General features: G+C 51.6%; 2 protein-coding genes across 2 annotated transcripts; one reads left to right on the top strand and one right to left on the bottom strand.

The window, feature by feature from the left end:
- The first annotated feature begins 36,689 nt into the window (after positions 1 to 36,689).
- CTBP2 (C-terminal binding protein 2) lies at positions 36,690 to 80,651 on the top strand. The gene is made up of 9 exons (XM_038743773.1): positions 36,690 to 36,811; positions 55,790 to 55,944; positions 56,411 to 56,555; positions 56,672 to 56,878; positions 62,004 to 62,218; positions 67,173 to 67,303; positions 74,394 to 74,521; positions 75,262 to 75,379; positions 79,434 to 80,651. The coding sequence occupies exons 1-9, from the start codon at positions 36,754 to 36,756 to the stop codon at positions 79,618 to 79,620; spliced, it is 1,344 nt and encodes a 447-aa protein (XP_038599701.1). The 5' UTR covers positions 36,690 to 36,753; the 3' UTR covers positions 79,621 to 80,651.
- A 1,123-nt stretch (positions 80,652 to 81,774) lies between these two features.
- Positions 81,775 to 130,631, bottom strand: ZRANB1 (zinc finger RANBP2-type containing 1). The gene is made up of 9 exons (XM_038743772.1): positions 129,772 to 130,631; positions 109,531 to 109,724; positions 101,512 to 101,665; positions 96,878 to 96,949; positions 93,864 to 94,062; positions 89,131 to 89,251; positions 88,710 to 88,839; positions 86,571 to 86,800; positions 81,775 to 83,705 (listed from the first exon to the last, which is right to left on the bottom strand). The coding sequence occupies exons 1-9, from the start codon at positions 130,589 to 130,591 to the stop codon at positions 83,487 to 83,489; spliced, it is 2,139 nt and encodes a 712-aa protein (XP_038599700.1). The 5' UTR covers positions 130,592 to 130,631; the 3' UTR covers positions 81,775 to 83,486.
- Between the last annotated feature and the right edge of the window lie 12,960 nt (positions 130,632 to 143,591).

Raw genomic sequence — 143,591 nt, 5'->3', positions numbered from 1 at the left:
TTTCCATTGAGCCACGCTGCGGGTAGGGACTGTCTCTGTATGTTGCCAACTTGTACTTCCCAAGCGCTTAGTACAGTGCTCTGCACACAGTAAGCGCTCAATAAATACGATTGATTGATTGATTGATTGATTGATTGGGAAGTACAAGTTGGCAACGCGTAGAGACGGTCCCTACCCAACAGTGGATATTTAGTCATTTCCTGCATACCAAGCACTGTACTGAGCACTGGGGTAGAGACATGGTAATCAGGTCACAGTCCTTGTCCCACATAGGGCTCATAGTCAAAGGGGGAGGGAGAAGAGGCATTGAACCCCCGTTTTGCAGATGAGGAAACCGAGGCCCAATCAATCAATCAATCATATTTATTGAGCACTTACTGTGTGCAGAGCACTGTACTAAGCGCTTGAGAAGTTAAGTGACTTGCTCAGGTTCGCTCAACAGCTGTTCATTTCTAGACTGTGAGCCCACTGTTGGGTAGGGACCGTCTCTATATGTTGCCAACTTGTACTTCCTAAGCGCTCAATAAGTACAATTGATTGATGGATTGATTGATTAATTAAGCACTACACCCTGGGAAGAGGCCAAGATTATCAAGTGGGACATAATCCCCGTCCCTCTATGGGGCTCAGAGGCTAAGAGGAAGGGAGGGAGGGAGAGCAGGTTTCCTCTACCCATTTTAAAGGTGAGGAAACGGAGGCCCAGGGAGGTTAAGTGGCTTGCCCAAGATGATGATGATGATGATGATGGCATTTGTTAAGCGCTTACTATGTGCAAAGCACCGTTCTAAGCACTGGGGAGGTTACAAGGTGATCAGGTTATCCCTCGTGGGGCTCACAGTCTTCATCCCCATTTTACAGATGAGGGAACTGAGGCATATCGAAGTGAAGTGACTTGCCCAAAGTCACACAGCTGACAAGTGGCCGAGCCGGGATTTGAACCCATGACCTCTGACTCCAAAGCCCATGCTTTTTCCACTGAGCCACGCTCACCCAGTGGGCTAGGTGAGAGCTGGCATTCAGACCCAAGATATATATATGTATATATCCTGTATATATGTATATATGTTTGTACATATTTATTACTCTATTTATTTATTTTACTTGTACATATCTATTCCATTTATTTTATTTTGTTAATATGTTTGGTTTTGTTCTCCGTCTCCCCCTTCTAGACTGTGAGCCCACTGTTGGGTAGGGACTGTCTCTACATGTTGCCAACTTGTACTTCCCAAGCGCTTAGTCTAGTGCTCTGCACACAGTAAGCGCTCAATAAATACGATTGAATGAATGAATGAATAAATGCCATCATTATTATTATTATTATTATTATTATTATAAGACAGAAACCTTCCGTATCGTAACATTTCTCCTGGAGACTTTCTTTGGGACACTAACCGGTTGTTGGGTAGGGACCGTCTCTATATGTTGCCAATTTGGACTTCCCAAGCGCTTAGTCCAGTGCTCTGCACACAGTAAGCGCTCAATAAATACTATTGAATGAATGAATAAATGCCATTATTATCATTATTATTATTATCATTATTATTTTAAGACAGAAACCTTCCGTATCGTAACATTTCTCCTGGAGACTTTCTTTGGGACACTAACCGGTTGTTGGGTAGGGACCGTCTCTATATGTTGCCAACTTGGACTTCCCAAGCGCCTTGTCCAGTGCTGTGCACACAGTAAGCGCTCAATAAATACGATTGAATGAATGAATGAATAAATGCCATCATTATTATTATTATCATTATTTTAAGACAGAAACCTTCCGTATCGTAACATTTCTCCTGGAGACTTTCTTTGGGACACTAACCGGTTGTTGGGTAGGGACCATCTCTATATGTTGCCAACTTGGAATTGCCAAACGCTTAGTCCAGTGCTCTGCACACAGTAGCGCTCAATAAATTGATTGATTGATTGATTGATCGAACCGGGTCTCCTGACTGTCAGTCCCAGGGTGTTTTCGCTAGCCTCTGCGCGGCTTCAAATCTTAGAGCACAAGACGGCTGAACTGTAGTTAACAGCCAGCACCGAGCAGGCTCCGGGAGTCGGAGCCTTTAAAAAAACCTGTGAATTATGAATGGCTTGAAAGCATTCCAGTTTTTTTCCCTGGCTCCTAAAACAATCTCCATTTCAAAATGATTAAACGGGAAGCTGCGTGGCCTAGTAGAAAGATCTGAATGTTGTCAACTTGTACTTCCCAAGCGCTTAGTACAGTGCTCTGCACACAGTAAGCGCTCAATAAATACGATTGATTGAGTGAGTGAGAGGACCTGAGTGGAGAAGCAGCGTGGCTCAGTGGAAAAGAGCCCGGGCTTTGGAGTCAAAGGTCATGGGTTCAAATATCGGCTCCACCAATTAGCTGTGTGACTTTGGGCAAGTCACTTCACTGCTCTGGGCCTCAGTCCCCTCATCTGTAAAATGGGGATTAAGCCTGTGAGCCCCCCGTGGGACAACCTGATCACCTTGTTACCTCCCCAGTGCTTAGAACAGTGATTTGCACATAGTAAGCGCTTAATAAATGCCATCATCATCATCATTATTATTAATTCCAATTAAGCCGTTAGCCTGCTGTGTGATGGGCATATCAATCAATCAATCAATCAATCGTATTTATTGAGCGCTTACTGTGTATAGAGCACTGGACTAAGCGCTTGGGAAGTACAAGCTGGCAACATATAGAGATGGTCCCTACCCAACAGTGGGCTCACAGTCTAGAAGGGGGAGACAGAGAACCAAAAAAAACATATTAACAAAATAAAATAAATAGAATAGATATGCACAAGTTAAATAAATAAATAAATAGAGTAATAAATACGTACAAACATATATACATATATACAGGTGCTGTGGGGAAGGGAAGGAAGTAAGGCGGGGGGACGGAGAGGGGGAGGAGGGGGATCACCTTGTACCCCCCAGTGCTTAGAACAGTGCTTTGCACATAGTAAGTGCTTAATAAATATTTATTTATTTATTTATGTACATATTTATTCTATTTATTTTATTTTGTTTATATGTTTTGTTTTGTTGTCTGTCTCCCCCTTCTAGACTGTGAGCCCGCTGTTGGGTAGGGACCATCTCTATATGCTGCCAGCTTGTACAGCAGCATGGCTCAGAGGAAAGAGCCCGGGCTTTGGAGTCTGAGGTCATGGGTTCGAATCCAGGCTCCGCCAATTGTCAGCTGGGTGAATTGGGGCAAATCACTTCACTTCTCTGGGCCTCAGTTACCTCATCTGTAAAATGGGGATTAACACCCGTGGGACAACCTGATCGCCTTGTAACCTCCCCAGCGCTTAGAACAGTGCTTTGCACCTAGTAAGCGCTTAATAAATGCCATTATTATTATTATTATTGTACTTCCCAAGCGCTTAGTCCAGTGCTGTGCACACAGTAAGCGTTCAATAAATACGATTGAATGAATGAATGAGTGAATAAATGCCATCATTATTATTATTATTATTATTTTAAGACAGAAACCTTCCGTATCATAACATTTCTCCTGGAGACTTTCTTTGGGACACTAACCGGTTGTTGGGTAGGGACCGTCTCTATATGGTGCCAACTTGTACTTCCCAAGCGCTTAGTCCAGTGCTCTGCACACAGTAAGTGCTCAATAAATACGACTGAATGAATGAATGAATAAATTTCATTATTATTATTATTATTTTAAGACAGAAACCTTCCATATCATAACATTTCTCCTGGAGACTTTCTTTGGGACACCAACCAGTTGTTGGGTAGGGACCGTCTCTATATGTTGCCAACTTGTACTTCCCAAGCGCTTAGTGCAGTGCTCTGCACACAGTAAGCACTCAATAAATGCGACAATGAATGAATGAATGGGAGAGGGGGCAGTGGGGAGAATCTTGATCTATGAGAGTGCTGCAGTTCCTTCACAGAAATTAACATTTCATTCCTGTTTTTATCTAGAAGTCATTAAACTGTGCAACATGAATGATTGGAACTGTAGCAGAGAATTAACTCTATTCATCAGCCAAGTCCAAACAGTTTAGAGTGCGTCGGTAATGAAAAAAATGGCACTGCGTTTCTATCTCTTCTCATTAAAGTCAACCAGTTTTCCTTCTCTCAGTATATAAAACTGTCTTCTCTTTGTGTAATTTATACCACCATAAGCCGGCTCGCAGTCTAAACTATTACAAGCCTCCAATTAATTTTTTGCGGCTTCCGCCTGAAAATTTAATGAGATGGCAGTGCCCGGACCTGCTGACTCCAGATTGTGCGTGTGCCTCCGATATTAATGTTGGCATAATAAAATAATCCGGGACATACTTGATGAGAGCTTTTCACCACTGCCAGGGCGGTAAAGGTAATATGTACATAGCAGCGCCAACCAATTTCACTCTTTTAGATCCAATTATCAAATCCACCCGTCTCGAATTAAACAGCCCTGATTCATCAACATAAAAAAGATGTACGGTCTAATTATTCCTCAGGCTCGTTCTGTAACGGTTCGAGTCGAGCGTCGGAATGAAGCGTTCGGGATCGGCCATCCGTTAGGCACCCATGAGCTCTGAGAGGAAGGCGCGGTTTTCGGCGACTCTGGGCAGAGGATTTCACCCTCGGCCCTATCAATCAATGTCGTATTTATTGAGCGCTTACTGTGTGCAGAGCACTGTGCTAAGCGCTTGGGAAGTGCAAGTTGGCAACACTTAGAGACAGTCCCTACCCAACAGCGGGCTCACGGTCTAGAAGGGGGAGACAGAGAACAAAACCAAACATACTAATAAAATAAAATAAATGGAATAGATACGTACAAGTAAAATAAATAAATAAATAAATAAATAAAATAAATAGAATAAATATGTACAAATAAAATAAATAAATATAGAGACGGTCCCTACCCAACAGGGGGCTCACAGTCTAGAAGGGGGAGACAGAGAACAAAACCAAACATACTAATAAAATAAAATAAATGGAATAGATATGTACAAGTAAAATAAATAAATAAATAAATAAATAGAATAAATAGAATAAATATGTACAAATAAAATAAATAAATATAGAGACGGTCCCTACCCAACAGGGGGCTCACAGTCTAGAAGGGGGAGACAGAGAACAAAACCAAACATACTAATAAAATAAAATAAATAGAATAGATATGTACAAGTAAGATAAATAAATAAATAAATAGAGTAATATTTATTACTGGGCCCTAGACCCCAGTCAGGGCGGCCCGGCCCGTCACCAGGACCTTCCGCTCTCGTTGCCCGGTTGACTGCCCGGCCGGACTGTCACCCCCAAATATCCGAGCGAGGGCCCGACCCGGCCGCTGCGGTAGGTTCGCCAGGCTTCAGAGAACCCTTTCAGTTTCCTCATCTGGAAAATGGGTTGAATGGAGCCCCAAGTCCGGACCGGATATGCTTAACTTGTAATAATAATAATAATAATGATGGCATTTGTTAAGCGCTTACTATGTGCAGAGCACTGTTCTAAGCGCTGGGGGGGATACAGGGTGATTAAGTTGTCCTACGTGGGGCTCACAGTCTTAATCTCCATTTTACAGAGGAGGTCACTGAGGCTCAGAGAAGTTAAGTGACTTGCCCGAGGTCACACAGCAGACAGGTGGTGGAGTCGGGATTCGAACCCATGACCTCTGACTCCAAAGCCCGGGCTCTTTCCATTGAGCCACGCTGCTTCTCACGCTGCTTGTAGCTACCCTGGGGTTTAATACAGGGCTTGTCACGTAGTAAACACTTAACAAATGCCATCACCATCATCATTTTTTTTTCTTTTTTTTATAGTATTTGTTAAGTGCTTATCGAGTAGCACTGTTCCAAGTACTGGGGTAGGACAATCGGTCAATGATATTTATTGAGCACTTATCTAAATCAAGGCCCTACTGAGAGCTCACCTCCTCCAGGAGGCCTTCCCAGACTGAGCCCCCTCCTTCCTCTCCCTTTCGTCCCCCTCTCCTTCCCCCCCGTCTTACCTCCTTCCCTTCCCCACAGCACCTATATATATGTATAGATGTTTGTACATATTTATTACTGTATTTATTTATTTATTTTACTTGCACATATCTATTCTATTTATTTTATTTTGTTAATATGTTTTGTTTTGTTCTCTGTCTCCCCCTTCTAGACTGTGAACCCACTGTTGGGTAGGGACTGTCTCTAGATGTTGCCAACTTGTACTTCTCAAGCACTTCGTACAGTGCTCTGCACACAGTAAGCGCTCAATAAATACGATTGATTGATTGATTGATCTACAGAGCACTTAGCTTAGCACTTATTTACTTAGCACACTACTTCCTACTTAGAGAAGCAGCCTGGCTCAGTGGAAAGAGCACGGGCTTTGGAGTCAGAGGTCATCATCATCATAATCAATCGTATTTATTGAGCGCTTACTGTATGCAGAACACTGTACTAAGCGCTTGGGAAGTACAAGTTGGCAACATATAGAGACAGTCCCTACCCAACAGTGGGCTCACAGTCTAGAAGGGGGAGACAGAGAACAAAACCAAATATATTAACAAAGTAAAAGAAATAGAATAGATATATACAAGTAAAATAAATAGAGTAATAAATATGTACAGTAAGCGCTCAATAAATACGATTGATTGATTGATCTACAGAGCACTTAGCTTAGCACTTATTTACTTAGCACTCTACTTCCTACTTAGGGAAGCAGCGTGGCTCAGTGGAAAGAACCTGGGCTTTGGAGTCAGAGGTCATGGGTTCAAATCCCAGCTCTGCCAGTTGTCAGCTGTGTGATCTTGGGCAAGTCACTTCACTTCTCTGGGCCTCAGTTACCCCATCTGCAAAACGGGGACTTAAGACTGTGAGCCCCCAGTGGGACAACCTGATCACCCTGTAACCTCCCCAGTGCTTAGAGCAGTGCTTCACACATAGTAAGCGCTTAATAAATGCCATTATTATTATTATTATTAGCTCTTGGGCAGTCCCCCTGTCGTTCCGTCCCCCTGCATTCCCCCTCCCCGGGCAGTCCCTGTCGCCCGGTCCCCCGATGCTGTCCCTCCATTCCCCCTTGGCCGAGCCGCCTCCCCCGGGCTGTCTCCCTGTCCTCCGTATCCCACCAACCCTTGATCAATCAATCAATCAATCGTACTTATTGAGCGCTTACTGTGTGCAGAGCCCTGGACTAAGCGCTTGGGAAGTGCAAGTTGGCAACATATAGAGACGGTCCGTACCCAACAGTGGGCTCACAGTGTAGAAATGTTTGAAATCGGGCAGATGCGGCGTTCAAGGAGCCCGAGGAGCGGGCTCAGCAGCACAGAGTCGAACTCACCGACAGTCTTTCTCCGTTTTTCCAACTTTTAATTGAAACCATTTAGTCACCACTCCCGCTGCGAAGAATCTGGGAGCGATTAGGGAAGCCCATCTGCCCATCGAACCACATTTCGTTGGGTTTAGCTTCTCTCGCCAACGGAAAAATGGAGTCGCAAACAGCGGCCTTTCCGTCCTTGCTTCTGACATCCCTGGGAGTGGGGAGGCCCGGTGATTGTCCGCTAAGACAATGGCCCGTTTTCCTCCAGGAACCGTGCTGGAGCGGGGCTCATTCATCCATTCAGTCATATTTATTTATTGAGCGCTGCCCCGTGACTGTAAGCAAGCCACTTCGCCTGTCTGGCCCTCAGTTCCTCGTCTGGAAAATGGGGGTGAGCTAGAGAGTGAGCTCCTTAATATTAATAGTAATAGTGGTATCGGTCACTGTATTCATTCATTCAGTCAGTCAGTCATTTATTGAGCGCTTACTGTGTGCAGAGCACTGTACTAAGCACTTGGGAAGGGAAGCAGCATGGCTCAGTGGAAAGAGCATGGGCTTTAGAGTCAGAGGTCATGGGTTCGAATCCCAGCTCCGCCACATATCTGCTGAGTGACCTTGGGCGGGCAAGTCACCTAACTTCTCTGAGCCTCCGTTACCTCATCTGTAAAATGGGGATTAAGACTGTGAGCCCCACATGGGACAACCTCATCACCTTGTATCCCCCCCAGTGCTTAGAACAGTGCTTTGCACATAGTAATAATAATAATAATGATGGCATTTGTAAGCGCTTAACAAATGCCATCATTATTATTACAGGTTGGCAACATTTAGAGACGGTCCCTACCCAACAATGGTAACCGCTGCGGTAGATGGAAGCAAATCGTGTTGGACACAGTCCCTGTCAATCAAGCAATCAATCAATTATATTTATTGAGCGCTTACTGTGTGCAGAGCACTGTACTAAGCACTTGGGAAGTACAAGTTGGCAACATATAGAGATGGTTCCTACCCAACAGTGGGCTCACAGTCTAGAAGGGGGAGACAGAGAACAAAACCAAACATATTAACAAAATAAAATAGATAGAATAGATATGTACAAGTAAAATAAATAAATAAATAGAGTAATAAATACGTACAAACATATATACATGTCCCGCATGGGGCTCAGAATCTTAATCCCCATTTTACAGATGAGGTCACTGAGGCACAGAGAAGTGAAGTGACTTGCCCAAAGTCACACAGCTGACAATAGAGAAGCAGTGTGGCTCAGTGGAAAGAGCAGGGGCTTTGGAGTCAGAAGTCGTGGGTTCAAATTCCGGCTCTGCCAAATGTCAGCTGTGTGGCTTTGGGCAAGTCACTTCACTTCTCTGGGCCTCAGTTACCTCATCTGTAAAATGGGGATTAAGACTGTCAGCCCCATATGGGACAACCTGATCACCTTGTAACCTCCCCAGCGCTTCGAACAGTGCTTTGCACATAGTAAGCGCTTAATAAATGCCATTAAAAAAAAAATTGGCAGAGCCGGGATTTGAACCCATGACATCTAACTCCAAAGCCCGACTAAGACTGTGAACTCCATGTGGGACAGAGACCGTGTTCAAACCGATAACCTTGTATATTAACCAGTCCCTTTGAACATTGCCTAACACATAGTAAGCACTTAACAAATACCACAATAATAATAATAATAACAACACTATCATTATTATTTGGGGAAGTTCTCAGCCAGGAGGGTCGTGGCTCACTGGAATGAGCCCGGGCTTTGGATTCAGAGTTCATGGGTTCAAATCCTGGCTCTGCCAACTGTCAGCTGTGTGACTTTGGACAAGTCACTGAACTTCTCTGAGCCTCCGTTACCTCATCTGTAAAATGGGGGTTAAGACTGTGAGCCCCACATGGGACAACCCGATCACCTTGTAACCTCCCCAGCGCTTAGAACAGTGCTTTACACGTAGTAAGCGCTTAATAAATGCCATCATTATTATTATTATTGTTTCTGCAGCCCCAACAGATCCTGGCTTCCTTCTCTTCTTGCCTTCCACCCGGGGAGGCGCGGGGCCAGTGGACAAGGCCACAGATACTGCTCTGGCCAGATTATGGGCCTAACAGCGTGGCTCAGTGGAAAAAGCACGGGCTTTGGAGTCAGAGGTCATGGGTTCGAATTCCGGCTCTGCCGCGTGTCTGCTGTGTGACCTTGGGCAAGTCACTTCACTTCTCTGAGCCTCAGTTCCCTCATCTGTAAAATGGGGATGAAGGCTGTGAGCCCCCAGTGGAACAACCTGATCAACTTATGACCTCCCCAGCGCTTAGAACAGCACATAGTAAGCGCTTAACAAATACCGCCATTATTATCCAGCGCTTAGAACAGTGCTTTGCACATAGTAAGCGCTTAATAAATGCCATTATTATTATGGGCTTTGGGACGTCAGTATCCGCGGCTCTCTTTCCCGGTACGGTATAAAAATAAACAGGCACGTTCTCTGCCCACAGTGAGCTTATAGTCTGGAGGGGGAGACAGATGTCAGGATAAATAAGTAAATGACAGTTATGTACCTAAGTTAGTACAGTGCTCTGCACATAGTAAGCGCTCAATAAATACGATTGATGATGAGGGGCCGGGGGTGTGTGGCGGTGAATAAAGGGAGAAAGTCAGGGTGAAGCAGAAGGGAGTGGGAGAAGAGGAAAGGAGGACTTAGTCAGGGAAGGCCTTTTGGGGAGATGTGACTTCAATAAGGCTTTGAAGTGGGAGGAGAGTCGATCATCATCATCATCAATCGTATTTATTGAGCGCTTACTGTGTGCAGAGCACCGTACTAAGCGCTTGGGAAGTACGTCGGCAACATATAGAGACAGTCCCTCCCCAATAGTGGGCTCACAGTCTAACAGGTGGTGGGCCTAAGGTCTGCAAAAAAGGGCTCGTTCGGCCCTCCAGGTGGCTAGCTCCCCGATCCTGCCAAAGACCCAACTCTGAAACCCGCCACCGATGACCCCCGATGACCCCCATCTTACCTCCTTCCCTTCCCCACAGCACCTGTATATATGTATATATGTTTGTACAGATTTATTACTCTATTTATTTATTTATTTTATCTGTACATATCTATTCTATTTATTTTATTTTGTTAGTATGTTTGGTTTTGTTCTCTGTCTCCCCCTTTTAGACTGTGAGCCCACTGTTGGGTAGGGACCGTCTCTATATGTTGCCAATTTGTACTTCCCAAGCGCTTAGTACAGTGCTCTGCACATAGTAAGCGCTCAATAAATACGATTGATGATGATGATGAGGGTGACGGCAGCCCGTTGCTCAAGATTCAGCCCGGTGACACTGGATGGATGACAGCCAACCTAGCGTCAAGAAGGGAAGGGTAAGAAATTCCAAGAGGCTTTTCTGGGAAGATGGGGCTCGTCATCATCAATCGTATTTATTGAGCGCTTACTATGTGCAGAGCACTGTACTAAGCGCTTGGGAAGTACAAATTGGCAACGTATAGAGACAGTCCCCACCCAACAGTGGGCTCACAGTGGGCTCATGCCCAGCCATCGCATATGGCTCGCTCTGGAAGCAAACCTGCGATCCTCCAGGGAGGGAGAATGGACACGAGGTAGCGTGGCCTAGTGGATAGAGCCCAGGCCGGAGAATCAGAGGACCTGGGTTCTAATCCTGGCCCTGCCACTTATCTGGTTTGTTGACCTTGGCCCAAGTCGCTCGATTTACTACTCTGGGCCTCAGTTACCTCATCAGTAAAGTGGGGGTTAAAGTGTCCAACCCCATTACATCGTATCTTGCCCAGCGCTTAGCTGTGTGCCAGGCACAGAGTAAGCACTTCAGTTCAGTTCACTTCAGCTGGATTTATTGAGCACTTCACGAGTGCAGAGCACTGTACTAAGTGCTTGGGAGAGTAGCAGCATGGCTCAGTAAAAAGATTCTATTTATTTTATTTTGTTAGTATGTTTGGTGAGCCCCCCATGGGACAACCTTGATCACCTTATATCACCTTGCACCTGTATATATGTTTGTACGTATTTATTACTCTATTTATTCATTTATTTATCTTACTTGTGCATATCTATTCTATTTATTTTATTTTGTTAGTGTGTTTGGTTTTGTTCTCTGTCTTCCCCTTCTAGACTGTGAGCCCACTGTTGGGTAGGGACTGTCTCTATGTGTTGCCGATTTGTACTTCCCAGCGCTTAGTACAGTGCTCTGCACACAGTAAGTGCTCAACAAATACGATTGATTGATTGATTGAACCCTGGCTTTGGAGTCAGAGGTCATGGGTTCAAACCCCGGCTTCACGAATTGTCAGCGGTGTGACTTTGGACAAGTCACTTCACTTCTCTGGGCCTCAGTTCCCTCATGTGGAAAATGGGGATTAAGACCGTGAGCCCCTCGTGGGACAACCTGGTCACCTTGTAACCTCCCCAGTGCTTAGAACAGTGCTTTGCACATAGTAAGCGCTTAACAAATGCCATCATTATTATTATTATTATTATTGTGTGCTCACAAGTGCTCAGTAAGGTGATCAGTTAGGTGATCAGTTCTCAGTTGGAGAAACAGCTTGGCTCAGTGGAAAGAGCACAGGCTTTGGAGTCAGAGGTCATGGGTTCAAATCCCAGCTCCACCAATTGTCAGCTGTGTGACTTTGGGCAAGACACCTAACTTCTCTGTGCCTCAGTTACCTCATCTGTAAAATGGGGATGAAGATTGTGAGCCCCACGTGGGACAACCTGATCTCCTTGTATCCCCCTAGCACTTAGAACAGTGCTTTGCACATAGTAAGCGCTTAACAAGTACCATTATTATTATTATTATCAGGGTTAGGGATTGCAGGGATCATAATAATAATAATGATGGTATTAAGCAATTACTATGTGCCAAGCACTCTTCTAAGCTATGTGCCGAGCATTGTTCTAAGTGCTGGGGTAGATACAAGGTAATCAGTTGTCCCACAAGGGTCTCACAGTCTTCATCCCAATTTTACAGATGAGGTAACTGAGGCACAGAGAAGTTAAGTGACTTGCCCAAGTCACACAGCTGATAAGTGGCGGGGCTGGGATTATTCATTCAATCATATTTATTGAGCGCTTACTGTGTGCAGAGCACTGTACTAAGCTCTTGATTAGACTGCGAGCCCGTTGTTGCGTGGGGACCGTCTCTATATGTTTGTACTTCCCAAGCGCTTAGTACAGTGCTCTGCACACAGTAAGCGCTCAATAAATACGATTGAATGAATGAATTAGAACTCACGACCTCTGACTCTCAAGCCCGTGCCCTTTCCACTGAGCCACGCTGCAGAGAAGCAGCGTGGCTCAGTGGAAAGAGCCCGGGCTTTGGAGTCAGAGGTCATGGGTTCAAATCCCGGCTCCGCCACTCGTCAGCTGTCTGACTTTGGGCAAGTCACTTAACTTCTCTGGGCCTCAGTTACCTCATCTGTAAAATGGGGATTAAGACTGTGAGGCCCCACATGGGACAACCTGATCACCTTGTAAATTCCCAAGCGCTTAGAACAGTGCTGTTTTATTTTATTTTGTTAGTATGTTTGGTTTTGTTCTCTGTCTCCCCCTTTTAGACTGTGAGCCCACTGTTGGGTAGGGACTGTCTCTGTATGTTGCCAATTTGTACTTCCCAAGCGCTTAGTACAGTGCTCTGCACATAGTAAGCGCTCAATAAATACGATTGATGATGATGATGATGATGCTGTGCACATAGTAAGCGCTTAATAAATGCCATTATTATTATTATTATTATTACTGTTTGTGGCAAAGTTCTCAGTACAGTGCTTTGCACACAGTTGAAGCCGAGTCAGTACCACCGATGGCCTAGAGAAGTGTTTTTTGCCCCCAGTTGGTGCTCACAGTGTGAGCCCAGAGTAGGCACTCAGTAAAGGCTCTGATGCTCATCTCCCCTTCTAGACTGTAAGCACCTTAAGGGTAGGGGACACATCTCCCCACTGTTTCCTCTCCCAAGCGCTTAATCCAGTGCTCTGCACACAGTAAACCCTCAAAAAATACCACTGACGGATTGATCGTAGGCACGGAGAATTCTTGGATCTTTGAGAACCAGTTCTGTTTCACGTGTCTTGGTATTGCAAGGAACGCCAATGGCGCAATCAAAATTGGCCAGATCGAGTTTCCCGAACAATTGGAAAATTCCAAAAGCGGGCAGCTTATTGTCATAACCTAAAATCATAATGCTAGCCCCAGTTTTCGTTTGTGGTCCGCATCATCGTTCTGGCTTAAATTGGAAACGTTAATATTGGAAACAGATTCCAAGGGCCGCACCCCCATTGCCCGTTTTGGGAAGGGAGCTAGCCCTGGGGTCTCAGTGGTGTCATCTGGGGTCCTTGGGCGAGCCCTAGCAGTGTCCCGGCCCGAGGAGAGGAAAGTAGCCTAATGACTCTATATGCCAAGGGGCATGATGTGGGAATCTGGATTTAATTTCTCCTGAGGCTGGTTTGGACATTTCATATCGTGCTTGGCTTTGGAAACTGTGCCCGAGCAACGCCAAGAAGCAGCATGGCCCAGGGGGTAGAACACGAGCCTGGGATTCAGAGGCACCTGGGCTCTAACCCCGGATCTGCCACTTGTCTGCTGTGTGACCTAGGACAAGTCACTTAGCTTCTCTCCGCCTCTGTTCCCTCATCTGTAAAATGGGAATTAAGACTGTGAGCCCCATTCCTTCCTCTCCCCCTCGTCCCCCTCTCCATCCCCCCATCTTACCTCCTTCCCTTCCCCACAGCACCTGTATATATGTATATATGTTTGTGCATATTTATTACTCTATTTATTTATTTATTTATTTTACTTGTACATATCTATCCTATTAATTTTATTTTGTTAGTATGTTTGATTTTGTTCTCTGTCTCCCCCTTTTAGACTGTGAGCCCACTGTTGGGAAGGGACTGTCTCTATATGTTGCCAATTTGTACTTCCCAAGCGCTTAGTACAGTGCTCTGCACATAGTAAGCGCTCAATAAATACGATTGATGATGATGATGATGATGATGATTTGGAACATGGACTGTGTCCAGCCTGATTACAGTGCCTGGCACATAGTAAATGCATAATAAATACCCCCCAAAAAGACCCTTGGCCTTGGAGGCAGAGGACCAGGGTTTAATCTTCTAGACTGTGAGCCCACTGTTGGGTAGGGACCGTCTCTATGTGTTGCCAACTTGTACTTCCCTAGTGCTTAGTACAGTGCTCTGCACACAGTAAGAGCTCAATAAATACGATTCAATGAACAAATAATCCTGATTCTTCCACTTACCGGCCTTGTGATCTTAGACAAGTCACTTAACTTCTCTGTACCTATATATGTTGCCAACTTGTACTTCCCAAGCGCTTAGTCCAGTGCTCTGCACACAGTAAGCACTCAATAAGTACGATTGAATGAACGAATAATCCTGGTTCTTCCACTTACCGGCCTTGTGATCTTGGACAAGTCACTTAACTTCTCTGTACCTATATATGTTGCCAACTTGTACCTCCCAAGCGCTTAGTCCAGTGCTCTGCACACAGTAAGCGCTCAATAAATGTGATTGATTGATTGATTGATTGTACCTCAGATTCCTCATCTGCAAATGGGGATTCAATACCTGTTCTCCCTCCTACTTAGTCTGTGAGCCCTATTTGGGACCTGGTTATCTTCTATCTACCCCAGCGCGTAGTACATTGCGTGGCTGCCTTTACCGGTTGTTATTATTATTATTATTCTCGTTATTGTCATCTCCAGGGAAGCAACCCCTTCCCACCCGGGGCCATTCTCCACTAGTTCCGGCTGGTTCCTTGGAGTCCGGTCCCGCTGAAAACGTAATTCAGAAACCTGTCCCCGGTGACCGCAGGCCATTTCTTAAGATTTCGTCCAGTGATATTGAACGGACAACAGTTAGCCCAGCGTCAAGAAGGGAAGCGCAAATACTTCCAAGAGGCTTTTCTGGGGAGATGGGGGTCAATCCCAGCCGTTACTCGTGGTTCGCTCTGGAAGCAGTCCTCCAGGGATGGAGATTGGAGGTAGCGAGGGCTAGTGGATAGAGCCAGGCCTGAGAATCAGAGGACCTGGATGGCAATCCCGGCAGCTGGGATCTGTCCCGCTCAGCATATGCCATCACCCAGGGGAGATGGGGTTTGCTCTGGGGGCTCCTCTAGAAAAGGGAAAAGGTTGTGGAATGGAAGACATCAATTTTTCCAGAGCGATTCGGCTTTTGGAAGGGATAGGGATGCAGGGAAGTGCCTTCCGAGCCATGAACTCGGCGCTTTGAGACTGTGAGCCCACTGTTGGGTAGGGACTGTCTCTATATGTTGCCAGTTTGTACTTCCCAAGCGCTTAGTACAGTGCTCTGCAGACAGTAAGCGCTCAATAAATACGATTGATGATGGTGATGATGATGAATTGTCTCTCGCGTGTGAGCCAAGGCCAGAGCCCAAGGGGGACCAACCCGCCCCGGGAATGGCCACCTTCAACATCTCACTCTAGACTGTGAGCCCACTGTTGGGTAGGGACCGTCTCTATATGTTGCCAACTTTTACTTCCCAAGCGCTTAGTACAGGGCTCTGCACACAGTAAGCGCTCAATAAATACGATTGAATGAATGAATGAATATCTCGCCCCTTCTAGACTGTAAGCTCACTGTGGACGTGGGAATTGGGAATGTGCCTGTTACGTTGTCCTCTCCCAAGCGATTAGTCCAGTGCTCTGCTCACAGTTTGCGCTCAATGAATACAATCGAATGGGTGAAAGTCAGTGAACCGTTTGCGGAATATTTTATGGAAATGATGCGGCTCATCAGATCCTGGTTTACTTCCCAACTGCCCATCCAGCTTTCCCAGGCAGTAAAGGGGCTCTCCGATGCCCAAGGACAGGGAAGTGCTCCTCGTGGGCTATCGGCGCTCCCCACTTCCTCATCTCCCACCTGGTTCTAACTGTCCAAGGTCTGTAGCGTATAACCCCAGAGGAACAAGTTTTCCTTTTGTAATTGTGCTGTCGGGAAAATGTCCTCGACTTTTCCCGCTAAAACAAAGCAGCGTGATCTAGCAGTAATAATAATAATGGTATTAGTTAAGCACTTACTATGTTGCAGGCTCCATACTAGGCGCTGGAGTGAATCAAGTAAATCGGGTTTGGACGTAGTCCCTGTTCTTCAGAGGGCTCACAGTCTAAATCCCCATTTTTACAGATGAGGTAACTGAGGCACAGAGAAGTCAATTGACTTGCCCAAGGCCACAAAGCAGACAAGTGGCAGAGCTGGGATTAGAACCCATGACCGTCCAACTCCCAGGCTCTATCCACTATGCCACGCTGCTTCCCAGTAAGAACCCGGACCTGAACTCAGAGGATGTGAGTTCTAATTCTTCCTCTGCCACTCGTCTGCTGTGTGACTTTGGGCAAATTGCTTAACTTCTCTGGGCCTCTGTTACCTCATCTGTAAAATGGGGATTAAATCCTCCCTCCGATTTAGCCTGTGAGTCTCATGTGGGTCAGGGACCGTGTCCAACCTGACTCCAGCGCTCAATACAGTGCTTGGCACGTAGTAAGCTCCTAACAAATACCGTAATTCAATTCAACACAAAAAAACACCTCAGGAAAGAAGTCTTCTGTGTCAACGTCACCCTGAGACTTTCTTTGAGAAACTAACTGGCTTTGAGAAACTTATTTGCCAACTTGTACTTCCCAAGCGCTTAGTACAGTGCTCTGCACATAGTAAGCGCTCAATAAATACGATTGAATGAATGAATGAACTGGCAGTTGAATGGGAGAGGGAAGAGAGTAAGTACTTACCAAAAGCCATTAAAAAAAAAATACTTAAGTCTCAGGAATTTGCAGCTGTTTGCAGTCTGTGCTCTTCTTTCCTGTTGTGGCTTTAGCTTGACAGTTCCCCCGACGTCCTGGACACAGTGGTGGCTTTCAGCCGTTCATTCATTCATTTATTCATTCATTCAGTCGTATTTATTGAGTGCTTACTGTGTGCAGAGCACTGTACTAAGCGCTTGGGAAGTACAATTCGGCAACACATAGAGGTCCCTGCCCAACAAGGGGCTCACAGTCTAGAAGGGGGAGACAGACAACAGAACAAGTAGACAGGTGTCAATACCATCAGAATTAATAGAATTATAGCTTTATATGCATCATTAATAAAATAAATATGTACAAATATATACAAGTGCTGTAGGGAGGGGAAGGGGGTAGGGCAATCAATCAATCGTATTTATTGAGCGCTTACTGTGTGCAGAGCACTGTACTAAGCACCTGGGAAGTACAAGTCGGCAACACATAGAGACAGTCCCTACCCAACAGTGGGCTCACAGTCTAGAAGGGGGAGACAGAGAACAAATCCAAACATACTAACAAAATAAAATAAATAGAATAGGTATGTACATGTAAGATAAATAAATAAATAAATAGAGTAATAAATCATCATCATTATCAATCGTATTTATTGAGCGCTTACTATGTGCAGAGCACTGTACTAAGCACTTGGGAAGTACAAATTGGCAACATATAGAGACAGTCCCTACCCAACAGTGGGCTCACAGTCTAAAAGGGGGAGACGGAGAACAAAACCAAACATACTAACAAAATAAAATAAATAGGATAGATATGTACAAGTAAAATAAATAAATAGAGTAATAAATATGTACAACCATATATACATATATACAGGTGCTGTGGGGAAGGGAAGGAGGTAAAATGGGGGGGATGGAGAGGGGGACGAGGGGGAGAGGAAGGAAGGGGCTCAGTGTGGGAAGGCCTCCTGGAGGAGGTGAGCTCTCAGCAGGGCCTTGAAGGGAGGAAGAGAGCTAGCTTGGCGGATGGACAGAGGGAGGGCATTCCAGGCCCGGGGGATGACGTGGGCCGGGGGTCGATGGCGGGACAGGCGAGAACGAGGTACGGTGAGGAGATTAGCGGCGGAGGAGTGGAGGGTGCGGGCTGGGCAGTAGAAGGAGAGAAGGGAGGTGAGGTAGGAGGGGGCCAGGGGATGGACAGCCTGGAAGCCCAGGGTGAGGAGTTTCTGCCTGATGCGCAGATTGATTGGTAGCCATTGGAGGTTTTTGAGGAGGGGAGTAATATGCCCAGAGGGTTTCTGCACAGAGATGATCCGGGCAGCGGCGTGAAGTATAGATTGAAGTGGGGAGAGACAGGAGGATGAGAGATCAGAGAGGAGGCTGATGCAGTAATCCAGTCGGGATAGGACGAGAGATTGAACCAGCAAGGTAGCGGTTTGGATGGAGAGGAAAGGGCGGATCTTGGCGATGTTGCGGAGGTGAGACCGGCAGGTTTCGGTGACGGATTCGGTGTGTGGGATGAATGAGAGACTAGAGTCAAGAATGACAACAAGGTTACGAAGCCACTCTGTTTCCCTGATGGACAGGGAGATGTAGAGTGGCTCCGGTTTCTCGGTGATTTGCCCCGGGGGGGCTGCTGCAGTCCACCAGTTTGCTTCTGTTTGCTTTTAAGTTAAAAACTCTCTGCCTTTATTACCGTTTTAGGAGGAACTATTTTCCATTCTGTGAAGGTTTGGAATCCCAGCCTGCATCAGTCCAGCAATTATAATACAGTATTATAATTTTTATAAATGTATGCTGTTCGTTAAGCGCTTACCACATGCCAGGCATTGTTCTAAGTGCTTGGAGTAGATACAAGATATTCAGGTCGCACACAGTCCGTGTCCCATGTGGGTCTCATGATCTTATTCCCTATTTTACAGATGAGGTAACTGAGGCCCAGAGAAGTTAAGTGACTTGCCCAAAGTCACACAGCTGGCAAGTGGCGGAGCCAGGATTTGAACCCATGACCTCTGACTCCAAAGCCCGTGCTCTTTCCACTGAGCCACGCTGCTTACGATGATGATGGGGGTGGTCATGGCGGCAGCATTTGTTTCGCACTTACTGTGTGTTAAGTACTGTTGTAAGCGCTGGGGCAGCTACAAGTTAATCAGGTCAGACGGAGTATCTTTTGAACATAAACTGCGTGCCGAGCACCGCGTAAAGCGCTCGGGAAGGTAAAGAGAGATTAATGTCCATGCGTCCTGCTCTGTAGATCCCTTGGGATCTAATGCGGGGAAGCAGACACTCTGTCTCCCCCTTTTAGACTGTGAGCCCACTGCTGGGTAGGGACCGTCTCTATATGTTGCCAACTTGTACTTCCCAAGCGCTTAGTCCAGTGCTCTGCACACAGTAAGCGCTCAATAAATACGATTGATTGATTGATTAAAGGTAACTGCAGGCCAGAGGAAGTATGAGCCTTTAAAGACATGGACCCCAGTGCCGTGGGGGGTGGTCTGCGTACTTAGGACTTGGGGGAGAGGAGCCACAGAAATGCTGGAATGGCTGCCGGAGAGTTTGTGACTGGAAACCGAAGAGTCCGTGACTGGAAACCCGTCTGTTCCCAGTAGAGGAGAGCACTGACACAGGAAGAGCAAAATCTTCCAAACTGGGGCCAAGCTATCCTGGGCAGCAACTGTTTAAGTCGAAAGAAAGTGTCTAATAATAATAATAATTGGTATTTGTGAAGCGCTTACTGTCTGCCAGGCACTGTGATAATAATAATAATAATGATGGCATTTATTAAGAGCTTACTATGTGCAAAGCACTGTTCTAAGCACTGGGAAGGTTACAAGGTGATCAGGGTGTCATCATCATCATCATCATCAATCGTATTTATTGAGCGCTTACTGTGTGCAGAGCACTGTACTAAGCGCTTGGGAAGTACAAGTTGGCAACACATAGAGACAGTCCCTACCCAGCAGTGGGCTCACAGTCTAAAAGGGGGAGACAGAGCACAAAACCAAACATACTAACAAAATAAAATAAATAGAATAGATATGTACAAGTAAAATAAATAAATAGAGTAATAAATACGTACAAACATATATACGGGTGCTGTGGGGAAGGGAAGGAGGTAAGATGGGGGGGATGGAGAGGGGGACGAGGGGGAGAGGAAGGAAGGAGCTCAGTCCCTCGGGGGGCTCACAGTCTTAATCTCCATTTTACAGATGAGGTAACTGAGGCCCAGAGAAGTGAAGTGACTTGCCCCAAGTCACACAGCTGACAATTGGCGGAGCCGGGGTTTGAACTCTTGACCTCTGACTCCAAAGCCCGGGCTCTTTCCACTGAGCCACGCTGCCTCTCTCACTGTACTAAGTGCTAGGCTCTCGTTGGGCTTAAAAGCATAATAAGAATAATACTATTGTACAATACTACCATCAGAGAAGCAGCGTGGCTCAGTGGAAGGAGCCCGGGCTTTGGAGTCAGAGGTCATGGGTTCAAATCCTGGCTCCGCCAATTGTCAGCTGTGCGACTTTGGGCAAGTCACTTAACATCTCTGTGCCTCAGTTACCTCATCTGTAAAAGGGGGATTAAGACTGTGAGCCCCACGTGGGACAACCTGATCACCTTGTATCCCCCCCAGTGCTTAGAACAGTGCTTTGCACGTAGTAAGTGCTTAACAAATACCATCATCATTATTATTATTACTATTATTACTAATAATACTAATGGTGGTATTTGTTAAGTGCTTACTACGTGTCAAGCACTGTTCTAAGCACCGGGGTAGAGCCAAGTTCATCCGGATGGACACGGTCCCTGTCCCACGTGAGGCGCACAGTCTTAATCCCCATTTTACAGATGAGATAACTGAAGCCCAGAGAAATTAAGTGATTGCCCAAGGTCCCACAGCAGACAGGTAGAGGAGCTGGGATTAGAATCCAGGTCCTTCTGATTCCCAGGCCCGTGCTCTTACCAGTAGTCCACCCTGCTTCCCTCTTATTTGTTTCCTGTGTGCCAAAGTCTGTACTAAGTGCTGAGGTAGATACGAGATAATTAGAGCCCCGTCCCACATGGAGGGGAGGGAGAACAGGTATTGAATCCCCAGTTTTCAGATGAGACAAGTGAGGCACAGAAAAGCATCTTGCCCGGGTCACCCGGCAGGAAATGGGTGAAGCTGTGATGAGAAATCGGGTCCTCGGACTCGCAACCCAGGCCCGGGCTGTTTCCAGTGGGTCTTGCTGCTTCTCACAGTTCTTCCCAGACTGAGCCCCTTCTTTCCTCTCCCCCTCGTCCCCCTCTCCATCCCCCCGTCTTACCTCCTTCCCTTCCCCACAGCACCTGTATATATGTATATATGGTTGTACATATTTATTACTCTATTTATTTATTTATTTATTTATTTTACTTGTACATTTCTATCCTACTTATTTTATTTTGTTGGTATGTTTGGTTCTGTTCTCTGTCTCCCCCTTTTAGACTGTGAGCCCACTGTTGGGTAGGGACTGTCTCTATGTGATGCCAATTTGTACTTCCCAAGCGCTTAGTACAGTGCTCTGCACATAGTAAGCGCTCAATAAATACGATTGATTGATTGATTCTTCCCTTTATTCTGCCTGGTGGTCAGCCGGACAGTTGGTCACCACTACTCACTCAGTCAATCAGTGATAATAATAATAATAATGTTGGCATTTGTTAAGCGCTTACACTGTTCTAAGTGCTGGGGGAGATACAAAGTGATCAGGTTGTCCCATGTGGGGTTCACAGTCTTAATCCCCATTTTACAGATGAGGTAACTGAAGATCAGAGAAGTTAAGTGACTTGCCCAAGGTCACACAGCAGACATGTGGCGGAGTCGGGATTCGAACCCATGATCTCTGACTCCAAAGCCCGTGCTCTTTCCACTGAGCCACGCTGCTTCTGATATTTATAGGCGCTTAGTACAGTGCTCTGCATGCAGTTAGCGCTCAATAAATATGATTGAATGAATGAATTGAGCGCATACTTTGTGCATTCATTCATTCAATCGTATTTATTGAGCGCTTACTGAGTGCAGAGCACCGTACCAAGCACCTGGGAGAGTAATAATAATAATAATAATAATAATGGCATTTATTAAGCGCTTACTATGTGCAAAGCACTGTTCTAGGTACTGGGGCAGTTATAAGGTGATCAGGTTGTCCCACGGGGGGCTCACAGTCTTCATCCCCATTTTACAGATGAGGTCACTGAGGCCCAGAGAAGTGAAGTGACTTGCCCAAAGTCACACAGCTGACAATTGGCAGAGCCGGGATGTGGACCCGTGACCTCTGACTCCAAAGCCCATGCTCTTTTCCACTGAGCCATGCTGCTTCTCACTAGGACAAGGGTTTTATTCATTCATTTCCTTCAGTCGTATTTATTGAGCACTTACTGTGTGCACTGTACTAAGCGCTTGGGAAGTACAAGTTTTATGGCCTGGCAGCTCTGAGAGCTCAATGCCCTGCATATTATAGACGCTTTGCCTGTATCCACCCCAGTGCTTAGTACAGTGCCTGGCACCTAGTAAGTGCTTAACAAATACCATAATTATTATTATTATTTTGGAAGGCACAGAGTCAGAGTGTGTGTGCATGCATGTGCACATATGCGCATACACATGGGTATCCACCCCAGTGCTTAGTACAGTGCCTGGCACATAGTAAGTGCTTAACAAATACCATAGTTATTATTATTATTTTGGAGGGCACAGAGTCAGAGTGTGTGTATGCATGTGCACACATGCGCATACACATGGGTATCCATCCCAGTGCTTAGTACAGTGCCTGGCACATAGTAAGTGTTTAACAAATACCATAATTATTATTATTATTTTGGAAGGCACAGAGTCGGAGTGTGTGTGTGTGTGTATATGCATGTGCACACATGCGCATACACATGGGTATCCACCCCAGTTCTTAGTACAGTGCCTGGCACACAGTAAGTGCTTAACAAATACCATAATTATTATTATTATTTTGGAAGGCACAGAGTCAGAGTGTGTGTATGCATGTGCACACATGCGCATACACATGGATACATATCCGCTTACATGTAAATTTACAGGAGGAGCAGTGCAGCCTAGTGGAAAGGGCATGGGCCTGGGCATCAGAGGGTTTGGGTTCTAATCCCGGCTCTGCCACTTGTCTGCCTTGTGACCTTGGATAAATCACTTTACTTCCGTGCTTCAGGTTCCTCGTCGGAAAAATCATCATCGTCATCATCATCAGTCGTATTCATTGAGCGCTTACTATGTGCAGAGCACTGTACTAAGCGCTTGGGAAGTACAAATTGGCAACATATAGAGACAGTCCCTACCCAACAGTGGGCTCACAGTCTAGAAGGGGGAGACAGAGAACAAAACCAAACATACTAACAAAATAAAATAAATAGAATAGATATGTACAAGTAAAATAAATAGAGTAATAAATATGTACAAACATATATACATATATACAGGTGCTGTGGGGAAGGGAAGGAGGTAAGATGGGGGGGATGGAGAGGGGGACGAGGGGGAGAGGAAGGAAGGGGCTCAGTCTGGGAAGGCCTCCTGGAGGAGGTGAGCTCTCAATAGGGCCTTGAAGGGAGGAAGAGAGCTAGCTTGGCGGATGGGCAGAGAGAGGGCATTCCAGGCCCGGGGGAAAAATGGGATTCAGTGCCTGTTCTCCCTCCTACTTAGACTTGGAGGCCTGTGTGGGACAGGGACTGTGTCCCACCTGATTACCTTGTATCCACTCCAGCGCTTAGAGTAGGGTTTGACACAGAGTAAGCATGTAGTAAATGCCGTTAATACCATAATTATTGTGGTCATCATCCGTGGGAGAGAGAGGGAGGAAGAGGCAGCTTGTGATTCTCCTTGTTTTCCGGAGGAGGACAGCGAGGGGCCGGGAATCGCTCTGGTTCTCCTGGGCCGGCGGGATCAGCGGTGGCCATGGCCGGGCTCGCCGGGCCAGAGGGCTGCCCAGAGCCCGCATGGCGCCCGGTTTGCGCCAGACGGAAGGATCATCATCATCAATCGTATTTATTGAGTGTTTACTATGTGCAGAGCACTGTACTAAGCGCTTGGGAAGTACAAATTGGCAACATATAGAGACAGTCCCTACCTAACAGTGGGCTCACAGTCTAAAAGGGGGAGGCAGAGAACAAAACCAAACATACTAACAAAATAAAATAAATAGAATAGATATGTACAAGTAAAATAGAGTAATAAATATGTACAAACATATATACATATATACAGGTGCTGTGGGGAAGGGAAGGAGGTAAGATGAGGGGGATGGAGAGGGAGACGAGGGGGAGAGGAAGGAAGGGGCTCAGTCTGGGAAGGCCTCCTGGAGGAGGTGAGCTCTCAGCAGGGCCTTGAAGGGAGGAAGAGAGCTAGCTTGGCAGATGGGCAGAGGGAGGGCATTCCAGGCCAGGGGAATGACGTGGGCCGGGGTTCGATGGCGGGAGAAGCAGCGTGGCTCAGTGGAAAAGAGCCCGGGCTTTGGAGTCAGAGGTCTTGGGTTCAAATCCCGGCTCCGCCACTCGTCAGCTGTGTGACTGTGTGCAAGTCACTTAACTTCTCTGTGCCTCAGTTACCTCATCATCATCATCAATCGCATTTATTGAGCGCTTACTGTGTGCAGAGCACCGTGCTAAGCACTTGGGAAGTACAAGTTGGCAACATATAGAGACAGTCATCTGGAAAATGGGGATGAAGACTGTGAGCCCCACGTGGGACAAGCTGATCACCTTGTAACCTCCCCAGCGCTTAGAACCGTGCTTTGCACAAAGTGCTTAATAAATGCCATTATTATTATCATTATTATTATTATTATGAACAGGCGGGAGGCCTGTCCTCGTGGGCTCCTGGGCCGGGGGCCCTTTTCTACCCTCTCTGCCGGGTCTTCTCTCACCGCCCTCCAGCTGCTCATAAATCCTTCACGTCATCCTCCGGGGTGGAGGAAAAAGGCCACCGACCCTGATTTATTCCTTTAATACATTTTTGGATACCCAGAAGCGGCTTTGTGTAATTAAATGACAATGGCCGTCAAAGCCAGGGTCGGACAGCTTGACGATGCCAAGAGGCCACCTGGTACTTGCTGGGAAATGCGCAGCGGAGAGCGGGAGGTCAGGGTTCGCCGGTGGTGCTTGGAGTGGTGGTGTCCCCCATGGGTGCTCCCCCATCACGGGCGCTCATCTGGTGGTCCTTGGGGGCTCCGTCCGAAACCAGGCCGGGGCCGGGTCCCGGGGCAGGAGGTCACCGAGGGCCCCGGGATCCCCCGCTCCGGGGGACAGGACGTCCCGGAGGGAGTGACAAGGCCGTCCCGTGTCAAAACATTTGAAAAGCCCTCGGCAGCCCCGGCCAATCCGAAGGACGTGCTTTCCGCGGCCCGAGCGATCGCAGGGATGATGAGCTCTGTTCTGGAAACACCCAAAGGAATGTTTCTTCCAAACTATGACTTCCTGTCCTGCCGCCCTGCTGCCAGGAAAGATGTTTCCAGCAAAAATAAAAATGCTGTAATTCCAAACAGATTTCAAAAAGGTAATGGGGGCCTGAGACTCACCTCACTCTGCCTCCCGGGGACACCCTTAAGCGCTTAGTACAATGCTTAGTGCTTAGTCGAGTGCTCTGCACGCAGTAAGCGCTCAATAAATGCGATTTAATGAATGAATGAATGACTCCGCCATCACCAGCATTTCCTGAGGGCCTATTGGGTGCCCATCTCCGCACTACGTTGCCAACTTGTACTTTCCAAGCGCTTAGTACAGTGCTCTGCACACAGTAAGCGCTCAATAAATACGATTGATGATGATGATGGGCAGTCTAAAGTGTGTGCCGAATGTGTATTTGGGGCCTTCTGCGTGCCAGAAACTCTATCGGGCACCTGCCGTGTGCCAATCACTGTACTAATCAATCAATCGTATTTATTGAGCGCTTACTGTGTGCAGAGCACTCTACTAAGCACTTAGCATTGTACTCCGCAGTGTTTAGAGCAGTGCTTTGCACATAGTAAGCACTCTTAATAAATGCCATCATCATCATCATCGTCATCATGGGGATTAAGACTGTGAGCCCCCCGGGGGACAACCCGATTACTTTGTAACCTCCACAGTGTTTAAAGCAGTGCATTGCACATAGTAAGCACTTAAAAAATGCCATCGTCATCGTTATTATCATTATTTTCATCATCAGTCATATTTATTGAGCGCTTACTGTGTGCAGAGCACTGTACTAAGTGCTTGGGAAGTACAAGTTGGCAACATATAGAGACAGTTCCTACCCAACAGTGGGCTCACAGTCAGCATTTTATTATTTTGAGGAATATCGCGTTCTAGCATCTCGGAGAGAGAGAGGGAGCCATCCAGTCCCATCCGGCCGAAGCCCAAGGTTTTTTTGGAGTTTCCTTGGCATTAAGTCAAAGCGTTTGTGGAGCCGTCTGTCCTGGTGGACGCCTCGGCCAACCGAATGAGGTCACGGAGTGGGTGTTTCCTGCCGACCTTGGAATCGGAGCAGGGCTTTGTCCGTCCAAGCCCACTGTTGGGTAGGGACTGTCTCTATATGTTACCAACTTGTACTTCCCAAGCGCTTAGTACAGTGCTCTGCACACAGTAAGCGCTCAATAAATACGTATCTCCTCACCGTACCTCGTTCTCGCCTGTCCCACCATCGACCCCCGGCCCACGTCCTCCCCCGGGCCTGGAACGCCCTCCCTCTGCCCATCCGCCAAGCTCGCTCTCTTCCTCCCTTCAAGGCCCTGCTGAGAGCTCACCTCCTCCAGGAGGCCTTCCCAGACTGAGCCCCTTCTTTTCTCCCCCCCTCGTCCCCCTCTCCATCCCCCCCATCTTTCCTCCTTCCCTTCCTCACAGCACCTGTATATATGTATATATGTTTGTACATATTTATTACTCTATTTATTTATTTATTTTACTTGTACATATCGATTCTATTTATTTTATTTTGTTAGTATGTTTGGTTTTGTTCTCCGTCTCCCCCTTTTAGACTGTGAGCCCACTGTGGGGTAGGGACTGTCTCTAGATGTTGCCAGTTTGTACTTCCCAAGCACTTAGTACAGTGCTCTGCACAGAGTAAGCGCTCAATAAATACGATTGATTGATTGATTGATTAGGCTATCTGGCTTCCACCCACCCCTGGTTATGCTCTGGGTGCGTCGCTAAGCTCTGCTTCAAAGAAGAAATTGCCCTCCCTGCTTTCTCCCTCGGACCAAAAGGATCCCTCCCCTTCCTCCACATGAGCTTTCCTCCCGAGTTGACCTGTTCTTGTGAGTTTTATTTCCCATGCCGCACATATTTCCAAGCACGGAGTTATATATAGGCATTTAATAATAATAATAATAATAGCATTTATTAAGCGCTTACTACATGCAAAGCAGCACTGGGGAGGTTAACAAGGTGAGAAGCAGCGTGGTTCAGTGGAAAGAGCCCGGGCTTTGGAGGCAGAGGTCATGAGTTCAAATTCCGGCTCCGCCAATTGTCAGCTGTGTGCCTTTGGGCAAGTCACTTCACTTCTCTGGGCCTCAGTTACCTCTCTGTAAAATGGGGATTAAGATTGTGAGCCCCATGAGGGACAACCTGATCACTTTGTAACCTCCCCAGCGCTTAGAACAGTGCTTTGCACATAGTAAGCGCTTAATAAATGCCATTTTTATCATTATTATTATCAGGTTGTCCCCCGGGGGGCTCACAGTCTTCATCCCCATTTTACAGATGAGGTTTCTGAGGCCCAGAGAAGTTAAGTAACTTTCATTCATCAATTCATTCATTCAATCGTATTTATTGAGCGCTTACCGTGTGCAGAGCACTGGACTAAGCGCTTGGGAGGTACAAGTTGGCAACATATAGAGACGGTCCCTACCCAACAGTGGGCTCACAGTCTAGAAGACTTTCCCCAAGTCACACAGCTGATAAGTGGTGGAGCCAGGATTTGAACCCCTGACCTCTGACTCCAAAGCCCGGGCTCTTTCCACTGAGCCACGCTGCTTCTCTAGGCGCTTACTATGTGCAAAGCACTGTTCTAAGCGCTGGGGAGGTTACAAGGTGATCAGGTTGTCCCACGGGGGGCTCACAGTCTTAATCCCCATTCGACAGATGAGAGAACTGAGGCGCGGAGAAGTTAAGTGACTTGCCCAAAGTCACGCAGCCGACAGTTGGCAGAGCCGGGATTCGAACCCATGACCAGAGGTCAGAAAGGAGAGCCTGCGCTAGCGCGTAATATTGCAAATCGCCTGCTCCGATTGGAGTATTTATTTTATCGCACACCGAAGGCCCAAGCGGGCTCTAGCATGATATCAATCAATGGTATTTATCGGGTGCTGACCATATGCAGAGGAGGACTGTTGTAAGGACTGTCGTATTTACAAGTAAAATAAATAAATCAATAGAGTAATAAATGTTTAGTCCCTTTCCCAGACTGAGCCCCCTCCTTCCTCTCCCCCTCCTCCCCCTCTCCATCCCCCCGCCTTACCTCCTTCCGTTCCTCACAGCACCTGTATATATGTATATATGTTTGTACGGATTTATTACTCTATTTATTTTACTTGTACATATCTATTCTATTTATTTTATTTTGTTAATATATTTTGTTTTGTTCTTTGTCTCTCCCTTCTAGACTGTGAGCCCACTGTTGGGTAGGGACCGTCTCTATATGTTGCCAACTTTTACTTCCCAAGTGCTTATCATCATCATCATCAATCGTATTTAGTGAGCGCTTACTGTGTGCAGAGCACTGTATTAAGCAGTACAGTGCTCTGCACACAGTAAGCGCTCACTAAATACGATTGATTGATTGATTGATTGACTGCGACTCACAGTTTCAATCCCCGTTTTCCAGATGAGGGAACCGAGGCCCAGAGAAGTAAAGTGATTTGCCCAAGGTTGCACAACAGACAATAATAATGACGGTATTTGTTCAGCGCTTACTAGGTGCCAAGCGCTTTTCCAAGTGCTGGAGGGATACACCGTAATCAGGTTGTCCCACGGGGGGCTCACAGTCTTAATCCCCATTTGACAGATAAGGGAACTGAGGCACAGAGAAGCAAAGTGACTTGCCCAGAGTCACACAGCTGACAAGTGGCGGAGCCGGGATTAGAACCCATGACCTTCTGACTCCCAGGCAGGCTCTACCCACTTGGCCATGTGGCTTCTCATCATCATCATCATCAATCGTATTTATTGAGCACTTACTGTGTGCAGAGCACTGTACTAAGCGCTTGGGAAGTACAAGTTGGCAAGCTGCGGCCCTCGGGTTCTTCCCCCTGGAAGTGAGGTCCTAATGACTGTATTAACTGCCATTCACTAGGTTAGAAAGGAAGGCAGCTTGGCCTGCTGGAGGAGCCCAAATGTGGGAGGTGGGATTCGGGAGAGCCAGGTCCCAGTTGTCTGTCAGTCTGTCCGTCCATAATAATAATAATAATAATAATAATAATAATAATAATAATAATATTTATTAAGCGCTTACTATGTGCAAAGCACTGTTCTAAGTGCTGGGAAGATTACAAGGTGATCAGATTGTCCCACGGGGGGCTCACAGTCTTCATCCCCATTTTAATAATAATAATAATAATGATGATGGTATTTATTAAGCGCTTACTATGCGCAAGGCACTGTTCTAAGCGCTGGGGGGGTTACAAGGTAATCAGGTTGTCCCACGGGGGGCTCACAGTCTTCATCCCTATTTTACAGATGAGGGAACTGAGGCCCAGAGAAGTGAAGTGACTCGCCCAAAGTCACACAGCTGACAATTGGCGGAGCTGGGATTTGAACCCATGACCTCTGACTCCAAAGCCCGGGCTCTTTCCACGGAGCCAAGCTGCTTCTCTACAGCTTCTCTATGTCCACCCGCCCGTCCCGTCCGCCCGCCCGCCCGCCCGAGTGCCCCAGAAAGCAGCATGGCTCAGTGGCAAGAGCCTGGGCTAGGGAGTCAGAGGTCATGGGTTCTAATCCGACTCCGCTGCTTGTCAGCTGTGTGACTTTGGGCGAGTCACTTCACTTCTCTGGGCCTCAGTTCCTTCATCTGGAAAATGGGGATGAAGACTGTGAGCCCACGTAGGACAACCTGATCAGCTTGTATCCCCCCAGCGCTTAGAACAGTGCTTTGCACATAGTAAGCGCTTAACAAATACCATCATCATTATTGATGTTGTTATTATTATTATTATTATTGTTATTATTATTATTATTGTGGGGGGGTCGCCCTCTGCTGGCCACCCAACCAAACAGCATACATTCCAACGTGGAACTTACCTGCTCTCCCGCCCGGACTCCTGGCTCCAGGATCAATCAATCAATCAATCGTATTTATTGAACGCTTACTGTGTGCAGAACACTGTACTAAGCGCTTGGGAAGTACAAGTCGGCAACACATAGAGACAGTCCCTACCCAACAGCGGGCTCACAGTCTAGAAGGGGGAGACAGAGAACAAAACCAAACATACTAACAAAATAAAATAAATGGATTCTGGCAGTAGAGAAAAGCCCAACCTGCCTGTCCTGCCAGGACATCCATCCATCCATCCATCATCTATCTATCTATTCTATCTATCTATCTATCTATCTATCTATCTATCTATCTATCTATCTATCTCTAATCTATCTATCTCTATCTCTCTATCTCTATCTTCTATCTAATCTCTATCTATCTATCTATCTATCTATATCTATCATCTATCTATCATCATCATCACCAATCGTATTTATTGAGCGCTTACTGTGTGCAGAGCACTGGACTAAGCGCTTGGGAAGTACAAGTTGGCAACATATAGAGACAGTCCCTACCCAACAGTGGGCTCGCAGTCTAAAAGGGGGAGACAGAGAACAAAACCAAACATACTAACAAAATAAAATAAATAGAATAGATATGTAAAGTAAATAAATAGAGTAACAAATATGTACAAACATATATACATATACACAGGTGCTATGGGGAAGGGAAGGAGGTAAGATGGGGGGATGGAGAGGGGGACGAGGGGGAGAGGAAGGAAGGGGCTCAGTCTGAGAAGACTATCTATCCATTCATTCATTCATTCAATCGTATTGATAGAGATAGTCAATCGTATTTATTGAGCGCTTACTGTGTGCAGAGCACTGTACTAAAGCACTTGGGAAGTACAAGTCGGCAACATATAGAAACAGTCCCTACCCAACAACGGGCTCACAGTCGAGAAGGGGAAGACTGACAAGAAAACAAAACATGTGGACGGGTGTCAAGTCGTCAGAATAAATAGAATGAAAGATAAATGCACATCATTAACAAAATATATAGAATAGTAAGTATGTACAAGTAAAATAAAGAGTAATAAATCTGTGCAATCTTTCATACACGGATAGATTCATTCATTCATTCAATCGTAGTGAGCGCTTACTGTGTGCAGAGCACTGTACTAAGCACTTGGGAAGTACAAGTCGGCGACATGTAGTGACGGTCCCTACCCAACAATGGGCTCACAGTCTAGAAGGGGGAGACAGACAACAAAACTAAACATGTGGACAGGTGTCAAGTCGTCAGAATAAACAGAATGAAAGCTAAATGCACAGCATTAACAAAATATATAGAATAGTATGTACAAGTAAAATAAGGGTTAATAAATCTGTGCAATCTGTTATAACAGAGATAGATAGATGATAGACTTAAGCGCTTAGTACAGTGCTCTGCACACAGTAAGCGCTCAATAAATACGATTGATTGAATGAATGAGAGAGTGTGTGTTTCTTCAGGAATCCTTTACTTTTAAATGAACTACCCACGTGATGCACAATTCACAGCAGTGGAAGACAAAAGTACTCTTCTCTATGAAATCTCTAATCAATCAATCAATTGTATTTATTGAGCACTTACTGTGTGCAGAGCACTGTACTAAGTGTTTGGGAAGTACAAGTTGGCAACATATAGAGACGGTCCCTACCCAGCAGTGGGCTCACAGTCTAAAAGGGGAGACAGAGAACAAAACAAAACATATCAACAAAATAAAATAAATAGAATAGATATGTACAAGTAAAATAAATAGAGTAATACTCTCGCAAGCGCTTAGTATAGTATTCTGCATAGAGTGAGGGCTTAAGACACACCATTGATTGATCGATATTAATTCTTCCACATAGCGGATGTTAACCCCTTAACCTCCCTAAGCCTAACTTTGGCCAGAGCAGTTTCTGTCGTGTTCATTTTAGCAGGATTTTCCTGTGGGTTGCTGCAAGGTTGGGGAGACGCGTGGAGAGGGGTGTGCTGAGCGTTCCTGCAGGAAACTGAGCCAGGCCGACAGAGGCTGGAGGCGGGGAGACCGATGAGGAGGCTGATTCAGCAGCCCGGAGCAGGCTGATGGCTCCGTCAGCATTAGTGCATTGGCCTCCTTCCTCTGATAAGCCGCCCGACCGCCCCGTGAGCTTGGCACCCCCAACCACCTTGGCCAGCCGTGGTCCGGAGCCCCTCATTGTCCCACAGGGCCGCCGCCAAAGCAGGCGGAGAGAAGTGAACGAGTCGGAGGGAGACTGGGTGACTACCCGTTGTCTGGGCCGCGACCGGAGCGTTGGCCGGTTCTCCTGGGTTAGTTTCCGGGGGTTCGGGCCCTCCGCCCGCTGAGGGCCAGGACGGCGGACTGGTCATCTCCGCCGGATGATCCAGCTCCTCCCTGCCGGGCCAGTGGGATCGCTTCAATCAATCAATCAATCAATCAATCGTATTTATTGAGCGCTTACTGTGTGCAGAGCGCTGTACTAAGCACTTGGGAAGTACAAGTTGGCAGCATATAGAGACGGTCCCTACCCAACAGTGGGCTCACAGTCTGAAAGGGGGAGACAGAGAATAAAACCGAACGTACTAACAAATTAAAATAAATAGAATAGGTATGAACAAGTAAAATAAATAGAGTAATAAATATGTACAAACATATATACATATATACAGGTGCTGTGGGGAAGAGAAGGAGGTAAGATGGGATGGAGAGGGGGACGAGGGGGAGAGGAAGGAAGGGGCTCAGTCTGGGAAGGCCTCCTGGAGGAGGTGAGCTCTCAGTACTTAGCTTCCTGCTAAAGGCCAGGAAAGCAGCCCGGGGATAGAGGTGGGGGCTTCCCAACCCCACCCCTCATAGAGCCTCTCTCCCGCCGGGAAGCCTGGGGCAGACACTCACTGCCCCCGCCAGCCCGGGCCGAGAGGGATTGCGGGGCTGGAGCCGGGACTGGGACCAGAGAGTTAGGAGCAGGGGTCCAGTCACCCCCCTGCCTCTCTATGGGGGAGCCTCTGCCCCTCCCATTCCCTTGGAAAACTCATCTGCTCCCATGGATTCACCTACCACTTCTCTGCAGATGACACCCACACCTTGCATCCCCAGCCCCGATCTCTCTCCCTCTCTGCAGTCACGGATCTCCTCATGCCTTCAAGACATCTCCACTTGGATGTCCTCCCGTCACCTCAAACTTAACTCCTTAAAACAGAGCTCCTTGCCTTCCCATCATCATCATCATCGATCGTATTTATTGAGCGCTTACTATGTGCAGAGCACTGTACTAAGCGCTTGGGAAGTACAAATTGGCAACACATAGAGACAGTCCCCACTCAACAGTGGGCTCACAGTCTAAAAGGGGGAGACAGAGAACAAAACCAAACATACCAACAAAGTAAAATGAATAGGATAGAAATGTACAAGTAAAATAAATAAATAAATAAATAGAGTAATAAATAAATAGAGTAATAATAAATAAATAGAGTAATGTCCTCCCATCACCTCAAACTTAATTCCTTAAAACAGAGCTCCTTGCCTTCCCACCCAAACCTCATCCTCCCCGCAACTTGCCCATCACTGTAAACATCATCATCAATCGTATTTATTGAGCGCTTACTATGTGCAGAGCACTGTACTAAACAGCATCCACCATCCTTCCTGCCTCACAGGCCTGTAACTGGCGTTATCCTTGAGTCTCCCAAGCGCTTAGTATGGTGCCCTGCACACAGTAAGCGCTTAATAAATACAACTGAATGAATTCACCCCACATATTCAATCCGTCACCAAATCCCATTGGTCCCACCTTCACAGCATCACTAAAATCCACCCCTTCCTCGCCATCCAAACTGCTACCCCCTTAATACAATCACTCATCCAATCCCTCCTGGATTACTGCATCAGCCTCCTTGCTGATCTCCCAACCTCCTGTCTCTCATTCATTCACTGTCGTATTTATTGAGCGCTTACTGTGTGCAGAGCACTATACTAAGCGCTTGGGAAGTACAGGTTGGCAACATATAGAGACGGTCCCTACCCAACAGCAGGCTCACAGTCCAGAAGACTCTAGTCTCTCCCCACTCCAGTCCATACTTTTTCAATCAATCAATCAATTGTATTTATTGAGCGCTTACTGTGTGCAGACCACTGTACTAAGCGCTTGGGAAGTACAAGCTGGCAACATATAGAGACGGTCCCTACCCAACAGTGGGCTCACAGTCTAGAAGGGGGAGACAGAGAACAAAACCAAACATACTAACAAAATAAAATAATATAAAATAAATAAAATAAAATAATAAATAGAATAGAATAGAAAAACAGACGGAACAGGTGCTGTCTCGATGTGACCCCTCGGATAAGTTCAGTGAGAGCATGTCAGGTTTTTATCCACCGATCTAGAATCGATGGCCCAGATATCTTTCTACAGAAACACTCAGGACACGTCACCCCCCTCCTCAAAAACTTCCAGTGGTTGCCTGTCCACCTCCCTATCAAAAAAAACCCAAACTCCTCACCAGTGGCTTTAAAGCAGTCCATCACCTTGCCCCCTCCTACCTCAACTCGCTTCTCTCATCAGTCGTATTTATTGAGCGCTTACTGTGTGCAGAGCACTGTACTAAGCGCTTGGGAAGTACAAGTTGGCAACATATAGAGACAGTCCCTACCCAACAGTGGGCTCACGGTCTAAAAGTCTTCTCTCCTACAACCCTGCCCGCACACTCTGCTCTTCTGGTGCCGCTTACCTTCTCACTGTGCCTCCATCTCGCCTGTCACGCCGCCGACCCCCGACCCACGTCCTGCTTCTGGCCCGGAACGCCCTCCCTCCTCTAATCCAACAGACAACCAGTCTTGCCCACTTCAAAGCCTTAAGGAAGGCCCGTCTCCTCCAAGAGGCCTTCCTAAACTAAGCCCCACTTTTCCTCATCATCAGTCATCATCAATTGTATTTATTGAGCGCTTACTGTGTGCAGAGCACTGTATTAAGCGCTTGGGAAGTACAAGTTGGCAACATATAGAGACAGTCCCTACCCAACAGTGGGCTCACAGTCTAAAAGGGGGAGACAGAGAACAAAACCAAACATACTAACAATCATCTCCCACTCCCTTCTGCATCGCCCTGACTTGCTCCCTTCGCTATCCCCCCTCCCAGCCCTACAGCCCACTTAGACATATCTGTCATTTTATTGATTTGTATTGCTGCCAGTCTCCTCCCCCTAGACTGTAAGCTCACTGTGGGCAGGGAATGTCACTGTCTATTGTTGCATTGTACTCTCCCAAGTGCTTAGTACAATGCTGTGCACAGAGTAAGCGCTGAATAAGTACGATTGAATGAATAAATGAACGTGGCTCCAGCTTGGGGGAGGCAGGAGGAAGAGAGGTGGTTGCAGCAGCGTGGCTCAGTGGTAAGAGCCCAGGTTTGGGAGTCAGAGATCGTGGGTTCTAATCCCGGCTCTGCCACTTATTGGCTGTGTGACTTCGGGCAAGTCGCTTCACTTCTCTGGGCCTCAGTTACCTCATCTGAAAAATGGGGATTAAGACTGTGAGTCCCATGTGGGACAACCTGATTACCTTGTATCTCCCCCAGCGCTTAGAACAGTGCTTGGCACATAGTAAGTGCTTAACAAATACCAAAATTATTATTATTATTATTAGGTCCTGGTTGGAGGAAGAGGGGCTTGTGGCAGTCAGCGTAATTGATGCCCGATGGCAAGGAATCTGAAGGAAGTGAGGAGAGTTGACCGGAGTGACAAAAACCTTCTAGCTCGAGGGAGGCAAGATGCCATGGAGCCGCCTTAATAATAATAATAATAATAATAATGGTGGCATTTGTTAAGCGCTTACTATGTGCCAAGCACTGTTCCAAGCACTGGGGGGATACAAGGTAATCAGGTTGTCCCACGGGGGGCTCACAGCTTTAATCCCCATTTTCCAGATGAGGGAACCAAGGCCCAGAGAAGTGAAATGATTTGCCCAAAGTCACACAGCTGACAAATATATCACCTGTATATATGTATATATGTTTGTACATATTTATTACTCTATTTATTTATTTATTTTACTTGTACATATCTATTCTATTTATTTTATTTTGTTAGTATGTTTGGTTTTGTTCTCTGTCTCCCCCTTTTAGACTGTGAGCCCACTGTTGGGTAGGGACTGTCTCTATATGTTGCAAATTTGTACTTCCCAAGCGCTTAGTCCAGTGCTCTGCACATAGTAAGCGCTCAATAAATACGATTGATGATGATGATGATGATGACAAGTGGCAGAGTCGGGATTAGGACCCATGACCTCTGGCTCCCAAGCCCGGGCTCTTTCCTCTGAGCCACAGTGCTTCTCCACGCTGCTTCAGCCTTGGTGTCACCCCCTCCCCACCGGCTGCCAGAAACCACGGACGCCCGGTGTAAGGATCCCTTCCCCGCCTCGTTTCAGGCCCTGCGGTGACGGGATGCCCCCGGAGCGCCGCGACTCTTCCTGACTTGTCCGAGGAGCGGAGCCCCCCGGAGAAATGGCCCTGGTGGACAAACACAAAGTCAAACGACAGCGACTCGATCGGATCTGCGAAGGTGAGACGCAGCACCCTCCGGGATCTCCTTCGTCCGCCAGTTAGCCCATCGGTCGGTCACGTTTATCGAGCGCGTACGGTGCGCGGAGCGCTGGGCTGGGCACTCGGGAGAGGAAGATACCACAGAGTTGGGACCCACGTTCCCTGCCCTCAGCAAGTTGACAGTCTAGAGGGGGAGACAGGATGTTAATATAAATAAAGTTACGGATGTGGACGAAAGCGCTCTGGGGCGGAGGGTGGGGTGAATACCAAGTGCCCAAAGGGGACAGAGCCAAGGGACAGGGAATGGTAGAACTATTAGGGCTTAGTCGAGGAAGGCCTCTCGGAGGAGATGTGACCTTGATAAGGCTTTGAAGGTGGAGAGAGTGGTGATCTGGTGAATATGGAGGGAGAGGGAGGACTTGGAAAAGGGGATGGCGGCGAGGTAGAGGAGATCGGAGCTCAGTGAGCAAACCGACTCTAAGGGAACGGAGTGTGCAGGCTGGGCTGCGGTTGACCAGGAGATCAGCGAGGTGCGGTTTGTGTTTATAAATGACCCACGACCGTGGCCCGCGGCTTGGTGTGGTGCCCTGGGCGAGCCCCGAGGATTTGTCGGTGGCCACGGGGCCGTAGACAACACATTGGCTGCCAGGCTGCAGCCTGAAGCCCCTCCCCGCCGGCTCGATCCCGCGGCCGAGGGCTCGTGCTCGCCGCTGGACCTTCCGGTCGGCGCAGGCCGCTTTTGAGGACCTTGGCCCGGTTGGGTCAGCCAGTGGTGGACTGGCCTCTTTCCACAGAAAACTCCGTCAATGGGACTTGGGGAGATAGGTCGGCATCCGTGCTTCCTCCGGTCGGGGGTGGCCTGTGGAGTCAGCATTTCCCATCTGTGCTGGAAACCATCCCCGTCCACAGGGACCAGGCGGGGTGAACTCGACCGGCTGCAGTTGTTAGTCGCGGGGACGGCGGTCAGTGGCGTGGTAATGGAGAGTGACTTGGCTGCGTCTAGGCAATTGGACGCCGGCCGGTCCGCTCGCTCCCTGGCCCTCGGTGAGTCCTCCCTGGAGCGACGGTGGATCCGGGAGCTCTCCCGTGGCCGCCAGTCCCGGACGGAAATGTCACGTTGGGCCTCCGGACCACTGCCAGACCAGGCTCGTCTCTCCCAGCTCCGTGAGGCGGTTCTCTGGAGACAAGGACGTCTCCAGAGACGTCTGGGGGAAGGTGGATCAGTGGAAAGAGTGTGGGTTTGGGAGTCAGAGATTGTGGGTTCTAATCCCGGCTCTGCCACTTATCGGCTGTGTCACCTTGGGCAAGTCGCTTCACTTCTCTGTGCCTCAGTTACCTCATTTGGAAAATGACTGTGAGCCCCATGTGGGATAACCCAATCACCTTGTAACCTCCCCAGCACTTAGAACAGTGCTTTCCACATAGTAAGCGCTTAATAAATGCCATTATTAATAAATGCCATTATTAAGGACGTGGCCCCCGGCTGGCTGGACATCCCGGCAGCCATCAGGGCGGCGGGGGGTTTCTAGGATGCTGCCTGGGCCTCTCACTCCCGTGGTGGCCCCTGTGTCCACCCCTCATCCGACAGCCCCAAGGATGGGACTTCTGGATCACTCCCAGCCGGCAGAGGTAAAAAAGAATTCCTCGTCTTTCCATCCAAAACTTGTCTTCCCTCCGTCTTTGCCATCACCGTAATAATAATAATAATAATGATCATAATAATGTTGGTATTTTTTAAGTGCTTACTGTGTGCCAAGTTCTGTTCTAAGCTCCGGGGGGAATACAAGGGGATCAGTTTGTCCCACGTGGGGCTCACAGTCTTAATCCCCATTTTACGGATGAGGGAACCGAAGCACAGAGAAGTTAAGTGACTTGCGCAAAGTCACACAGCTGACACAGTTGGCAACAATATGTTGCCAACTTGTACTTCCCAAGCGCTTAGTACAGTGCTCTGCACACAGTAAGTGCTCAATAAATACGATTGATTGATTGACTGATTGACAGGTGGCGGAGCCAGGATTAGAACTTGTGACCTCTGACCGTAGGCAGCCCTCCTCGTCTCACAAAACGGTGACCTTGGCATTACCCGCAACTCATCCGTCACATTCAACCCACATATTCAGTCTGTCATCAAATCCTGTCCGTTCTGCCTTCACATCATGGCTAAAATCCGCAGGGAAGTAGTGTGTGAAGAGAGCTGAAAAGGCCGGTGGGGAAACCGGTTCAGTGTGGAAGGAGATGGAAAGCCGTGGGGAGTTCAGTGTGGCCCAGCGGATAGAGCCTGGGCCCGGGAGTAGAAAGACTTGGGTACTAATCTCGACTCCGACACTCGTCTGCTGTGTGACTTTGGGTAAGTCACTTAACTCCTGTGCTTCAGTCACTTTGTCGGTCATCATCATCATCATCATCATCAATCGTATTTATTGAGCGCTTACTGTGTGCAGAGCACTGTACTAAGCTCTTGGGAAGTCCAAGTTGCCAACGTATAGAGACGGTCCCTACCCAATAGTGGGCTCACAGTCTAAAAGGGGGAGACAGAGAGCAAAACCAAACATACCAAGAAAATAAAATAAATAGAATGGATATGTAAAGTAAAATAAATGAATAAATAGTGAAATAAATATGTACAAACATATATACGTATATACAGGTGCTGTGGGGAAGGGAAGGAGGTAAGATGGGGGGATGGAGAGGGGGACGAAGGGGTGAGGAAGGAAGGGGCTCAATCTGGGAAGGCCTCCTGGAGGAGGTGAGCTCTCAGTAGGGCCTTGAGCGGTCAAATGGGGATTGAGCCCCATTGTAGGACGTGGACTGTGTCCAACCTATTTATCTTATATAATAATGATGGCATTTATTAAGCGCTTACTATGTGCCAAGCACTGTTCTAAGCACTGGGGAGGTTACAAGGTGATCAGGCTGTCCCACGGGGGGCTCACAGACAATCCCCGTTTTACAGATGAGGGAACTGAGGCACAGAGAAGTTAAGTAACTTGCCCAAAGTCACACAGCTGACAGTTGGCGGAGCCGGGATATGAACCCATGACCACTGACTCCAAAGCCCGTGCTCTTTCCACTGAGCCACGCTGCTTCTCTACCCCTGCGCTTAGTACAGTGCCTGGCATGTAGTCGGTGCTCGTGGGTTGATTGTGTCTTCTAGACCGTGAGCCCGTTGTTGGGTCTCTGTACGTTGCCGCTTTGTACTTCCCAAGCAGTTAGTACAGTGCTGTGCACACAGTAAGCGCTCAATAAATACGATTGAATGAGTGATTGAATGATTGATGGGAGTGCAATGGACAGGTGGGGAGAACCTGCAAGGTTTGGCAGCTGATGGAATGAGAGGGATTGAAACACAGTGAGAAGTGGAGGAGCGGGACAAGGTTGTGGTGTTTTGGGCTGGGGCAAGGAGGACAGGGATCTCCAGAGACAGGAAAGTTGTGGGGCGGAGTGGGTTTGGGAGGGAAGAGGAGGAGTTGAATTTTGGACCAGTTGACTTAGTGGCGGTGGCGGGAAATCCGAGTGGAGCTGTCCTGGAAGCACGGGGGACTGCGGCATTGGGGGTCAGAAGAGAGGTCAAGGTTGGAGCGGTCAAAGCGGACATGGACGAGCTTCCCGAGGGAGTCCGGGCTTTTCCAGGTTGCCAGACTCCCAGCGAACCCCAACGGCCGTCGGCTCGATCCCGTCCGGTCCGTTCTCTGACAAGGTCTCGTCAGCAGCCAGAGGAAAATGAGGAGATGGAGTGGGTTTTGAGCGGGTGATGGGAAATTCCGCTTTAGGCCAGTGTAGGAAGGACGGCCCGGCGGAATCCAGCTTCCGAATCCCACCGGGGACTTGGGCAGTCGCAGCCCGCAACCTTCTGTTGACCGAGGATCAAACCTCATGTTCAAATTAAAGTGCTTGGGAAAACCTGGGTCCCCCATCCCCTGAGCTGGTGTTGTGCGTTGAAATGACTCTAGGGAAAGAACGAGACCTCCTCCTCCTGTGGAGTTGGTCCGGTCCTAATTCCCTGGCGGGGATTTTCCTTGCAGTGTTTTTTCGTTTGTTTTTTTCATCGTACTTGTTGAGTGCTTACTACGTTCATTCATTCATTCATTCAGTCGTATTTATTGAGTGCTTACTGGGTGCAGAGCACTGTACTAAGCGCTTGGGAAGTACAAGTTGGCGACATATAGCGACGGTTCCTACCCAACAGCGGGCTCACAGTCTAGAAGAGGGAGACAGGCAACAAAACATATTAACAAAATAAAATAAGTAGAATAAATATGTACAAGTAAAATAAATAAATAGAGTAATAATAAATAGAGTAATAATTTTCCCTGTGGAGTTCATACTCAGAGCTTGGACAATCTGGTTGGTACATTCTACCAGCTAGAAACAGGCGATGGAGCCTCCTGTGCAGTCTTCCACTTTTAAAAATCAGGTGGGGGTTGTCTTTTTTTTTCCAGTATTTTACGTTTGAGTTTCTGAGAAGCTGACTTCCTTCCCCAAACATTTTGGAAAATCACAGTAGGTGTAAAAGAGCTGATATAGTAAATAAGCCAAATGCTGTTTCATTTGCTTAGTGATTTTTCCTCTGTAAACAAAGCCACCGCCCCCGTCTTTTGAACCTGGGTCAGAAGGATGATTTCTGTGGTTGACACAGCCAGCATCTCCCCCAAATCTCTTCTGGATTTTGCTTTTACAGCCTGGGCGATGGTAAGTGCTGGGCTAGATGTCAATCAATCAGCATGGCAGAGTGGATAGAGCCCGGGCCTGGGAATCAGAAGGTCATGGGTTCTAATCCCGGCCCTGCTGTTTGTCCGCTGGGTGACTTTGGGCAAGTCACTTCACTTCCTTGTACCTCAGTTACCTCATCTATAAAATGGGGATTGAGACTGTGAGCTCCATGTTGTCTGCTGTCCAACCAACCCGATTTGCTCGTATCTACCCCAGTGCTGAGTACAATTCCTGGCATGTAGTAAGCGCTTAACAAATAACCACAGTTATTTTTTTTGTTATTGTTATTTCGAACACATTCCCTGTCCCACGTGGGGCTCAGAATCTAAGTAGGAAGGAGAACAGATACTGAATCCCCATTTTACAGTTGAGGAAACTGAGGCCCAGTGAAGTGAAGTGACTTGCCCCCGGGTCACACAGCAGATAAGTGGCAGAGCTGGAATTGGAGCCCAGGTCCTCCGAATCCCAGACCTGAACTCTTTTTGCACTAAGCCATGCTGCTTCTCTTCTGTCTCTATATGTTGCCATCTTGTACTTCCCAAGCGCTTAGTACAGTGCCCTGCACACAGTAAGCGCTCAATAAATACGATTGATTGTTCTCAAAGTTCTTCAGGTTGTGGGATTTTGCTTTGGAAGTGGAAAGAAGGCTGAGTAGCTTGTCCGTATGTTTACAGTAGGAAGTGGACATACGCTTATTCCCATTTCCGTTCTTTCTGGTGGGAATATTAGGAAGCTCAACTCGGACTCCAAAGCCCGGGCTCTTTCCACTGAGCCATGCTGCAAGGACTTCTGAGTTTCGATCCAGTGGAAGGCTGCCAAGGGTGTCCAGGCCGATCCTCAGACCCCTGGTCTGGGCGCAGTTGGGGCGTGGGCTGGATGACTGTGCTTGTGGATAGCCGTCCCTCCGGTTCTAGTGAGAAGGTAATCAACCAATCAATCAATCGTATTTATTGAGCGCTTACTGTGTGCAGAGCACTGGACTAATAATAATAATAATAATAATAATAATGATGATGGCATTTATTAAGTGCTTACTATGTGCAAAGCACTGTTCTAAGCACTGGGGAGGTTACAAGGTGATCAGGTTGTCCCACGGGGGGCTCACAGTCTTAATCCCCATTTTACAGATGAGGGAACTGAGGCCCAGAGAAGTTAAGTGACTTGCCCAAAGTCACACAGCTGACAGTTGGCAGAGCCGGGATTTGAACCCATGACCTCCGACTCCAAAGCCCGTGCTCTTTCCGCTGAGCCACGCTGCTTCTCTTGGGAAGTCCAAGTTGGCAAGATATAGAGACGGTCCCTACCCAACGTTCATTCATTCATTCATTCAAGTGTATTTATTGAGCGCTTACTGTGTGCAGAGCACTGTACTAAGCGCTTGGGAAGTACAAGGTGGCAACATGTAGAGATGGTTCCTACCCAACAGCGGGCTCACAGTCTAGAAGGGGGAGACAGGCAACAAAACAAAATAAAATAAATAAAATAAATAAGTGCAAATAAAATAGAGTAATAAATACATACAAACATATATACAGGTGTTGTGGGGAGGGGAAGGAGGTAAGGCGGGGGGATGGGGAGGGGAAGGAGGGGGTTCAGTAGGCGCTTAATAAATGCCATCATTAACAAAGAGAGAGGGAGCAAAGGGAAGGGAAGGAGAGGGAGGCGAGGGCGGTGTCCCTCCTAGTGCTTAGAACAGTGCTTGGCACATAGTAAGCGCTTAATAAATACCATCATTATTATTATTATTCTCTAGGCCCCAGTTCCCTGCTCTGTCAAATGGGGATGAAGCCTGTGAGGCCCCCGTGAGACCACCTCATCAATCAATCAATCAATCAATCGTATTTATTGAGCGCTTACTGTGTGCAGAGCACTGTACTAAGCACTTGGGAAGTACAAGTTGGCAACATATAGAGACAGTCCCTACCCAACAGTGGGCTCACAGTCTAGAAGGGGGAGACAGAGAACAAAACCAAACATATTAACAAAATAAAATAAATAGAATAGGTATGTACAAGTGAAATAAGTAAATGAATAGAGTAATAAATATGTGCAAACAAGCACCAGAGGAGCGGTGTGTGCAGGCTGGGCTGTAAGAAGGCGAAAAGGGTGGTGAGGTAAGAGGGGGCAATGTGATGGACAGCTTTGAAGCCAATAGTGAGGAGTCTTTGCTTGATATAAAAGTTTATAGGCAACCACTGGAGATTTTCCGGCATCAAATGCATTGCGAAAGAATCACGGGAATGGGGTCTGGGCAAGATTCTTTGGGAGGCCGTAAAATCAATCAATTGTATTTATTGAGCGCTTACTGTGTGCAGAGCACTGTACTAAGCACTTGGGAAGTACAAGTCGGAAACACATAGAGACAGTCCCTACCCAACAGCGGGCTCACAGTCTAGAAACTGTGAGCTCACAGTGTAAAAACAGCCTCCCCCTTCATATGACAGGTCACCTCTCTCCCCACCTTAAAAATCCTACTGAAATCATACGTCCTCTAAGAGACCTTCCCTCGGTAACTTCTTTCCCACCCTATTCTCCCTCCCTTCTGTGCACTTTGATCCGTATCTCATCTGTAAAGTGGGGATTAAGACTGTGAGCCCCACCTGATCACCTTGTATCCCCCCCCCCTCCCCGAGCGCTTAGAACAGCGCTTGGCACATAGTAAGCGCTTAACAAATGCCGTCATTATTATTTTTATTATTAAGAAGCACTCCCTGGTGTCCGACTGCCCCCACAACGTCCCCTCGGGGCCACGGGTGAGGACGTTTGGGGGCCAGGGAAGGGGAGGTCGGCCGGCTGGCAGCCAGCAGAAGCCTTCTGCTTTTAGGTTCATTCATTCATTCATTCAGTCGTATTTATTGAGCGCTTACTGTGTGCAGAGCACTGGACTAAGCGCTTGGGAAGTACAAGTTGGTTGGGGGTACTGAGCTTTAGGGACTTAACTCCTCCATTTATTCCCTCCCCAACCCTCACCCCTGGCCCCGCCAGGGGCTTAGTGGCCTCAACAATCCCAGCTTACGCCTCAGTCGACCGCGGCCCTGCCGTCTCCACGGATGATGACAGGATTTGGGCATCATGGGACCTGTGGCACAAATCCCCTCAGCATCCCGTTCCCCGGCCCACTGGGCCTTCATCATCATCATCAATCGTATTTATTGAGCGCTTACTATGTGCAGAGCACTGTACTAAGCGCTTGGGAAGTACAAATTGGCAACATAATTGGGCCTTGCATCGTGAAGGGTTGGGGGGTGGTGATGGAGAGGGCCTCTCTGCTGGGCCCTGCGTCACCGGGTCGGCGTGGGAAGACGGGCAGGGGGGCCGTGAAGCTAATGGTGCTGAGCCTTCTGGATGGGGAGAGGGCCCCGTGGCGAGGCAGGTGGAGGGGATGGATTAGCCTCTCTCCCCGGGGGATTACAGGGGGAGGAGGATTGACCCCATTCCAGTCTGCCCAGTCAGGCTTCTGGGAAGAGCCCTGCAGCGGGGGCAGGAAATGCATCCCTTCCCTGGGGGGGCATCATCCCCGTGGGCACATGGGGTGGGGCAGGCTCTTGGTTTAGAGCCGCTAATCCTCGGGCAGATCAAGCCGGGCATCGCTCGGTCGGGCGGGCAGAGAGGAGCACTGGCCTCCCTTGGCCAGGGTTGGATCCGCGGTGGCAACGGCCCGGCCCGGCCGCTCTGTCCCCCACCCGGGCCCAACACCGCGGTGGCAGAGGCCGCTTGACCCGCTCGGGTTTCCGACTTCAATAATTCACGCAAGGACCAGACATTGAAAACCGGCACCAAGGTTGGGCGGGGGGGCGGCGGGGGTGGACATCTCCCCCCCACCCCTCCTCCTCGTCCTCGTCCCGGTCCCCGCCGCGGGACGCCCTTCCCGCGATGCCGGCACCCGGAAGGCAGGTGGGAGTGGGCCGCTCCCAGAGCTGGGATGCCGCCGGCTGGTACGGGGGCAGTTGGGAGGCGGAGGGCGAGTTTGGCTCCCGGAGGCCTCCGGGGAGAAGGAACTCACTGACCTACGCGGACGGAGGGGAAGGGGTTTGGTGGGAGCCGACCGGGCCCGGGGGAAACGATCTGCTGCCGGACCTGTTCCCGGATCCCGCCAGCGGTCCGGGACTCGAGAGGAAGAGCTCCGTGCCCGACTTCCTGAGCTACGGCGGGATGGCGGGACTCCCTGGGCATAGTCCTCTACCCCCGACGGCTTTCTACAGCCAGCCCGTGGTGCCCCCGGATATTCACTGCTACTACCGCGGGCGACCGGCCGGCCCGGGCATCCCCAATGTTGCCAGGGCTGGCACCGGGCCACCCTGGGACCATGTCCGGGCCCGGCCCCCTGCCCCTGCCGTGCCCCAAGAGGCGGGCCCCGCTGTGGGGAGGGAGGCGGCGGCCGGGCCGGGCCCTGAAGCGCAGAGGGCATGGGACGGTGGCAGCGCTCCTGCCACCAGCTACGGCGTCGTTCCTCTCCACCCTCGCTATGGAGCCGGACCTCTGCAGGGCCCCGTCAGGCCCGGGTACGGAGACCCCGGGGAGTCGGGCGCGGCACGACAGGTGGGGCCCACGTGCCTGGTGGTGGAAGCCGGCCCGGGAAGCCGTGGCTACAGGCCGGGCCGGGAAGAGGCCGGGCCGCCGTCGCCGTACGGAGGGGCAGGGGGCCCCAAGACCCCATCTCTGCAGGGCCGGCCGGCACGAGAGGCGGAGTTCCTGGCCGAGCTGCGGGCCCTGGGGGTCTCCGAGGGCACGCTGAGCGGGCTCCTGCGCCAGGGCTTCGACTCGCCGAGCGCGCTGGCCGTCATGGAGGACAGCGACGTCAGGACGGTGGCCCCCAACCTGGGCCAGGCCCGGGTGCTGGCCCGCATCGCCGACAACTTGCGGGCAGAGGCGCGGCCGCAGCGGCCGGGCGGGGGGTCCCGGGCCCGGGCCGGCAGCCTCGGACACCGCCCCGACCCCCCGCCAGACGGGCCGGGGGCCGCGGGGGTTCCTCCTCGGGCCGGGTTCCCCGGCCGGCGGCCGGCCAGCGCCCCGGCCCAGCAGCCCCTTCTGGAGATGGCACCGCCCCCCGTCTCTGCGGGGCTGGGCCGCCCCCCGCCCAGGGTGCCCAGCGTCCTGAGCCCTAAGGTGGCCTACTCTACTGCATACACCGTGCCCATGGAGCTGATGAAGAGAGGCCGGGCCTCCCCGGGAACCCTGGCACCCAGCTCCCCTGGCAGCCCGCAGCCCCTGTGCAGAGCGGGAGTGCCCCCCCGGGACCCGGACCCACCCCCACCAGGGATCTGCTTCGGGCACCATCCGCCCCCGGCGCAGCACCCCAGAGTGGCCCGACGCACTGGGGCGCCCATCGTCGTCTCCACCCTGGTGTCGCCCGAGCCAAGTAGACGGTGGCCGCGTCCTCGGTGGGGGGAGGAGGGCTGAGGGCCCGGGGGGTACCCTCGGTGGGCGGAGCTGGGCAGGAGCATGACCTCAGAGGGGGCAAGTGGGAAGGCGGGGCATCCTCTTCAGCTTAGTGCCCATCCGGGGGCTTTGGTGAACGCCGAGTCGATGTCCACAACCCAGTCCCTGCATCGTAGCCCCAACTGGCCACCTCTCCCCACCCCTACCTCCACACACCAGAACTGGCTTCTTCATTCACCTCTAGAGCTGAAGTGGCTTCTTCCCCAGATCACGGCGTCGTCCTGCAGCGCGTGAAACTCCCGCAACCCCGGGGCTTCAGCATTCGGCCTGTTGACCCTTTGGCCTTCCGCTCCCTCCACTGTCTGCTCGGTTGGCAGAGTGACCGACTGATCGATCGATCGATCAGGCCCTCGGACCTGTGGTTTCTTCACAGAGCACCGAGTGGTGCCCGCAGGGTTTGTTTCCGGGGAACGCCTTCCGGCCGGTCGAGTTCAGCCAAGGGTGGGCTTTTACGTCCCGACTCCGCGGCGATCGTTTTGTCAGCGGAGACGGTTTCTCGAACCCTTGGGATGATTGAGCCGCTTTGGGGTTGGGAGCAGAAATGAATCAAGGATGGAAACGGATGTTTTCGGGAAGTGGGTCTGCGCAGTGAGTCAGTGCCAGGGCCGCCCCGGAGAGGAGAGTGCCGGGGGGCCGAGGAGGGCGAGTGTGCACGCGTGCCACGTGTCCGTGTCCATGCGTCCAGAAGGGTGCGAGGCGGCGGCCTTTCGGTCGCCCCCTCGACTCGGACGGTGCCGTTGAGTCTCCCCCGGGCAATGGAATGGCTTTCTTGGTCTCGGGCCACCCCGAGGGGCTCGCGGGGACCGGATGGCACCCAAGATGTCCGTCGGGAGGCCGCAGGCGCTCGGCCCCGGTGGCGGTGCCGTTGCCCCCGGATGGGCCCCGTGGGGACACGCGTCTGGTGGTCGGTTCTCCAGGGGGGAGAGTCCAGATGGAAAGCCAGAAAGGGGCCATCCGGCGTGTGTCTGTCCGTCCATCCCTCCCCGTTCTGTGCTTCCCTGAGGTCTTCCATGTGCCGTGCCCCATCCGAAGGACGCGCGGCCCCGGAGCCCATGGCTCCATTCGGGGCAGGGAGCTCTCCCCCAGACCGCTCGGGGGCCACCAGATCCGAGAGTTTGTGCCCTCACAGGGAGGCAAAGCCCGCCGCAAAGCCAGCCGGATGGACCGCGCAATAATTTGGAGTCCCTGTCCTTTATGCCTTCTAGGCAGGCGGTCCACTCGTAAACTTTTCCAGATTTACAGTGTGGGCACCGGGAGCCTGGACTCGGTGGGGGAGGATGAAACCCTGAAAAAGGTAGCCCCTTTTCCCGAGGTCCCCAGGCCCCTCGGTCCCCTGGCCGGGCCAAATCTTCTCTCTTTCCAGTCGTCTCATTTGCACGAGACTGACGTTCGTTGCCCCGGTAATTTCATCCGCTAATGGCCAGCTTGCAGAGCGGATCTGAAAACATATTCCTTAATTATGTGTCGCTAAGCAGCGGGGGGAGGCGGTCAGAACCGCGGAAAGATTATCCTCTCATCGAAGCAGCGTGGCTCAGTGGAAAGAGCCCGGGCTTTGGAGTCAGAGGTCATGGGTTCGGATCCCGGCTCCGCCGTATGTCTTCTGTGTGACCTTGGGCAAGTCACTTCACTTCTCTGTGCCTCAGTTACCTCATCTGTAAAATGGGGATTAAGACTGTAAGCCCCACGTGGGACAACTTGATCACCTTGTATCCCCCCCCCCCCCAGCGTTTAGAACAGTGCTCTGCACATAGTAAGCGCTTAACAAATGCTATTATTATTATTATTATTGAGAAGTCGCCGAAAGGTTTAGCCGAAGGAAGGCCTGTAAAACGGCCCGCCTGTCTTTAGTGTACGTTTCTCGTAGCTTCAGGTTTCCGGCAAAAGGGCTTTAGTGGGTGGCACCCCCAGAACCGGGGCTGGTCCTCGAATCCACGGCAGGAGGGGTCCCGGGGGTGGGGGTCCTCCTCAGACGGAGAAATTGTTGCTTCTTCAGAGATGCGGAAGACTGTTCCAGCGCTTAGAACAGTGCTTGACGCGTAGTAAGCCCTTAACGAATAGCTCAAAAAAAAAAAAAAGTGTTTCCTTGTGCGGTTATATGGCCTGCCGTCGGGGTCCACAGACGCATCCTCTCCCTGCCGGCTGACCTCTCCACTGGCCAGGCTCCCCGCTGGCGGGCGGCCAGCTTATCTCCCATCCTCATGTCTCTCTCCACTTCAATCCATACTTCATGCTGCTGCCCGGATCATCTTTGTCCAGAATCGCTCTGGGCATATCACGCCCCTCCTCAAAAATCTCCAGTGGCTACCAATCAATCTGCGCATCAGGCAGAAACTCCTCACCCTGGGCTTCCAGGCTGTCCATCACCTCGCCCCCTCCTACCTCACCTCCCTTCTCTCCTTCTCCAGCCCAGTCCGCACCCTCCGCTCCTCCACCGCTGATCTCCTCACCGTACCTCGCTCTCGCCTGTCCCTCCATCGACCCCCGGCCCACGTCATCCCCCGGGCTTGGAATGCCCTCCCTCTGCCCATCCGCCAAGCTAGCTCACTTCCTCCCTTCAAGGCCCTGCTGAGAGCTCACCTCCTCCAGGAGGCCTTCCCAGACTGTAGCCCCTTCCTTCCTCTCCCCCTCGTCCCCCTCTCCATCCCCCCATCTTACCTCCCTCCCTTCCCCACAGCACCTGTATATATGTACATATGTTTGTACATATTTTTTTACTCTATTTATTTATTTATTTAATTTATTTGTACATATCTATTCTATTTATTTTATTTTGTTGGTATGTTTGGTCTCTGTCTCCCCCTTTTAGACTGTGAGCCCACTGTTGGGTAGGGACTGTCTCTATAGGTTGCCAATTTGTACTTCCCAAGCGCTTAGTACAGTGCTCTGCACATAGTAAGCGCTCAATAAATACGATTGATGATGATGATGATGGTCTCAGTCTGGAAGTCCCGGCCGGGGGTCTCCCAAGAGAGGAAGTGATGGCCAGGGGAGAGTGGGGCCCAGACTTGCATGCGTGCGTGTGTGTGTGTGTCTGTGTGCATGCACGCACCCAGTACACACCGTATACCTCTTCCCCTGCCCCCACCCTTCTTCCCCGTCCTTCTCTTCCTCCCTCTCATTCCCCCCTTCCTCTCTCCCCTTCCCCTCCTCCTCTCTCCTTCCCTTTCCCTTCTCAATCTCAATATTCCCCCTTCTCTGTTCCTCCTCTCCCTTCTCTTAATACTACTACTACTAATAATAAAAATAATGGCATTTATTAAGCGCTTACTATGTGCAAAGCACTGTTCTAAGCACTGGGGAGGTTACAAGGTGATCAGGTTGTCCCACGGGGGGCTCACAGTCAATCCCCATTTTACAGATGAGGTAACTGAGGCTCAGAGAATAATAATAATGATGGCATTTATTAAGCGCTTACTATGTGCAAAGCACTGTTCTAAGCACTGGGGAGGTTACAAGGTGATCAGGTCGTCCCACGGGGGGCTCACAGTCAATCCCCATTTTACAGATGAGGTAACTGAGGCTCAGAGAAGTGAAGTGACTTGCCCAACATCACACAGCTGACAAGTGGCAGAGCCGGGATTTGAACCCATGACCTCTGACTCCAAAGCCCGGGCTCTTTTCCACTGAGCCACGCTGCTTCTCTTCCTCTTCCACCCTCTTTCCTTCTCCTCTTCCCTCCCCTGCTCCCGCCTTCCTCTTCCCCTCCTCATTCATTCATTCATTCAATCATACTCATGGAGCGCTTACTGTGTGCAGAGCACTGTACTAAGCGCTTGGGAAGTACAAGTTGGCAACACATAGAGACAGTCCCTACCCAACAGCGGGCTCACAGTCTAGAAGGGGGAGACAGAGAACAAAACCAAACATATTAACAAAATAAAATAAATAGAATTGATATGTACAAGTAAAATAAATACATAAATAGAGTAATAAATATGTACAAACATACGTACAGGTGCTGTGGGGGGAAGGAGGTAAGACAAGGGGATGGAGAGGGGAACGAGGGGACAAAATATATAGAATAGTAAGTATGTACAACTAAAATAAAGAGTAATAAATGTGCAATCTCTCATACACAGATAGATAGATGATAGAGACAGATTCATTCCCCCTCTCATTTCTCTTTCCTCCCTCCGTTTCCTCTGTTCAGTCCTCGCCTCGCTTTGGCTCCCGGGCCTCCCCCTTGTTCCTCCACCCCCCAGCCCGGATTCTGGCAGGGAAAAATCCCAAACACTGCCATCTCACTTGTCCGGACAGGTCCGGAGTAGTTACCTCGGGGGATGGAGAGACAGGTGCTTCTCTTCACTCCGGCCCGCACGCTTCGTTCCTCTCGAACCGACCGATCTCACCGTGCCGACCCCTAGTTCACATCCAGCCTGCCACCTGAAACTGTGAGCCCACTGTTGGGTAGGGACTGTCTCTATATGTTGCCAACTTGTACTTCCCAAGCGCTTAGTACAGTGCTCTGCACCCAGTAAACGCTCAATAAATGCGATTGATGATGAAACTCACTCTCCTTCCCACCACCAGACCGCCACTCTCGCCGTCTTCAAAGCCCTCCTAAAATCTCATCTCGTCCAGAAAGCTTTCCCTGCCTAATCTCTGTCTCTCCCCTCCCTACCTCCCCCAAACCCTGCAGTTTCAGCTCTTCCGCATCACCTAAGCCCTTGGTCACTCATTCCCCCACCTCCAAAGCGTTTGTTAAGCCCTTACTATAATAATGATGGCATCTGTTAGCGCTTAGTACAGTGCTCTGCACACAGTAAGCGCTCAATAAATACGATTGATGATGATGATCTGTTAAGGGCTTACTATGTGCCAGTCTGCACTGCACCAAGCGCTGGGGTGGATCCAAGCACTTCCGTCGGCGTCGTTAAGTAATAATAATGATAATGATGGCATTTGTTAAGCACTTACTGTGTGCAAAGCACTGTTCTAAGTGCTGGGGAGTTTACAAGGTGATCAGGTTGTCCCTCGTGGGGCTCACAGTCTTAATCCCCGTTTTACAGATGAGGTAACTGAGGCCCAGAGAAGTGAAGTGGCTTGCCCAGAGTCACACAGCTGACAATTGGTGGAGCCGGGATTTGAACCCATGACCTCTGACTCCAAAGCCCGGGCTCTTTCCACTGAGCCACGCTGCCTCTCTGTACCTAACTCCCCTGCTAGATCGTACGCTCCGTAAGGGCAAGGACCGGATCTGCTAGTTCTGTTTTACTCGAATCACTCGGTACGATGCTCAGCACAGACTAGGGACTCAGTAAATACCACTGATAGATGGATTGGGCCATTACCGAAGTTTCGATGGGAACGGAAAGAGGGAGAGGGAGAGGGGGTGGGTGGCTTTTTAGGTCTGGGGGAGATGAGTTTTAAGGCAGAAGGGAAGAAGCCATCAGTGAGTGAGATTCATTCATTTAATCGTATTTATTGAGCGCGTACTGTGTGCAGAGCACTGTACTAAGCGCTTGGGAAGTACAAGTTGGCAACCTCTAGAGACGGTCCCTACCCACCAGTGGGCTCACAGTCTAGAGTGAGATGTTGAAGGTGGCAGGGAGGGAGGGAAGGAGAGTGGAAATACGGGCTTTTTAGGAGGGGAGAGGGGGTGGAGGGTCAGTGGCGCCGGGGAGGGGGGTGAGTTTGGAAATAATAATAATAATAAATGATGGTATTTGTTAAGCACTTACTACGTGCAAAGCACTGTTCTAAGTGCTGGGGGGATACAAGGTGATCAGGTTGTCCCAAGTGGGGCACACAGTCTTAATCCGTATTTTACAGATGAGGGAACTGAGGCACAGAGAAGTGAAGCGACTTGCCCAAAGTCACACAGCTGACAATTGGCAGAGTCGGGATTTGAACCCACGACCTCTGACTCCAAAGCCCGTGCCCTTCCCACTGAGTCGGATGGTTTCGATTTTCCCACCGAGATCGGCGAGGTCGTTGGCGGGCGGAGGGGGTTAAACAGCCGGAAAAGTCGACGTGGGTTGGCGGCCTGGGAGGCGGTGAGGGCGGAACAGAAGAGGAGTTGAGTGAAAAATAGAGCTGAGTTAAGCCAGGACAGAGAGAATTGGGAGTGGGAAGAGTCGTCCCAAGGCCTGGATTCCCGCCAGCCGCTCCCGGCCGCCCAGGCGCGGGGGAGGCGGAGCAGGAAGCAGGCTGGGGCCAGGATCCGGAGCGCGGGGTAGCTACTGCTTGCCACCATGCTCTCTACAAAGTAGACAGGAAGCCCCCCTGAGGGCAGAGATCCGTGTGTTCTCCCAAGCACTCTGTGCAGCGCTTGGCACAGGAGCGGAGCTCGATGTCACGTCGCTCGGTCGGTGGTGGGCGAGGCAGAGATGAGCCCTAGTAGTAGTGGAGATAGTTTTAATAATAATAATAATAATTGTATTTGTTAAGCGCTTACTATGTGCAAAGCGCTGTTCTAAGCGCGGAATAATAATGTGGGTATTTGCTAAGCGCTTACTATGTGCCAAGCACTGTTCTAGGCGCTGGGGAGGTTACAAGGTGATCAGGTTGTCCCACGGGGGGCTCACAGTCTTAAGCCCCATTTTACAGATGAGGGCACTGAGGCCCAGAGAAGTGAAGTGACTTGCCCAAAGTCACACAGCTGACAACTGGCAGAAGCGGAATTGGAACCCATGGCCTCTGACACCAAAGCCCGGGCTCTTTCCACTGAGCCACTAAGGGTGGATTAATAAAGCGCTTACTCTCGGCAGAGTACTGTACTAAGCACTGGGAAAGAATACACAAGCGGGAATTTGATGTGCCACCCCTCCCACCATCCTGTTCCTCTCGGAATCTAAAAATTCCAGGTGGGAGAGAGGACTGGTGCCCCATGCAGAGGAGGATCCGTTCATTCATTCAGTCGTATTTATTGAGCGCTTCCTGTGTGCAGAGCACTGTACTAAGCGCTTGGGAAGTCCAAGTTGGCAACGTATAGAGACGGTCCCTACCCAACAGTGGGCTCACAGTCTAGAAGGATGAAGCAGAACACAGTAAACACCATGAGGTCAAAATCAAAGCTCGACAGTCACTTCGGAAGGCAAAGCAGCACAGCTCAGAGGAGGGAGCCCGGGTCTGGGCGTCGGGAGGACCTGGGTTCTAATCCCGACTCCGCTCCTTGTCTGATGTGTGACCTTGGGCAAGTCACTTGGCTTTTCCGTGCCTCAGATCCCTCATCTGCAAAATGGGGATTAAGACTGCGAGCCACACAAGATGTCCTTCTAGACTGTGAGCCCGTTGTCGGGTAGGGACCGTCCCCGTATGTTGCCAACTTGGACTTCCCAAGCGCTTAGTACAGTGCTCTGCACACAGTAAGCACTCAATAAATACGATTGAATGAGTGAATGAATGTGCACCGATTAGCTCGTATCTTCCCCAGCTCTTAGTACAATGCCTGGCACAGAGTAAACACGTAACCAGTGCCATTGAAAGGGAAAAGAGGAGCAGGATTTGCGGCTCCTGGCCACTCAGAGTCCACGGTCCGGGCCGCCCCATCGGTCTGCCCGGGGTTCATCGGCGAACCGAGGCGGAGCACCATCCGCCGGGGTGGTGGGAGACCGGTTGGGATGGAGGGTCCTCGGTGATGCAGAGGAAAGTCAGGGTGGGGTCCCGGGGAGGCAGCCGGGATTGGGAACCGGGGGACCTTGTGCAGGAGGATCCCGACGGCCCCGGGAGCCACGGTGATAATGCTGGTATTTGTTAAGCACTTACTACGTGCCGAGCACCGTTCTAAGCGCTGGGGTAGATACGAGGTAATCAGGTTGTCCCAGGTGGGGCTCACAGTCTTAATCCCCGCTTTACAGATGAGGGGAACTGAGACCCAGAGAAGTGAAGTGACTAGGCCAAAGTCACTCAGCTGGCAGGTGGCGGAGCCGGGATTAGAACCCGCAACCTCCGACCTTCCCAGAGGCCTTCCCAGACTGAGCCCCTTCCTTCCTCTCCCCCTCGTCCCCCTCTCCATCCCCCCCATCTTACCTCCTTCCCTTCCCCACAGCACCTGTGTATATGTATATATGTTTGTACATATTTTTTTTACTCTATTTATTTATTTATTTATTTATTTTATTTGTGCATATCTATTCTATTTATTTTATTTTGTTAGTATGTTTGGTTTTGTTCTCTGTCTCCCCCTTTCAGACTGTGAGCCCACTGTTGGGTAGGGACTGTCTCTATATGTTGCCAATTTGTACTTCCCAAGCGCTTAGTACAGTGCTCTGCACATAGTAAGCGCTCAGTAAATACGATTGATGATGATGATGACTCCCAAGCCCGGGCTCTTTCCGCTAAGCCTCGCTGATCCTCAATGAGTGACGGCAGGTGCTGGTGGAGAGAGAGACGTCCGGGGTGCTCTCATCATCATCATCAATCGTATTTATTGAGCGCCTACTATGTGCAGAGCACTGTACTAAGCGCTTGGGAAGTACAAATTGGCAACATCTAGAGCCAGTCCCTACCCAACAGTGGGCTCACAGTCTAAAAGGGGGAGACAGAGAACAAAACCAAACATACTAACAAAATAAAATAAATATTGTATTTTGGCGTCTTAAGTTCCCACGGGCGGCCCACGCTCCAGAGCGCAGGACGTGCTGGGAGCAGAGCGCCGAGAGCTGCAGTGGAGCGGTGGCTGGCACCACTCTGTGTGTGTGTGTGTGTGTGTGTGTGTGTGTGTGTATGTGTGTGTTTGTGGGTGCGCTTGCGAGCACGTTCTGTACTTTAGCATCCAGGCATGATTGGAGTTAGGAAATGTGACACTGCGGATGGCCAGAGGGATCAGAGCGGTCATCAGCCCGCGGAGGCCTCAAGAGCGCGGCGGGCGGGCACGAACGAGCCCCGGCGTTCTCGGTTGCAGGCATCCGGCCGCAGATCATGAACGGCCCCACGCACCCCCGGCCTCTGGTGGCCCTGCTGGATGGGCGGGACTGCACGGTGGAGATGCCCATTTTGAAAGACTTGGCCACGGTGGCGTTCTGCGATGCTCAGTCCACTCAGGAGATCCACGAGAAGGTAGGTGTGCCCGCCGGCCGGGCCGCCGGGCTCCGGGGACCAGTGGTGTGCCCCCACTCCCCGTCGCCTGGTCTGTGGAGGAGGGGTGAGAATGCAGCTCTGTCAGAGCCACATTTCTGGCCCAGGTAGACAAGCCAGGTGTGCCCCTGCCCGGTCCCTGTGCTGCCCGCCATGGGCCCTGCTAACGGCTTGGGATGGTTGAGTCACTCCAAGAGGCCGGGACATCCCGGGGGGAGAGGGATCCTTTGGGGGCCGCAGGAAGAAACACAGGACTGCAGGGATGGAGGGATCGGGGCCGGAGGAGCAGCTCTGAGAGTCGTCCACGTGGAGAGGGAGGGTCCTTGGACGGGGTGGGTGAAGCGCATGGGGCCTGGAGAGGGACCCGCTTACCGCGACCGGCCGCCAAGCCGGCGGGGGCCCGGGCCGGGCCGGAGGGATTGCAGGGCCCGGCCACCTCCCTCGGCAGGTGCTCAACGAGGCCGTCGGGGCCATGATGTACCACACCATCACCCTCGCCCGCGAGGACCTGGAGAAGTTCAAGGCCCTCAGGGTCATCGTGCGCATCGGCAGCGGCTACGACAACGTCGACGTCAAGGCCGCCGGAGAGTTCGGTAGGCGGTGGCGGGCAGAGGCGGCTCCTCCCCTCGTTCTCCGCCCGTTCCCGGGCCCCCTCCTCCCCCCAGCCCTTCCTCCCAGGGCTCAGCGGGGGTTTCCTCGTGGCTCCCAGGAATCGCCGTGTGTAACATCCCCTCGGCGGCGGTGGAGGAGACGGCCGACTCGACCGTCTGTCACATCCTGAACCTGTACCGGCGCAACACGTGGCTGTGCCAGGCCCTGCGCGAGGGAGGCCGCGTCCAGAGCGTCGAGCAGATCCGCGAGCTGGCTTCCGGAGCCGCCCGGATCCGCGGGGAGACCCTGGGACTCATTGGGTTCGGTACGGACGTCGCCCCCTCGCCCGCCGCCCGCCGGGGGCCTCTGGCCGGGGTGTGCCCGCCACGGGGAGGACGGGGCCGTCGGGGGAGGCCGCCGGGCTGGCTCGGGTTGGGGTGGGGACGCGATGCCCCAAGAGGTGCCCGCTGACCCCCGCGCTGGGGGGCTGGTGCTCGCCCGGAGGGCTCCGGGTGCGGCTGAGTCCTGGGAGGGCTGCTGCCCTGAGGAGTTGGACCTCACTGGGAGGCCCACGCGGGGCAACCAGCCCCTACAAACGGCGGCCAAGCCCTGGTAGAGGTCACCCACCCGCTCACACGCCCTTCTTCCTCTCTCCCCCTGGGTGTCTGGATCCAACCACGCCGGCGTCACCCACACGGGCACCCGATCCCAACGGCCCCGGGGCCTGGGTTCCCGGGCGGTGCTCTCCCTTGCCCGTCCTCCCTGCACGGGAGGGTGTGGGGAGGGAAGCTGGCAGCTGTTGCCCAGGCTGCCCCCACCCACCGCGGAGGCCGCGGAGGCGGGGTCGGAGGCATCTGCCTCAATTTCCCCTGCTTCGGGCTTCCTTGGGCCTAGAGCCCGGCTGGGCGCTGCCAGTCAGTCTCTGGGGCGGAGTGGAGAGGCCTTGGGCTGACCGTCTACCCGGGGCCAAGCTCAGAAGCGGGAGGGCACCAGGGGCTTGACCGGGGGGATTCCCGTTGGCCTTCGGCACCAGCGTCCCGGAGGCTCCAACGTGCTGACCGCGGCACTCAAGCCGGCCAGAGGCCTATGGCTTCCAGACACCGACGGCAAACTAAACCCTCTGGCAGCGGCCCGGACGCCTCCCTTCCCGTTTTCCTCGGCTTCCAGGAAGTCAGCTGGAGCCAGCCTTCTCGTTGTAGAATCGCAGGGCGGGGAGGCCCAGCGAGAGGCTAGCTTTCTGGTCTCCTTAACCTTCCGGCCATCCCGATCCCCGTAGCTTCCCCAGCCTCCGGGCACTAGGCCTCCTTGCTTCCAGGAGCACCCAGGGTCCCGGGAAAGCTCCGGGAGTCTGATAGGCAATGGGGGAGACGTTGCGGATTGCCGAGCGCCCTGAGGGGCCCGTCTGCCTCAGTCGTCCCCCCAGCCAATACCCCTAGCATTCAGGGCAGTCAGCGAGCGGGTGGGTGGGTGGGTGGGTGGTTAGTGACTGCTGCTCCCGGCAGCTGTGACAGTCGTTCCCATCCAAAGCCCGCGGAAGCCCCACTTGGGGAATGGGGTAAAATTGAGAGGGGAATCCGATCCTTCGAGTCCAACCTCTACCAACCTCTAGAGAAGCGGCGTGGCTCGCTGGAAAGAGCCCGGGCTTTGGAGTCAGAGGTCATGGGTTCGAATCCCAGCTCCACCCCAAGTCTGCTGTGTGACCTTGGGCGAGTCACTTAACTTCTCTGAGCCTCAGTTACCTCATCTGTAAAACGGGGATTAAGACTGTGAGCCCCCCATGGGACAACCTGATCACCTTGTATCCCCCCCCAGCGCTTAGAACAGTGCTTTGCACATAGTAAGCGCTTAACAAACGCCATTATTGTATATTACCCCGCCCATTGGGCCCCACGCATCCTGCCTGCCCGCTGCCCCCCGTCTGCCCGTCAAGTCCTGCCCTGTACGGAAAAGTCCGGAGATCATTATGGGAAGGCCGGGAGGCGGGGGTGGGGGGCAGCCCGCTCTGTTGTTAGAGTAGCGGGGCGGGGGCCGGGGAGCACGGAGCCAGAATCAACCGCCCAAAAACTTGGGAAAGGGAAGTAACATGGTCAGGGACGTTTTCCAGTCAGGAAGCCCAGGACTGAAACCTGGCAGAAGAAACAGCAGAGAGGGCAGCGGGGAACCGTGGGCACACAGAGACCCTTTTCTCCCCGAGGACCAGAGGATGAGGCCACCCGGCAATGCCCAGGGCGCTGGGAGGGTGGCCCACGTCAGTGGGGCAAGGCCCGGGGACCAGAAGCCCAAAAAGCTTGTCCCTGTATGGAGGGGCCACCACCGCCCATCGGTGTGTCACCCGCCTGCCCGCCTCTCGGCTCCGTCACGCTCAGCCCGGTGTCCTCAGACCGAGCCGGGGGAGGCCCGCGGGATGGGGTGATGTCAGAGACGCCCCAAAACAGAAGGTCGGGCTTCGGACGCTCCCCGGAGAGGCCCAGCTGGGCAGGTCCACCGGGCAGCCGACTGCCTGTCCGTCCGACGGGTGCCCGGGCCTGCCAATCAATCAATCGTATTTATTGAGCGCTTACTGTGTGCAGAGCACTGGACTAAGCGCTTGGGAAGTCCAAGTTGGCAACATATAGAGACGGTCCCTACCCAACAGTGGGCTCACAGTCTAAAAGGGGGAGACGCAGCGTGGCCTTGAGGAAAGACCAGGGTCCTGGGAGTGTGGAGAGCTCGGGGTTCGAAACCCGACTCTGTACCAAGTGCTGCTCTGTGACCTTGAGCCAGTCACCGAATTTGTAGTCTGGCATTCCTTTTCCTTCTGTGTCAAACACAGATCTTATCCCTGTTGTCCTCCCCCTTAGACTGGGAGCCCCGCGGGGGATAGGGACTGGGTCCACCCCCACAGAATAACAGAATAAGCAGAATTAGAGAAGCAGCGTGGCTCAGTGGAAAGAGCCCGGGCTTTGGAGTCAGAGGTCATGGGTTCAAATCCAGGCTCCGCCACTTGTCAGCTGTGTGACTTCGGGCAAGTCACTTCACTTCTCTGGGCCTCAGTTACCTCATCTGTAAAATGGGGATTAGGATTGTGAGCCCCCCGTGGGACAACCTGATCATCTCCTCCCCCTCCCCATCCCCCGCCTTACCTCCTTCCCCTCCCCTCAGCACCTGTATATATGCATATATGTTTGTACGTATTTATTACTCTATTTTATTTGTACATATTTATTCTATTTATTTTAGTTTGTGAATGTGTTTTGTTCTCTGTCTCCCCCTTCTAGACTGTGAGCCCGCTGTTGGGTAGGGACCGTCTCTATATGTTGCCAACTTGGACTTCCCAAGCGCTTAGTACAGTGCTCTGCACACAGTAAGCGCTCAATAAATACGATTGAATGAATGAATGAATCACCTTGTAACCTCCCCAGCGCTTAGAACAGTGCTTGGCACATAGTAAGTGCTTAATAAATGCCATTATTATTATTATTATTATTATTATTATTATTATTATTAATAAAAGTGCTTAAAAAATAATGAATGATTATGGTACCCATTAAGCGCTTACAATGTGCCAAGCTGTTCTACGCCCAGATACAAGTTAATCAGGTGGGATGCAGTCCCCATCCCATAAGGGGCTCACCGTCTTAATCCCCGATATACAGATGAGGTAAAACTGAGGCCCAGGGAAGTGAAGTGACTTGCCCAAAGTCACCCACCAGTCATATGGGGGAACCAGGATTAGAACCCAGGTCCTCCTGACTCCCATGCCCCTGCTCTATCCACTAAGCCGCACTGCTTCTTGCTGCTTAACAAAGTTCACCATTATTATTATTGTCATCATCATCCCACGAGGTTGCCACCACTGCACTTAATAATAATGATGGCATTTATTAAGCACTTACTGTGTGCAAAGCACTGTTCTAAGCGCTGGGGAGGTTACAAGGTGATCAGGTTGTCCCGCTGGGGGCGCACAGTCTTCATCCCCATTTTCCAGATGAGGGAACTGAGGCCCAGAGAAGTGAAGTGACTTGCCCAAAGTCACCCACCAGGCATATGGTGTACTAAGCGCCTAGTACAGTGCTCTGCACACAGTAAGCGCTCAATAAATATGACTGATGATGATATGGGGGAACCGGGATTAGAACCCAGGTCCTCCTGACTCCTATGCCCCTGCTCTATCCACTAAGCCGCACTGCTTCTTGCTGCTTAACAAAGTTCATCATCATTATCATCGTCATCATCATCCCGCGAGGTTGCCGCCACTGCACTTAATAGTAATGATGGCATTTATTAAGCGCTTCCTATGTGCAAAGCACCGTTCTAAGCGCTGGGGAGGTTACAAGGTGATCAGGTTGTCCCACGGGGGGCTCCCAGTCTTCATCCCCATTTTCCAGATGAGGGAACTGAGGCCCAGAGAAGTGATGCGACTTGCCCAAAGTCACCCACCAGGCATATGGGGGAACCGGGATTAGAACCCAGGTCCTCCTGACTCCCATGCCCGTGCTCTATCCACTAAGCCGCACTGCTTCTTGCTGCTTAACAAAGTTCATCATTATTATTATCATCATCATCATCCTGCGAGGTTGCCGCCACTGCACTTAATAATAATGATGGCATTTATTAAGCGCTTACTACGTGCAAAGCACCGTTCTAAGCGCTGGGGAGGTTACAAGGTGATCAGGTTGTCCCGCTGGGGGCTCCCAGTCTTCATCCCCATTTTCCAGATGAGGGAACTGAGGCCCAGAGAAGTGATGTGACTTGCCCAAAGTCACCCACCAGGCATATGGGGGAACCGGGATTAGAACCCAGGTCCTCCTGAATCCCATGCCCATGCTCTATCCACTAACCCGCACTGCTTCTTGCTGCTTAACAAAGTTCATCATCATTATCATCGTCATCATCATCCCGCGAGGTTGCCGCCACTGCACTTAATAATAATGATGGCATTTATTAAGCGCTTACTACGTGCAAAGCACTGTTCTAAGCGCTGGGGAGGTTACAAGGTGATCAGGTTGTCCCGCTGGGGGCTCCCAGTCTTCATCCCCATTTTCCAGATGAGGGAACTGAGGCCCAGAGAAGCGACGCGACTTGCCCAAGGTCACCCAGCCGACACTTCGTCATCATCATCCTCCTCAATCGTATTTATTGAGCGCTTACTGTGTGCAGAGCACTGGACTAGTCCAAGTTGGCAACATCTAGAGCCGGTCCCCACCCACCAGTGGGCTCACAGTCTAAAAGGGGGAGACAGAGAACAAGACCAAACATCCTAACAGAGGCGGGATTTGAACCCACGACCTCCGGCTCCAAAGCCCGGGCTCTTTCCACGGAGCCCCCGCCGCTTCACTTCCCGGCACGGGGCGCCCCGTGGGACCGGCACCCAGGAGCGGAACAGCCGGGGAGGATCCCGTGGCGGCTCCGGGGGCCGGCCGGCCGGCCCGCTGAGGCCGGGCCGGGGCTCCCGGCTGCTGTGCCCGCAGGTCGCACGGGCCAGGCGGTGGCGGTCCGGGCCAAGGCCTTCGGGTTCAGCGTGCTGCTGTACGACCCGTACCTGGCGGACGGGGCGGAGCGCGCCCTGGGCGTGCAGCGGGTCTACAGCCTGCAGGACCTGCTCTACCAGAGCGACTGCGTCTCCCTCCACTGCAGCCTCAACGAGCACAACCACCACCTCATCAACGACTTCACCATCAAGCAGGTAGGCGCCCCGGGGACGGCGGAGGGTGGGGGCCCGGCCTGGTGCCTGGCAGACGCACTCGCCTCCCCGGGGCGGAGAGAGGCACGGGCGAGGACTCCCCAACATCAATCAATCAATCGTATTTATTGAGCGCTTACTGTGTGCAGAGCACCGGACTGAGCGCTTGGGAAGTCCAAGTCGGCAACGTCGTCATCATCAATCGTATTGATTGAGCGCTTACTGTGTGCACAGCACCGGACTAAGCGCTTGGGAAGTCCAAGTCGGCAACACGTAGGGACGGTCCCTACCCAACAGTGGGCTCACAGTCTAGAAGGGGGAGACAGAGAACAAAACCAAACATACCAACAAAATAAAATAAATATCAATCAATCAATCAATTGTATTTATTGAGCGCTTACTGTGTGCAGAGCACTGGACTAAGCGCTTGGGAAGTACAAATTGGCAGCATATAGAGACGGTCCCTACCCAACAGTGGGCTCACAGTCTAAAAGGGGGAGACAGAGAACAAAACCAAACATACTAACAGAATAAAATAAATAGAATAGATATGTACAAGTAAAATAAAATAAATAACATATAGAGACGGTCCCTACCCAACAGTGGGCTCGCAGTCTAGAAGGGGGAGATAGAGAACAAAACCAAACATACTAACAAAGTAAAATAAATATCAATCAATCAATTGTATTTATTGAGCGCTTACTGTGTGCAGAGCACTGGACTAAGCGCTTGGGAAGTACAAGTCGGCAACATGCAGGGACGGTCCCTACCCAACAGTGGGCTCACAGTCTAGAAGGGGGAGATAGAGAACAAAACCAAACATACTAACAAAGTAAAATAAATATCAATCAATCAATTGTATTTATTGAGTGCTTACTGTGTGCAGAGCACTGGACTAAGCGCTTGGGAAGTACAAGTCGGCAACACATAGGGACAGTCCCTACCCAACAGCGGGCTCACAGTCTAAAAGGGGGAGACAGAGAACAAAACCAAACATGCTAACAGAATAAAATAAATAGAATAGATATGTACAAATAAAATAAAATAAATAACATATAGAGACGGTCCCTACCCAACAGTGTGGCTCACAGTCTAGAATGGGGAGATAGAGAACAAAACCAAACATACTAACAATGTAAAATAAATATCAATCAATCAATTGTATTTATTGAGCGCTTACTGGGTGCAGAGCACTGGACTAAGCGCTTGGGAAGTACAAGTCGGCAACACATAGGGACGGTCCCTACCCAACAGCGGGCTCACAGTCTAGAAGGGGGAGATAGAGAACAAAACCAAACATACTAACAAAATAAAATAAATAGAATAGATATGTACAGGTAAAATAAAATAAATAACATATAGAGACGGTCCCTACCCAACAGTGGGCTCACAGTCTAGAAGGGGGAGATAGAGAACAAAACTAAACATACTAGCAATATAAAATAAATATCAATCAATCAGTTGTATTTACTGAGCGCTTACTGGGTGCAGAGCAGTGGACTAAGTGCTTGGGAAGAACAAGTCAGCAACACGTAGGGACAGTCCCTACCCAACAGTGGGCTCACAGTCTAGAAGGGGGAGATAGAGAACAAAACCAAACATACTAACAAAGTAAAATAAATATCAATCAATCAATTGTATTTATTGAGCGCTTACTGTGTGCAGAGCACTGGACTAAGCGCTTGGGAAGTACAAGCTGGCAACATATAGAATAAATAGAATAGATATGTACATGTAAGATAAATAAATAGAGTAATAAATATGTACAAACATATATACATATATGCAGGTGCTGTGGGGAAGGGAAGGAGGTAAGATGGCGGGGTGGAGAGGGGGACGAGGGGGAGAGGAAGGAAGGGGCTGAGTGTGGGAAGGCCTCCTGGAGGAGGTGAGCTCTCAGGGCCTTGAAGGGAGGAAGAGAGCGAGCTTGGCGGATGGACAGAGGGATTGGGGGCATTCCGGGCCCTGGGGATGACGTGGGCCAGGGGTCGATGGCGGGACGGGCGAGAACGAGGCCCGGTGAGGAGGTGAGCGGCGGAGGAGCGGTGGGTGCGGGCTGGGCTGGAGAAGGACAGAAGGGAGGTGAGGGAGGAGGGGGCCAGGGGATGGATGGACAGCCTGGAAGCCCAGGGGGAGGAGTTTCTGCCTGATGCGCAGATTGATTGGTAGCCACTGGAGATTTTTGAGGCGGGGAGTAACATGCCCAGAGCGTTTCTGCACAAAGACAATCCGGGCAGCGGCGTGAAGTATGGATTGAAGTGGGGAGAGACACGAGCATGGGAGATCAGAGAGAAGGCTGATGCAGTAGTCCAGACATCCCCAGCTGGCCCCTCCAATGCCGTGAAGTCACTAGTCGCTCATCTGGAGCGCCCGCCGTGGGCCAAGCGGGCCGCCGGGTGCCCTCTGTGCCCGCAGCACGGAGCCGGTCGGCCGCTGGGAAGACAGCCGCCCTGGGCAGTTGGGCGATCCGGGCTGTGTGCACTGTGCGGGCAAGACCGAGTGCGACGATGACCCGAACGGTCACCCCCGTGCCTTTGGGCGGGTAGCGAGGCCTGAAGGCGAGGGTGAGCTCGGGCCCCTGGGCTGCGGGACTGGCTGGACATCGCACAGTCTTCTAGACTGTGAGCCCACTGTTGGGTAGGGACCATCTCTATATGTTGCCAACTTGTACTTCCCAAGCGCTTAGTAATAATAATAATCGTAATTATTATTATTGTCATCATCATCCCACGAGGTTGCCACCACTGCACTTAATAATGATGGCATCATTATTATTATTATTATTATTATTATTATTATTATAATTGGCATTTGTTAAGCGCTTACTATGTGCAAAGCACTGTTCTAAGCGCTGGGGAGGATACAGGGTGATGAGGCTGTCCCACGTGGGGCTCGCAGTCTTAATCCCCATTTTACAGATGAGGTAACTGAGGCCCAGAGAAGTTAAGTGACTTGCCCAAGATCACACAGAAGACATGTGGCGGAGTCGGGATTCGAACCCATGACCTCTTACTCCCAAGCCCGTGCTCTTTCCACTGAGCCATGCTGCTTCTCTGTGATAATGATGATGGCATTTGTTAAGCGCTTACTATGTGCAAAGCACTGTTCTAAGCGCTAGGGGGGATACATGGTGATGAGGTTGTCCCACGAGGGAGCTCACAGTCTTCATCCCCATTTTGCAGATGAGGTAACTGAGGCTCAGAGAAGTGAAGTGACTTGCCCAAGGTCACCCAGCAGACATGTGGTGGAGCTGGGATTCAAACCCGTGACCTCTGACTCCAAAGCCCGGGCCCTTTCCATTGAGCCAATGGATTGGCTCAATTGATACAATTGATTGATTGATTGATTGACCCCTGCTCTGAGGGAGCCCTTTTGTTCATTCATTCAGTTTATTGAGCGCTTACTTTGTGCAGAGCACTGTAATAAGCGCTTGGGAAGTACAAGTTGGCAACATATAGAGACGGTCCCTACCCAACAGTGGGCTCACAGTCTAGAAGGGGGAGACAGAGAACAAAACCAAACACATTAACAGAATAAAATAAATAGAATAAATATGTACAAGTAAAATAAATAAATAGAGTAATAAATCCATGCAAACATATGTACATCTATACAGGTGCTGTGGGGAAGGGAAGGAGGTAAGGCGGGGGGGGATGGAGAGGGGGAGACTGTACAAAAGTGCTTGGGAAAGTACAATACAACGATAAACAGTAACATTCCCTGCCCACAATGAGTTTACCATCTAGAGGGGGAGAGAGACATTAAACTGGGCCCATTGCTTGCACTGGACTCGCTCTGAGTGGCCTAATTTAATTAATTTAATTTAATAATGGCATTTATTAAGCGCTTACTATGTGCAAAGCACTGTTCTAAGCGCTGGGGGGTTACAAGGTGATCAGGTTGTCCCTCGGGGGGCTCACAGTCTTAATCCCCATTTTCCAGATGAGGGAACTGAGGCCCAGAGAAGTGAAGTGACTTGCCCAAGGTCACCCAGCTGACAAGTGGCGGAGCCGGGATTTGAACCCATGATTTCTGACTCCAAAGCCCGGGCTCTTTCCACTGAGCCACGCTGCTTCCAGGCTGCTTCTTAGGCTGCTTCTGGCCTAGGGATTCATATACGGAAGCTCAGTTTCCTCATCCAGAAAATGGGGACACAGCACCCATTCTCCCTGTGAGCCCCATGTGGGACGGAGACTGGACCTACCCCGGCGCTTAGAGCAGCGTGGCTCAGTGGAAAAGAGCCCGGGCTTTGGAGTCAGAGGTCATGGGTTCAAATCCCGGCTCCGCCACTTGGCAGCCGTGGGACTTTGGGCGAGTCACTTCACTTCTCTGGGCCTCAGTTCCCTCATCTGTAAAATGGGGATGAAGACTGTGAGCCCCACGTGGGACAACCTTTTAGACTGTGAGCCCACTGTTGGGTAGGGACTGTCTCTATCTGTTGCCAACTTGTACTTCCCAAGCGCTTAGTACGGTGCTCTGCACACAGTAAGCGCTCAATAAATACGAATGATTGATTGACAACCTCATGACCTTGTATCCCCCCAGCGCTTAGAGCAGTGCTTTGCACATAGTAAGCGCTTAATAAATGCCATCATTATTATTATTACCCCGGAGCCCTTGACCCAGAGGGGCTCCCCCAACCCTCTCCGTACGTCGCCCGGGGCCAACTTGTACTTCCCAAGCGCTTAGTACAGTGCTGTGCACACAGTAAGCGCTCAGTAAATACGATTGATGATGATGATGATGATGATGCACACAGTAAGCGCTCAATAAATACGATTGATGATGACGATAGGGCGGTCCCCGGGCCGTGGTCCCGCGGCAGGGAGGCCCGCCATCCGAGGCGGGCACCAATCAATCAATTGTATTTATTGAGCGCCTACTGTGTGCAGAGCGCGCAAGTCGCCGTCCGTCGGCGGGCCGTCTGCCGAGCCCGTCTCTGTGCGTTCCCCTGCAGATGCGGCAAGGAGCCTTCCTGGTGAACACGGCCCGGGGCGGGCTGGTGGACGAGAAGGCCCTGGCCCAGGCCCTCAGGGAAGGGCGGGTACGAGGCGCCGCGCTCGACGTGCACGAGTCCGAGCCGTTCAGGTGAGTGATGGAGCCCACTGTTGGGTAGGGACTGTCTCTATGTGATGCCAATTTGTACTTCCCAAGCGCTTAGTACAGTGCTCTGCACAGAGTAAGCGCTCAATAAATACGATTGATTGATTGATTGATTGATTGATGGGGCCGGGGACCACTCCCGCCCCGCCGTTGAGTGATCTGTCTGTGTATGACAGATTGCACAGATTTATTATCCATTCATTCATTCATCCACATTTATTGAGCGCTTACTATGCGCAAAGCACTGTTCTAAGCGCTGGGGGGGGATCCCTCTGCCCATCCGCCAAGCTAGCTCTCTTACCTCCTCCAGGAGGCCTTCCCAGACTGAGCCCCTTCCTTCCTCTCCCCCTCGTCCCCCTCTCCATCCCCCCCCATCTTACCTCCTTCCCTTCCCCACAGCACCTGTATATATGTATATATGGTTGTACATATTTATTACTCTATTTATTTTACTTGTACATTTCTATCCTATTTATTTTATTTTGTTGGTATGTTTGATTCTGTTCTCTGTCTCCCCCTTTTAGACTGTGAGCCCACTGTTGGGTAGGGACTGTCTCTATGTGTTGCCAACTTGTACTTCCCAAGCGCTTAGTACAGTGCTCTGAACATAGTAAGCGCTCAATAAATACGATTGACTGATTGATTGATTCCTCCCTTCAAGGCCCTGCTGAGAGCTCACCTCCTCCAGGAGGCCTTCCCACACTGAGCCCCTTCCTTCCTCTCCCCCTCGTCCCCCTCTCCATCCCCCCCATCTTACCTCCTTCCCTTCCCCACAGCACCTGTATATATGTATATATGTTTGTACATATTTATTACTCTATTTATTTATTTATTTTATTTGTACATATCTATTCTATTTATTTTATTTTGTTAGTATGTTTGGTTTTGTTCTCTGTCTCCCCCTTTTAGACTGTGAGTCCAGTGTTGGGTTAGGGACTGTCTCTAGATGTTGCCAATTTGTACTTCCCAAGCGCTTAGTACAGTGCTCTGCACATAGTAAGCGCTCAGTAAATACGATTGATGATGATGATGATGATACAAGGGGATCAGGTTGTCCCACGGGGGGCTCACAGTCTTAATCCCCATTTTACCAATGAGGTCACTGAGGCCCAGAGAAGTGAAGTGACTGGCCCAAAGTCACACGGCTGACAGTTGGCAGAGCCGGGATTCGAATCCATGACCTTTGACTCCAAAGCCCGGGCTCTTCCCACTGAGCCACGCCGCTTCTCTTATTACTCTTTATTTTACTTGTACATACTTACTGTCCTATATATTTTGTTAGTGATGTGCACTTAGCTTTCATTCTCTTTGCTCTGATAATTTTGACGCCTGGCTACTTGTTTTGTTTTGTTGTCTGTCTCCCCCTTCTAGACTGTGAGCCCGCTGTTGGGTAGGGACCGTCTCTACATGGCGCCGACTTGTACTTCCCAAGCGCTTAGTACAGTGCTCTGCACACAGTAAACGCTCAATAAATACGATTGAATGAATGAATCTATATCATCTATCTGTGTATGAAAGATTGCACAGATTTATTACTCTTTATTTTACTTGTACATACTATTCTATATATTTTGTTAATGATGTGCATTTAGCTTTCATTCTATTTATTCTGACGACTTGACACCTGTCCACATGTTTTGTTTTGTTGTCCGTCTCCCCCTACTAGACTGTGAACCCATACTTACTATTCTATATATTTTGTTAATGATGTGCATTTGATTGATGATGATGATGATGATGATTTAGCTTTCATTCTATTTATTCTGACAACTTGACACCTGTCCACATGTTTTGTTTTGTTGTCTGTCTCCCCCTTCTAGACTGTGAACCCGTTGTTGGGTAGGGACCGTCTCTATATGTTGCCAACTTGTACTTCCCAAGTGCTTAGTCCAGTGCTCTGCACACTGTAAGCGCTCAGTAAATACGACAATGAATGAATGAATCTATCTCTATCATCTATCTGTGTATGAAAGATTGCACCGATTTATTACTCTTTATTTTACTTGTACATACTTACTATTCTATATATTTTGTTAATGATGTGCATTTAGCTTTCATTCTATTTATTCTGACGACTTGACACCCGTGCACATGTTTTGTTTCGTTGTCCGTCTCCCTCTTCTAGACTGTGAACCCGTTGTTGGGTAGGGACCGGCTCTAGATGTCGCCAACTTGCACTTCCCAAGCGCTTAGTACAGTGCTCTGCACACAGAAAGCGCTCAATAAATACGACTGACTGAATGAATGAATCTATCTCTATCATCTATCTGTGTATGAAAGATTGCACCGATTTATTACTCTTTATTTTACTTGTACATACTTACTATTCTATATATTTTGTTAATGATGTGCCTTTAGCTTTCATTCTGTTTATTCTGACGACTTGACACCAGTGCACATGTTTTGTTCTGTTGTCTGTCTCCCCCTTCTAGACTGTGAACCCGTTGTTGGGTAGGGACCAGCTCTAGATGTCGCCGACTTGTACTTCCCAAGTGCTTAGTACAGTGCTCTGCACACAGTAAGCGCTCAATAAATACAATTGATTGATTGATTGATTGAATGATGGCTGGGACGCCAACCCCACCGGGGAGAGGAACCCTCCCCACTAGGCCCTGGGATGAGCTCACGAGCCGGTCACCTTCCATCCGCCGGGACGTGGCTCGCCAGATAATGTTTGGAAGGCGGTAGGAGGAGCGAAGTATTTAAGCAGCGTGGCTCAGTGGAAAGAGCCCGGGCTTTGGAGTCCGAGGTCATGGGTTCAAATCCCAGCCCCACCGTCAGCTGTGTGACTTGGGGCAAGTCACTTAACTTCTCTGGGCCTCAATTAATGTTTGGTTTTGTTCTCTGTCTCCCCCTTCTAGACTGTGAGCCCGCTGCTGGATAGGGACCATCTCTATATGTTGCCAACTCGTACTTCCCAAGCGCTTAGTACAGTGCTCTGCACACAGTAAGCGCTCAATAAATATGATTGGGGGAAAAAAAGTTACCTCATCTGTAAAATGGGGATTAATAGACTTTTAGACTGTGAGCCCACTGTTGGGTAGGGACTGCCTCTATATGTTGCCAACTTGTACTTCCCAAGCGCTTAGTACAGTGCTGTGCACACAGTAAGCGCTCAATAAATATGATTGGGGAAAAAAAAAGTTACCTCATCTGTAAAATGGGGATTAATAGACTTTTAGACTGTGAGCCCACTGTTGGGTAGGGACTGTCTCTATATGTTGCCAACTTGTACTTCCCAAGCGCTTAGTCCAGTGCTCTGCACACAGTAAGCGCTCAATAAATACGATTGATGATGATGATCAATAAAATAATAATAATTTTGGTATTTGTTAAGCGCTTACTATGTTCAAAGCACCGTTCTAAGCGCTGAGGGGGATACAAGGTGATCAGGTCGTCCCACGTGGGGCCTCACAGTCTTCATCCCCATTTTACAGTTGAGGTCACAGGGAAGTGAAGTGACTTGCCCAAAGTCACCCAGCTGACAATGGGCGGAGTCGGGATTTGAACCCATAACCTCCGACTGTTGGGTAGGGACTGTCTCTATATGTTGCCAATTTGTACTTCCCAAGCGCTTAGTACAGTGCTCTGCACATAGTAAGCGCTCAATAAATACGATTGATGATGACTCCAAAGCCCGGCCTCTTTTCCACTGAGCCACGCTGATTAAGACTGTGAGCCCCCCGTGGGGCAACCTGATCACCTTGTAACCTCCCCAGCGCTTACAACAGTGCTTTGCATGTAGAAAGCGCTTAATAAATGCTATTATTACTATTATTATTATAATTACTGGGGGCCGTGCACTATTTGGAAGCGCCTGGGAGCCTACGAGATGAGCAGCGACCCATTCCCCGCGCCCAAGGAGCTTGGACCCTCCCAGAGAGGAGGCAGACGAGAATATTTAGTAGCAGAGGAGTCAGAGAAATGGTCCATTAAAGAGCACATGCGCCAAAGTTATTAGAGAAGCAGCGTGGCTCAGTGGAAAGAGCCCGGGCTTTGGAGTCCGAAGTCATGGGTTCGAATTCCGACTCCACCGCACGTCAGCTGTGTGACTTCGGGCAAGTCGCTTCACTTCTCTGGGCCTCAGTTCCCTCATCTGTAAAATGGGGATTAAGGCTGTGAGCCCCACGTGAGACAACCTGATCACCCTGTCTCGTCCCCGGCGCTTAGAACAGTGCCTTGCACATAGTAAGCGCTTAACAAATGCCAATTATTATTATCATTATTAAATTGCAACGAGAGCGAGGGGACGGAGGCGGGAGAGTGGAGAGCGAGGGATGGCTACGAGCCGCGTGGCCTAGTGGGAAGATCACCAGTGGGAAGAGAAGCAGCGTGGCTCAGTGGGAAGAGCCCGGGCTTTGGAGTCAGAGGTCATGGGTTCAAATCCCGGCTCCGCCAATTGTCAGCTGTGTGACTTTGGGCAAGTCACACAGAGGTCATGACCTTTGACCCATGACCTTTTAGACTGTGAGCCCACTGTTGGGTAGGGACTGTCTCTATACGTTGCCAATTTGTACTTCCCAAGCGCTTAGTACAGTGCTCTGCACACAGTAAGCGCTCAATAGATACGATTGATGATAAAGTCACTTCACTTCTCTGGGCCTCAGTTCCCTCATCTGTAAAATGGAGATTAAGACTGTGAGCCCCCCGTGGGACAACCTGATCCCCTTGTAACCTCCCCAGCGCTTAGAACAGTGCTTTGCACATAGTAAGCGTTTAATAACTGCCATCACTATTATTATTATTATCACGGGCTTGGCAGCCGGAGGACGTGGATTCTGATCCCGATTCTGCCGCTCGTCTGCTGGGTGACGCTGGACAAGATGCTTAACTTCTCCGTGCCTCAGTTACCTCGTTTGTAAATCAATCAATCGTATTTATTGAGCGCTTACTGTGTGCAGAGCACTGGACTAAGCGCTTGGGAAGGACAAGTTGGCAACATATAGAGACGGTCCCTACCCAACAGTGGGCTCACATTCTAAAACTAAAACTAGAGAAGCAGTGTGGCACAGTGGAAAGAGCCCGGGCTTTGGAGTCAGAGGTCATGGGTTCAAATGCCGGCTCCGCCACTTGTCAGCTGTGTGACTTGGGGCAAGTCACTTCACTCCTCTGGGCCTCAGTTCCCTCATCTGGAAAATGGGGATTAAGTCTGTGAGCCCCACGTGGGACAGCTTGATTACCTTGTATGTTGCCAACTTGTACTTCCCAAGCGCTTACTACAGTGCTCTGCACACAGTAAGCGCTCAATAAATACGATTGATTGATTGATTGTATCTACCCCAGCACTTAGAACAGTGCTTGGCATATAGTAAGTGCTTAATAAATGCCATCATTAAACTGGAGATTAAGACTGGGAACCCCAGGTGGGACAGGGACTTTGTCCAACCTCATTACCTTGGATATACCCCAGCGCCTAGAACAGTGCGTGGCACATAGTAAGCGCTTAACAGATACCATAATCATTATTATTATTATTATTATTATTACACAGTTGGCTCGGGTGGAGCGAAGACAGAGGGTTGTGGAAGCACAGGAGATGTGGGGTGGATTGCCAATTTATACTTTCCAAGCGCTTAGTACAGTGCTCTGCATGCAGTAAGCGCTCAATAAATACGATTGAATGGATGAATGAATGAATGAAGCTGATAGTGAGGAGTTACTTATTATTACTCTATTTTACTTGTACATATTTATTCTACTTATTTTATTTTGTTAATATGTTTTGTTTTGTTGTCTGCCTCCCCCTTCTAGACTGTAAGCCCGCTGTTGGGTAGGGACCGTCTCTAGATGTTGCCAACTTGTACTTCCCAAGCGCTTAGTCCAGTGCTCTGCACACAGTAAGCGCTCAATAAATACGATTGAATGAATGAATGAATGAATGAAAGAGTTTTCTTTTTTTTTTTACCATGGAGAGACACGGGGAGATAGTGGAGGGTTTGGAGAGACCTTTTAGACTGTGAGCCCACTGTTGGGCAGGGACTGTCTCTATATGTTGCCAACTTGTACTTCCCAAGCGCTTAGTATAGTGCTCTGCACACACTAAGCGCTCAATAAATACGATTGATTGATTGATTGATTGAGAGGAGACATTCCTTCCTCTCCCCCTCGTCCCCCTCTCCATCCCCCCATCTTACCTCCTTCCCTTCCCCACAGCACCTGTATATATGGATATACGTTTGTACAGATTTATTACTCTATTTATTTATTCATTCATTTTACTTGTACCTATCTAGTCTATTTATTTTATTTTGTTAGTATGTTTGGTTTCGTTCTCTGTCTCCCCCTTTTAGACTGTGAGCCCCCTGTTGGGTAGGGACTGTCCCTATATGTTGCCAATTTGAACTTCCCAAGCGCTTAGTACAGCGCTCTGCACATAGTAAGCGCTCAGTAAATACGATTGATGATGATGATTTGGGACGAGTGACACTTTGGGTAGGGACTGTCTCTATATGTTGCCAATTTGTACTTCCCAAGCGCTTAGTACAGCGCTCTGCACATAGTAAGCGCTCAATAAATACGATTGATGATGATGATGATGATGATGATGACTGTGCTGGAAATCGGACAGGGGAAAGTCTGGGAACCTTCCTCTTGCCTGGGGGTGGTGGAGTGGGAGCTAGCTCTCTTCCTCCCTTCAAGGCCCTGCTGAGAGCTCACCTCCTCCAGGAGGCCTTCCCAGACTGAGCCCCTTCTTTCCTCTCCCCCTCGTCCCCCCTCCATCCCCCCGTCTTACCTCCTTCCCTTCCCCACAGCACCTGTATATATGTATACATGGTTGTACATATTTATTACTCTATTTATTTATTTATTTTACTTGTACATTTCTATCCTATTTATTTTATTTTGTTGGTATGTTTGGTTCTGTTCTCTGTCTCCCCCTTTTAGACTGTGAGCCCACTGTTGGGTAGGGACTGTCTCTATGTGTTGCCAATTTGTACTTCCCAAGCGCTTAGTCCAGTGCTCTGCACATAGTAAGCGCTCAATAAATACGATCGATTGAGGAGGGGGGAAACGGGGGTTAGCGGAAGAGGGCCGGCTCTTGGATCTCCTGCGAATCCTTCGTTCCCGCCTCTAGCTTTGCTCAGGGCCCGTTGAAGGACGCTCCCAACCTGATCTGCACGCCCCACACGGCATGGTACAGCGAGCAGGCCTCACTGGAGATGAGAGAGGCGGCCGCCACCGAGATCCGACGGGCCATCACAGGTACCCGGGAGGGGACCCTGCCCCAGGGGGACGGCGGGAGACCCTGCCGCGGGCGCGGGCCCACGGAAGGGGACACGGCCGGCCCCAAACCACCCACCCGGTCGACCGGATTCCCGTCCCTGGGGCCCCGGCGAACCCTGAGCCCGCAGTGGTGGCGGGTGGGACCGGTCCCTTTTTGATTCCTTCCTTCCCGGGCGCCCAATCCATCATCGTCGATCGTATTTATCGAGCGCTTACTGTGTGCAGAGCACTGTACTAAGCGCTTGGGAAGTACAAATTGGCAACATATAGGGACCGTCCCTGCCCAACAGTGGGCTCTTGGCCCTCCACCGTCACACTGGGCCCCTTTAGTGGGAGGACGTGGAGTTTTGGGTGAGCTCGTGGGTCGCCGCGATCTCCCGCCAGCCCGTGTCAGGGTGCGGGTGAAGGCGGCCCGTCCCCGGGTCGGGCCTCGTGGCCTCCGTCAATCAATCGATCAATCGTATTTATTGAGCGCTTACTATGTGCAGAGCACTGTACTAAGCGCTTGGGAAGTACAAATTGGCATCACATAGAGACAGTCCCTACCCAACAGTGGGCTCACAGTCTAAAAGGGGATCGCCACACGCCCCCATCAACCGGTCGCCTCACTCGCGGCGAGCCTCCGGGGCTGGGCCGGGAAGCTCGGGAGCCACGGCGGGAGCGCCCCTGCCCCCGGAGCCGGGATTCCCCGTGAACGGAAGCCTCCCCGATGGTTCCAGGTCGCATTCCCGAGAGCTTACGCAACTGCGTCAACAAAGAGTTCTTCGTCACCTCAGCGCCGTGGTCCGTCCTGGATCAGCAGGCCATTCACCCCGAGCTCAATGGTACCACGTACAGGTGAGGCCCGGGGCGGCCCGCCGCCACCGCTGCCGATGGCGTCGCGGACGGAAAGGGGAGCCAGGGGCGGGCCCCTCCATTTGCTCAGCGCTTAGCACGGCATCTGCCACGTAGTAAGCGCTCAACAAATACCACAGGTGTTATTAACATTGCATTAATTAATTAGATTAATATTAATCTAATTAATATTATTAGAGAAGCAGCGTGGCTCAGTGGAAAGAGCCCGGGCTCTGGAGTCAGAGGTCAGGGGGTTCCGAATCCCGGCTCCACCACAAGTCTGCTGCGTGACCTGGGGCAAGTCACTTAACTTCCCTGAGCCTCAGTTCCCTCATCTGTTAGACTGTGAGCCCACTGTTGGGTAGGGACCGTCTCTATATGTTGCCAATTTGTACTTCCCAAGCGCTTAGTACAGTGCTCTGCACATAGTAAGCGCTCAATAAATACGATTGATGATGATGACGATGTAAAAATAGGGATTAAGACTGTGAGCCCCACGTGGGACAACTTGATCATATTGTAGCCCACCCAGCGCTTAGAACAGTGCACATAGTAAGCGCTTAACAAATGCCATTATTATTATTATTATTATTATTTATTATTATTATTAGAGTCACCGATGAGCAAGACCCCGGGTTGGGGGCCGGTGAGCCCCCCGGCGGGGAGGGCAAGAAGGGGAAGGAGGGCCTGAAGGCCCCGTTCTTGGAGCAGGTGCGAAACGCTGGGTCTCGACCTCTCTTGGTGCCACAGACGGTGACCTCTGGGAATGGCGTTGGGGGGTCCCGGGGCCGCAGGGGCGCCGCTTCAGGCCGTCCATCTAGTCGGGCCCGGGTCACGGAGTCGGTCAGGCCCCGACCCGGGCCACGGCGGCGGCGGGAATGGGACGCCCCCGCAGCCGGGTGGGAAGGAGGCTTCGGCCATCTCCCCCCGCCGTCTCCACAGCCCCTCCAAACCCAGCACGGGGGGCCCCGCCTGAGACAGGAAGGCAGGGCCTGGGCGGGCGCGCCAATGCCCCACCTGCTCAGGAAGGCACCGAGTCTCTTCTCCAAGAAGCTGTGTGACTTCGGGCGAGTCACTTCTCTGGGCCTCAGTTCCCTCATCTGGAAAACGGGGGTTAAGACTGTGAGCCCCACGAGGGACAAGCTGATCACCTTGTATCCCCCCGCCCCAGTGCTTAGAACAGTGCTTTGCACATAGCAAGTGCTTAACAAATGCCGTTGTTATTATTATTATTAAGAACTAAGCAAGCTGAAGTCCGGGTGGGAGGATGCCGGGCCCCGGGGCGGGAGGCCGGCCGGGCTGGGGTCCGGGTGTAGGGTGCCGGGCCGTGCCCCCGGAGAGGGAGCAGGATTGACCGGCGGCCCGGATGGAGCGCGGACCGGCCGGCAGCGGGAAGCTTCCCGGGGCCCAGTCCCAAAGCAGCGGAGGGTGGGTCCGCACCCGTCCGCCGCACCTGGGGGACGGCTTTAATGGTGAAAGGCAAAGAAGATCCCCCCCAGACTCCCGACTTGAGGGTGCACATGGATGCCCTACATGCCCCCCGGGCAGCCTCGCCTCTCCACAGGCCTCACTCCCCCTCGGGTCCCACGTGCTCCAGGCCCGCCGCCCTCACCGCGGCTGCGGCTGCGGCCCACCCCGCAACCCCCGTCCTATCCCTCCCCACCTCCGCCCCGGGAAGCTTTTCCGGCCCGTTTGCCATTCCGTCCTCGCGCCGACTAGTGAGGGCAGCGCCCGAGGCGAGGAGAAGCAGCGGACTTGACGAGAGGCCCCATGCGGGGACATCACGGCCGGAGTGGCGAGCGGGGACTAGGGGACAGGAGGGCAGGGGAAGGTTTCCAGCACCGAGGCAGACCGAGCCGCCATCGCCACTGTGGAAAATGGGAGGGATCGACCCCTTCCTTCCTCCTCCTCCTCCTCCTCTTCTGGCCACCCAAGTCTGCTTTCTGTGCCTCTGTCTTCGCCCTGGCACGCCTTGCCCTCATCCTCCCTCTGACTCGGAAGTCTCCCCCTCCGCATCTGACAGTCCACTGCTCTCCCCCACCCTCAAAGCCCTCCTAAAACCCCATCTCCAAGCGCTTAGTACAGTGCTCTGCACATAGTAAGCGCTCAATAAATACGATTGATGATGATCTCCGTCAGGAAGCCTTCCCTGACTCACCTGTCTTCAGCCTACCCTATTTCCCCTCCTCACTGCGTCACCGCATTAGGAGGAAGCTCCTTGCAGGAAGGGGGGGTGTCTACTACTTAACTGTGCTCTCCGTGGCAGGCAATCAATCAATCAGTTGTATTTATTGAGCGCTTACTGTGTACAGAGCGCTGTAGTAAGCGCTCGGGAAGTACAAGTTGGCAACACATCCAGTGTTGCAATCCAGTGCCCCTGCACATGGATCCCTTTGTTGTATTTACTGAGCGTTTACTGCATGCATTGTTCAGCATGGCTCAGTGGAAAGAGCCCGGGCTTTGGAGTCAGAAGTCATGGGTTCAAATCCCGACCCTGCCAACTGTCAGCTGTGTGACTTTGGGGAAGTCACTTGGCTTCTCTGTGCCTCAGTTCCCTCAATCTGTAAAAATGGGGGTGAAAACTGTGAGCCCCCCCCATGGGACAACCTGATCACCTTGTAACCTCCCCAGTGCTTAGACCAGTGCTTCGCACATAGTAAGCACTTAGCAAATACCATTATTATTATTATTATTATTATTATTATTGTTAATTATTCAATAAGTGAGTTGGTAGGCACCAACCCCGCCCACCATGAGCTTCCAGTCTAGAGGGGGCTTTAAGCACTCCCATTGTAGGTGCTCACTAAGCGCCGTTGATGGATTGGCCCAGAGCTAAGCCCACATCTACCTCCAGTCCCTGAGGAGAGGAGGGAAGGGAGAAGTAAAGCAAGAAGCGAAGCCAAAAGCAGCGTGGCTCAGTGGAAAGAGCCCGGGCTTTGGAGTCAGAGGTCATGGGTTCGAATCCTGGCCCTGCCAACTGTCAGCTGTGTGACTTTGGGCAAGTCACTTGGCTTCTCTGTGCCTCAGTTCCCTCAATCTGTAAAAATGGGGGTGAAAACTGTGAGCCCCCCCATGGGACAACCTGATCACCTTGTAACCTCCCCAGCGCTTAGAACAGTGCTTCGCACATAGTAAGCACTTAACAAATACCATCATTATTAATTATTCAATAAGTGAGTTGGTAGGCGCCATCCCTGCCCACCACGAGCTTCCAGTCTAGGGGGGCTGTAAGCACTCCCGTTGTAGGCGCTCGCTAAGCCCAATTGGTGGATTGGCCCTAGAGTTAAGCCCACATCTACCTCCAGTCCCTGAGGAGAGGAGGGAAGGGAGGAGTAAAGCAAGAAGCGAAGCAAAAAGCAGGGTGGCTCAGTGGAAAGAGCCCGGGCTTTGGAGTCAGACGTCACGGGTCCAAATCCCGGCTCTGCCACTTAGCTGTGTGACTTTGGGCAAGTCACTTCACTTCTCTGGACCTCAGTTTCCTCATCTGTAAACTGGGGACGAAGACTGTGAGCCCCTCGTGGGACAACCTGATCACCTTGTAACCTCCCCAGCACTTAGAACAGTGCTTTGCACGTAGTAAGCGCTTAGCAAATGCCATCATTATTATTACTATTAATATTAAGGGAGGCAGCTCCATCAGGAAACAGCGTCAGGTGCAGTGTGTGCCCATTGGCATTGTTGTTTTTTTTTGCCCACATGGAATTGTTACCAGCTGCTCCCACCGGCCCCTCCCGATCCATCGGGCTCCAGCCGCAGGCCCAACTTGCCAAACGGGCCCAGCGCCGGAGAGAGGAGGCTAGCGGCAACCCGGGGACCATCCCGACCCATCTAATATCCCGGCACCGCAGGGATCGGGTGGTTGGGGGGGAAGTGTCCGCTTCGGGAAGCTCCCGGCGCACCTTTTCCCAACCACAGTTGTGGGGTCGGTGAGTTTTTTGGTCCCGCGCCGGGCAGGCTGCCAACAAGAAAGCCAAGACGGGAGGCGGCGGGATCCAGGTAAGCGTGTTGTTGCTCTCTCCGTTGCTGAAACTCGCTCTTTTTCTTCCCGTTGTCCCAGATACCCCCCGGGCATAGTGAGCGTGGCCCCGGGCGGCCTCCCCGGGGCGGCCGTGGAGGGCCTCATCGCCGGAGGGATCCCGGTCCCTCACAGCCTCCCCCCGCCGGTCACCCACCCGTCCCGGGCCCCCTCTCCCAACCAGCCCAGCAAGCACGGCGACGGCAGAGACCACCCGGGCGAGCAGTAGCGGCCGGACGCCGCCCGCCCAGGACGTGCCAGTGCCCTCGGGACCAAAAGACACTGACCGAAGCCAGCAAAAGACTCGAAAAGGGGACCGGGGGGGAGGCGGCCTCCACGCCGCAGCGCTCCGACCGCCACGGGGGAGCCCGACGGTAGCCCCGGGCCCCTGGTGGACTGGCGTCGGCTCCGTTCGCGGGCATCTCATCGCCAGGACGGAGCTTTCCCCTCCCCTAGCAGCCCTCCGACTGGGAAACACAGCCTGAGGGCTCCCATTTTGGGGTGGGGGGTGGCGGGAAGGGAAGGGACCCACCTCCTCCACCCAGCCTGGGTCCCTTTCCCGATCCAGGAGGCCTTCCTGCCCGAGACGTGGCGGGAGACGCAAGGGCCCTCCGGACAGGGAACTAGCTTTCACCTCCGTCCATCCATCCGTCGGGAGAACGGGCCCACTGCCGGGGCTCGGGGAAGGAGGCGGGTGTCGGCCGGCAGCTCCGAAGCAACTGTGCCCTCTGACGATGCAAAAAAAAAAAAGTATTAAATTTCACAAGCTGTTTGTACTCAAATATATTTTCTCAGTTTCAGATCCTCCGCTATTTTATTGAGTGGAAAACCTTGAGCCGAAGAGGTTCGAGAAGAATGTTGCATTTCCTTATGTCTCAGGAAACACTTTTTGTGGTAACTTGTCAGATTGTCTACGAACAAAACCCACTTTTCTAGACATTGATAACGTCTTCTTTTCTTCACGTGGTGTTTTATACGAGAATCCTTCAGGCGCGCTCCTCTCCAGGTGCGCCCGATTTTCACAAACCCGGGAGATTTCTACCAGCAGCTCGGCTCGCTCCGCGCTCCGGGCCCCGGCCGGCCGGCCGCCCGCTTGGCGAGGCGGCCCGTCGGGTCCGGCCCCGATCCCGGGACGACAACCTTCAGGGCTCGCGGACGTGTGTTTCGGTTCGGTGTGCGCGTTACCGTTAACTGTATGTTTATTGTAAAAACGGACATTTAGCGTTCAGTGCAGTTTTCAATAAAAAGCGATCAAAACTTGCCCAGTCCCGGAGTCCGAGGCCCTTCGACGGGCGTGGGCCATCGGCCCTGGGGGCGGTCCGGCAGACCCGGAGGGGAGGCGGACAGGGCTTCTCTGAGGGATGGCAGTCGTCTGCTGCTGCTTCTTGGTAATTTTGCCAGTCTTGACTGACGGGAGAGACGGATTCAGGTTAAAGGAGAGAAGCCGTGATTGCAGACCAACCCCCTGAAGATGAGCTGGGGGGTGACGGCATGAGCAGAGGGGCAGAATCAGTCTCCCGCCTTTGACCAAGGCGCCCCGAGCCCCATCAGCGGGAGCCCCACGGCTCAGACGGGCCCGTCACGGGGCTCCGGTCCAACGCGTCTGTCGAGACGCCGCGCGCCTTGCGGGGCCCGGGCTCGCGAGGGGCAATTCCACGTTGTCCCGCGAAAGGCTCGGGGGAAAAAACGGAGTGACGGGGTGCTCCTGGCTCTTGCTCTTCACGAGTTGAGGAAGGTTGGATTACGCGACCCCAGACTAGGAGGATGCCACGATTCCACCCGGTCGACCCCAACTCACCTGAGGAATGAAGTCGACTGAGGGGGCTTTGTCCGAGGCCTGCCCCAGGCCCCATTACCCTCTTCTAAAAACAGTGCAAGACTCTCCTGCTTGGGACGTACAGCCAAGGAGGTGGCGAACGCTGGCCGCCCGGGGCCATTCTCCACTCACAACCAGCCGGGGAAGTGGTTACGATCCACTGCCACTGAAAACCGCTTCTGCCGGCTTATTACAAGCATGCTCTCAATCGCTGGTATTTATTGACTGCTCACTGGATGCGGAGAACGATACTAAGCTCCGGGGAGAGTGCACTACAACAGAGCCGGTTCCTGTCCTCGACCAGGTGAGGCCGTGCCGTAAAACGGCAAGTAGCCAGCAGCGTGGAAAACCGGCAGGCCCCCAAACACCCTACTGAAAAGACCCCAGCAGTGGCCATCTCCCTTTTCCCCGGAAACCCGCCAACGGTGGGGATTCTCCATACACCCGGGCACGTCCCAGATTGAGAGAGTGGGGGGAGACGTACACACATACAAGAAAAAAAAACACGCGTGCACGCGCTGAGCAACACCGAGGGTCGGGGGTCCGGGGGGCAGTTGAGGGTAGGGGAAAAAAATGGCAAACTTTGCACAGCACATTAGTATTTCTATATTTTTGGTGTATGGCCACCAAGACCTAGGAGTTGTGTACATTTCAATACCATCTAAGCAGCATTTGGAAGAAAAAGCAGCAAATTCCTTGGGGTTTTCACAGCCTTAAACTACCGGGGGGCGGGGAGTGGGGGGGGTCGGGGCAAGAGAGATTTCTGGTGGGATTCTTCCCCAACTTGAGTTTCCAAAGTCTGGCAGCGCAAGGCGAGGCTCTCCCCGCCACCCTCCCCGGACCCGGGGGGGCAGGGCAACGACAGCAGCAGCAGCAGCAGAGCTCAGCGGGCGGGTGGGCGAGCGGGCGGGCGGGCGGGTGGGCGTCCCGCCGGGCTTTCTTTCGGGCTCCCGAGGGAACCCATCTTCACCCAACCCGGATGGCACGGCTGATGCGGCCGGGCAGTCGTTTATCGAGGTCTTTCCACCGAAGGACGGACTCTGAGCGGACACTTAAAGGAACACTTACAAGAACGACCACAGCAAATCCACATGCAAGCAGTTCTCCGTCCAGGAAACCCCGGCGCACGGCGCGTGGCTCGGACCGCCGCCCCCGTCTCCCCACCCCAGGGCGGGCTGGGAAGCCCGGCGGGACCCTCGTGGGGGGATGACGTGACCCCGGGGGGCCGCCTTGGTTCCAGCCCCTGCCGAGGGCCCGTGGAAGCCGGAGGAGACCCCACGCTCGGCCACTCCGCGCCGCGTGCCTGGGAGAGGGGATATCCCTGGCCGAGCGTGGGGGCGGCCCGCCGCCCGATGTCTTACCGGGGGTCTTCCCGGGCCTCGCGGGGCCCCTTCCAGCCGGGAGACCCACCCGGAGGCTGCCTCACGCCGGGCTCCGGCTGAGGGGCTGGCCGGGAACGGGAATTTAGCTTCACTCGGTTTTTTCCACACCGACGATCGGAAATCCCAGGAGAGACAGACACGGAAAAAAAGGCTGAGTTTCTAGTGGGGAGAGGCCGAGGAAGCGGAAGAGGGAGAGGCCTCAGGAAACAGGACAGGCGTCCTGCGGCGGTTCACACGAGGAATTTGGCTTTCCTTCCACAGTCTGATCCGTGAGGGGCACGGCGGGAACTAAATGAATCCGACACCGAGCGTGCTTCCGGCGAGGGCACGCTCTGTGCCCCCAGAGCGCCAGCCGGGCCGGCCCTCGGGCCAGGCGTGGCCAGAGGCCAGCGAGCCTCCCGGGCCGGCGGTGCCAATCCCGCACCGGCCGGCACGCCGGGCCGTCCCGGGGAAGGTGGGGGTCTCTCTCACTGCACGGGGAGGAGCGTCTGGGGCTCCCCGGGGGCACGCACTCACTCGCACTCACGCCCCCGCACGCGCACGCACACGGAGCCACATGCAGGACATTTATAGACAGATTTACAGTTCCCGAGAGAAAAAACCAAGTGTTCTGTCTGGATAATAAAATTAGCTTTTTACAAACTCTAGTCCACCCAAGCGCTCTCGCCACCACCGACGACTTCCCCTCCCTCCCCTCTCCACCATCTCCGCACCCGGCGGCGGCGGCGGCGGCGGAGGGGGGAGCGGAGGGGGGCAGCGAGCGCCCAGAAGACCCGTGGGGCCGGGCGCCGCGAGGCCGAGTCCGTCCCGGGGCGCGCGCGGCTCCGCGGTGGCGGCGCGACTCGGGCTCCTCTGGACAGCACCGGGCCCCGGCCGGCCCTGGCCCGCCGCGGCCCCTCACTCGTCCTCGTCGTCCTCGTCGTCCTCGCCGTCCGACAGGGCGGTGCAGGGCCGGATCTGGCGGTAGCGGTCCAGCCACTTCTCCACCATCTGCGTGACCAAGGGGTGGTTCCGGCGCCGCGAGCTCTTCTGCATGGCCACGAGCACGCCGCCTTCCGTGACGCAGCAGTCCAGCCAGTCCCGCAGCAGCTTCTCCTGCTGCTCCTCGTTCCCGACCTGCCGGGGAGAGGGGGAGACGCGCTCCCATCGGTGCCCGCCGACGGGGGCCCGGGCGCGCTAAACTCCCCCGCGGAGGGAAATACGGTGGCAGCTGCCCGGCCCGTCCGCCCGCCTGGGGTCTCGGCGGCCTGGCCGGCGGCTTTCCTACCGGGTGCGTGCCAGATCGTAAGCTCCTTGAGGGCGGGGGATTGTGAGGGGGGTTATGTTGCCAACTTGGACTTCCCAAGCGCTTAGTCCAGTGCTCCGCACACAGGAAGCGCTCAGTAAATACGATGGATTGAATGAATGAATGAACGCGGGCAGGGGGCTAAGGCGTTCGCCCGAGGAGGGCTCCGCACAAGATGGGCTTTCAAGCGCTTCCCTTGGCCGACGGGGCGACCGCTGCCATGGCGATATTTTCTGCATGGGGCAGGGCGGAAGCCAGATCGGTCCTGGGGGTTTGGCTACGGGGCGCCTGGGGTCGGGTGGCCCCAACGAGCTCCCGGTTAGCCTCCGACACACGCTGCGCGGAGCAGCGGGCTAGGTGCCGGGATCCGGGATGGGGCAGCCCGGGCTGGGAGGAAGAGGCCCGGAGCCGACAGGACCGACCCCCCGCTCCCTTCTTCGACGGGGGCTGTGCTCTCCCCCACCCCTCTAAGCGGCGCTCGGGAAATCCCTCCTTATGATGATGATGATGGCATTTATTAAACGCTTACTATGTGCAAAGCACTGTTCTAAGCGCTGGGGAGGTTACAAGGTGATCAGGTTGCCCCACGGGGGGCTCACAGTCTTACAGATGAGGTAACTGAGGCCCAGAGAAGTGAAGTGACTTGCCCAAAGTCACCCAGCTGACAATTGGCGGAGCCGGGATTTGAACCCGTGACCTCTGACTCCAAAGCCCGGGCTCTTTCCACTGAGCCACGCTGCTTCCTTATGGAGTCTGGAGTCGACTGAGAGCTCACCTCCTCCAAGAGGCCTTCCCATTCAATCGTATTTATTGAGTGCTTACTGTGTGCCGAGCACTGGACTAAGCGCTTGGGAAGTCCAAGTTGGCAATATGTAAAGACGGTCCCTACCCAACAGCGGGCTCACAGTCTAGAAGACTTTCCCAAAACTGTCCCCTTTTTCCTCTCCTCCTCCCCATCCCCCTGGCCCTACCTCCTTCCCCTCCCCATAGCACTTGAGAAGCAGCGTGGCTCAGTGGAAAGAGCCCGGGCTTTGGAGTCAGACGTCATGGGTTCGAATCCCGACTCTGCCACATGTCTGCTGTGTGACCTTGGGCAAGTCACTTCACTTCCCTGAGCCTCAGTGACCTCACCTGTAAAATGGGGATGAAGACTGTGAGACCCACGGGGGACAACTTGATCACCTTGTATGCCCCTCAGCGCTTAGAAAAGTGCTCTGCACATAATAAGTGCTTAACAAATATCCATCATTATTCAGTGCTTAGAACAGTGCTTTGCACATACTAAGCGCTTAATAAATGCCATTATTATTATTACAGTTATGACTATTTTACTTTTACATATTTACTATTCTATTTTGTTAATGATGTGCATCTAGCTTTAATTCTATTTGTTCTGACGACTTTGACACCTGTCTCCATGTTTTGTTTTGTTGTCTGTCACCCCCTTCTAGGCTGTGAGCCCGCTGTTGGGTAGGGACTGTCTCTATATGTTGCCGACTTGTATTCATTCATTCAATCATATTTATTCATTCATTCATTCGTATTTATTGAGTGCTTACTGTGTGCAGGGCACTGTACTATGCGCTTGGGAAGTCCAAGTTGGCAACATATAGAGACGGTCCCTACCCAACAGCAGGCTCACAGTCTAGAAGGGGGAGCTTGTACTTCCCAAGCGCTTAGTCCAGTGCTCTGCACACAGTAAGTGCTCAATATGATTGAATGAATGAATGAATGAATGAATGGATTTTACTCTTTCTCCCATTCTGAATAGAAGCCGGCTAGGACAATTTGGACTCTCGACCCCGGTGGATGGAAGGGGGTGAGAAATGGGGACGGAGGGTGGGGTGGTGCAGCAGGATGGGGAGGAGGGAAGGAGGGAAGGAGGGGAGGAGGAGAGGAGGGGAGGAGGGAAGGAGGAGAGGAGGGATGGAGGAGAGGAGGGAAGGAGGAGAGGAGGGAAGGAGGAGAGGAAAGGAAGAGGGGAGGAGGGAAGGAGGGGAGGAAGGGAAGGAGGGGAGGAAAGGAAGGAGGGGAGGAAGGGAACCAGGAGGGAAGGAAGGGAGGAAAGGAAGAGGGGAGGAGGGGAGGGGGGAAGGAGGGGAGGAGGGGAGGAAGGGGAGGAGGGGAGGAAGGGAAGGAGGGGAGGAGGGAAGGAGGAGAGGAAAGGAAGAGGGGAGGAGGGGAGGAAGGGAAGGAGGGGAGGAAAGGAAGGAGGGGAGGAAGGGAATGAGGAGGGAAGGAAGGGAGGAAAGGAAGAGGGGAGGAGGGGAGGGGGGAAGGAGGGGAGGAGGGGAGGAAGGGGAGGAGGGGAAGGAGGGGAGTTGGGGAGGAGGGGAGGAAGGGAAGGAGGGGAGGAAGGGAAGGAAGGGAAGGAGGGGAGATGGGGAGGAGGGGAGGAAGGGAAGGAGGGGAGGAAGGGAAGGAAGGGAAGGAGGGGAGATGGAGGGGAGGAAGGGAGGAAGGGAAGGAGGGGAGGAAGGGAAGGAAGGAAGAGGGGAGGAGGGGAGGAAGGGAAGGAGGGGAGGAGGGAAGGAGGGGAGGAGGGGAGGAAGGGAAGGAGGGGAGGAAGGGAGGAAAGGAAGAAGGGAAGAGGGAAGGAGGGGAGGAGGGGAGCAGCCCGACGGGCCCCCGTCCGGCACCTCAGGAGCGTGTTCCGGAGCGAGGGATTCGGGGGGCGGCCCGGCCCGGCCCCTCACCTCCTGAGCGGAGAGGAAGTGGATGTGCAGCAGCTTGCGCTCGCTATCCACCAGGGGCAGGAAAGTGATGGTGACGTCATCGTCGGTGTTGAGGTGCGCGCCCGCCCCGCGGTGCCCGTAGCCGTCGTTCTCCATGGCGACCAGGGCCGAGAAGTGGCCCCGCGTGTAGCCCAACGCGATGGGGCTTTTCCAACAGAAACTCTGCTCCCACAGCAGCGGCAGGTAGACGCCTGGCAACCCACGGGAGAACGGCAGGGGGTCAGGGGAGATGGACCCCATCGGGGAGGAGAGGGGGAATCCCATTCACCTCCCCATCTCGCCGGCGGCATCGCACGACCACCGCCGCCCTCCCCGCCTCACGAGTCCGCGACTGTGGCAGCACGTTGACCGCCCCCATCCTCCTCATGTCACAAGTTCACAACCGTGGCATGTCACGCCACCACCACCGCCCTCCGCGCCCCACAAACCTGCATCTCTCTCGAATTCGGGCACCAGATTCCCCAGGTTCTTCCCTTCCTTCCCAACATCTCCGGCCCCTGCCCCTTTTCCCCTGGCCAAGCTGCTCCCACAATGGTCCAGGCCCCCTCTCCCCCCAACAACTATTGCATCCTCCTCCTCGCTGAGTTCCCTACCTTCGGACCTCTCCCCTCTCTAGTTCACGTTTCGCTCTCCTGCCCACATCATTCTCCTAAAACACCATCCCGCACGACTTGACACCTGTCCACCTGTTCTGATTTGTTGTCCGTCTCCCCCTTCTAGACTGTGAGCCCGTTGTTGGGTAGGGACGGCATGAGCCGGCTAATTGAGAACTCAGTCTCAGTGTGGCGCCCAGTGAAAAAAGAAATATAAATATTCTTAGAGGACACAGACTGGGAACCCACCGGTCTGAACAGCACTGGATGTGCATCTAGCTTTATTTCTATTTGTTCTGACGACTTGACACCCGTCCACATGTTTTGTTTTGTTGTCCGTCTCCCCCTTCTAGACTGTGAGTCCGTTGTTGGGTAGGGACCGGCTCTATGTGTTGCCAGCTTGGACTTCCCAAGCGCTTAGTCCAGTGCTCTGCACACAGTAAGCGCTTAATACGATTGAATGAATGAATGAATGACCGTCTCTTATGTTGCCAACTTGTACTTCCCAAGCGCTTAGTCCAGTGCTCTGCACACAGTAAGCGCTCAATAAATACGACTGAATGGATGAATGACCGTCTCTTTATGTTGCCAACATGTACTTCCCAAGCGCTTAGTCCAGTGCTCTGCACACAGTAAGCGCTTAATAAATACGATTGAATGAATGAATGAATGACCGTCTCTTTATGTTGCCAACTTGTACTTCCCAAGCGCTTAGTCCAGTGCTCTGCACACAGTAAGCGCTCAATAAATACAACTGAATGGATGAATGACCGTCTCTATAAGTTGCCAACTTGTACTTCCTAAGCGCCTAGTCCAGTGCTCTGCACACAGTAAGCGCTCAATAAATACGACTGAATGGATGAATGACCGTCTCTATAAGTTGCCAACTTGTACTTCCCAAGCGCCTAGTCCAGTGCTCTGCACACAGTAAGTGCTCAATAAATACGACTGAATGGATGAATGACCGTCTCTATATGTTGCCAACTTGTACTTCCCAAGCGGTTAGTCCAGTGCTCTGCACACAGCAGGCGCTCAATAAATATGACAATGAATGAATGAATATCCCCCCGCTGCTCCAAAAACCTCCAACTCTGGCCCAGCCGCCTCGGCATCAAGCAGAGACTCCTCACCCTTGATTTTACGGCATCCATTCAGCTCCCTTTCCTTCTTCCTCTTCTCCCAAAGCCACCGGGACCGCACTCTTGGCTCCTCCAGCGCCAACCTGCTCACTGGGCCTCCATCTCATCTCTGGCCACTGACTCCTTGCTCCCATCTTCCCGGGACTCCCTCCCCCTTCACAACTGGTGGATGGCCCCCTTCTCCCCATCTTCAAAAAGCCCTTTTGAAATCACACCTCCTTCCCTGCCTAATTTCTCACCTCCTCTCTGTCACTAGTCCCATTTCAATTCTCCTGTGTCACCTTTGCGCTCGAGTCCTCCCAAGGCACCGCGCTCCCAGCGCTAACGGACCATCTCTCTACCTATCAGGGTGGGTAACGGTCGCTTACCTTGAAAGCGCGTGTACCCGAGAGTTTCTCCTCGGAAGCTCTTATAGTATTTGACTCCGTACACTATAATGGGACGTCGGAGAATATGTGCAAGTACGAAAATGTGCGTCTGCTCCAAGCTGGCTCCGGGCTGGAACAGAGAACGGGAATGGCACCTTTAAGCTTCCCACGGTGCCGGGAGTGGCACATTCATTCAGTCCATCGTATTTATTGAGCGCTTACTGTGTGCGGAGCGTGAAACGCTCGCGGTGATGGGGGCACGGGGTGGGCCCAGGATGAGGCCGGGGGCCGCCGGTTCGGATCGAGAGGACGGGGGGTGCCCCCCAACCTTCCCCGGGGGCCACGGCACGGTCCTCCAGAGCGGGCGGCTCTGGAGAGGGCGCGGACGGGACCGGACCGGACGGGACGGCGGCGGCCTTACCTGGCTGGCCAGAGAGAGGATGAACGCCCAGTCCTCCTGCCACTGCTCCTCCCGCAGGGAAAAGTGTAACCCAAAGCTCTGCGAATACCAGGATTCCCACTCTTTCCAGCGTGGATAGAACCTGGAGGGAGAAGACCCATCTCAGTCGGGATCAGCGGCGCTCCGCGCCGCTCCCTCGCTGGGCGACGGCAACCTCGTAGGGGAGGGAGGAGCCTCCCCGCAGAGATAACGCCGGACGGCCGCCGCTGACCGGGCCGCCGGCCGCTTGCAGAGAGGAGGGAATGCCCCCAGTGATGGAGGGGTGGGAAACCGGGAGACCAGAGGGAGCGACAAGGAAAGGGGGTCCTCGGCGAGGGCGTGCAACCGGACCATCCAGGACACGGCCACGTCCTGTCACGTCCTCACCGCCTCACGCTCCAGGGACAACAGGCCACGCTGGACGTGGCTCTCGTCCCGGCCCGCTGGAGCGGTCACAGTCGGGAAGCGGCAGCGGCCGTGGCATTTACTGGGCGCCCGCGGCGGGCAGGGCCCCGCCACACTTTCAACTCCAGTTTCTCTGATTTCAGTCAATCCTTGAGAAATCCCACCTTCCCCTGGAGGCTTTCCCTGATTCGTTTTCTTCTCCCCATAAGTCCGTCATACTGACTGAGAGCTTACGGTGTGCAGAGCACTGCACTTAGCGCTCGGGAGAATGAAAGAAAACAGAGTTGGTATAACATTCGCTGCCCACAAGAAGGGGACGGTCTAGAGGGGAAGATGGACGTGAGTATCATCAATCACATTTATTGAGCGCTTACTGTGTGCAGAGCACTGTACTAAGCACTTGGGAAGTACAAGTTGGCAACATATAGAGACAGTCATCATCATCATCATCAATCTTATTTATTGAGCGCTTACTATGTGCAGAGCACTGTATTAAGCGCTTGGGAAGTACAACTTGGCAACATCTAGAGACAGTCCCTGCCCAACGGTGGGCTCACAGTCTAAAAGGGGGAGAAATATGAATTCGGATCTGTGGGTAAGTGCTGTGGGAATGAGGGAGGGGTGAGTAAAGGATTCATTTCCAAGTGCAAGGGGGACACAAAAGGGAGCGGGAGAAGGAGAAATGAGAGTTTAGGTGGGAAGACCTCTTTTAGTAAGACGCTCCCCATTACACTCAGAGCGCGTTAAGGCTTCGCCACTTCCCATAGCATAGCTCTCTTCCTCCCTTCAAGGCCCTGCTGAGAGCTCACCTCCTCCAGGAGGCCTTCCCAGACTGAGCCCCTTCCTTCCTCTCCCCCTCGTCCCCCCTCCATCCCCCCATCTTACCTCCTTCCCTTCCCCACAGCACCTGTATATACGTATATATGTTTGTACATATTTATTACTCTACTTATTTATTTTACTTGTACATATCTATTCTATTTATTTTATTTTGTTAGTATGTTTGGTTTTGTTCTCTGTCTCCCCCTTTTAGACTGTGAGCCCACTGTTGGGTAGGGACTGTCTCTATATGTTGCCAATTTGTACTTCCCAAGCGCTTAGTACAGTGCTCTGCACGTAGTAAGCACTCAATAAATACGATTGATGATGATGATGATGATAGCATTAGAGAGACGGCTGTCCCCTAGACTTTGAGCTCACTGTGGGCAGGGAACGGTGTCACCAACACCGCTGTCCTCTCCCAAGCACTCAGTACAGTACAGTTAACGCTCAATAAATACCATCAATTGACCGATTGGGAGAAAATGGCACCATCGATGGTGAATTCACCTCCGAGTGTCTCTACGTGTTGCCGACTTGTACTTCCCAAGCGCTTAGTACAGTGCTCTGCACACAGTAAGCGCTCAATAAATACGATTGATTGATTGATTGAGTGCACGTGTGGCTGAAAAGGCCTATGCGGGGTCCACTGACCCAATCACCGTGGGTCCACAACAAGGATGTCCCTTGTCATGCTGACTGTAGGGATCACATAAAAATAATAATAATTGCAATATCGGTTAAGTTCTTACTAGATACTAGGCTCTGAGGTGGACACAAGAGAAGTAGCGTGGCTCAGTGGAAAGAGCCCTGGCTTTGGAGTCAGAGGTCATGGGTTCAAATCCCGGCTCCGCCAATTGTCAGCTGGGTGACTTTGGGCAAGTCACTTCACTTCTCTGGGCCTCAGTTCCCTCATCTGGAAAATGGGAATTAAGACTGCGAGCCCTCCGTGGGACAACCTGATCACCTTGTAACCTCCCCAGCGCTCAGAACGGTCCTTTGCGCATAGTAAGCGCTTAATAAATGCCATCATCATCAACATCATTCACGGCAAGCAGCTGAGCCACCCAGCGTTGCCTCTTTGGCAACCGACGACCAATAATCCGGGCGCTTAATAAACGTCATCATTATTATTATTATTATTATACAAGCAAATCGGGCTGGACACAGTCCCTGTCCCACATGGAGCTCACAGCCTCCATCCCCATTTTCCAGATGACGTAACTGAGGCCCAGAGAAGTGAAGTGACTGGCCCAAGGTCACACGGCAGACAAGTGGCGGAGCCGGGATCGGAACCCAGGACCTTCTGACTCCCAGCCCTGTGCTCGATCCAGGTGCTTGGCACATAGTAAGCGCTTAACAAATACCAACATTATTATTATTATTATTACCAACCGTGTTGTACTGTACTTTCCCAAGTGCTTAGTACACTGCTCTAAGCTAAACATTTTGGGCAGGGAACGTGTCTACCGACTCTGCTATACTGGACTCTCCCCAAGCTCTCAGTGCAGCGCTCAGCCCGTAGTACACGCTCAATAAATACGGCGGGTTGACTGACTGCTCCATAAACACCAAGTGCTCAATAAATACCACTGATTGTGAGCCCACTGTTGGGTAGGGACCGTCTCTCTATGTTGCCAACTTGTACTTCCCAAGCGCTTAGTACGGTGCTCTGCACACAGTAAGCGCTCAATGAATGAATGAATGAATGAACTGATTGATTGTCTCTTTCCATATCAAGTTTCCCTGCTAGCAGGGCATCTCAGGAAGTTACTCCCAGTTTTCAGTTGGGACGCAGCATCGCCAGAAACCTTGTTTTACCAGTAGTAGCCGCAGCAGTAATAACAGCAACCTTAGTATTTCCGCTGTACTAAGCGCTGGGAGACTGTGCACCGATAAGGCCCCTGGCCCTCAACAGGTTCCCAATCTAGGAAAATTTAAGTGGAGAGTGAGGACCGGTGACAGGTACACGAGGAGCAATGAAACCAATAAAAGTACAGTGCTCTGCACACAGTAAGCGCTCAATAAATACGACTGAATGAATGAACCCTGACACAACCTAAAGGGCGAGGACGAACACACAAAATAAAACCAAAGCATCAGTCGGGCGCTGCGTGGGTACAGGCGGGCAGAACGTCAGACTCCAGGTTCCTGAGGGTGTGGTGGACGGTGCCACCCCGCCGCCGTTCGTGCCCCTCGCACCCGGCTTAGCTGCTTTATGAGAGGAGCAGAGCTCCAGTGCCGGGAGACCACCGACGACGCGGGACACCGCCGTTGGCGAGCTCGTCCCGCCGCCTGACGTGGAGACCAGCCCTTCGGCGACGCCGGTGGAACCGCTCCAAGCGCCGGATGCGACGGGGCCCGGGATTCCCGATCCCGATCGGACGACACCCCGGCTCTGTTGGCCTTCTGTCTGAACCCACACTCGGCCCAGCGCCCAAAGGAGGTGCTGGCCTTCTCCGTCCCATTTTCTACTTCGTCGTCCACCTCAGTGTGTTGCCCAAGCGACAGGATCCCGCGGTAACACTTGGGTCTGTGTCGAAGTGAGTTTTCGGTTGCCCCTCGGCGCAGGCCGCTCCATGACCTGGGTTTCCTTCCACGCCATTACAGCCCGTCTCCTCCTTGGTGGATGAGCGGCACCGTCGTCACACAGCGCCCTGAGATCCCACGACACGCTCTTATGTTCTTATATCTATTCTATTTATTTTATTTCGTTGATATGTTTGGTTTTGTTCTCCGTCTCCCCCTTTTAGACTGTGAGCCCACTGTTGGGTAGGGACTGTCTCTATACGTTGCCAACTTGTACTTCACAAGCGCTTAGTACAGTGCACTGCACGCAGTAAGCGCTCAATAAATACGATTGATTATGATGATGATGATGTGAGCCCACTGTTGGGTAGGGACTGTCTCTATATGTTGCCAACTTGGACTTCCCAAGCGCTTAGTACAGTGCTCTGCACACAATAAGTGCTCAATAAATACGATCGATTGATTGATTGATTAGTCCTCCGTCGGGCGTTCAGCCGGCTGGGGCGGTTTACGAGTTAGGCGGCCCGTTTGGAGGGGCCCCTTTCCTAGCCCCCTTGCCCATTAGAGATGCAGCGTGGCTCAGTGGAAAGAGCCCGGGCTTTGGAGTCAGAGGTCACGCGTTCAAATCCCGACTCTGCCACGTGTCAGCTGGGTGACTTTGGGCAAGTCACTTCACTTCTCTGGGCCTCAGTGACCTCAGCTGTAAAATGGGGATTGAGACTGTGAGCCCTCCGTGGGACATCCTGATCACCTTGTAGCCTCCCCAGTGCTTAGAACAGTACTCTGCACGTAGTAAGCGCTTGATAAATGCCATCATTATTATTATTATTATTACTCTGCCTGGGCATCTCGGGGCGGCGCCATACAAACCAAAGCGAAGGTCGGTGCGTTTCCGTTTCCGCTCCCCAGGAGAGACCCCGCGGGTCAGGGGGAGGCGAGGCCCGGGGGCGCGGGGTGCTCACCAATGCGAACAGTCGTGCAGGCTGTCGTGCAGGGCTTTCCGCAGCACGGAGTCCTTGTCGAAGAGGCCCCAGGTGGCCTGCAGCACCGAGTCGAGCAAGCAGTCCCCCGCGGTCCGGTTCCAGAGCGCGTAGAGCCGGCTGTCCAGGCGGCTGGCCAGCTCCAAAGACCAGTTGATGATGGGCGACTCTTCTTCCAGCTCTAGGGGGTATTGAAAACACGGTTACCCGCGCGGCTCGGCCCGAGGGGCCCCCAGGGCAAGACAAGGAGGGGGATGGCCGATTTGTTGCCAACATTTGTTGCCAATTTGTACTTCCCAAGCGCTTAGTACAGTGCTCTGCACACAGTAAGCGCTCAATAAATACGATTGATGATGATGATGCCAATACCGAGCTTCCTCTTCCCCTTCGCCCTTCCCTCATCACCACACATGAAAATTTGCACGCGCCCAATCTCTTCTCTCTTGCCTTCAACCTCCTTGGGGAGCAGAGCAGGAGTAGCAGGAACAAGGAGCGAGAATGGAACCCGCCTCTGCCACGGCCTTCCTCCCTCACCCCCGGGGTCTCCGGTGAACCCCCCGAGGCCTTTAAGGAGGGGCTTTGCGCTCGTCGAGGGGGAAATTTCCCAGGAACTGGCGACGAGGGCAATGGCCAGTTCTGGGGTCTCCCTTGCTGCCGCTGGTTTGGCTCCTGCGGGGTTCCAGGACCTCCCTGGAGTTTGATTTCCCACTTTCCTTTGGTCCTTTCTTCTAGACCGCGAGCCCGCTGTTGGGTAGGGACCGTCTCTATATGTTGCCAACTTGGACTTCCCAAGCGCTTAGTCCAGTGCTCTGCACACAGTAAGCGCTCAATAAATACCACTGAATGAATGAATGAATGAATGATGATGGAACAGCCTCACAGCCCCACCCCGGGTCATCTCCCGCCTGGCACCAAAACCCACACAAGATGACTGAGTGCATCTGCGGGGGCGAAAAGAGCATCCCAGACGGAGAGAGGGGATCCGAAGTCACACGCTGTCTGCGGGTATTCCCGGAAGCGGGAAAGGCAATGGACTCATCTGCTCAAGACTCACAGGGGCAACCGGGTGGGCCGAGACGCCGGCGGGACTTTTGCTCAAGAAGCCAGGTTTTTGGAGAGAGGCCCGCCTGGCTGGCAGAACCTGAGAAGCAGTGTGGCCTACTAGGGAGCGTAAGCAGGAGGATGGGGTCTAATCCCAGCTCTACTCCTTGCCTGCCGTGTGACTTTGGACAAGTCCCTAAGCTTCTCGAAGCCTCAGTTTCCTCATGTGGCAAATGGGGATAAAATACCTTCCCCACAGCACCTGTATATATGTATATATGTTTGTACAGATTTATTACTCTATTTATTTATTTTACTTGTACATATCTATTCTATTTATTTTATTTTGTTAGTATGTTTGGTTTTTTTTTTTCTCTGTCTCCCCCTTTTGGACTGTGAGCCCAATGTTGGGTAGGGACTGTCTCTATATGTTGCCAATTTGTACTTCCCAAGCGCTTAGTACAGTGCTCTGCACATAGTAAGCGCTCAATAAATATGATCGACTGATTGATTGATTGATACCTGTCCTCCCTCTCCCTTAGACCATGAAACCCGTGAGGGACAGGGATTGCGTCCGGCCCGATTATCCTGTACCTCCCCCAGCGCTTGGCACACAGTAAGCGCTTAACAAATACCCCGACGTTACTACTACGGTGCCAAGGGCACGGCTACATACAGAAACGAAACGGAGACATACGTTCCCGTCAGTAATTCAAAAAGAAGCTTCCTATAACAAAGCAGAGCATGCTGGTGGCCAGGATTTTCGTTCCTTCATTCATTCAATGGTATTTATTGAGCGCTTACTGTGTGCAGAGCACCGGACTAAGCGCTTGGGAAGTACAAGTTGGCAACATATAGAGACGGTCCCTACCCAACAGTGGGCTCGCAGTCTAGAAGAAAGGACCAAAGGAAAGCGGGAAATCAAACTCCAGGGAGGTCCTGGAACCCCGCAGGAGCCAAACCAGCGGCAGCGAGGGAGAACCCAGAACTGGCCATTGCCCTCGTCGCCAGTTCCTTGGAAATTTCCCCCTCGACGAGCACAAAACCCCTCCTTAAGGGCCTCGGGGGGTTCACCGAAGACCCCGGGGGTGAGGGAGGGAGGCCGTGGCAGAGGCGGGTTCCATTCTCGCTACTTGTTCCTGCTACTCCTGCTCTGCTCCCCAAGGAGGTTGAAGGTAAGAGAGAAGAGAGTGGGCGCGTGCTAATTTTCATGTGTGGTGATGAGGGAAGGGGAAGGGGAAGACGAAGCTCAGTATTGGCAGAAGGAGACCAGATCTCCAGGTGAAAGCCTGGGGTCCCAGGGGTTCCATTTCTACCACGGTGGAAAGCCTCCGGCCTGTGAGCCTCCTCTCCTACTGAGAGCTCACCTCCTCCAGGAGGCCTTCCCGGACTAACCCCCCCCCCCCACCACCACTTATTCAATCAATCAATCAATCGTATTTATTGAGCCCTTACTGTGTGCAGAGCACTGTACTAAGCGCTTGGGAAGTACAAGTTGGCAACATATAGAGACGGTCCCTACCCAACAGTGGGCTCACAGTCTAAAAGGGGGAGACAGAGAAGAAAACCAAACATACTAACAAAATTCCTCTCCGCCTCCTCCCTTCCCCATCGCCCCCCTCCCCAAAGCACTTGTATAAATTTGTACATATTTATTACTCCATTTATTTTATTTGTACATATTTATTACTCTATTTCTTTTATCAATGATGTGCACATAGCTATAATTCTACTTATTCTGATGGTACTGACACCTATCTACTTGTTTTGGTTTGTTGTCCGTCTCCCCCTTCTAGACTGCGAGCCCGCTGTCGGGTAGGGACCGTCTCTACACGTTGCCGACTTACTTCCCAAGCGCTTAGCACACAGTAAGCGCTCAATAAACAGGACTGAATGACTGAAATGAATGTGCGACTACACCAGCACCACCCTCCCACCTGGTACCTCGAGCTCACCTTTCTGAACATCCCGATCGAGCACTTCGTCAAACAGCTTTTCCTGGACCGTCGGAGGCAGGTCTTCGATGTCTGCAGGGGAAATCACGGTGCGTTACGAGGAGGTTTCACCGGGTTAAAGGTGCCGGCTTTCACGACGACACCCACATCGTCCCAAGCTCCTTCACCCCCGCAGTCACCACCCAGGGACGTTCACGGGCCGGCTTTCCGCAGCGCGGCCTCGGTCCCAAGAGGCCTCACCCCCGGCCCCCGACGCTGGGGACCCTCTGCGATTCCCAGGGGAAAAGCCTCCCTCCCCCTGGGATAGGCCCGGCCTGAAGAACTCGGATCCTCCTTTGGATCTTCGTCCCCAAGTCCCCGCGATCCAGGGCCTCCGTCGACCGGCCACAGGACTGCGGCTGCCTCCAGGTCCGGGGGCCGACCCAGTCAAGAAAAAACCGCTCAGGGTAGCGCAGGCAAATGGTAGAGCCGTTCCAAGCCACAGCGGAGTCAGTAGAGGGTGGAAGGAGTGGCAATGGCGACTTGCTCCAAAAGGGAGAAATCGATTTTTGATCGGAGGAAAAGAGATTCATAAATCCTTGAGGCCCAGAGGCAATAGGCAAAACAGAAAGAAAGAGCTGAAAGTTATGTAAAAACTACGAAGGAAAACTAAAAAACAGGAGGGCGCGTGAAGTGAGCGGCCCATATTTCAGTAGCCGCGATAAAAAAGTAAAGGGAAAAAGGCAGGCTGGAGAATCACACGCCCATCCCCTCGCTCGCTCCCTCCCTCCGTCCATTCCCTCTTTCTCCCCAGGAAGAAGTCATAAAGTGGACTTGGAAGGCCTAGATAATAATAATAATGATGGCATTTATTAAGCGCTTACTATGTGCCAAGCACTGTTCGAAGCACTGGGGAGGTTACAAGGGGATCAGGCTGTCCCACGGGGGGCTCACGGTCTTAATCCCCATTTTCCAGATGAGGGAACTGAGGCCCAGAGAAGTGAAGTGCCTTGCCCAAAGTCACCCAGCTGACAACTGGCGGAGCCGGGATTTGAACCCCTGAGCTCTGACTCCAAAGCCCGGGCTCTTTCCACTGAGTCGTGCTGCTTCTCCACACTCCGTTCCACTAGGCTCCCTAACCACAACTTTAGGACCATTTACCGAGCCCCTGCCATGGGCAGGGGGCTGTGCCAAGCGCTTGGGAGAGGACCGAAGTAGTCGAGGATTCGGTACCGGCCCTAATGGCCATCAGGGGCTGCGGCCAGGGCCAGCCCGTGGGGCCCTGCCCTGTCCCGGCCGGCCGGAGCCCGGGGCACAAGCCCCGCGGCTAGCTGGCTGTCTGTGAGCCCACTGTTGGGTAGGGACTATCTCTATATGTTGCCAACTTGTACTTCCCAAGCGCTTAGTACAGTGCTCTGCACACAGTAAGCGCTCAATAAATACGATTGATGATGATGATGATGATGTCTGTCTGTCAGGCTCCGGCCACGAGGCTCCTGTACTTCCACCTCGAGACCTGCTCAAAGCCCTCAATCAGCTCGCCCCCCTCCTACCTCACCTCCCTGCTCTCCTACGATCCAGCTGGCACACTTGGCTCCTCTGATACTAACCTTCTCACTTTACCTCCATCTTCTGTCTCCTCCCGCCTTCAGGACATCTCCATCCATGGATGTCTGCCCGCCAACTAAAACTCAACATGTCCAAGACTGAGCTCCTTGTCTTCCCTCCCAAACCTTGTCCTCTCCCTGACTTACCCATCTATGTTGACGGCACTACCATGCTTCCCATCTCACAAGCCCGCAACCTCGGTGTCACCCTCGACTCCGCTCTCTCGTTCACCCCTCACATCCGATCCGTCACCAAAACCTGCCGGTCTCACCTCCGCAACATCGCCAAGATCCGCCCTTTCCTCTCCATCCATACCGCTACCTTGTCTCCCCCTTCTAGACTGCGAGCCCGTTGTTGGGTCGGGACCATCTCTATAGGTTGCCAACTTGTACTTCCCAAGCACTTAGTCCAGTGCTCTGCACACAGTAAGCGCTCAATAAATACGATCCAATGAATGAATGAATCTCGGCTATGTCGCCGTCGACCTCTCGCCCACATGGTGCCTCTGGCCCGGAATGCCCTCTCTCTCCATATCCGACAGACAATTCCTCTCTCCCCCCATTTAATAATAATAATGATGGCATTTATTAAGCGCTTACTATGTGCAAAGCACGGTTCTAAGCGCTGGGGAGGTTACAAGGTGATCACGTTGTCCCACGTGGGGCTCACAGTCTTAATCCCCATTCTACAGATGAGGGCACGGAGGCCCAGAGAAGTGAAGTGACTTGCCCGAAGTCACACAGCTGACAAGTGGCGGAGCCGGGATTTGAACCCATGACCTCTGACTCCAAAGCCCGGGCTCTTTCCACGGAGCCACGCTGCCTCTCCGCTTCACTTCAAAGCCCCACCGAAGGCACGTCTCTTCCAAGAGGCCTTCCCTGACTAAACTCTTTTTTCCTCTTCTCACAATCCCTTCTGAATCACCCTGACTTGCTCCCTTTGTTCATCTCCCCTCCCAGCCCCACAGCACTTAGGTACACAGCTGTAATTTATTTATTTATACTTATGTCTGTCTCCCCCTCTAGACTGTAAGCTCACTGAGGACAGGGAATGGCTCTCTTATATTGTTCTACTGTACTCTCCTAAGAGCTTAGTACACAGCTCCGGACACAGAGCTGCAGAGAAGCAGCGTGGCTCAGGGGAAAAGAGCACGGACTCTGGAGTCAGAGGTCACGGGTTCAAATCCCGGCTCCGCCGATTGTCAGCCGTGTGACTTTGGGCGAGTCACTTCACTTCTCTGGGCCTCAGTTCCCTCATCTGGAAAATGGGGATTAAGACTGTGAGCCCCCCGTGGGACAACCTATTACCTTGTAACCTCCCCAGCGCTTAGAACAGTGCTTTGCACATAATAAGCACTTACTAAATGCCATCATTATTATTATTATTATTATTACAGTAAGCACTCAACCCGGCTAAGCGATTGACCTGCTCACTCCAAGTCTCTGACAGGACCCGACCGTGGGGAAAGACCCAAGGTACTGCCTTCCGGCCTTTTAGCACTCTGTAGTCTGCTCCCCTCGAGAATCATCATCATCAATCGTATTTATTGAGCGCTTACTGTGTGCAGAGCACTGTACTAAGCGCTTGGGAAGTACAAGTTAAAAAGTCACTCCGACTAGCTCCCACACTCAGGAGTGGGGAGAGGAGCTCAGGAGACCCCTTCCTATGTGCCCCTTCCCGGGGGAAGTTTAATTAATACCTTACAAGGCAGGCTTTGTAACCAAGCCCATTGTTGGGTAGGGACCGTCTCTATAGGTTGCCGATTTGTACTTCCCAAACGCTTAGTACAGTGCTCTGCACACAGTAAGCTCTCAATAAATACACTTGAATGAATGAACGGAGCAGAGGGATGGGTGGGGAAGCGGGGAGCCAGATAGTTGGGGAAAAAGACCCCCAGGCCATCTGGAAGCAAGAAGCAGGGAATGATGCTCCTGGGACACCAGGACACAGGTAAGGCTCAGAGCCGCGATCCCGGAAGGACACAGGGGGCGGGGGGAGATCGGAGTTGATCCCGGGTGAGGGTCGGGACACCCGGAAGTTAGAACCGCCTCTGCGGTGGGGAAAAGGGCACAGACCTGCCCTGGCATCCGGAGGACTCTGACAAGGTGAGACTGGAAGCTGGGATGCCCCGAGACAAGAGGGGAAAGGACCAGAGAGGACGTGTCACTGCTTGTCTTCTATGCTTCCATCATCATCATCATCAATCGTATTTATTGAGCGCTTACTATGTGCAGAGCACTGCACTAAGCGCTTGGGAAGTACAAATTGGCAACATATAGAGACAGTCCCTACCCAACAGTGGGCTCACAGTCTAAAAGGGGGAGACAGAGAACAAAACCAAACATACTAACAAAATAAAATAAATAGAATAGATATATACAAAATAGAATAGATGTGTACTTCCAAGTGCTTAGAATAATGCATGGCGCCCAGCGGGTCCTCAGTAAGTACCCCGCTCTTCCTACCACCCTCCAGACGTCGTCCGGCGAACCTCCAAGTGCTTAGAATAATGCGTGGCGCCCAGCGGGTCCTCAGTAAGTACCCCGCTCTTCCGACTACCCTCCAGACGTCGTCCGGTGAACCTCCAAGTGCTTAGAATAATGCATGGCACCCAGCGGGTCCTCAGTAAGTACCCCGCTCTTTGACTACCCTCCAGACGTCGTCCGGCGAACCACGTCCTGGCCTTCCCTGAGGAATGCCGGAACCGGTGGCCACGTCCTGTCGATGGCCTCGCCAGTCGGGACGGACTGGTGGACGGAAGGTGACCGGCCTGAGGGGGCCACGCCAGGGCTTAGTCGGTGAGGGGGCCCGCTCCCCGGAAGGATGGACATCCCAGCCGCCTTTTGACCGGGAGTGGGGGCCCGCTATCGCACCGCTGGGCAGTGGGGGCTTGTTTGGCCGCCGCCACCGCCCCACTGGGACTGTCCCGCCTAGAATCCCGGGCACCTACGACAGCGCCGCCGCAGCACGACGCTTGGGAGGGAGGCTCTCTCGTTCCTCCACGTCGCCTGTTAAAAGCCCGGGGACGGGGGTGGGTTCGTGGTTACCTGCGGGTAACGTAAATGTCACGAGGTCGGTTAGAAAGTAGCAGGCGAAGTCTCCCTTGCGCTGGTGGAGGGAGGCGGCCACCTCCCGGCGGATCTGCTCGGTCAGCTCCGGACAGGCCATGGCGGGGATGCACTTGGCAGCGTGCTGGGACACCTGAAAAACAGAGCGCACCTGTCAGCCCCCGGTGCTCCCGCCGTCCCAGCTGGGACGACTGCTCCACCCTCGCGGCGCTCTGCGTGGGCTTTAGCTTCCCACCACGGCAGGGCTGGACTGGCCGAGCCCCCGCAAAGTTGGGCCTAGGGCTGGGCTGTGGCCACCGTGACCGCTGGCCTCAAAACAGCCCCCTTCTCGACTGTTAGCCCGTTGTTGGGTAGGGACCGTCTCTATATATTGCCAACTTGTACTTCCCAAGCGCTCAGTACAGTGCTCTGCACACCGTAAGCGCTCAATAAATACGACTGAAGGAATGAAGGAATGAACAGCCGAGCCTCCGGAAGGCCGGGGCCGCGGTCACTTGTGATTGCCGGCCTCGGAACCGCCCCGCCCGGTAGCCACAGTGCTTCCCGAGAGCCTACGGGAGGTTGACGCTCGCCCTCGGCTTTCCATCACTCTCGGCGTCCAAACCCTTTCCCCGGGAGGGCCGGGGACCCATTCTCATCCGTACTCAATCAATCAATCAATCAATCAATCGTATTTATTGAGCGCTTACTGTGTGCAGAGCACCGTACTAAGCGCTTGGGAAGTACAAATTGGCAACATAGAGAGACAGTCCCTACCCAACAGCGGGCTCACAGTCTAAAAGGGGGAGACAAAACCAAACATACTAACAAAATAAAATAAATAGAATAGATATGTACAAGTAAAATAAATAGAGTAATAAATATGTACAAACGTATATACAGGTGCCGTGGGGAAGGGAAGGAGGTAAGATGGGGGGATGGAGAGGGGGACGAGGCGGGGAGGAAGGAAGGGGCTCAGTCTGGGAAGGCCTCCTGGAGGAGGTGAGCTCTCAGTAGGGTCTTGAAGGGAGGAAGAGAGCTAGCTTGGCGGATGGGCAGAGGGAGGGCATTCCAGGTGACGGCTTCATTTCCCCGGTGCTTCGTTCGGTGCTCCGCACGCAGTCGGCACTTAATAAATTTTATTAGCGCTATTCCTGAGAGAAGGTATTCCTCGGGGAGGACTACTTAGGCAGAGGAGGGGCTCAATTAAAATAACTACCAGGCAGTATTTCTGGGATTCAGTGGCAAAAAAAAAACGTACGGGTAATTTTCCAGAAATGAACAGAGATAGGTTGGGCCTGGCTCTTCACCTGTCATGGCAGTGAATAAGGGGAATTAAGACTGTGAGCCTCCCGTGGGACAACCTGATCACTTTGTAACGTCCTCAGCGCTTAGAACAGTGCTTTGCAAATAGTAAGCGCTTAATAAATGCCATCATTATTATATCTTCTAGACTGTGAGCCCACTCTTCTAGACTGTGAGCCCACTGTTGGGTAGGGACCGTCTCTCTATGTTGCCAACTTGGACTTCCCAAGCGCTTAGTACAGTGCTCAGCACACAGTAAATGCTCAATAAATACGATTGAATGAATGACTGGCCTTCCCAGACTGAGCCCCCTCCTTCCTCTCCCCTTCATCCCCCTCTCCGTCCCCCGCCGCCTTACCTCCTTCCCCTCCCCACGGCACCTGTATATTTGTATAGATGTTTGTACGTATTTATTACTCTATATTTATTTATTTTATTAGTACATATTTATTCTATTTATTTTATTTTGTTAGTATGTTTGGTTTTGTTCTCTGTCTCCCCCTTCTAGACTGCGAGCCCGCTGCTGGGTAGGGACCGTCTCTCTATGTTGCCGACTTGGACTTCCCAAGCGCTTAGTGCAGTGCTCTGCACACAGTAAGCGCTCAATCAATACGATTGAATGAATCGTGTCAATAATAAGGTGTTACTAATGAATGAATGAATGGCCATCTGGGGTGAGGGAGGGCAGCTTAACCTCGGCCGCGGCCCCAGTCCAAATGCGACCCCGGCCTCGCCCCCGCCCAACTCGAACTGGGATGAGAGAGATGAGGCCCTCCAGGGTCCACAAGGCCACGGCGGTGGCGGCAACCACCCGCTACGGCAAGGGTGCGGGGCACCTCCAGTGACCCTCCGGGATGCAGGGACGGCCGGCCCGGCTGCCCATCGGCTCTCACCCCCGGGAACTCGGCACCCTGTGGCATCCGGAACCCGGCCCCTTCTCCCTCTCGACAACTCTGCTCCCCCCGAAAGCCCTCTGCCGCGGGGAAGCCACACCAAGGACGACGACCATCGGGTCAGCAAGAAGCCGGCAGCCGTGGCGGCCCCGCGCCCGCCAGAGGCTTCCCGCCTGCACACTCCACCTCGGGCACGTAGTCAAAAAATCTCCAGTGGCTGCCTGTCAACCTACGCATCAAGCAAAAACTCCTCACTCTCGGATTCAAGGCTGTCCATCCATCCCCTGGCCCCCTCCTACCTCAGCTCCCTTCTGTCCTTCTCCATCCCAGCCCGCACCCTCCGCTCCTCTGCCGCCGCTCACCTCCTCACCGGGCCTCGTTCTCGCCCATCCCACCGTCGACCCCCGGCCCACGTCCTCCCCCAGGCCTGGAATGCCCCCAGTCCCTCTGCCCATCCGCCAAGCTGGCTCTCTTCCTCCCTTCAAAGCCCTACCGAGAGCTCACCTCCTCCAGGAGGCCTTCCCACACTCAGCCCCCTTTTTCCTCTCCTCCGCCCACCTCCTTCCCCTCCCCACAGCACCTGCATATATGTTTGTCCAGATCTATTACTCTATTTTACTAGTACGTATCTATCTACTGTTCTATTTATTTTGTTAATGATGTGCATTTAGAGAAGCAGCATGGCTCAGTGGAAAGAGCCCGGGCTTTTGAGTCAGAGGTCATGGGTTCAAATTCTGACTCGGCCATTTGTCAGCTGTGTGACTTTGGGCAAGTCACTGAACTTCTCTGTGCCTCAGTCACCTCATCTGTAAAATGGGGATTAAGACGGTGAGCCCCACATGGGACAACCTCATCACCTTGTAACCTCCCCAGCACTTAGAACAGTGCTTTGCATATAGTAAGCGCTTAATAAATGCCATTACTATTATTATTATTTAGCTTTAACTCTATTTGTTCTGATGACTTGACACCTGTCCACATGTTTGGTTTTGTTGTCTGTCTCCCCCTTCTAGCCTGTGAGCCCGTTGTTGGGTAGGGACTGTCTCCATATGTTGCCGACTTGTACTTCCCAAGCGCTTAGTGCAGTGCTCTGCACACAGTAAGCACTCAAGAAATACGAATGAATGAATGAATGACCCTCTCTCCCTCCTTCCCCTCTCCATCCCCCCACCCGCCTTGCCTCCTTCCCTTCCCCACAGCACCTGTATATATGTATATACGTTTGTACGTATTTGTTACTCTATTTTACTTGTACATTTCTACTTATTTTATTTTGTTAATATGTTTTGTTTTGTTCTGTCTCCCCCTTCTAGACTGTGAGCCCGCTGTTGGGTAGGGACCGTCTCTATATGTTGCCAACTTGTACTTCCTAAGCGTTTAGTCCAGTGCTCTGCACACAGTAAGCACTCAATAAATACGAATGAATGAATGAATGACCCTCTCCCCCTCCTTCCCCTCTCCATCCCCCCACCCGCCTTGCCTCCTTCCCTTCCCCACAGCACCTGTATATATGTTTGTACGTATTTATTACTCTATTTATTAATTTATTTTACTTGTACATATCTATTCTACTTATTTTATTTTGTTAACATGGTTTGTTCTCTGTCTCCCCCTTCTAGACCGTGAGCCCGCTGTTGGGTAGGGACCGTCTCTATATGTTGCCAACTTGTACTTCCCAAGCGCTTAGTCCAGTGCTCTGCACACAGTAAGCGCTCAATAAATACGATTGATTGATTGATTGATTGATTGACTGACACCTCCACTTGGGCCCCGCTGGCTTCAAGGCCTGCGATCCTTTTTAGACTGTGAGCCCACTGTTGGGTAGGGACTGTCTCCATATGTTGCCAACTTGTACTTCCCAAGCGCTTAGTACAGTGCTCTGCACATAGTAAGCGCTCAATAAATACGATTGATGATGATGATCCTCAGGCTCTGAACCTCTCACTGATGGCCCGCTCGGAGGCACGGGCCCACCTCGCCCAAGAGGCTCTCCACATACAGGACCCCTCACGTCTGCGTGCCCCCCGGCTCCGCCAGCACATCTTCATCATCATCATCACTCGTATTTATTGAGCACTTACTGTGTGCAGAGCACTGGACTAAGCGCTTGGGAAGTCCAAGTTGGCAACATATAAAGACAGTCCCTACCCAACAGTGGGCTCACAGTCTAAAAAGGGGGAGACAGAGAACAAAACCAAACATACTAACAAAATAAAATAAATAGGATAGATATGTACAAGTAAAATAAATAAATAAATAGAGTAATAAATCTGTACAGACGTATATACATATATACAGGTGCTGTGGGGAAGGGAAGGAGGTAAGATGGGGGGCGGAGAGGGGGACGAGGGGGAGAGGAAGGAAGGGTCCACCCAGACATCTGCCGGGTGTTTGTTAGTATGTTTTGTTTTGTTGTCTGTCTCCCCCTTCTAGCCTGTGAGCCCACTGTTGGGTAGGGACTGTCTCTAGATGTTGCCAACTTGCACTTCCCAAGCGCTTAGTACAGTGCTCTGCACACAGTAAGCGCTCAATAAATATGATTGACTGATTGACAACCTGATCACCTTGTAACCTCCCGGACGCTGGCGAGTCCAGCGGAGGGCTCGCGGGCAGCCCGTGGACTGCGCCTGCCCAGATGGGCACTCGGGCAGAGGGCTGGCGGGCGGCCCAAAGGGTGAGCGGCCCGGACAGGAACTCGGCCAGGGGGTTGCGCCTCTTGTCTTTTAGACTGTGAGCCCACTGTTGGGTAGGGACTGTCTCTATATGTTGCCAACTTGTCATCATCATCATCATCATCAATCGTATTTATTGAGTGCTTACTGTGTGCAGAGTACTGTACTAAGCGCTTCGGAAGTACAAATTGGCAACATATAGAGACAGACCCTACCCAACAGTGTGCTCACAGGGGGAGATGGAGAACAAAACCAAACATACTAACAAAATAAAATAAATAGAATAGATATGTACAAGTAAAATAAATAAATAGAGTAATAAATATGTACAAACATATATATATACAGGTGCTGTGGGGAAGGGAAGGAGGTAAGATGGGGGGGATGGAGAGGGGGACGAGGTGGAGAGGAAGGAAGGGGCTCAGTCTGGGAAGGCCTCCTAAGCGCTTAGTAAAGTGCTCTGCACACAGTAAGCGCTCAATAAATACGATTGATTGATTGTCCCCAGAAGGGAGGGGTGGCCGTGAGAAGCTGGAGAAACAGCAGGACCGAGCGGAAAGAGACCGGCCTCGCAGTCAGAGCCCCTGGCTTCCAATCCTGGCTCCCCACCACTTAATAATAATAATAATAATGACGGCATTTATTAAGCGCTTACTACGTGCAAAGCACTGTTCTAAGTGCTGGGGGGCTACATGGTGATTAGGTTGCCCCCTGTGGAGCTCACAGTCTTAATCCCCATTTTACAGATAATAATAATAATAATGATGATGATGGTATTTGTTAAGCACTTACTATGTGCAAAGCACTGTTCTAAGCACTGGGGAGATACAAGGTGATCAGGTTGTCCCACGTGGGGCTCACAGTCTTAATCCCCATTTTTCAGATGAGGGAACTGAGGTCCAGAGAAGTTAAGTGACTTGTCCACAGTCACACAGCTGACAAGTGGCAGAGCCAGGATTTGAACCCATGACATCTGACTCCATAGCCCGGGCTCTTTCCACGGAGCCACGCTGCTTCTCTAATGAGGTAGATGAGGTAACGGGCTCAGAGAAGTGACGTGACTTGCCCAAGGTCACACAGCAGACAAGTGGCGGAGTCGGGGTTCGAACCCGTGACCTCTGACTCCAAAGCCCGGGCTCCTTCCACTGAGCCACGCTGCTTCTCTTAATAACGTCACTTATTAAGCGCTTACTATGTGCAAGGCACTGTTCTAAGCGCTGGGGGTATACAAGGTGATCAGGGTGTCCCACAGGGGGCTCACAGTCTTCATCCCCATTTTACAGATGAGGGAACTGAGGCCCAGAGACGTGAAGTGACTTGCCCAAAGTCACACGGCTGACAAGTGGCAGAGCCAGGACTCGAACCCGTGACCTCTGACTCCAAAGTCCGTGCTCTTTCCACTGAGCCACGCTGCTTCTCTGCTGGGGGACCTCGGCTAAGTCGCTTCACTTCTCCGGGCCTCGGTTTTCTCATCTATCCCATGGGAATTAAACCCCTGTTCTCCCTCTCCCTTAGACCATGAGCCCTGTGTGGGACAGGGATCTTGCCTCGACCTCAGCGCTCAGCGCAGTGCGCTAAGAACACATGCCACCCCCTTTTAGACTGTGAGCCCACTGTTGGGTAGGGACTGTCTCTAGATGTTGCCAACTTGTACTTCCCAAGCGTTTAGTACAGTGCTCTGCACACAGTAAGCGCTCAATAAATATGACCGATGATGATGATGATGATGCCACCATTACCGAAGTCATTTGTGATCACCGGTCCTCGCCCTGGCCCGGAATGCCCTCCCTCCGCACATCATCATCATCATCATCAATCGTATTTATTGAGCGCTTACTATGTGCAGAGCACTGTACTAAGCGCTTGGGAAGTACAAATTGGCAACATCTAGAGACAGTCCCTACCCAACAGTGGGCTCACAGTCTAAAAGGGGGAGACAGAGAACAAAACCAAACATACTAACAAAATAAAATAAATAGAATAGATATGTACCTCTTCCTCCCTTCAAAGCCTCACTGAGAGCTCACCTCCTCCAAGAGGCCTTCCCAAACTGAGCCCCCTTTTTCCTCTCCTTTTCCCCATCCCCCCTGCCCTACCTCCATCCCCTCCCCACAGCACCTATATATGTTTGTACAGATTTATTACCCTATTTATTTGACTTGTATGTATTTTACTATCCTATTGATTTGGTTACTGGGGTGCACTTAGCTTTCATTCTATTTATTCTGACGGCTTGACACCTGTCCACATGTTTTGTTTCATCATCATCAATCGTATTTACTGAGCGCTTACTATGTGCAGAGCACCGTACTAAGCGCTTGGGAAGTACAAATTGGCAACATCTAGAGACAGTCCCTACCCAACAGTGGGCTCACAGTCTGAAAGGGGAAGACATAGGAACAAAATAAAATAAATAGAATAGATATGAACAAGTAAAATAAATAGAGTAATAAATATGTACAAACATATATACATATATATTTCGTTGTTTGTCTCCCCCTCCTAGGCCGTGGGCCGCTGCTGGGTAGGGACCGTCTCTCTGTCGCCAACTTGGACTTCCCAAGCGCTTAGCACAGTGCTCGGCACACAGTAAATGCTCAATATGACTGAATGAATGAATGAACGAAAGGACAAGTTCCAAAGCGACCGTGGGATCCCGCCGGGAATTTGAAAGTCCCGCGGCCGGAATACCAAAGGCTGCCGGGCTGCGGCAGGAAGACCCTCTCCCCTGCGGCCGGCCCCCGATGAAGTAGCCCCGTTGTCGGCCCGGAGACCCCAGGGGCTCCCCAGAAAGGCGGCCGCGGCAAGCCCACCTCGGTCGGGGTCGCCCCGCAGCGAAGCTCGCTGCATCTACCAATTTGCACTTCCCAAGCGCTTAGTACAGTGCTCTGCACGTAGTAAGCGCTCAATAAATACGATTGATGACGATCTAAGCCGTCTCTCGGGGCCGGCGGGGAATTGACTGTTGCTCCCCAAAATGCGGGTGCAACTGGGGAGGGAGGAGAGGGGTGGGGAGGTTGCCAGGTGCGGGGGATACCACCCAGCCAGCCAAAGTGACCGGATCCTTCCATCTTGGAGACCCCGAGCCCGAGTTTCTTCGGCAACGAGCCAGTGGAGCCACGAGGCCGGGCCGAGGAGCTCCCGCCTACCTCGGTCAGCAGGATGGCCAGCATGTCCTGCCTCTGAAAGCGAATGGCCAGGTGCACCAGGGTGTAGCCCACGTCGAAGGCGGACGGGCGGTTCAGGAGGCGCACCTCGTCCGCGGAGAGCTGGCGGGCGATGTCTCCTCCTCCCGCCGACGACTTGTACGCTTCTACGGCCGCCAGGTCACCTTCCACGACGCCTGCGCCCACAGAACCACAGAAAAAGGCTCAGAAAGACCAGCAGAGTGGGTCGCGGGCCACGAAAAACACCCACCCACGGACACCCCTATTTCCCAAGCACCTAGCACCATGCTGGGCATAGTAAGCACTCGATGAATACTACTACTACTACTAATAATAGGCATTTGTTGATGATGATGATGATGATGATGGCATTTATTAAGCGCTTACTATGTGCAGAGCACTGTTCTAAGCGCTGGGGGGATACAAGGTGATCAAGTTGTCCCACGTGGGGCTCACAGTCTTCATCCCCATTTTACAGATGAGGGAACTGAGGCGCAGAGAAGTTAAGTGACTTGCCCAAGGTCACACAGCAGACATGTGGTGGAGTCGGGATTCAAACCCATGACCTCTGACTCCAAAGCCCGTGCTCTTTCCACTGAGCCACGCTGCTTCTCCTATTTGTTAAGCGCTTACTATGTGCAAAGCACTGTTCTAAGCGCCGGGGAGGATACAGGGTGATCAGGTTGTCCCACGTGGGGCTCACAGTCTTCATCCCCATTTTACAGATAATAATAATAATAATGTTGGCATTTGTTAAGCGCTTACTATGTGTAAAGCACCGTTCTAAGCGCTTGGGGGATACAAAGTGATCAGGTTGTCCCACGTGGGGCTCACAGCCTTAATCCCCATTTAACAGATGAGGTAACTGAGGCTCAGAGAAGTTAAGTGACTTGCCCAAGGTCACACAGCAGACAGGTGGCGGAGCCGGGATTCAAACCCACGACCTCTGACTCCAAAGCCCGGGCTCTTTCCACTGAGCCACGCTGCTTCTCATAAGTGATCAGGTTGTCCCACGTGGGGCTCACAGTCTTCATTCCCATTTTACAGATGAGGTCACTGAGGCCCAGGGAAGTTAAGTGGCTTGCCCAAGATCACACAGCTGACATGCGGCGGAGTCGGGATTCGATGATGGCGACATTCATTCAATCGTATTTACTGAGCGCTTACTGTGTGCAGAGCACTGCACTAAGCGCTCAGGAAGGAGAAGTCGGCAACATCTAGAGACGGTCCCTACCCACCAACGGGCTCACACTCTAGAAGGGGGAGACGGAAAACAAAACGTGGACGTCGTCAGAAGAAAAGCACGTCATTTCCAAGAGGCCTTTCCCGACTAAACCCTCCTTTCCCCTTCTCCCACTCCCTTCTGCATCACCCATGAGCTTGGATTTGCAGCCTGGCTCAGTGGAAAGAGCCCGGGCTATGGAGTCGGAGGTCACGGGTTCAAATCCCGGCTCCGCCAACTGTTAGCTGGGTGACTTTGGGCAAGTCACTTCGCTTCTCTGGGCCTCAGTTCCCTCATCTGTAAAATGGGGGTGAAGACAGTAAGCCCCCCGTGGGACAACCTGATCACCTTGTAACCTCCCCAGCGCTTAGAACACTGCTTTGCACATAGCAAGGGCTTAATAAATGCAATCATTATTATTATTACAATTATTTGCACCCTTTAGTCACCCCACCCCCTTAGCCCCGCCGCACTTATGTAGCTATCCATAATTTATCTATTTATAGGAGTGTCTGTCTCTCCTTGTAGACTGCAAGCTTGCTTGTGGGCAGGGAATGTGTCTATCAACTCTGGAATACTGTCCTCTCCCAAGAGCTTAGTACAGCGCTCTGCACACAGACAACACTCAATAAATAATAATAATAATAATAATAATAATAGCATTTATTGAGTGCTAATAATAATAATGATGGCATTTATTGAGCGCTTACTATATTCAATGCACTGTTCTAAGCAGTAACAAGGTGATCAGGTTGTCCCACTCTTCTAGACTGTGAGCCCACTGCTGGGTAGGGATCGTCTCTATATGTTGCCAACCTGTACTTCCCAAGCGCTTAGTACAGTGCTCGCACACAGTAAGCGCTCAATAAATACGACTGAATGAATGAATATCCCCATTTTCCAGATGAGGTAACTGAGGCCCAGAGAAGTGAGGGGACTGGCCCCAAGTCACCCGGCTGACAACGGGCAGAGCTGGGATAATAATAATAATGGCATTTGTTAAGCGCTTACTATGTGCAGAGCACTGTTCTAAGCGCTGGGGGGGATACAAGGTGATCAAGTTGTCCCACGTGGGGCTCACAGTCTTAATCCCCATTTTACAGATGAGGTGACTGAGGCTCAGAGAGGTTAAGTGACTTGCCCAAGGTCACACAGCAGAGGTGGCGGAGTTGGGATTCGAACCCATGACCTCTGACGCCAAAGCCCGGGCTCTTTCCACTGAGCCACGCTGCTTCTCTTGAATACCACCGACGTGCTGTGCTTTGCACCCGGGAGGCGCTCAATAAACTTCTGATGAGATGAGGAGGGTTTGCACACTGGGACCTTTGCACCAAGGCCCTGCTGAGAGCTCACCTCCTCCAGGAGGCCTTCCCAGACTGAGCCCCTTCTTTCCTCTCCCCCTCGTCCCCCTCTCCATCCCCCCGTCTTACCTCCTTCCCTTCCCCACAGCACCTGTATATATGTATATATGGTTGTACATATTTATTACTCTATTTATTTATTTATTTATTTATTTTACTTGTGCATTTCTATCCTATTTATTTTATTTTGTTGGTATGTTTGGTTCTGTTCTCTCCCTTTTAGACTGTCCCTTTTAGACTGTGAACCTACTGTTGGGTAGGGACTGTCTCTATGTGATGCCAATTTGTACTTCCCAAGCGCTTAGTACAGTGCTCTGCACATAGTAAGCGCTCAATAAATACGATTGATTGATTGATTGATTGATTGATTGATTGGGACAAAGGCTCCGGGGAGGAATGTGCTGTGTGGCAGGACTATTCAGGCTGTAGGTGTCTGTGCGGGGTGGAGGGCAGGGCGCATCCTCGGCACTCACAAGAGGAGGCCTTCTAGCCTGTGAGCCCACTGTTGAGTAGGGACTGTCCCTATATGTTGCCATCTTGGACTTCCCAAGCGCTTAGTACAGTGCTCTGCACACAGTAAGCGCTCAATAAATACGACTGATTGACAAGCTGGACAGCAGGAGTGGGACAGTGGAGCGACCGGCGGGGTCAAGCGGGGACAGAGGGGTTCCAGAGGCGCAGCGTGGCTCAGGGGAAAGAGCCCGGGCTTTGGAGTCGGAGGTCATGGGTTCAAATCCTGGCTCCGCCACTTTCATTCGTTCAATCGTATTCAGTGGGCGCTTACCGTGCGCAAAGCACTGTAGTAAGCGCTTGGGAAGTCCAAGTTGGCAACATATAGAGACGGTCCCTACCCAACAGGGGGCTCATTTGTCAGCTGTGTGCCTTTGGGCAAGTCACTTCAATCAATCAATCAATCAATCGTATTTATTGAGCGCTTACTGTGTGCAGAGCACTGGACTAAGCGCTTGGGAAGTCCAAGTTGGCAACATATAGAGACAGTCCCTACCCAACAGTGGGCTCACAGTCTAGAAGGGGGAGACGGACAACAAAACCAAACATATTAACAAAATAAAATAGAATAGATATGTACAAGTAAAATAGAGTAATAAATATGTACAAACATATATACACATATATAGGTGCTGTGGGGAAGGGAAGGAGGTAAGACGGCGGGGATGGAGAGGGGGACGAGGGTGGGCCTCAGTCACCTCATCTGTAAAATGGGGATTAAGACTGTAAGCCCCCCACGGGACAACCTGATCACCTTGTAATCTCTCCAGTGCTTTGAACACTGTTTTGCACATAGTAAGCGCTTAATAAGTGCCATCATTATTATTATTGTTATTATCGCCTTGGAACCAGAGCTTAGAACAGGGCTTTGCACATAAGAAACGCTTAATAAATGCCATCACTATTATTATTATTAAGTTATAGGAGACCAGCGGAAGCTTAAAGAAGCGTAGTGGATACAACACAGAACACAAGTCATTCATTCAATCGTATTTACTGAGCGCTTACTGTGTGCAAAGCGGTCAAAAGGTCACAGGTTCTAATCCCGGCTCTGCCACTTGTCTGCTGTGTGACCTTGGGCAAGTCACTCTACTTCTCTGGGCCTCAGTCACCTCATTTGTAAAATGGGGATTAAGACTGTGAGCCCCCCATGGGACAACCTGATCACCTTGGAACCGGAGCTTAGAACAGGGCTTTGCACATAGGAAGCGCTTAATAAAAGCCATTATTATTATTATTATTATTATTATTAAGTTATAGGAGACCATCGGAAGCTTAAAGAAGCGGGAAAGACGTAGTGGACAGAACACAGGACTGGGGGTTCAGAAGGTCACGGGTTCTACTCCCGGCTCCATCACTTTCATTCATTCATTCACTCAATCGTATTTATTGAGCGCTTACTGTGTGCAGAGCGCTGTACTGAGCGCTTGGGAAGTACAAGTTGGCAACATATAGAGACGGTCCCTACCCAGCAGCGGGCTCACAGTCTAGAAGGTGGGCTCACAGTCTAGAAGACGTCTGCTGCGCCACCTTGGGCAAGTCACTTCACTTCTCTGGACCTCAGTGACCTCATCTGGAAAATGGGGACTGACACAGTGAGCCCCACGTGGGACAGGGACTGCGTCCAACTGGATATGCTTGTATCCAACCCAGCGCTTAGTACAATGCCTGGCACATAGTAGATGCTTAACAAATACCATCATTATTAAGCTTGATCCCATTCGGAGAAGCAGCATGGCTCAGTGGAAAGAGCACGGGCTTTGGAGTCAGAGGTCATGGGTTCGAATCCCGGCTCCGCCACTTGTCAGCTGTGGGGCCTTGGGAAAGCCACTTAACTTCTCTGTGCCTCAGTTACCTCATCTGTAAAATGGGATTAAGACTGTGAGCCCCACGTGGGACAACCTGATCACCTTGTATCCCCCCAGCGCTTAGAACAGCACATAGTAAGCGCTTAATAAATGCCATTATTATTATTATTATTATTCCCTAACGGCACGCATTCGGCGAGCGTCCTGGACAGAGGCAGGGCGCACGCCTCTCCAGCCCGCGTCCAGAAGGAGCGGGACGCGGGCGGAGGGCTTGGCGCGCGGGGCGGAGAGGATGTGAGCCCACTGTTGGGAACTGTCTCTATGTGTTGCCAACTTGTACTTCCCAAGCGCTTAGTCCAGTGCTCTGCACACAGTCAGCGCTCAATAAATACGACTGATGATGATGATGATGTCCTCCTTCCAAAGGGGCTCGTCAGGGACGGGCAGGAAAGCCCGATCGAAAGAAGCCCGCGGCCGACCGGGAGACGAAGCCTCGGGCCTAGATCTGGAGATGCGGAAGCCGCCCGCTTGGAGGAGGGAGGGGAAACGGCAAGACTGGATGAGCTCCTTCAATCAATCAATCATATTTATTGAGCGCTTACTATGTGCAGAGCTCTGTACTAAGCGCTTGGGAAGTACAAATTGGCACCATATAGAGACAGTCCCTACCCAACAGTGGGCTCACAGTCTAAAAGAAATGGCACACGGGCTGATGAGAGGTTGGCGTGCGCCCCTTGGAAACTGGGAGAGTACAGAAACGGGAAGCAACTGAGGCTGCGGGAGGTTAAGCGGGGAAGGTCACAGAGAAGTCATCGGCGACTCAACCGAGGCAAGGCTCGGGGACTTGGCCAGAAGGCTGGGGGGGTCTTCCCAGGGCAAAAGTGTCACCCAGCCAGGAGAGCAGAAGTGGGTGGCCACTTGGGCTGGGAATCTGGAACCAACTTCGGGATTCCCGGGGAGCCCCACAACTGAACACAGCGGACTTCTCCGCCCACAACGAGATCAATTCGGCTGGCGAGACTCCAGGCGGGGCCCAGATGGCCCCTCGCCACCGAGACGGGATCGCCCCGGCGGGGCCCGGCTCCGTTTCCGAGCCGACCTCTTCCAAGGACGGCGTCCGCTGACTGCCACCCACTGCATTCCTCGTGCTGGAAAATGTCACATAACTCGCCTCCTCGGCCTGTCGGACCGTGTTCTTCGAGCCGGGAGGCCGGGGCCTGGGAAGCTCCGTTTCAGAAGCGCCTCTGGAGCCGAGGTTCTCCTTCCCGGCTCTTCCATCCCCCTGACGAACCCTTCTGGGTTGGGACGGCTACCATTCAGAACCAATCAATCAATCAATCGTACTTATTGAGCGCTTACTGTGTGCAGAGCACTGTACTGAGCGCTTGGGAAGTACAAGTTGGCAACATCTAGAGACAGTCCCTACCCAACAGTGGGCTCACAGTCTAAAAGGGGGAAACCTATTTCACCGGGACATCTTATTACAGCCAATTTCTGGTCGTAATTATCCCAAGATAAAAAGAATATCACAGCCCATTTCTTCTATTAATTAATGATGGCATTTATTAAGCGCTTACTATGTGCAAAGCGCTGTTCTAAGCGCTGGGGGGGATACAAGGTCATGAGGTTGTCCCACGTGGGGCTCACAGTCTTCATCCCCATGTGACAGATGAGGGAACTCAGGCCCAGAGAAGCGAAGTGACTTGCCCAAAGTCACACAGCTGACAAGTGGCAGAGCCGGGATTTGAACCCATGACCTCTGACTCCAAAGCCCGGGCTCTTTCCCACTGAGCCACGCTATTAAATCCGTCCGCCTGTTTTGAGGTCCTGAATAGGCTACTCGGAAATTACGCGGTTTTGCTCCTTGAGGGCAGGGATACCCACTATCCCTACTTTTTTGGCCCTACGTTCTCCCAAGCGCTTCCTACAGTGCTCGGCACATATTAAGAGCTCAGTAAAATGCCACTGACTGACATTCACACGGTGAAAGACTGAATGTAACTCGGAGGGGCTTTAGGTTTATTAAAAGGCAAGTTTAGCGGGACACCGACGGGCTCGAATGCCGGAAATGCAGTCGTTCCGCTTTAAGCGAGGAAGACGACGCATACACAGGTTCCCCCAGCCCCCCGGCCCTGGGCCAGCTCGTAACCCATGGGCCATTTTCCTCGTAAAGTTGCCCGAGTAAAAGATGGTACAAACTGTGGGTGCCAAAGCCCACAGGGCCCCCAGGCATTTGGCACCCTTAGGGCGAGCAGGAGCCCCAACACCAGAGCTGCTCCCGGCAGACTCGGGAACTCGCGTTTCTAAATTAGCCTTGGTTAGAAATGAGGATTTTATTCAGGATTTGACTCCCAACAGCCCAACTCCAAAGGACGTAAAATCACCATCTGGCAGATAAAGAGTCAGAAGCAGCGCGCCCCGGGAGAAAAAGCCTGCCGGGGAGGACCCAAGTTCTGGGATTATTTTATTTTATTTTGTTAGTATGTTTGGTTTTGTTCTCTGTCTCCCCCTTTTAGACTGGGAGCCCACTGTTGGGTAGGGACTGTCTCTATATGTTGCCAACTTGTACTTCCCAAGTGCTTTGTACAGTGCTCTGCACACAGTAAGCGCTCAATAAATACGATTGATTGATACAAGCTGGCAACACAGAGAGACGGTCCCTAATAATAATAATAATGATGGCATTTATTAAGCGCTTACTATTTGCAAAGCACTGTTCTAAGCACTGGGGAGGTTACACGGTGATCAGGTTGTTCCACGGGGGGCTCACAGTCTTCATCCCCATTTTCCAGATGAGGGAACAGAGGCACAGAGAAGTTAAGTGACTTGCCCAAAGTCACCCAGCTGACAATTGGCCGAGCCGGGATGAGCCCTAGGGTTGAGCCCTACCCAACAATGGGCTCACGGTCTAGAAGGGGGAGACGGACAATAAAACAAAACATGTGGACGGGTGTCAAGCAGCGTGGCTCAGTGGGAAGAGCCCGGGCTTTGGAGTCAGAGGTCGTGGGTTCGAATCCCGGCTCCACCCCAAGTCTGCTGTGTGACCTTGGGCAAGTCACTTAACTTCTCTGAGCCTCAGTTACCTCATCTGTAAAAATGGGGATTAAGACTGTGAGCACTATGTGGGACAACTTGATCACATTGTATCCCCCCAGCGCTTAGAACAGTGCTTTGCACGTAGTAAGCGCTTAACAAATGCCATGGTTATTATTATTATTATCAGAATAAATAGAAACAGAGCTAGATGCACATCGTTAACAAAATCAATAGAATAGTAAATATGTACAAGTAAAATAAATAGAGTAATAAATCTGTACAAACATATATACAGGTGCTGTGGGGAGGGGAAGGAGGTAGGGTGGGGGGGAAGGGGAGGAGGAGAGGGAAAAGGGGGCTCAATCTGGGAAGGCCTCCTGGAGGAGGTGAGCTCTTAGTAGGGCCCTCGGGAGAAGCAGTGAGAGGAACAAGGACTGTGGAGATGGAGAGGAAGCTGCCGGCAGAGAGAGCTGGCCACAGGGGTGGTGGCAAGCGAGTCTTAGCCATTCTTAGACCCCCTCGTTCGGTAGCAGGCCCCTCACTCATTCATTCATTCAATCGTATTTATTGAGCGCTTACTGTGTGCAGAGCACTGGACTAAGCGCTTGGGAAGTCCAAGTTGGCGACATAGAGAGACGATCCCTACCCAACAGTCTAGAAGGCTCCCCAAGAGACTGCGGGAATGGATGGTCCCAAATTCCTTCCTTCCCATCGGTGCCCCTCGGGCGGCCGCTGCCCAGAGGGAGGGGCGGCGGTGCCTCCCCCGTGCCACCAAAGATGCTCCGCTGACTCACGACCGTTCCCCTCGCGTCCCTCCCGGGGGCCCGTCGGCCCTTCCGATCCGCTCCGGGCGCTCAACGGAGCACGGGGAAGAGAGCCAGGATATCTCTGGCTCGCACTTGGCACCCTAACGCTGCGTTCATCCTTCTCCCCTCGAAACCGGTCTTTGGTCAGAGCAGGCTCGGACATTGGGCTCCCGCCCCTGTGCCAGGGCCCTCCTAGAAGGGCACGGGCCTCTGGTTTACAGCCTGTGGCCTCAACTGAGTCAATCAATCAATCGTATTTACTGAGCGCTTACTGTGTGCAGAGCAGTGGACTAAGCGCTTGGGAAGTACAAGGTGGCAACATATAGAGACAGTCCCTACCCAACAGTGGGCTCACAGTCTAAAAGGAGGAGACTTTTAGGTTTTCAGTTTTATGAAACTGAACATACATGTTGATATTTTTCTATGGAAAAAAATGATGTGCCTCTCACCCAGAGATCCAGACCAAGATGAGTTAGATGTGAACGATCAGGTCAGAAGCTCGGGTCCCCTGTGTCACTGTGCAGCCCGGGTGCACGGGGACAAGCAGGGCCCTGGGGAGGATTTGGGGGATGACTAGGCGAGTGGGGACGAGGCCGGTCTCTCTGGGATCAATCAATCAATCAATCGTATTTATTGAGCGCTTACTATGTGCAGAGCACCGTACTAAGGCTTGGAAAGTCCAAGTTGGCAACATATAGAGACAGTCCCTACCCAACAGTGGGCTCACAGTCTAAAAGGGGGAGACAGAGAACAAAACCAAATATACTAACAAAATAAAATAAATAGAATAGATATGTACGGGTAAAATAAAGTAATAAATATGTACAAACATATATACATATATATAGGTGCTGTGGGGAAGGGAAGGTGGTAGGATGGGGGGATGGAGAGGGGGACGGGGACCGGCACAGAGGCCGATTATCTGAGCTGAGCCGAGAAGCGGCGCGGCCTAGTTAATAGAGCCCAGGCCTGGGAGTCTTAAGGACCTGGGTTCCAATCGCGGCTCTGCCACTTGTCTGCTGTGTGACCTTGGGCAAGCCGCTTCACTTCTCTGGGCCTCAGTTACCTCATCTGGACAGCGAGGATTACACTGTGAGCCCCGCATTTCAGGACGGGGACTGTGCCCAGCCTGGTTAGCTTGTGTCTATCCCAGCGCTTATTTATTTATTTTACTTGTACATATCTATTCTATTTATTTTATTTTGTTAGTAAGTTTGGTTCTGTTCTCCGTCTCCCCCTTTTAGACTGTGAGCCCACTATTGGGTAGGGACTGTCTCTATATGTTGCCAACTTGTACTTCCCAAGCGCTTGGTACAGTGCTCTGCACACAGTAAGCGCTCAATAAATACGATTGATGACGATGATGATGATACGGCGCCAAGCACATAGCAGGGGCTTAACAAATACCGTTAAAAACAAGAGACGGCAGAGTACGATCGCACAATCCGCTCAGATCGAAGGCTCGTCTATCTGGCTGCTGACCCAGTCGGCATCGGGAACTCTAGACCGTAAGCTCACTGTGGGAAGGGAATGGGTCTTCCAATTCTGTTATACTGTACTGTAACCTCCCCAGCGCTTAGAACAGTGCTTTGCACATAGTAAACGCTTAATAAATGCCATCATTATTATTATTATTATTATTGATAAATACGATGGATTGCCTGGAGGGGCCTCCTTCCAGAGTATTACCAGCCCAGTATACCACGAGTGAAGATGGTCACTCCTTGTCTGAAATACCTCAAGCTAAAAACGATTTTTTAAGTATCTCAAATATCTCCATCACAATCAGTGACAGAAATAATAATAATAATAATAGCATTTATTAAGCGCTTACTACGTGCAAAGCACTGTTCTAAGCGCTGGGGAGGTTACAAGGTGATCAGGTTGTCCCACGGGGAGGCTCACAGTCTTTCATTCATTCATTCAGTCGTATTTATTGAGCGCTTACTGTGTGCAGAGCACTGTACTAAGTGCTTGGGAAGTACAAGTTGGCAACATATAGAGACGGTCCCTACCCAACAGCGGGCTCTTCATCCCCATTTTCCAGATGAAGTCACTGAGGCCCAGAGAAGTGAAGTGACTACGGCCGTAGGCTGGGGCCTGTCCTTTGTAGCTGGGTTCCGCCAGTACTGACTATAGCTGGGATACATTCAGGCGAAGATGAAGAGGAGGAGGAGGAAAAAGAGAAAGAGCGAGAGGAGGAGGAAAAGGAGGAAGACCAGGGCACGTCAGAGTAGGAGACAGAGAAAGAAGAGGGGCTTTGTATTCTGGCCGCTCATAATCAGTCTCTTTCGCGGGCTCCTCCTCTGCCTCCCACCCTCTAACTGTGGGGGTCTCGTAAGGTTCAGTTTTTTGCTTTCAATGGCATTTATTAAGCGCTTACTATATGCAAAGCACTGTTCTAAGCGCTGGGGAGGTTACATGGTGATCAGATTGCCACATGGGGGGCTCACAGTCTTAATCCCCATTTTACAGATGAGGTAACAGGCCCAGAGAAGTTAAGTTCATTCATCATCATCATCATCATCAATCGTATTTATCGAGCGCTTACTGTGTGCAGAGCACTGTACTAAGCGCTTGGGAAGTCCAAGTTGGCAACATATAGAGACAGTCCCTACCCGACAGTGGGCTCACAGTCTAGAAGCCTTGCCCAAAGTCACACAGCTGACAGTTGGAGCAGCTGGGGTTTGAACCCAAGACCTCTGACTCCTGTCTCTCCCCACTTCAATCCATACTTCACGCCGCTGCCCAGATTGTCTTTGTCCAGAAACGCTCTGGGCATGTTACACCCCTCCTCAAAAATCTCCGGTGGCTACCAATCAATCTGCGCATCAGGCAGACACTCCTCCCCCTGGGCTTCCAGGCTGTCCATCCATCCATCCCCTCGCCCCCTCCTCCCTCACCTCCCTTCTGTCCTTCTCCAGCCCAGCCCGCACCCTCCGCTCCTCCGCCGCTAATCTCCTCACCGTTAGGCCTCGTTCTCGCCTGTCCCGCCATCGACCCCCGGTCCACGTCCTCCCCCGGGCCCGGAATGCCCTCCCTCTGCCCATCCGCCAAGCTCACTCTCTTCCTCCCTTCAAGGCCCTACTGAGAGCTCACCTCCTCCAGGAGGCCTTCCCACACTCAGCCCCTTCCTTCCTCTCCCCCTCGTCCCCCTCCCCATCCCCCCACCTTGCCTCCTTCTCTTCCCCACAGCACCTGTATATATGTGTATATGTTTGTACAGATTTATTACTCTATTTTACTTGTACATATCTATTCGATTTATTTTATTTTGTTAGTATGTTTGGTTTTGTTCTCTGTCTCCCCCTTCTAGACTGTGAGCCCACTGTTGGGTAGGGACTGTCTCTATATGTTGCCAACTTGGACTTCCCAAGCGCTTAGTACAGTGCTCACACACAGTAAGCTCTCAATAAATACGATTGATTGATTGATTGATTGATTGACTCCAAAGCCCGGGCTCTTTCCACTGAGCCCCGCTGCTTCTCTGGGTCCCCTTCTATTCTCCATCTACACCCACTCCCTTGGAGAACTCATTCTCTCTGATGGCTTCAACCACCACCTCTACGCCGATGCTACTCCAATCTACATCTCCAGCCCCGATCCCTCTCCCTCTCTGCACTCCATCACTCTGTCCGCTCCTACCTCACCTCGCTACTCTCCCACTACAAGCAGCGTGGCTCAATGGAAAGAGCCCGGGCTTTGGAGTCGCAGGTCATGGGTTCAAATCCCGGCTCCTCCACTTGTCAGCTGTGTGACTTCTGGCAAGCCACTTCACTTCTCTGTGCCTCAGTTACCTCATCTGGAAAATGGGGATTAAGACTGTGAGCCCCCCGTGGGACAACCTGATCACCTTGTAACCTCCCCAGCGCTTAGAACAGTGCTTTGCATGTAGTAAGCGCTTAATAAATGCTATTATTATTATTATTATTATTATTATTTCTGTCACTGATTCTGATGGAGATATCTGAGATACTTAAAAAATCGTTTTTAGCTTGAGGTATTTCAGACAAGGAGTGACCATCTTCACCCGTGGGACAACCTGATCCCCTTGTAACCTCCCCAGCGCTTTGAACAGTGCTTTGCACGTAGTAAGTGCTTAATAAGTGCTATTATTATTATTATTATTTCTGTCACTGATTGTGATGGAGATATTTGAGATACTTAAAAAATCGTTTTTAGCTTGAGGTATTTCAGACAAGGAGTGACCATCTTCACCCGTGGGACAACCTGATCCCCTTGTAACCTCCCCAGCGCTTAGAACAGTGCTTTGCACGTAGTAAGCGCTTAATAAATGCTATTATTATTATCATTATTTCTGTCACTGATTGTGATGGAGATATTTGAGATACTTAAAAAATCGTTTTTAGCTTGAGGTATTTCAGACAAGGAGTGACCATCTTCACCCGTGGGACAACCTGATCACCTTGTAACCTCCCCAGCGCTTAGAACAGTGCTTTGCACGTAGTAAGCGCTTAATAAATGCTATTATTATTATTATTATTTCTGTCACTGATTGTGATGGAGATATTTGAGATACTTAAAAAATCGTTTTTAGCTTGAGGTATTTCAGACAAGGAGTGACCATCTTCACCTGTGGGACAACCTGATCACCTTGTAACCTCCCCAGCTCTTAGAACAGTGCTTTGCACGTAGTAAGCGCTTAATAAATGCTATTATTATTATTATTATTTCTGTCACTGATTGTGATGGAGATATCTGAGATACTTAAAAAATCGTTTTTAGCTTGAGGTATTCCAGACAAGGAGTGACCATCTTCACCCGTGGGACAGCCTGATCACCTTGTAACCTCCCCAGCGCTTAGAACAGTGCTTTGCACACAGTAAGTGCTTAATAACTGCCATCATCATTATTATTATTATTACAATCCGGCCAGCACACTTGGCTCACATAATGCCAACCTACCCGCTGTACCTCAATCTCGTCTACTTTGCCGCCGACCTCTCGCCCACATCAATCCATCAATCAATCAATCGTATTTATTGAGCGCTTACTGTATGGAGAGCACTGTACTAAGCGCTTGGGAAGTACAAGCTGGCCAACTCCTGCTTCTGGCCTAGGATGCCCTCCTTCTTCCTAGCCAACAGACAATTTCTCTTCCCACTTTAAAAGGCTTTGCTGAAGGCACAATTCTTCCAAGAGGCCTTTCCTGACTAAGCCCTCTTTTCCTATTCTCCCACTCCCTTCTGCGTCACCCTGACTTGCTCCCTTTATTCGCCGCCCCGTTCCTCACTCCCGCGGCACTTATGTACCTATCCGTTATTTATTTATATTAACGCCCATCTTCCCCTATAGACTGTAAGTTCCTTTGGGGCAGGGAATGTTACTGTTACTATATTGCTATATTGTATTCATTCATTCAATCGTATGTATTGAGCACTTGGGAAGTACAAGTTGGCAACATATAGAGACGGTCCCTACCCAACAGTGAGCTCACAGTCTAGAAGTGTTGTACCCTCTATTGTACTCTCTCAAGCGCTTAGTACAGTGCTCTGCACACAGTAAGCGCTCAATAAATACGACCGAATGACTGGTACGCTGCTCTGCACACAGTATGGGCTCAATAAATATTACTGGTTGACCCCCAACAGGGAGTTGTGAAGGGGGGAAAAAAAACGATAATTGTGAATCCTGAGGGCATCCACACGCATGTGAGCGCGTGCGCACACACATGCACACACGCCAACGGTCCCAAAGGAACCAAAGCTAACTGAGGACATACAAGGCATCACCAGCGTGCTAAAAGCAAACTTTCCTTTTAAGGATTCTCTGAGAAAGATTGTTCACAGAACACTCTGCGTATATTTTGGAGGCAGCGGTATTTTTAGAAGTCAGGGAGCATCCAACTCTCTCCCAGTTCTTGGCTAATAGCACTGCAGGACTATTTGCTGAGTGATAAGGATTGATTTTTTGCGGGGACGGGGGGATCGCGCGGTCTCAGCCGGCCAGCCAGACCACGCTGGCCGAGGGGATGTTGGCGCTCAGACCCCGACGGAAGGGAGACGCCCCCGGCTTCCCGCCGGGTCGCCCTGGGCGCTAAGTCCACCCACCGGGGCCTGGGGGCTTTCCTCCCCCGCGAAAAATCAATCCCTCCATCTAGGAATGGCATCTTTCGAGACGGCGCTCCTGGCACCCGTCGAGTCACAATCCCATCGGAAGGACTTCGGAAGAACGGCCTAAACACCCTTCTGCCCACCCTCCAAAGAAATGCGACGAGGCCCCGGCGCATGCTGGGGTCCAACTGCTGCTGCGGGTCAGCGGTCCGGCCTGGGAACAAGACAGATGCGGAGATACTTCCAGATCCCGAATGGATTCATTTATATTAATGCCTGCCTCCCAGTCCAGACAATGACCTTCTGGTGACCAATAAATGGACCTTCTGACCAAGTCAATGACCTTCTGGCCAATAAATACGATTGATTGATTGATTGGTGGGCGGGGAACAGGTTTGTTGTACTGTGCTCTCCCATCATCAGCACCATCATCAATCGTATTTATTGAGCGCTTACTATGTGCAGAGCACTGTACTAAGCGCTTGGGAAGTACAAATTGGCAACATATAGAGACAGTCCCCACCCAACAGTGGGCTCACAGTCTAAAAGCGCTTGGCACACGGTAAGCTCTCAAATACAAAAGAAGGAGGAGGAGGAGGAGAAGAGGACGACGGGCGGTGCCTTAGGTAATAATAATAATAATAATAATAATGACGGCGTTTATTAAGCGCTTACTATGTGCAAAGCACTGTTCTAGGTTACAAGGTGATCAGGTTGTCCCACGGAGGGCTCCCAGTCTTCACCTCCATTTGACAGATGAGGTCACTGAGGCACAGAGCAGTTGCCCAAAGTCACACAGCTGACAACTGGCGGAGCCGGGAAGCTTTCAGCCCCAGCATCAGAATTACAGAGAAGCAGCGTGGCTCAGTGGAAAGAGCCCGGGCTTGGGAGCCAGAGGTCACGGGTTCTAATCCCGGCTCTGCCACCTGTCAGCTGGGTGACTTTGGGCAAGTCGCTTAACTTCTCGGAGCCTCAGTGACCTCATCTGTAAAATGGGGATGAAGACTGTGAGCCCCACGTGGGACAACCTGATCACCTTGTATCCCCCCCCCCCAGCGCTTAGAACAGTGCTTCGCACATAGTACGCACTTAACAAATGCCATCATAATAATAATAATTATTATTATTATTATTATTAGAATTCACACTGGAAAGAGCATGGCCAAGTGGAAAGAGCCCGGGCCTGGGGGTCAGAGGACCTGGGTTCAAATCCCTGCTCCGCCACTTTGTCTAATAATAATAATAATGGCATTTATTAAGCACTTACTATGTGCCAAGCACTGTTCTACACGCTGGGGAGCTTACAAGGTGATCAGGTTGTCCCACGGGGGGCTCACAGTCTTCATCCCCACTTTCCAGATGAGGGAACTGAGGCCCAGAGAAGTGAAGTGACTTGCCCAAAGTCACACAGCAGACAAGTGGCGGAGCCGGGATTTGAACCCACGACCTCTGACTCCGAAGCCCGGGCTCTTTCCACTGAGCGACGCTGCTTCTCTGCTGTGTGACCTTGGGCGAATCACTTGGCTTCTCTGTGCCTCGGCTTCCTCAACTGTAAAATGAGGATTGGATACCTGGTCTCCCTCCTGCTTGGAACGTGAGGCCCACAGGGGACAGGGACTGTTTCCAACAGGATGAACCTGAATCTACCATCGCTTAGAACGGTGCTTGACACATAGTCAGCGCTTAAAAAAAGAGCATTAAATAAAAATAAGACAAAATTCAATGGCCGCAGAACCAAGGCAACCCCGGGAACGTTTGGCCGCCCCACAGAGAGAAGCCTTCGGGGACCCGACCAGTCGGGTTGCGGTCCTCCCACCTCCATCCCTTCACCCGGAGGGACCCTGTCTCATTCTACGCAGCAGCTGGAGGCACAGAGGAGGAGGCACAGAAGAGCGGTCGAAGAGGGGCACATAAGAAACCTGAGGACGGGACAAAAGGGAGTTTCGAGAGCACCCAGGCGAGAGACCAAGATCCCTCAAATCTACTGACGGAGGAGATCAACTAGGGGAACCAGGGGGAGGGGAGGGAGAGGCTCTTGGCAACACGGGACCCACTCCCTGCCTCCTTCCCTTCCTGCCTCCCTCTGGCAAAGCCTTCGGCTCTTGGAGAGGGAGATGGCTGGGAGACGCTGACCTCAAACTCGGTCGGGGATCGGCCGGGCTATGGTGGCCGTATCCAACTGCGGGGACCGGCTTCCAAATTCCTGCCGGCAGCTCCCACCGACAGCTCTCGAAGACCCATATTTACGTCGGGCTTAGAGGAGGCCAGGACGCCACACTGGGGGCCGGGCCAGGCAGACCCCAGGTCCCACCCGGCCCCGGGGCTCAGTCCAGAGGTCGGCGTGGCCACGGCAGGCCTGAAACCATGGTGAGGGGGTGGGATGGCATAAATAATAGGATGGATCCTCCTTTCCTTCCCGGGGACACGGCTGGCTGGCGGAGGGAAGGGACCACAGACCCTGAGGGCCCGCGGAGCTCTAGCCGGGGCTGGGGAAATCCCGGGCAGACGGGGTTTCCGGAGACCCAAGTGAGAGGGACGGCCTGCCGGGCACAGCCTGGGGGTGGGGGAGACACCAAGGACACCAGAGGGTCTGGGAACCAGACTAATGTGTCACCGTGGACCAGGAATGCCGAGCGGAGCAGGGCATCTGCGGCCGAGCGAGCCAAGAATCCAAGGAGCGGGGCCGCCTTCCGGCCCGGAGACGTTCCGGAGAGCCCAGCGTTCCCTCCGGGAGCTGCAAAAAGAGCAGCCACGCACCCTCGAAACCCAGTCCGCTCAGGTCCTTCTGGGCCTCAGTTTCCTCCTCTGCAAAGCGGGCAGCGCTGGCTGGCTGCACTCTCCTGCTCCCCGGGCAGTTATCCTTCGGTGGGATTTGCTGGGGACCAGGCCTCGGGGAAGGTGGGAACTGGGTCCACCCGTGCGAGCCCTCAGTGCCGCGCTCTGGCCCCTTGTGAGCGCCTAATACATAGCCTCATTCCCGTCATCAGGGCACCTCGCAGGTCAGACAGGGTGAGCAGGAATCCTAAAAAAAATCCCTCGCTAACTGTCCGCGGCTAGTCGACGGTGGCAGCTGAGGAGGACACCCGCTCAGCAATGGCCATGCACTCATTCATTCATTCAATCGTATTTATTGAGCGCTTACTGTGTGCAGAGCACTGGACTAAGCGCTTGGGAAATACAAGTTGGCATCCAAATCAGGAATTTGGAAGCCGCTCCGGGCATCCCGGCCGGTCCCCACAGTTTGATGCGGCCAGGATAGCCCGGCCGATCTCCGACCAAGTTTGAGGTCAGCGTCTCCCAGTATCAAAATAAAACTCGGCTACTGAAGTGTTGTGGGGCTGAGGGTGCAAATCTAAGCGCAAGGGCAACATAGAAGCGAGAGAGGGTACGGGAAATGAGGGCTGAGTCAGGGGGGCCTTCTTGGAGGAGATGGGATTTTTAATAAGGCTTGAAAGGCGGGGAGAGTCGTCCGTCGGATATAAAGGGGGAAGGAGTCCCGGGCCGGAGGCAGGAGGGGGTCAGAGAGCTGGCGGCTGGACGGAGGAGATGGAGGAGCAGTGAGTAAGCTGGCATTTAGAGGAGCAAATTGTGCGGGCTGGGTTGTAGTAGAACAGCAACGCGGTGATGTAGGAGGGGGCAAGGGGATTGAGGGTTTTAAAGCCAAGGGAGAGGAGTCTGTGTTTGATATGGAGGCCGATGGGCAACCCCCGGAGGTTCTTGAGGAGTAGGGACACGTGCATTGAACGGTTTTGTAGAAAAACGATCAGACGGCAGAGCAAGGTATGGACTGGAGTGGGATGAGACAGGAGGCAGCAGGTCAGTTAGGAGGCTGATACAGTCGTCAGAGCAGAACAAGATAAGTGTATCCGGGTGGGAGCAGTTTGGATGGAGAGGAAAGGGTGGATCTTAGCAATGTCGTGAAGGTTGAACTGACAGGATTTAGTGACTGATTAAATATGTGGGTTGAATGAGAGAGAGAGGTGAGTCGAGGATAATGCCGAGACTTCTCTCTAACCCCTGGTCTGAAAGGCGGGGATCCCCCTCGTGGGGCCCTCACCAGGCGTAGGGGGTCTCGGTGGGGAACAGCCGTTACGCCTCATCAGAGGAAAGTCACCCACCCAAGTGCACGGACTCATCGGCTGGACACGGGGTCGCTGCGGGGGAAGCCCCCCTGCCCCCGGCCTTGGGGGCTCTTCTCCTCGACCCTCGCCACCCTGCAGGGAGTCCCAGAAGGTGACTGGGGGGAACCCACCTGGGGGGCCCGTGACCGACGAGTGAGGAGCCGCTGAGAAACGGGGAACGGTTTCTGCAGGTGGGTCCATTAACTCCTAGGAGACGGAGTTCGAGAACTCTTCCTTTAGAGTCCAGTGTTTCCCCTCCGGCAGGCCGGGAGGGAGCACACCTGGTTTTTTTTTTTTTGTCCAGCCAACAGCACGCGCTTGCGTGCCTGCACAAGCTCATTCTCTCTCTCTCTCTCTCTGCCACTCAACTGAGGCACGACAGGTAGACTGTGATCAACTGGAGCGTCCCAGCCGGGTTCAAGGTTCTCCACCGACTCTGCCGCATCCTGGCCCGTTCCTCTCCAGCCCACTCACACCTCACTCATCACCATCAATCGTATTTACTGAGCGCTTACTATGTGCAGAGCACTGTACTAAGCGCTTGGGAAGTACAAATTGGCAACATAACATTGGCACTCCCCTGAGCCCATCTTTTCCTGAACGTCACGCTCGCCGCCCCCCCCAACTCGTCCCTGCCCTCTCGCTTGTGAGTTCCCGCCCACCTGCCCTCCCGGGCCCCAGAGAGGACAGCTGGAAGGTCCCCTTCTCCATCCAAGATTCGTTCATTCCATCGTATTTATTGAGCGCTTACTGTGTGCAGAGCACTGTACTAAGCGCTTGGGAAGTACAAGTTGGCAATATACAGAGGCGGTCCCTACCCAACAAAGGGCTCACAGTCTAGAAGGGGGAGACAGAGAACAAAACAAAACACTCAGAGAACAAAACACAAAACATATTAACAACGTAAAATAAATAGAATAAGCATGTACAAGTATGGATTACTTGAATGCTTGGATTAATGTGGTAGCAGTTTGGATGCAGAGGAAAAGGGCGGATTTTGGTGATTGCTGAACCGACGGTATTTAGCGAGATTGAATATGTGGGTTGGAGGAGAGGAGTCAAGGAAAAACGACTATGGGTTGGGAGACAGGAAGGATGGTGGTGCTGTCTACAATGATGGGAAAATCGGGGTGGCGGGGGGAGGGCGTATCCCAACAAAAAGAGAAAGTGTGTGTCTGTCCATCTGCCCCAATTCCAGGAGCGTCTCTACTAGGACCAGAGGGGAACCCCGCCGGTCAGCCACCACCGCCGCCCCCGGAGCCCCGGGTCCCACGCGCTCACTCACCCACGCAGGCGTTGAGGAACAGCCAGTCGGCCTTCTTCATCCTGTTCTTAATCTGCTTGAGCTTCTTGAAGTCCACTTCCAGCTCCTCCTGGCAGCCCACGGCTCCGGCCGCCAGCTCGATCCTCTGGAAGTCCATCTTGACTTCCGAGTCCGGCCTGGCGGCGGGCGGGGACCGCCTCTGGCCGTTCCCGCCGCCGCTGCAGCCGCCCCTCCAGCGGGCCCGGTCTTGCTCGTTGATGAGGGAGGAGGCCTCCTCCGTCTCCCCCAGCCCGCCGGCCTCCACGTTGTTGGGCCGCGGGTGATCGCACACCACGCACTTCCCGGCTTTGGCCCAGTTCTCGTAGGTGCAAACGGAACACGTCCAGTGCCGCGTCCCGGCGTTCAGCCTGTTCCGGTCGTTGTACTCCTCGCAGGGGTCGGCGGCGAAGGGCCCCGGCCTGGGGCCCGAGCCGGACGACTGGGGCGACTCCGTGGGGCTCCTGGTCCGCCGCTGGGACAGGCACTGCGTGCAGCGGATGGCCCGGGGCCAGTTCAAGTACGTGCACATGTGGCACGACCATTTGGCGGCCCCGTCCGTGCCGAAGGAGGGCCTGACGCGGGGCCGGGCGCTGGAGTCGGGGCAGATGAGCGGGCTGCCCCCGCCCTCGGGGCTGCCGGGGGCCCAGTCGCGGCCCCCGTCGCTCGAGCCGCCCTTGAACGGGTCCTGGGTGATGATGGTCCCGCTGGGCCTCTGGGCCCGGCACATGGTGCACTTGATGGCCGACGGCCAGTTCTCGTACGTGCAGTATTCGCAGGCCCACTTCGGCCCCCGCTCCGACATGGCGCCCGCCTTCGGCCCGGCCGCGGGGTCCGGCGGGAAGCTGCGGACAATCACGAGACGGGTTAGGAAAGCCCGAGCGCTCGGCACCCCCGTGGGCCCGCCCGCCGCGGCTCTGTCGACGGCGCCTGCCCGCACGGGCGGCGGGCCCGCGGTCGGGATCGCTCCCTTCCCGGCGGGGACGGGATTTCGGGGCTGACGGGGGGGAGGTCCCGGCTACTGCTTCGGGGCTGGGTGGTGAGGCCGTCCCCGGCCTCACGCGAGCGGGCAAACGGCACTGAGAGGCGTCTCCCGGCCCCCGGTTCGTGGCGGCCTCCAAGCCCTCCCCCCGCCCCCGACGTCCGCACACCCCCGCCTCTGCCTGGAGGCTTTCCTTGATTCATCTTCTCCTCCTCGGGCTGTCCTCCAACTCCCACTTCACACACGGAGGTGGGCACCGCACCCGTCCCGCTGGGGTATATATACCCATTTTTCCATTCTTCCCCGCCAATCTGTACATGATTCTGTGTCTTTCTGCTCTGATCGACTGAAGCTCCCAGGGTTGGTGCCCTTGACCTAATAGTAATAATAGTCTGCATTAAGTGCTGACTGGGTGCAGAGCACTGTATTAAGCGCTGACTGGGTGCAGAGCACTGTATTAAGCGCTGGGAGAGACTGCCCAGGTGGAAATAAGAGCCAGTCCCCGTCCCTCAGCAATCTGCAATTCACCTCCACTGGCCTCTGCCGAGGGCTCAGTCCAGTGTTCTGCCCAGCACAGCTGATAATAATAATAATAATAATAATAATAATAATAATGGCATTTATTAAGTGCTTACTATGTGCAAAGCACTGTTCTAAGCACTGGCGAGGTTACAAGGTGATCAGGTTGTCCCACGGGGGGCTCCCAGTCTTAATCCCCATTTTACAGATGAGGTAAAGAGAAGTGAAGTGACTTGCCCACGTTCACACAGCTGACAACTGGCGGGGCCGGGATTTGAACCCATGACCTCGGACTCCAAAGACCGCGCTCTTTCCACTGAGCCACGCTGCTTCTCTACTGCTTTAGGCTGTTCTACCAACACCGTTCACTTTTGGATCGCCACAAGGCCGAGAAATGAAGCATACACCTCCCAAGGACAATAATGACGACAAGGCTGAGCGCCGACTCTGCGCCAAGCTCTGCACTAAGGGCTAGGGTACATTATTGGGGAGGGATCGTCTCTATCCGTTGCCGACCTGTACTTCCCAAGCGCTCAGTACAGTGCTCTGCACACGGTAAGCGCTCAATACATACGACTGAATGAATGAAGGAAGAAATTATGCCATCCATCAGTAACCGTGGCCGTCTTCCCCCGCCCGGGGCTCCCAGCCTACGAGTCGGAGAAGGGGCAGGTGACTCGGCCCAAGCCGACAGACAGCGCTTAGAACAGTTCTTTGCACATAGTAAGCGCTTAATAAATGCCATCATCATTATTATTATTATTATTATGCGTCGCCTGAGGCCCAGAGAGGGTCGGTGACCCGTCCGAGTTCCCCAGGAGGCCGGTGGCAGAGCTGAGGTCAAAGCTGGGATCTCCCGCCGCTCGGCCTGCTTTTCGGCTTTGGTCGGCTTGACGCCCCATCTTTAAAAAAAAAAACATTTCTTCCAAGAGTCTCATCCAGGCTCAGCGGAAAGAGCGCGGGCTTGGGAGTCCGGGGTCATGGGTTCGAATCCCGCCTCCCCCACCTGTCTGCTGTGTGACCTCGGGCAAGTCACTTCACTGCTCTGGGCCTCAGTTCCCGCATCTGTAAAACGGGGATGGCGACTGTAAGCCCCACATGGGACAACCTCATCTTCTTGTATTCCCCCCGGCGCATAGAACAGTGCTTACCAAATACCAACATCATTATTATAATCACTTATTATTATTATTAAGCGCTTAGTGTTTGTACATATTTATTACTCTATTTATTTCCCTTTTAGACTGTGAGCCCACTGTTGGGTAGGGACTGTCTCTATATGTTGACAATTTGTACTTCCCAAGCGCTTAGTACAGTGCTCTGCACACAGTAAGCGTTCAATAAATACGATTGATGATGATGACCTCACCCCTTTTCCTCAACTCCACCTCTCCACCAACCTCACCCCGACTCGCTCCCTCTTCTCTACCCCCACGTCCCCACCCCACGGCACTTGTTTATATAGGTACATGGCTATAATTCGAGTTATTTATATTAATGCCTGCTTTACTTGTTTTGACGTGTATATATACATATATATCTAATTCTATTTATTTATATTGATAATAATAATGATGTTGGTGTTTGTTTAGCGCTTCCTATGTGCAAAGTACTGTTCTAAGCACCGGGGAGGTCACAAGGTGATCAGGTTGCCCCACGGGGGGCTCACAGTTTTAATCCCCATTTTACAGATGAGGGAACTGAAGCACAGAGATGTGATTTTCCCAAAGTCACACAGCTGACGGTTGGTAGAGCCGGGATTTGAACCCATGACCTCTGACTCCAAAGCCCGTGCTCTTTCCACTGCTACTGATGCGTGCTTTACTTGTTCTGATATATATATATATATATCTCTAATTCTATTTATTTATACTGATAATAATAATAATGACAATGATGGTATTTGTTAAGCGCTTCCTACATGCAAAGCACTGTTCTAAGCGCCGGGGAGGTCACAAGGTGATCAGGTTGCCCCACGGGGGGCTCAGTTTTAATCCCCATTTTACAGATGAGGGAACTGAAGCACAAAGATGTGATTTTCCCAAAGTCACACAGCTGACTGTTGGTAGAGCCGGATTTGAACCCATGACCTCTGACTCCAAAGCCCGTGCTCTTTCCACTGCTACTGATGCCTGCTTTACTTGTTCTGATGTATATATATATATATTTATAATTCTATTTATTATACTGATAATAATAATAATGACAATGATGGTATTTGTTAAGCGCTTCCTACATGCAAAGCACTGTTCTAAGTGCCGGGGAGGACACATGGTGATCAGGTTGTCCCACGGGGGGCTCACAGTTTTAATCCCCATTTTACAGATGAGGGAACTGAGGCCCAGAGAAGTGACTTTCCCAAGTCACACAGCTGACAGTTGGTAGAGCTGGGATTTGAACCCATGACCTCTGACTCCAAAGCCCGTGCTCTTTCCACTGCTACTGATGCCTGCTTTACTTGTTCATCATCATCATCATCAATCGTATTTATTGAGCGCTTACTATGTGCAGAGCACTGTACTAAGCGCTTGGAAAGTACAAATTGGCAACATATAGAGACAGTCCCTACCCAACAGTGGGCTCACAGTCTAAAAGGGGGAGACAGAGAACAAAACCAAACATACTAACAAAATAAAATAAATAGAATAGCTATGTACAAGTTCTGATGTGTATATATATAGCTCTAATTCTATTTATTTATACTGATAATAATAATAATAATAATAATGATAATGATGGTATTTGTTAAGCACTTCCTACGTGCAAAGCACTGTTCTAAGCGCCGGGGAGGTCACAAGGTGATCAGGTAGTCCCACGGGGGGCTCACAGTTTCAATCCCCACTTTACAGATGAGGGAACTGAGGCCCAGAGAAGTGACTTTCCCAAAGTCACACAGCTGACAGTTGGTAGAGCAGGGATTTGAACCCATGACCTCTGACTCCAAAGCCCATGCTCTTTCCACTGCTACTGATGCCTGTTTACTTGTTTTGATGCCTGTCTCCCCGCTTCTAGACTGTGAGCCCAGTGTGGGTAGAGATTGTCTCTTTTTGTTGCTGAATTGTACTTTCCAAGCGCTTAGTACAGTGCTCTGAACACAGTAAGTGCTCAATAAATAATAATAATGGCATTTATTAAGCACTTACTATGTGCAAAGCACTGTTCTAAGCGCTGGGGGGGATACAAGGTGATGAGGTTGTCCCACGTGGGGCTCACCGTCTTCATCCCCATTTTCCAGATGAGGTCACTGAGGCCCAGAGAACTGAAGTGACCTGCCCAAAGTCACGCAGCTGACAAGTGGCGGGGCGGGGATTCGAACCCACGACCTCTGACTCCAAAGCCCGGGCTCTTGAATGAATGACTGAATCCAGAGACCGGGGGATGAGGGCTGATGGAGGTTCAATTTGTACTTCCCAAGCGCTTAGTACAGTGCTCTGCACATAGTAAGCGCTCAATAAATACGATTGATTGATTGATTGATTGAGGGGAAGGGTCAGCCAAGGCAGCAGGGGGAGGGAGACTGAGGCCAAGAAGGGTCTAAGGCCAGGGGAGGGAAGAGGCAAGGGTCTAAGGAGGAGGAGCTCAGCAGGCCCGGGCCAAGATGGGGGGGTGGGGTGCTCTGCCCTCCTCCGGGGTCCCCCTTCTCCCCTAAACCCCAGCTACAGTTGGGAGTCAGAGGGGCCTGGGTTCTAATCCCCGCTCTGCCCCCTGTGTGACCTTGGGCAAGTCACTTAACTTCTCTGTGGCTCACTTACCGCGTCTGTGAAATGGGGATGAAAACTGATCCCCAAGAGGGACTGGGGCTGTGTCCAACCTAATTAGCTTATGTCTACCCAATCAATCAATCGTATTTATTGAGCGCTTACTGTGTGCAGAGCACTGTACTAAGCACTTGGGAAGTACAAGCCAGTGCTTAGAATAGTGCTTGACACATAGTAAGTGCTTGACGATTATTATTATTATTAATATTATTAATATTAGGACCAGCATTCCTACTGATGCTCCCAGCCCATCAGCCCGCTCTCTTGGCCTCTGCCGTATATATGTATATATGTTTGTACATATTTTTTTTTAAACTCTATTTCTTTAATTTATTTGTACATATCTATTCTATTTATTTTATTTTGTTAGTATGTTTGGTTTTGTTCTCTGTCTCCCCCTTTTAGACTGTGAGCCCACTGTTGGGTAGGGACTGTCTCTATATGTTGCCAATTTGTACTTCCCAAGCGCTTAGTGCAGTGCTCTGCACATAGTAAGCGCTCAATAAATACGATTGATGATGATGATGATGATGGGCGGCCACCAGATGACCGTGCCCAGAAGCAGCGTGGCTCAGTGGAAAACAGCCCGGGCTTTGGAGTGAGAGGTCATGGGTTCAAATCCCGGCTCCGCCAATTGTCAGCTGGGTGACTCTGGGCAAGTCACTTCACTCCTCTGGGCCTCAGTGACCTCATCTGCAAAATGGGGATGAAGGCTGTGAGCCCCCCGTGGGACAACCTGATCACCTTGTAACCTCCCCAGCGCTTAGAACAGTGCTTTGCATATAGTAAGCACTTAATAAATGTCATCATTATTATTATTATTATTATGACCCCCAGCACTAGCCCGAAAATGCCGGGACGGCGAGGCAGGAGTGGGCTTGGGGAGGTGGAATCAGAATCGAAACCCACTTCAAGGTCAGGCTGGACTTCCCAAGCCCGCAGCCTGCACAAGAAGTCAGGCCTTAATACTTTCGAAGTTTATCCTAAGACGGAATAATTTGCCTACTGTTGGGTAGGGGCCATCTCTATATGTTGCCAACTTGGACTTCCCAAGCGCTTAGTACAGTGCTCTGCACACAGTAAGCGCTCAATACATACGATTGAATGAATGAAAGGACCCTAGTGGAGCCGAAAGGACCCGAGTGGCGCTAAACAAACCCGAGTGGAGCCAAGCGGAGCTGTACCTGTAGATATGTATATATGTTTGTATGTATTTATTACTCTATTTATTTATTTTACTTGTACATATTCTATTTATTTTATTTTGTTAATATGTTTTGTTTTGTTCTCTGTCTCCCCCTTCTAAACTGTGAGCCCACTATTGGGTAGGGACCGTCCCTAGACGTTGCCAACTTGGACTTCCCAAGCGCTTAGTACAGTGCTCTGCACACAGTAAGCGCTCAATAAATATGAGAGAGAGAGAGAAAGAAAGAGAGAGAGAAGAAAGAAAAAAGAAAAGAAGGGAAGGAAGGGAAGGAGGGAGGGAGGGAGGGAGGGAGGGAGGGAGGGAGGGAGGGAGGAAGGAAGGAAGGAAGGAAGGAAGGAAGGAAGGAAGGAAGGAAGGAAGGAAGGAAGGAAGGAAGGAAGGAAGGAAGGAAGGAAGGAAGGAAGGAAGGAAGGAAGGAAGGAAGGAAGGAAGGAAGGAAGGAAGGAAGGAAGGAAGGAAGGAAGGAAGGAAGGAAGGAAGGAAGGAAGGAAGGAAGGAAGGAAGGAAGGAAGGAAGGAAGGAAGGAAGGAAGGAAGGAAGGAAGGAAGGAAGGAAGGAAGGAAGGAAGGAAGGAAGGAAGGAAGGAAGGAAGGAAGGAAGGAAGGAAGGAAGGAAGGAAGGAAGGAAGGAAGGAAGGAAGGAAGGAAGGAAGGAAGGAAGGAAGGAAGGAAGGAAGGAAGGAAGGAAGGAAGGAAGGAAGGAAGGAAGGAAGGAAGGAAGGAAGGAAGGAAGGAAGGAAGGAAGGAAGGAAGGAAGGAAGGAAGGAAGGAACCCGATTGGAGCTAAACAAACCCGAGTGGAGCCGAGCGGAGCTGTACCTGTCTATATGTATATATGTTTGTATGTATTTATTACTCTACTTTATTTGTACATATTTATTCTATTTATTTTCTTTTCTGAATACGTTTTGTTTTGTTCTCTGTCTCCCCCTTCTAGACTGTGAGCCCACTGTTGGGTAGGGACCGTCTCTAGATGTTGCCAACTTGGACTTCCCAAGCGCTTAGTCCAGTGCTCCGCACACAGTAAGCGCTCAATAAATCCGACTGAATGAATTAGGAGGAAAACAGAGCAAGGAACGTCGGCCAGCAGCGAACGGAACAGTCGGGCAAACTCAAATATATTTGTTTCTATTAAAAACCTCATTGCCGCCTAGCCTGTTCCCAACTTGGTTTTTAATCCTATAAGCCCCCTTTTATCCCCCTTCCTCCCGGCTCCCACGGTGACGGGCGACACAGTAAGCAGGACCGCGAGTTAGACTCTCTCCCTTCTCAAGCAGACGGTCCCGGCCCAGGCCCAGATTTATTTGCAGTCTACAATACCTGGGAGCACTGAGGATCAGAGAAGCAGCATGCCCCAGTGGATAAAGCAGGGGCCCGGGGGTCAAAAGGTCATGGGTTCAAATCCCAGCTCCGCCACCTGTCTGCTGTGTGACCTTGGGCAAGTCACTTCACTTCTCTGGGCCCCAGTTACCTCATCTGTAAAATGGGGATGAAGACTGTGAGACCGACATGGGACCACTTGTCTACCCTGCATCTATATCAGTGCTTAGAACAGTGCTTGGCACATCGTAAGCGCTTAACAAATACCGCAATTATTATCATCAGTCTATCAATCAATGGTATTTATTGAGCACTGAGAGCTCACCTCCTCCAGGAGGCCTTCCCAGATTGAGCCCCCTCCTTCCTCTCCCCCTCCCCATCCCCCCCCGACCTCCTTCCCCTCCCCACAGCACCTGTATATATGTATCTATGTTTGTACGGATTTATTACTCTATTTTATTTGTACATATTTATTCTATTTATTTTATTTTGTTAATATGTTTTGTTTTGTTCTCTGTCTCCCCCTTCTAGACTGTGAGCCCGCTGTTGGGTAGGGACCGTCTCTATATGTTACCAACTTGGACTTCCCAAGCGCTTAGTCCAGTGCTCTGCACGCAGTAAGAGCTCAATAAATACGATTGAATGAATGAATGAATGTTGCCAACTTGTATTTCCCAAGCGCTTAGTCCAGTGCTCTGCATGCAGTAAGCGCTCAATAAATACGATTGAATGAATGAATGTTGCCAACTTATACTTCCCAAGCACTTAGTCCAGTGCTCTGCACACAGTAAGCGCTCAATATGACTGAATGAATGAATGTTGCCAACTTGTATTTCCCAAGCGCTTAGCCCAGTGTTCTGCACACAGTAAGTGCTCAATAAATACAACTGAATGAATGAATGAATGAATGTTGCCAACTTGTACTTCCCAAGCGCTTAGTCCAGTGCTCTGCACACAGTAAGCGCTCAGTAAATACGATTGGATTGTTCTCTGTCTCCCCCTTCTAGACTGTGAGCCCACTCTTGGGTAATAGTAATAATAATAATAATGGCATTTATTAAGTGCTTACTATGTGCAAAGCACTGTTCTAAGCGCTGGTGATCAGCACTTACAAGGTGATCAGGTTGGCCCATGGGGGGCTCACAGTCTTCATCCCCATTTTACAGATGAGGGACCTGAGGCACAGAGAAGTGAAGTGAGTTGCCCAAAGTCACACAGCTGACCACTGGCGGAGCTGGAATTTGAACCCATGACCTCTGACTCCAAAGCCCGGGCTCTTTCCACTGAGCCACGCTGCTTCTCTATAGGGACTGTCTCTATATGTTGCCAACTTGTACTTCCCAAGCACTTAGTACAGTGCTCTGCACACAGTAAGCGCTCAATAAATACGATTGATTGATTGATTGACTGATTGAAAGGAAAGGAAAAGGGAGGGAACTGTACAACAGAGGGGGAGGCAGACGTGGAAAGACTTTACGGCTAATGCACAAAAGTGCCGTGGGGCTGAGGGTGGGGGGGAATGGAAAACTGTTTAAAGGGTACAAATCCAAAAGCACAGGTGACGCGGGAGGGAGAGGAAGTGGGGGACATGAGGGGTTAGTCGGGGAATCGATCAATCAATCATATTTATTGAGCGCTTACTGTGTGCAGAGCACTGTACTAAGCGCTTGGGAAGTACAAGTTGGCAAAATATAGAGACAGTCCCTACCCAGCAGCGGGCTCTTAGGGGAGATGTGGTTTTAATCATCAATCAATCAATCGTATTTATTGAGCGCTTACTGGGTGCAGAGCACTAAGGCTTTGAAGGTAGGAAGAGTGATCCTCTGCCAGCAGGAGAAGTGGGGAGGGAGGTCCAGGCCAGAGGTGGGACGTGGGCAGGGGGTTGGCGGCAAGAAAGGGCCCACGCGATTCCCGCTTCTCTTTTCTTTTAGCAGAGGTGGGAGAATTAGGTCACCTTTACTCTCCCGAATCTGCCAGAGTCCCAAGAAAGCAAACAGCTAATCATCATCATCATCAATCGTATTTATTGAGCACTTACTATGTGCAGAGCACTGTACTAAGCGCTTGGGAAGTACAAATTGGCAACATATAGAGACAGTCCCTACCCAACAGTGGGCTCACAGTCTAATTAGATTAGATTAGCTAATTAGATTAGCTAATGTCCTCACCCGGGCCTCGAAGGCCACACCACTTGACCACCATGACTGAGCACGGGCCCCGGGCACGACAGAAAGGCAGCGTGACCGAGAAAATTCCTGCCCAGATGGCCGGAGGCACCAGCTGACAGACTGCACCTTCATCATCATCAATCGTATTTATTGAGCGCTTACTGTGTGCAGAGCACTGGACTAAGCGCTTGGGAAGTCCAAGTTGGCAACATCTAGAGACGGTCCCTACCCAACAGTGGGCTCACATCATCATCATCATCATCATCAATCGTATTTATTGAGCGCTTACTATGTGCAGAGCACTGTACTAAGCGCTTGGGAAGTACAAATTGGCAACATATAGAGACAGTCCCTACCCAACAGTGGGCTCACAGTCTAAAAGGGGGAGACGGAGAACAAAACCAAACATACTAACTAAATAAAATAAATTTAGATAAATTTAATAAATTTAAATTTAGAATAGATATGTACAAGTAAATAAATAGAGTAATAAATATGTACAAACATATATACAGGTGCTGTGGGGAAGGGAAGGAGGTAAGATGGGGGGATGGAGAGGGGGGCGAGGGGGAGAGGAAGGAAGGGGCTCAGTGTGGGAAGGCCTCCTGGAGGAGGTGAGCTCTCAGTAGGGCCTTGAAGGGAGGAAGAGAGTTAGCTTGGCGGATGGGCAGAGGGAGGATTACAACATGAGGGGCAGAGAGGAAAGGCCCCTGAAAGGTGGGAAAATGGCAAGCCACGCCCAGTGCTTAGAACAGTGCTTTGCACCTAGTAAGCGCTTAACAAATCCCATTATTATTATTATTATTATTATGAACGCAAAGCGCAATAGCCAGGGTTACTTCACCCGACCCCAATGACGCGATGTCATCCACCTCACCAATAACAAGAAGAGATGGTCCTGCTCTTTCATCACACCTGCCTGCACCACTCAAAAGGACTGTACTGAGCGCCTACTCTGCTGTGCAGAGGGGGCAGCGTGGCCTAGTGGAAAGAGCCCAGGCCTGAGTTCCAATTCCGGCTCTGCCACTTGTCTGCTGTGTGACCCTGGACAAGCCACTAACTTCTCCGGGCCTCAGTTTCCTCATAATAAAAATAACAATTCTGGTATGTGCAAAGCGCTTACTATGTGCCATCATCAATTGTATTTATTGAGCGCTTACTATGTGCAGAGCACCGTACTAAGCGCTTATGTGCCAGGCACTGTACTGAGAGCTGGGGCGGATACAAGCAAACTGGGTTGGACACAGTCTCTGTCCCACGTAGGGCTCACAGTCTCAATCCCCAGAGAAGTGAAGTGATTTGCCCAAGGTCACAAGCAGGCAAGGGGCAGAGCCAGAATTAGAACCCAGGACCTTCTGATTCCCAGGCCTGTGCTCTATCCACTCGTCAGACAGGGACTTAATCCCTGTTCTCTCTCCCCTCAAGACTCCCAAGTAACGCTGGGACTGTCCAACAAGATTAACTTAATAATAATAATAATAACAACAATAATAATAATAATAATAATGACGGCATTTGTGCCAAGCACTGTTCTAAGCACTTCTAGACTGTGAGCCCACTGCTGGGTAGGGACTGTGTATGTTGCCAATTTGTACTTCCCAAGTGCTTAGTACAGTGTCCTGCACATAGTAAGCGCTCAATAAATACGATTGATGATGATGATGATGATGATAAATATGACTGAATGAATGAATGAATAAGCGCTGGAGGGGATACAAAGTAATCAGGTTGTCCCACATGAGGTTCACAGTCTTAATCCCCATTTTCCAGATGAGGTAACTGAGGCACAGAGAAGTTAAGTGACTGGCCCAAGGTCACACAGCGGACAAGTAGCAGAGCCGGGATTAGAACCCACGTCCTCCGACTCCCAAGCCCGGGCTCTTTCCAACGAGCCACGCTGCTTCTTGTATCGAACCCGGCGCCTGACACCTAGCAAGTGCTTAACGAATACCACAATTATTATTATTATATTATCCTAACAGAGCTGGGAGACATATCCCTGCTCTCACGTACCTAAAGGGGACGATGAACACAAAAATCCCTTACCGACAGGAGGAAAATAGCAAAGGAAAGATGAATATATAGATGAGGAAGTGCTTAAATTGTAAAGTACAAGAGGCTGTATGCACACACAAACACACAAGTGTATATATACACACATACACACACACACAAGTTTTATAGGTAGACGTGCCTAAGTGTTGAGGTGGCAGTTGGGAGGATATGACAAGTCAAGCAAGAAGCTAAGTGGCCATTTGGTTAGAGCACGGGCTTGGCAGGCAGAAGGACCTGGGTTCTAATCCTCAGCTCCATCACCTGTATGCTGTGTGACCTTGGACAAGTCGATTAACTGCTCTGTGCCTCACTTCCATCACCTGCAAAATGGGGATTCAACAGAGAAGCAGTGTGGCTCAGTGGAAAGAGCCCGGGCTTTGGAGTCAGAGTTCATGGGTTCGAATCCCAACTCCGCCAATTGGCAGCTGTGTGACTTTGGGCAAGTCACTTCACTTCTCTGGGCCTCAGTTCCCTCATCTGGAAAATGGGGATTAAGACTGTGAGTCCCCCATGGGACAACCTGATCACCTTGTGTAACCTCCCCAGCGCTTAGAACAGTGCTTTGACATAGTAAGTGCTTAATAAATGCCATCGTTATTATTACTATTACTATTATTATTCCCATCCCATCCCATTATTATTATTCCCATTATTCCCATTATTATTATTATTGGGAAGAAGCAGCGTGGCTCAGTGGAAAGAGCATGGGCTTTGGAGTCAGAGGTCATGGGTTCGAATCCCAACTCCACCACGTCTGCCGTGTGACCTTGGGCAAGTCACTGAACTTCTCTGAGCCTCAGTTACCTCATCTGGAAAATGGGGATTAAGACTGTGAGCCCCACATTGGTCAACTTGATCACCTTGCATCCTCCCCAGCGCTTAGAACAGTGCTCTGCACATAGTAAGCGCTTAACAAATGCCATCATTATTATTATTATTACCTGTTCTCCCTCCTACTAAGACTGTAAGTCTCCTGTGGGACTTGATTACCATGTATAATAACAGTAACAACAACAATAATAATAATAACTGTGGCATGGGTTAAGTGCTTACTATGTGCCAGGCACTATACTAAGTGCTGGGGAGGATACAAGCAAATAATATTAATAATAATAATAATAATGATAATGGTATTCATTAAGCACTTACTATGTGCACAGCACTGTTCTAAGCCCTGGTGATCAGCACTTACAAGGTGATCAGGTTGTCCCATGGGGGGCTCACAGTCTTCATCCCCATTTTACAGATGAGGTAACTGAGGCACAGAGAAGTCAAGTGACTTGCCCAAGGTCACACAGCTGACAATTGGCAGAGCTGGAATATGAACCCACGACCTCTGACTCCAAAGCCCGGGCTCTTTCCACTGAGCCCACGCTGCTTCGGGTTGGACACAGTCCATGCCCGACATGGAGCTCACAATCTAAATCCCCATTTCACAACTGAGGTAGCTGAGGCACAGGGAAACTGACTTGCCCAAGGTCAACAGAAGGACCAGAGGCAGAACCAGGATGGGAACCCAGGTCCTTCTAACTCCCAGGCTCAAGCTCTATCATTCATTTATTCATTCAATCGTATTTATTAAGCGCTTACTGTGTGCAGAGCACTGGACTAAGCGCTTGGGAAGTACAAGTTGGCAACATCTAGAGACGGTCTCTACCCAACAGCGGGCTCACAGTCGAGAAGGGGGAGACAGACAACAAAACCAAACATATTAACAAAATAAAATAGATTAAATATGTACAAGTAAAATAGAGTAATTCATTCATTCATTCAATCGTATTTATTGAGCGCTTACTG

This window comes from Tachyglossus aculeatus, chromosome 3, assembly GCF_015852505.1.
Source record: "Tachyglossus aculeatus isolate mTacAcu1 chromosome 3, mTacAcu1.pri, whole genome shotgun sequence".
In the NCBI taxonomy this organism is placed as follows: domain Eukaryota; kingdom Metazoa; phylum Chordata; class Mammalia; order Monotremata; family Tachyglossidae; genus Tachyglossus; species Tachyglossus aculeatus.
Note: the sequence above shows the minus strand (reverse complement) of the source record. Positions and strands in the feature narration are given on the sequence as shown.

What these genes read in the sequence shown, in the direction of transcription:
- ZRANB1 (XM_038743772.1), bottom strand. Translation starts at nt 130,591, where the DNA reads ATGTCGGAGCGGGGGCCGAAGTGGGCCTGCGAATACTGCACGTACGAG. An exon ending in GTTCCTCAACGCCTGCGTGG is followed by an intron (nt 109,725 to 129,771) that starts GTGAGTGAGCGC and finishes CTGTGGGCGCAG; the next exon opens with GCGTCGTGGAAGGTGACCTG. An exon ending in ACTTCCTCTCCGCTCAGGAG is followed by an intron (nt 83,706 to 86,570) that starts GTGAGGGGCCGG and finishes TCTCCCCGGCAG; the next exon opens with GTCGGGAACGAGGAGCAGCA.
- CTBP2 (XM_038743773.1), top strand. Translation starts at nt 36,754, where the DNA reads ATGGCCCTGGTGGACAAACACAAAGTCAAACGACAGCGACTCGATCGG. An exon ending in CCTGGGACTCATTGGGTTCG is followed by an intron (nt 56,879 to 62,003) that starts GTACGGACGTCG and finishes CTGTGCCCGCAG; the next exon opens with GTCGCACGGGCCAGGCGGTG. An exon ending in CACGAGTCCGAGCCGTTCAG is followed by an intron (nt 67,304 to 74,393) that starts GTGAGTGATGGA and finishes TCCCGCCTCTAG; the next exon opens with CTTTGCTCAGGGCCCGTTGA.